We start from the raw sequence: 144,179 nt of genomic DNA, 5'->3' as shown, positions 1-144,179 counted from the left end.
GTCAAAATCGCTGCGTCCATCAACCATCATCCGTCTTCTGCCACTTGTCAACACCCAACGACGTATGCACTGTAGGCTCTACGAGCTATGAAGTTGCACGTAGACTCACTCCACTTCCACTACGCCTTTTTACATCACATATTAAGCCATAAAATTGAATTCTCATTGAATGTCATTAAAAATTTCGTTAAAATTTTGCTAAGTGATCATTGTCATCAACATCATCATCATCATCAGCCTCAGCATCCTTTAGTCATTTAAAATGCCTCCAAGCTTTCGTTCGTAAATCATGGCTCCACATTGAGCATTTTTGCCTACGTGCAAGTGACCACAGCTGCTAAATACCCATTTGCTCCACGCTACATGCATTTTTATTATCGCAAATCATTGGTTAACAAACAACACAGTTGTGAACATATTATGATTAATTTACTTGTACACACTTTAGTCTACCCCCCGATAACGGTTTAAATTACCGTCAACTAATTATGAGGCGTTTAGTGGATTTGCCGGTGGGAAATAAAGTATGTGTTATGTAGTAGAGGACGTTTTAACCTCTGCCATGATTAATAACAGAAATCGTTTAATGGCCACCATCCGAATCCAAACTCAAAAATGTTTATAACTTTCAAGATTCCTCGAAACATAATTATTTTCGAATTTATTGGGCTCGTTTCTCACTCTCGGGAAAAAAGTTACTGTAGAGATTTACACTTCAAATTGGATGCAGTTGCTTTCCTTCTGTGCTTGCGGATTGGGTTAGCTCAATAAAGACCTCAAATAGACTGAATGTGTCCATAGTGTTAGCAGAATTAGTTGCCGACCAAACGAGAAACCCTCAACTAGGTACCAGAACTTAAGTCGTAACATTATTCCTGCCTCTTTGAAAATACTAGAGGTTTTTAGAGCCCAGCTGTAAAGCTTCTTGGAGATCTGGCAACCCTTTCACCCCAAATAGCTGGAGACTTGACCTCGGGAGCGCAAGACACGAATGCAGAACATACTCAACCGTTTATTTCTGCAGCTCGCACTTCCTACATCTGCTGTTACAGGCAAAGCCTAACTTTAATAAATCATGTGACGTCATCGCGAGGTTTAAATATTCTCTCTTTAGAGCTATGAGCAACTTTGTGATTCTAACGTCGTAGGAGTTGCACATGAACTTGGAAATTTTGCAGCCTCGCTCTTCTGTCTATGCATTTCCTGCTTGAGAATCAGAACAATTTTAAATTCTCTAGGTTAATAATATATTTCGGAAAAATTTTGCCCACTGGTCGTTTATGGATACCGCTATACCCTAGCTTAGTATCTTACCACCAACCTCATTACTTGAGCCTTACTACTGAAAAAAACACGTCCACACATACATTGTTTTTAAAAAGTGGTAGGCCTATATATCGTCGGTGCCATGTATGGCTAACACTTTTCTGCTCTTCGCATGGAAAACTAACACACTTCGTTATTCTCGTAGTTGTTCGCGTGGAAGGCTAGCATAGTTCGTTGTTCGCGAATAATACTAGCGCAAAGTTTTCAACGCGAACAACGAACTCTTCCAGTTTTCCACGCGAACATGAAGCGTGTTAGTATTCCACATATTCGGCATAGCATCGTATCTACGAGAACTTGGTTAATATTGTAGAGAACCTTAAAGAAATTATCGATAATTCTGAGCCTTCTGTTATTGTTCGAATCACTGAGCTGTCGAATAAATGCACAAAAGTGTTCTGTATATAAAACGTTTTTTATTAACAGCACTACTATGGTAGTAGAACTTCATTGCACATTTAATATACTCTCGTATATCAGTTATACTGTATTAAAATAAAACTGATTGATTCTTTCGCAGACTGCGCTGCTTATATACTCTCAGTTGCTTCGTTCGTCTATTTCTCCTAGGGTTTAGAATTTTCACGTACAGCTTTTTCGATTAGTTACTTATTTACTTCTCTCATATCTCTGCATCTAATATTCGTTGTTGCCCTCTGTGCATATGTGTGAGAAATGCCGTCTGCGCTCTTTGTTGCTTTATACAAGTGTGTGTAATGTCGCCTATGCTCTTGGCTGCTGTGCTCATGTGTGCGTCGCTATTTGCTGTCTCGTGTGCTTACATCGAAAACTTAAACTTTTTTCAAATTTAATAAGCTTTTGATTTTTGGGTGTTATTGCCTTACGCATTTCAAATGAAATAGGCGTGACGTACACGCGCATGCTTAAAGTGTGAGTCCACTTATGCGTTACAAAAACCAGCAATCTGTTCATCCTGCAGCAAAACAGATACACCATATACCCTAGCTAATCGCTATTGTAATGATAGGTCGTGGTGGTTGTGCTGAGCAATCTCTGCCACTTAGCCAATACTCACCTGCCGCTAGCGTCGAAATGCGTATGCCCTTTAAGTGCACTCTTTCATTGCGCATGTGCATCTTACAATCGCACACAAAATTGGCAATCACAAAACCCATAATTTCCAAAAAACGTAACCAACACCTTCGCTGATTTGTGGCAGATCGAACGTTGACGATCCATCAGCTGTGATCGATATGCCGCCAGTAAGCAGGATAAAAAAACTAAAACTCATGGGCCCCTACACTTTGCACGCGGTTGGTCGCTTTATTTTCACTCTACATCACAACTTGATTCGATCTGTAATTTGTCTTTGCGTATTTGCATTGCGGCACTACCCCAAAAATTGCATTCACGTGCAATTTGCCTGTTCCTCTTCTTATCAAGATCGCGTTGAATGGCCTGCACATTAACTGATCATTATCTTTGGTGTAAAGCGTTGAAATGTCGATGAAGTGGAGTATGGAAAAAAGTTATGAGAGTTGGCATATGATGAGCTTTTGTTATAGAGTTTGCAGTTGAGTTTATTTATTTCGCTGTTGCATTTTCGTTGGCGGTGTCAAGGTGTGTAATCAACTTTTTGCGATCAGTTAATGTTTACTTTATTACGAGAAGGGTGGCTGTAAGTACGGCTTCCTCTTTTTTGCTTTTGCTGATTCTTTTTTTGCTCACCACGTGTTCGTCCGCACTTCGAATGAGTTACAAGCTGCGACAGTTGTGGCACGCGCCCACTTGTTGTACCGTCTTTTATATCGTGGTAGTTACTCTCATTACTTCCCTCTTAATGATGTAAAAACTACGATTACAAGAAACTTAAAAGCATTTACAAATTTGTTAAAATGTTAAGATTGCATGTTCAACTGCTCGGTGAATCCCCTTAAGCTCACGCCGACTAAATTAAGGTGAAATGCAATCATTTTGTGGGGTTATTTAAGTGTTGATAAAGAAAAGAGCTAATTATATAGTTAAGCTGAATTGAGGCTAGTTGTATGAAGAAGCTCTTCAGATATATGCATATATATTTAAAAGTCACGAAAACTTTTGGGTACTTAGTGTTGGAGCGGGCACAGACCGGTACACCCCAGAACAACAGGAAAGAGGACGATATGGACGTATAAGTCATCGACGGTTACAAGTTAATAGTCTCAATGGCTAGGGAGGGTTCTTAGAGTGAAGGAACCCATGGGTCAATGTCGGCATGCGCTTATTCTGTTAAATGCAGAGTCTACGGGAGCTCTCTCAGAGTCGGGGGCATTATTTCCTTTTTGCAGCGAGTGGCTGGCCCTCAGAATCGACCATGCCGATCCCAGGCGATGTGACTCCTCTGCTCCGAAGTAGTTCGGTGTGGAGCTTGAATGAAGAATCAGAATACATTAGCGTGGTTAATGCTCCGGCAACTCTGGTTTAAGAGAGCTGTGAACACGCAGAAGGAACAGCGCAATCGCGCATTGTAGCGAGGTCCACTAATTTGGAACGTCGCCACCGTCGGCACCCTTGCTGTGAAGGGTGGAGGAGCGTTTGTTGGCCAATAAGAGGGAATTCACAGATACGATGTTTTATCCGATGACGATGATTGACTTGCAACAATCTTCGACTAGGTTTCGAATGAGACAGAGTGGATAAATTCCGATAAAATTTTTGGATTTGCCGACGGCAGCTTACAATTTGTTCGAGCGCGGAAAGCCATGTAGCCAAGATTCTGTGTGCTAGTTAAAAAGGAAACTAAAGCTTTTCTAAGGTCTAAATCCAGCAATGAGCGTCATCGAAATTACTGCTGAAAAGTGCAGGAGAGGTGTAAGAAAGACAAAGCATAAGTTGCATCATATCGTGTGGGGCATTTCCGATACCAACGCAGGTGGTGAGTAATTTTTTGCTCTTATCAATAAAGATTATTTGGATGCAGTACATTGGGACATTGCCTGTACGTTGTTATCTTAGCCCAAGCTAATACGTACAAACTGTAAGTAAATTCTAGCAGGGACTTGGTAATAGTGCTGGCAGTCAGGTAAACAAGTCGGGTGTTAAAATCCTTCTGAATCTTAAAGCCTGAGCAGAACTACAAGGGTCAAAGATGACTGGATCATTGACGCCGCATTATCTAATCGGAGTCCATGCAGTGCGTTTACGCAAAGCTTTTATTCATCATTCGCGGGAGAATGCCAAAACCAGTTATTACTTCTGGATACTCGACTTACATCATCTTTAAGCTAACCACTAAATATAAGCGAAGACTTGATTAGAGCACTCCAGCAAAATTCGGTTAAGATCATACCTAGCCTTCTTAGCGATTTTATTCAGTAGTTAGCAAGTTAGCCTTAGCAATTTTGCTTCATTATTACTAACGCCAACTGAGTACATTGATCTTTCTGACAACTCTATGGAGGTCTCTCCCTTGTTCAGTTGTCAAATATTTTCCTGCATCCGAAGCGGATCCGGTGCGGATTTATAGCTTTGCGCAACTGTCTCACATTGTCCTATTGGATTTAACCGACCTCGAACAAAAGCTTAGAAGGAACGTTGCAGTGATTTTAAGAGGGAAGCTTGTAGGCAAATATTTCTTGGCCGAAGACCTTGAGCAACTCGTCTAGCAATAAAAACCGTATCAAAAAGTTAAGGATAAGGTGTAGGATTTTAAAAACGATGATCTGCTAGTCGATATTGGGGAGTACTTAAAAGGATTTTGGCTAGACGAAAGAGGGACTAACCTTTTTAAAATTGCTTTAACATCGGGTTTATATAACCTATAAACTAAGGCTATGTTAGTAAGAGTATCATGATCGTAGTGATATTGGTTTAGCCGTCGAACAACTAGCAATGAACCAAGACGAATGCACGCATTGCTCGCTAACATTCAAAAAATATTTCGTAAATAAAAAAATATATAAATATAAGGCGCGATAACCGCCGAAGAGATTTAAGGCCGAGCATCTCTTCCAAGTTGCGTCGTGCTCCTTCAATTTTTCCGGCAAATTAGCGGGACGAGACCTATTTGTTATATGCCGACTGCGAACGGAATCTGAGCAGTTGTGCTATAAAATTACGACCCCTCGTCCAGATGAGAGATGTCTTCATTCCACTTCCTGCTTCAAAAACTGATAGCTGCATAACTGCTTATATCTGAAGTCTTAGACTGAAAAGCGCAGCACATAAGCACAAAATGCGCAAGATCATTTACTCCTTCCATCTTCACTTCTTACATTTGCTATCACTACTAGTCTAGTTTAGAAGCATGTGACGCCAGAAGTCAGTGTCTCTTCATGATCATACAATCATTTATTTTTAATGATAAGGGTAACTTTCTTATCCTTAGGTTGTAAGACCTACGCATGATCTTCGAAACCATAAATCCCCGCCCTTGGGTCTAGGCCTTTCTCGCTTAGTCAATTATGTGCAGCTTTTGCCTTTTCTTAATAATGCCAAATCTAATTGGTACGTCTATGGAGCAAGCTGCGAGGGATACTTTATTTTTAGCCAGCTAATGCGCTTTTTCATTCCCATATTTTCCCGTATGTCCTGGAACCTAATATAGATGTATGCTTCTCCCTATCTCGATCGTTTCCATGGATTGCTTATACATTACACACTATTAGCTATCTGTGTACCAAATTGTATCCAAAAGCTAGTCGTACTGGTATCTCACAATTTCTTCGTCTAACAGTTTCTTAGCCTCCTTTACTAACTATTCAATGTGATTAACAAGAGGCTACTTCTCTTCCCTTCCTGTTGTTGAATTTATCTGCGGTGGTATCGTCCTCCGCCTACCACAACGAAGGTTCTGGGTTTAAGCCCCAACCAACATCGAAAATTTATAAAACAAAAACAAGTAAGGAAGGCTAAGTTCGGGTGTAACCGAACGTTACATACTCAGCTGCCAAGTTACAGTTTACAAAACTTTTAAATTACCTTCTCATCAAAGTGGGCGGTGCCACGCCCATTGTCCAACATTTTACTGGTTTTCTATTCTGCGTCTTAAGGTCAACCCTCCTACCAAGTTTCATCGCTTTATCCGTCTTTGGTAATGAATTATCGCACTTTTTCGGTTTTTCGAAATTTTAGATATCGAAAAAGTGGGCGTGGTTATAGTCCGATTTCGTTCATTTTTAATAGCGATCTGAGATGAGTGCCCGGCAACTTCCATACCAAATTTGATTAAGATACATCAAAATTTACTCAAGTTATCGTGTTTACGAACAGACGGACGGACGGACATGGCTAAATTAATTTTTTTCGCCCAGATCATTTTGATACATAGAAATCGAGGGCAGGATTAACAAGTAGAGAGAATAGGTAGTTGCCTGGGGCTCCCGATATTATGGGGCCCCGAGAAATGAAAAAGACTTCTAAAATTTTCTTACAAACATAAAATATTAGAGAGTGAAAAAAAATATAATCAAAACTGAAAATAATTTTTACTCAAATAAATATAACTCAATTGACCGCATTCAAAAGGCGACGACCGAGAACTAGACACGGTTCCTAAAAAGCTCTTTCCCGACTCATTTAACAAATTGTATTAGCGTGCAAAGAAGCGTATTGAAGTGAAAGGAGAGTATATTGAATAATAAAAAAGAATTATCTCAAAATGTACACTGGTCGTGTTTTTTTTTTGAAAAATTTCGGTAATTTTTGGAACAGAGAGTGTAGAAGCCTTCAACTCTATTTTGACCGCTATGCGTTCAGTGAGTAAGTCATTGCAAAGTGAAAAACAGATTTGCAAACGTGTGCTTTTTTGTACGGATCGTTAGAAGAGAGTTTATTTTCATTCCGTGAAAAGTTAAATGATTTTGAGCAAAAAACAAAACAATTATTGCCTGGAGTAGGTTATACAGAAATCGTAAAACGTACTCGTCGTAGAAAAAAACAACCTTATGACGGAAATGCTTCAGAAGTAGAATTTTCGCCTCGCGATGATTTTAGGACAAAAGGTTTGGTCGAAATCATCGACAATCTTCACAGTGAATGTATATGGAAGTTTCGGAGAGAGTTGCATTTCTCATCAACTTTTCTCTAAGTGATGGAGACCTCCACGAAGCTATAAATAACTTAGTTATTTTTTTATTCTAGAAATTTGGAAGAATTTTTCATTGAAATGAAACAATTCCAAAGTTACGTGAACTCTAGATACACTGATGCACAAAAAACTCATGGTCATTTGTATAAGATTCTAATGGAAGATCAATTAGCCGATGTATTTCCTAACACAGAAATAGCTCTTCGGATTTCTTAACACAAATTGTTCTGCCGAACGATCCTTCTCGGAATTAAAAAGAATCAAAGCTGCTGAAAGAACTACAACGCGACAAGAGCGACTCGAGATGTTAGGTATACTTTGCATTGAGTAAGATTTACTGAACAAAATCGATATTGATGATATAATTGATGAATTTGCCGAAAACAAATGTAGAAAACGACGACATGTTTAAAATGTAGGTGGTAATTTTATTGATATTATTACATTGTGACAATGAAATTTTTATGAAAGATATAAGTTTGTGTTTTTTAATCGAAAAAAGAAGGATACGGACGGGAAAAAAGGGCCCCCAAATTGATGGTTGCCTAGGGCCCGTTGAGGGTTAATCCGGCCCTGTAGAAATCTATATCTATTTCGATTAGTTTATGCGGTTACGGGGTACCGTTATGCGAAGAAAACTAACATACTCTGTGAGCTCTGCTTAGCTGAGCATAAAAACATTTTTCGATTAGAAAAAAGTTTTTCTAAGCGAGGTCGCCCCACGGCAGTAATTTGGCAAGCACTCCGAGTGTATTTCTGCGATGAAAAGCTTCTCAGTCAAAATTCATTTGCCTTGCAGATGCCGTTCGGAGTTGCTTCTTCACTTCCTACTTTTAAATTTATAAAAAAAAATTTAAGTAGCATTTAACTAAACAACTCATTTCCAATTCGCCATCCTTTCTTATTGCTGATTTGAAAATTTCTGTATTGTTTTTTGATATTTTTTTATAAAAACAAAACTTTTCTTCATTAACACAATTTGAGCGAGTTAAATTTATTAATTTTCCCATTTCTATTAACTATTTTCACAACTCACAATTCGTTATACCAACGAAATTCGTAGACCAAATGGCTCGTCGACTAATTCGAGCGTCACATGCATAACCGGAAGATTTACTACTTGGGTGCCGCAAATCTGGAATGTGCTGCAGCTAGCCGAAATTGCCAACTGCTCACTGCACACAGCATTGTCTAAAAATAAAAATGGCTAAAGCTCGTCTGCCTTAGCTTACAACACACAGGAGCGGGGCAAAATGTGAACTCTTGGTGGAATATTTAGGAGTGTCCGTTGGTTGGCCGATGGCGCAATTTACACTACGAAACGGACAGCAATAATCGCTGCAGCAATGCGTACCCAATTGTAATTTTTTTCAATTAGTAGAGCTACTGTATTTAGCTGGTCTATTAAATATCGTTAACTGCCACCGCCGACTTTTGCCATAAATAACTGAGGAAATAAATTCTTTTACGCTGGCAGCTATGAAAAAATGTTTAACAATGAATTTTTTTAATACACAAAAACGGCGGATGGAGGCAACCGAGGTGAGGTGATCTCAACTGGCCAGTCTACGATGCCATTGGGCAATGCGCGTAAATGCGCGGCTGCGCATGCGTTTACATACTTTTTTTTTGCTTCATTTTCTTGGCGGTGATTCAATCAGAATGGGCATGGGCAAGTCGTAAAACTTGCAGCTTCGCTTTTACGCAAATTCTCGATTTGCATTTATGTTTTGTTTTATTTTTTTATTTAATAGTTTAAAAATGCAAGCTAGCAATAATAACTTTAGATCTACATACATATAAAATGAGTTTCAAAAAGTGTGAATATACATCTCTGAAGATCATGAGTGTGCAGTAAGATTGTCAAAACATAGACCAGACTTTGAAGTAACATATGCTCTCACCTTTTACCCTTCCGAAGTGTACATATTTTGGATGGACTGACTTTTGAGGTTTGTTTTTTGTGCATTTACTGGGTTCTGACGCTTTTGAAATCTCGCTAATAAAATCGTAGCTACATATGTTTGGTGTTAAAACATCTTTGAGAGAATATATAAGCAAGGAGATATCACACGACGTTCGACGGAGTCAAACGAATTCTTACCAGTGCTGTGTGCTAGTACCAGAAGTTAAAGTGCAAGTACCGGATCATACAGATCCATATCTGAAAAAAAAAAACTTACTTATATATGCCACAATTCTGGATCCCTTGCTATGGCCAGCCAATGTGAAAGTTAAACCGTTCAAAAATGTTCGCAAAGCTAACTCTAGAAGCTCAGACCCAGTGTCAAGCGACGATTAGCAATCACTGAACAATGTGCTGAGTGCTCTGCCTCCAATTAATGGTTATATAGAGATAAAGGTATACTCCAAAACCTTTCTGGAATGAGGACCAAAGCCGATCTTGTTCACACCTTTAGTTCCAAATTGGATTACGACGTTTTTGTTTTCATCGAGACATGGCTCAATGGAAGTTTTTTCGACAGTGAGTTCTTCGACTCTAATCTTTTTAATGTATTCCGCAAAGATCGAGATGCTAACGCTACTGGTTGTCTTCGTGGCGATGGGGTCTTAATTGCCGTCAAGCGACAGTTATCCTCCTCTTTCTTTCCGCTTAGTAATGGTGACGTTCTGCTCGATCAAATTTGTGTCCATATTAATGGTTCTGATTCACAAGGCTCTCTACATCTCCTTGCATTATACGACCCACCAGGCAGTTAATTTGAACTATACAAGGCACAAGCTGACAACATAGTTTCGCTATTCATTAATAACCTAAGTGATAATCATCTATGCGTGCTTGGTGACTTCAACTTATTCAATATTGACTGGTGAACTAATGTTTTTAATTTTGGTCTTACACCTAATAATCTCTCTGCAAATCACTAATTATATTTCACTGATAATTTACTTAGTCTTAATTTAGTGCAAATCAACAAATGTGTTAATACTTTAAATAGATTGCTCGATCTCATATTTATTAGTGACAATATTAATTGTGAAATCAGTGAATGTACAAATCCAATCACTCAAAGGGACAGGCATCACATACCCTTGGTTATTAATTTTAGGTTTTATAGTTATGCACATAATACTTCCGAAAGCAGATTTACTTTTAATTTTAATTCGTTTGATTTCCCCAGTTTTAATGGTTTTTTATTTGAAATAGACTGGGAAGTGGTACTTGAGGGACTTGATACCTCTAATAGTTTCCTAACTTTCAAATCTATTCTATTAAATCATTGTCTGCATAAAATTCCTGTGAGAAGGATGAGGCCTTACAAGCTTCCGTGATTTACGAAAGAGTTGAAAAATTTGAGGAATCTCAGAAATAAATATATGCGTAAGTTTAAACATTCGAAGAACCACCTGTTCTTCACTAAATACAAGCAATATTTGAAGAAATTTAATAATTTGGATAAGCTTCTGTATACCAACTATATTCATACAATCGAGTCTAATATTAAATTGAATCCGAAAACATTTTGGAGCTATATCAAGTCCAAAAAAGGTTACTCCAGTATAACGTCTGGAGTCTTCCTTGATGGCCACTCAGCGCGAAGACCATGTGACACAGCCAACTTATTTGCGGAGTTTTTTATATCAAATTTTGCTGCCCACGATAGTTATCTATCGTTTGAAGCCTATACGAATCTTAACACTGCTCTAAACTTTGGTATCCTTTGTCTCTCTTCTGATGATATTAGTAATGATATTCTCAAACTTAAATCTTTGTCTCAAACAGACGTTGATGGGTTTTCTTCAGTTCTGTTCAAAAACTGCCCGACTCTAGTTTTTCCTTTAAGAATAATTTTTAATAAATCTCTATCGACCGGTACGTTCACTGACGAGTGGAAGCTCACCTCTATTACCCCCGTCTTTAAAAGTGGTAACAAAAATTATGTGCGTAATTACAGACCTATATCAAAGCTGGTATCAAATGGTAGAACCATTTCCAAAATTTTTCAGCATGCTGTTAATGGCAAGTTGAGTTTTGCGGTTAAGTCTTTAATATCTCCCTTCCAGCATGGATTTGTCGATCAACAGTTTCTAATCTTGCTGTTTTAGTGAATATTGTGTTGAATATTTTTCTGCAGGTTTTCAGGTTGATTGCATTTATACTGACTTTTCAAAAGCTTTTGATAGAATCCATCATAGTGTTTTAATTAAAAAATTAGGTTGCCTTGGTTTCCGCTCTTCGTTTCTTTTATGGATAAATTCTCATTTAAGTAACAGACAGTGTGTTGTTTTCACAGATGGATACTCGTCTAGTCCGTTTGTAGCCACTTCTGGGGTTCTCCAAGAGAGTATATTAAGTAGGTCCACTTTTATTTAACTTATTTATTAATGACGTAAATAGTTGCCTTTCATTCGCGAAGTGTTTGCTATACGCCTATGACTTATAGCTATTTTCTGCCATTAAGACGCCAGATGACGTCTTAATGTTGCAGAATGATATTAGTAAGTTGCACCAATGGTGCCTGAACTCTCGTGTCTCTTTGAATCCGTCCAAATGCTTTCAAATGACTTACTCGAAGTCAATTAATCTTCTAACTACAAATTATAATATTTCTAATTGTGAGCTTCAATGTGTTAATGAGATCAAGGACTTTGGTGTTCTCTTTGACAATAAGTTTTCTTTTAGTAAGCATATAAATTTCAAACTTCTAAATCATATTCTATGCTTGGCTTTGTGAGGCGCAATGCTGCCAAATTCTCTGATCCCTACACGTTTAAGCTACTTGACAAGTCTTTTGTTAGGTCTCATCTGGAATATGGCGTATTTATTTGGAGACCAAGTAGTCAAACTGCTATTACCAGAATTGAAAGAGTACAACAAATTTTTCTCAAATATGCCTTTCGTCCTTTAAACTTCTCAGATCCTACACTCGCCTACTCTGCGCGACTTCTGCTTTTAAGCCTTAAGTCTTTAGAAAATCGCAGATCAATACTCTGCTTGTCATTTACGTATGATATTATTAATGGGTCTGTTGACTGTCCATATTTATGGATAGGATTGGATTTAATGTTTCTCGTATGTGTCTTCATAGCTTCTATCCATTTTGTTGTAACAATTTTAAAACCCACTAATGCTCCCATTGCTCGTGCTGTCCGTGAATTTAACTCTATCAGTACTGTTGTAACTCTAGACTTTTCTGCACCAAAAGCGAAACTGTTAAATATTTAAAAATCTGCTTTCTAAGTACCATGTATTATTTTTCAAATAATTATCTCTTAATTTTAGTTTGTTTCATAGTCTGTAACACTATGTTCAAACCGAAAAATAAATTGAGGCAATTTCAATTTTAATTGAGTGGTGTTCATACAACTCAATTTAGCTTACACAATAGTAATTTGATAGCCGGTTGGCTCATCTCTGCAGCAACAACATACCTTTGTTTAGAATGTCAAAATGTGTGTGTTGGAATTAGGCGAATGGAATGGAATGATAACATAAAACTTTGAAATTTTTGTGTGTTGTAAGAAAATGTGTTCAATGTTTTGGTTTCATTTTGAGTTTGCCATCCTCTTTTGACAATTCCTACTCCAGTGAAATGAAAAAAATAGTATCAGCTGATGAGATGAGCCAACCATATAGTTGAGCCATGCGCAACTGACGTTTAAATCTACTCAATAAACACACTTTACAAGGTTGTATTTGCAGTTTGAAACAATTTATTACGCAATTTTTTTTTAATTGGCAATTTGTTGTTACAATTTATTATATGATAAATTCCGTAATAAATTGCCCAAATGGTATAAATTGCCAATTTGGTGTGTGTTTGTACCTAGTATAAGGATTGAAGTCCATTGACTTATTGAAATAAATAAATAAATAAATATATATATACATGCCTGTGATATATGTACATATAGCTATGTATGTTTGTTTCACTGGTTTTATATTGGAATTTTATTGATATCTGTTTTATAATAATACTATGTTCAAACAGAAATATAAATTGAGGAAATTTCGATTTGGATTGAGTGCTGTTCATACAACTCGATTTAGCTTACACAATAGTAATTTGATAGCTGGTTGGCTCATCTCTACAGCAAGAACATACCTTTGTTCAGACTGTCACAATGTGCGTGTTGGTATTAGGCGAATGAAATGGAATGAAAACATAAAACTTTGAAATTTTTGTGTGTTGTAAGAAAATGTGTTCAATGTTTTGACATTCCCTACTCCAGTGAAATGAAAGACATAAAATCAGCTGATGAGATGAGCCAACCATATAGTTCAGCCATGCGCAACTGACGTTGAAATCTACCCAATAAACACACTATACAAGTTTGCATTTGCAGTTTGAAACAATTTATTACGCATTTTTTTTTTAAATTGGCAATTTGTTATTACAATTTATTATATGATAAATTGCGTAATAAATTGCCCAAATAGTATAAATAGCCAATTTGGTGTGTGTTTGAACCTAGTATAAGCCTCCGAGTCCTCAATTACAAACATATTATACGCCGCACCACTCCGATGAAAAATCGATAACTTTCCGATATCAAATCGATAACTTCAGAGCAACTCGATAAATTTTTTATAAGAATTCGACAAAATTTCAAAACATAACATAACGATATGTCTTCACAAAATAATCGTTGAATTTTCGATAGTAAATTGATTACTTTTCGATAACATATAGGTAATTTTTGGTTTCAAACCAATATAAATTTTTGATAACGAATCGGTAATACTATGTTCAAACAGAAAAATAAATTGAGGCAATTTCCATTTAAATTGAGTGGTGTTCATACAACTCAATTTAGCTTACACAATAGTAATTTGATAGCCGGTTGGCTAATCTCTGCAGCAACAACATACCTTTGTTTAGAATGTCAAAATGTGCGTGTTGGAATTAGGCGAATGGAATGGAATGAAAACATAAAACTTTGAAATTTTTGTGTGTTGTAAGAAAATTTGTTCAATGTTTTGGTTTCATTTTGAGTTTGCCATCCTCACTTGACAATCCCTACTCCAGTGAAATGAAAAAAATAATATCAGCTGAGGAGATGAGCCAACCATATAGTTGAGCCGTGCGCAACTGACGTTTAAATTTACTCAATAAACACACTTTACAAGGTTGTATTTGCAGTTTGAAACAATTTATGACGCAATTTTTTTTAAACTGGCAATTTGTTATTACAATTTATTATATGATAAATTGCGTAATAAATTGCCCAAATGATATAAATTGCCAATTTGTATTGTGTTTGTACCTATTATAACTTTTCGATGAAAATCAATCCGATAGTAAATCGATAACTCTTTGACAACATATCGATAACCTTTTGGATAAATTTTCGATAAATTTTTTATAGTTAATCGATAACTTTCCCGCTCTGCTATCGATAGCAAATTTGTCGATAACAAGTCGATGACTCGTATATACCTCAACGGCAACACACTTATAACAAATCGATCACTCATCGATAACAAATTGATTACACGTCATCAAACTTCCGTTTTGGCTTCGCTCTGGAATTCAAATATTTCCTTTCTTTCCCCTCCTTTTTTCCAAGTTTTTTAAATTGCTCTTGGTACCTGGTTAATGTAGATGGAAGTGTTACCAATTATGGGAAAGTCAGTAAAGACACCGCTCGCATCCCCGTTAAAGTGTTCAGGATCATTTACGGTATACTATTTTGAACCAAATCCGAACTACTTTAGGTAAACTTCCATATGGTTTTCGAGACAAGAACCGTGTTTTTTTTTTTACATGTAAGTACATCTACATTTGCGCCAAAAAAAAACTCTTCGACAATTGCGCATACATTACTCTCATTTCCTCTCTTGACATTATGTTTCTTAATTAGGGATGGTAAAACATTAAAAAAAGTGTAAATGTAAGGCGCGATAACCTCCGAAGAGATTTTAGGCCGAGCATCTCTTGCAATTTGCGTCGTGCTGCTTTTAGTTTTGCCTGCAAATTGGCGGGACGGGGCCTACTTGTTTTATGCCGACTCCGAACGGCATCTGCGAGGCAGATAAATTTTCACTGAAAAGCTTTTCATGGCTGAAATACACTCGGAGTGCTGACCAAACACTGCCGAAGGGTGACCCCGATTAGAAAAATTTCTTCTAATTGAAAAGACGTGTTTTAAAAATTTTGATGTTGCTTTGCCCGGTGCGTGAACCCAGGATCTTCGGTGTGGTAGACATCTACCATCACACCACGTCGACCGTCACATTAAAAAAGTCAATAAAAACTACGCAAAGATACTTGGAAGTACTGATTTTATAAACACCTATTTCAAAAGTGTAGATAAAATTGTGCACTAACAGTCCATACAAAGTTTAAGTGCCTATGTATATGCACGTAATAAAAAAAGCTATTAATGGTACATTTCCGGGTTTGTTTTAAGGGTCATAATGGGACAATTGAAACTATTTCTGGATCATTCTGTAACTATCTCGGAAACATTTCTTAATTGTTCTCGTTATTATGTTGATACTCTGTAGGGAAAATTATTTGTTTCCCAGGTAAATTCGGAATGGTTTTTGGGATTTTATTGTCGGTCTCATAAACGACTAGCACGTTTCAAATTCGAATGGAATTTCGATTCCTGTTCGCATGGAAAACTAGCACGTTTCACTTCTTCGCGTGGAACAGTAACACGTTTCAGTTTTTCGCGTGGAAGACTAACAAAGTTCCTTAAGAAAACCTTAAGTCCAGATTGGCAGGTTCGTTCGAATATGTTTTGCAAAGTTTTGAAACGTTAGTCTTCCATTTGAAGAGGTGAAACGTGTTAGACTTCTGCGCCAAGAAGTGGGACTTGCAAGTCTTCCATGGGGGCGATGATATCCAGATTGTTTCAGGATTATTTTTAGACTAATTTTCTTTTCTGGGAACAGTCATTCTTTAATCTTTACAGCTGTCAGCCTATTCCACCTATAATTTTTGATAAGTGTACTATATGCATATAACCACGAAATATCATGCCTTCCTTATATCCTTTGGGTGGATGAAGCAGCGGGTAAAAGTTATAATATTGTGACCAATATTAGCAACACTAAGGGATACTATCATCTCTAAGCCGATACTAAGCAGACATTTGTATGAACATAAACAAATCAATCATTATGTATACACATATGTACATGCAAGCAGCGGAGAGATATACACATGCATATATCTGAGATACTCCCAAAAGTATGCAATAATCGGTCGAAGTGGTACTCACATATACACGCGCATATGGCTATGCGAGAAGCTATAAACGTGCATCTGTAGTTTATAAGTAGTAAATTCTGGAAGAAGAAACGCCTAGAAGTATGCGAACGAGACATCAGAGAGCACAAAAGGAGCGAAAGCTGAGTAAACAGCAATCAGTTTGATTTAAGCACGCTATCAGTTGCGTAGTATAAGTGTTATTGTGAAGTATTTTCAAAGTAGTCTAATAAAGACCATTTTGCATTACTGAATATTGGAGTTATTTATTCAACGTTAGTACAAGGTTGGAAATAAGCGGAATTTCACTAAATTCGTTACAATATCTTATATATTATTATTAATTGCTGTTTTTATGTACAGGTCCCTATTTCGCTCTTATTTGGAATCCAAATCTGTAATTAAAATTTTGGTTGTAAAGATGGGGATTCGTGCTAATAGCGAGCTGTGGGAATTATTAGTCGTAGCGCCTTTGTTTAGATATATTTTATTAAAGAGAAAGAAATTTATTTGTACTATGCCACTATTGTGAACATTTTTTTAGAACTAACACTGCATTACCGGCAATTGCTAACATTCGCCAGATGGCAGGGCAAGCGTATGTAATACTAGGTACAAACACACAACAAATTGGCAATTTATACCATTTGGGCAATTTATTACGCAATTTATCATATAATAAATTGTAATAACAAATTGCCAATTTAAAAAAAAATTGCGTCATAAATTGTTTCAAACTGCAAATGTAACCTTGTAAAATGTGTTCATTGAGTAGATTTAAAAGTCAGTTGCGCATGGCTCAACTCCCTTCAAAAAACGCGAGTACTCCATAAATAGTGTAAGGAATACTCCTTTAGGAGTATAGGAGTGTTCCAAAACTAATCTGTATTCATACAAAAAATGTTCTCCAATTAACATTGCGATGTCCTAGGAGAGGAGTACGTGATCCCACTCTCGCTTTGTTTGTGAGTATTCCATAGAGTACATACGTGAGAGTACTTTCCAAAGTACTTTCACTGTAGTACTCCATGGAGCACCCACAGAGGATCATATGCCAAAGTACTAAAGAGGAATTGTATCGGAAAGAATTATCGGAGTGAATTTAATTCAGGATCCCGTCGGAATCATTTCGGGACTTTTTCGGGATCATTTGGGGTCCCTCCCGAGATCATTTTGGATGGATTTCGGGATCTGTCCGGGATCCCGGCAGGGTCATTTCGGGACTTCTTCGGGACTATATCGGGATCATTTCTGGATGGTTTACGGGATCCGTCCAGGACCCCTTAAGGGTCATTTCGGGACTATTAGGTGATCATTTGAGGACCTTTCCGGCATCACTTCTGGATGATTTTCGGTATCCGTTCGGGATCCCGTCGGAGTCAATGCGGGACTTTTTCGGAATCATTTGGGATCCCTTCCGGCATCATTTCTGAATGGTTTTCGGGAATTGTCCGGGATCCCATCGGGGTTATTTCGGGACCTTTTCGGGGCTAATACGGGATCATTTGGGGATCCTCTAGGGGTCGTTTCGTGACTTTTTCTGTATTATTTAGGGATCATTTGGGGACCCTTCCGGCATAATTTCTTGGTGATTTGCCGGATCCATCAGGGTCATTTCGGGCCCATTTTGGGATCATTTGGGGACCCTTCCGAGATCACTTCTGAATCCGTCCGGGATGCTGTAGGAGCAATTTCGGGATTTTTTGTTACTTTTCCGGGATAGTTTTTGGACCTTTCCGGGATCATTTCTGGATCTGTGCGGGATCCCATCTGGGTCATTTCCGGACTATTTCGGGATCATTTTGGGATCCTTCCGGAATCATTTCTGTATGGTTTTCGCGATCCGTCGTGGATCCCCTCGGAGCCATTTCGGAACTTTTTCTGGAGTATGTCGGGATAATTTAGGGACCCTTCCTGGATATTTTCTGGATGGTTTTTGAGATCCGCCCGGAAGCCCGTCAGGCTCATTTCGGAACCTTTTCGGGATCATTTTGGAACACCTTCAGGGATCATTTTTGTGTGGTTCTCTGGATACGTCTAGAATCGTGTCGTTGCCATTTCGGGTTTTTTTGGGACTATTCAGGGAGCTTTTGGAGACCCTTTCGGGGCATTTCTGGATGGTTTTCGGGATCCGTCCACGATAGCGTGGGGGTCATTTCGTAGCTTTTTCTGGATAATTTCGGGATCATTTGGGATCCTATCAGGTTATCAGATCATTTAGTTCTTTTTTTTTACTCAATTACAAAAATAAAATGCATTAGACAGAAAACAAAATTTTAAACATATAATTTGATAAGCAGGCTAACGCGAATAGCCCATATATTTAAATTTCTCCTTGCGGACGGGGCCGCGGGTAAAGGCTAGTGTATACATAAAACCAGTGCGCGGTTGCATTTTATCAGAGTTGCCATAGTAAAATTTTATTATCATTTATTTGTATGCAATATTTTACTTTTGGCAACTCTGTTCGATCGTCATCGTGTCGTGATCACGGACGTTAAAAAACAAGCAATGATCGGCTGATGGTGGTCCGCAAACGCATTGCAAAGGAGTATTGTTAGAGTACTCCAACATGAAGAAAACGGAACACGTAATCCAACAATTTTTGCAGGGACTATATGGTTGGCTCATCTCATCAGCTGATATTATTTTTTTCATTTCACTGGAGTGGGGATTGTCAAAAGAGAATGGCAAACTCAAAATGAAACCAAAAAATTGAACAAATTTTCTTACAACACACAAATATTTCAAAGTTTTATGTCTTCATTCCATTCCATTCGCCTAATTCCAACACGCACATTTTGACATTTTGAACAAAGGTATGTTGATGCTGCAGAGTCGAGCCAACCGGCTATCAAATTACTATTGTGTAAGCTAAATTGAGTTGTATGTATGCACACCACTCAATTTAAATTGAAATTGCCTCAATTAATTTTTCTGTTTGAACATAGTATAAGTTTATAGTTGTTTGATTGATAGAACAGGTGATTTTTGTTGATATTGATTTCTGACACTTTTATATTTGTTGCGCAAGATGCGCACAGGTCCGGCTCGTAAGCACTTATACTCATAGACTATTAAAAACACAAATTGCTAGTATCGAACTAAATTAGAATTCGATTTAGTCAGCTTTACAGAGCCAGGAGCCCGATGTATTAACTATTTTTGTAACGAATGATGGCATCAACACTATGGAATTGGGTACAAAGGGCTTATGTAAATTTTTGCTCAAAATGAGATAGACATTAGACTTGGGCCGTCTTTTAATGTTCTTTCATTTATCGTATTTAGGATGCACCAAATTATAATAATAGACTTAAATCCTTAATACCAAACAATATAGCTTCAAAAGATGACCCAAGTCTACTGTCTATCAAAAATTTATGTAAGTATTTATCACCTCAAAGCCACACACATATTCAAAGCACGACTCGTTTGGTCAAGGGGCGAATACGCTAGTTACATGGGAGCTTGAGTTTTGTCGTTTTGCGTTCTTTGACGCTATTGCCAGTCGTATTATCACCAATTGAAGATTTATTTTTACTTTATTCGCTTGATTGAGAAGGATGCCAGAACGTTAATTCTCTAGTGTTACTATGTTATATGAAGGAATGCAGCGCACACCATGGTGCGGCTATAGCACACCCATTTACTACGCTAAAAGGCCAGGGTTCAAGGCCACGGAAAAGCAACATCAAACTCTTTAGGAAAAGTATTTTCAATAAGAAACAAATTTCCTAAGTGAGATCGCCTCTCAGCAGTGGTTTAGCAAAGAGAAGCTTAAATCTCCTCGGACATACATCGATCGTTCTATAATATTCTTACGGCATTGCTGCGTGTGTCATTACCCTGCAAAAAATCGTGCAATATATCCATAAAGAGAGCGGTCGGCGATTATTTTGTGCACAATGAGGTATAATTGATCCCCTATAGTATCAGTCAGTTTGAAATTTAACATAAATTAACGGAATGGATAAAATAAAAAGATTAAATGTGATTGAATAGCATTATTTAAGAAAAATGTGGAGCTCTATACCGAACCTAAAATACTAGGACCATATGTTCCATTATCGTAATATTTCTTTTGTTTTTATTATTCTACGACACCAATACGAAAAAAAATTAAGAATATTGTATTATATTGTGAGTTTAAAAAATTATAAATCCGTAAGATATTCCATACGGGTACAAAGAGGACTTGTCCGACAGTACCTATAGGTGAACACAATAGACTTACGTGACTCTGGCTGCAGGGGCACGAAGAGAATATGTCAAACACTACTCGTATGGATACAATAAGGGCCTGTCGGATACTTCCCATAGGGGTACAAAGACGAAGTGTCGAACAGTAGACAAAATATCTGTTCGAGAGTACCCGTAGTGGTAAAAAGAGGTCGTGTCGAACAGTACACAAAGGGGTAAAAAGAGGAAGTGTCGAGCATTACAAAAAGGATCTAACCGACAGTATCCGTAGGGGTATAAAGAGGACAAGTCCGACACTAGCCGTTCAGGCATAAACAGGTACAATTGGTCTCTCCATAGGACATGCAAAACCATACAAACAAAAGAGACCACTCCAACCCATATAAAGACGTCAGAACTGGCTATAGTCGCACAATCCTTTGCGACTCATCACGGACTCATCGTAGACTGTCGCATTTTTTGCAGGGTAACTCCAGCCAAATAACTAATATATTAACGACCAATTACTACATTGTAGTATGTACTACCATAAGCAAAAGCTTGATATCTGCAAAGTGAAGAAAGTAGCAATTTTCGTCAATTACTACCGCTAATCCTTGTAGCAAGCAAATACTTTTAACCGCATTCAAATTAACGCTTTGTGTGTTATTATGTTGTCAAAGGTTCTACCTTCGCAGAAATTGCAGGCAATATTTTTCGTATTATTATAAGCAGGAGCTTCATAAATGGATTAAGGTGTGCAAGACAATATTTTATTAACTATGAGTGAAAGTTTAACAAGTTCTATTCAATATATGACAGTCATCTGACTGAATTGCTTTTGGGTATTTGACGAAATAAATGCCGATTTCGCCTCTCACAATAGCCGATAAGTTTTGATACGACTTCCGAAAATTTAATTGTTTTACCTTTTTCAAATTAATGTCTAGCGAGATCTTATTAAACAATATACCATACCGAACATCAAAAACTCTGGAGACTGGAGGCGGATTGAAATTAGCAGTACCTACTGATGAATGTCTCCCTATAGGCGGTGCTATGTAGAAAGAAAGTTTAGCTTCATTGCCAAGGCGATGCGGGAAGAATCGAAAAAACCGCAACCATCTTTCGATTCGGTGGGATGCAACAATGGGGGTTGCACGCCAGCAAGAACATTGCGTTTTTGAGATGAAGGATAGAGCACAGATTCGGTGCGAAACCACAGTCCAAGATATAGATTTCATTTACTTAAGTTTACCCATTCAATTTGAAGAGTTCAAACAGGCATTATTTGCGCTTTGTTTGCTTCTGCCAAATTTTAATAAAAATCTCGATTTTTCATACAGAAATTGGTGTCGCTTAAGGTGTATTATTTTACGGATAACCCTTTTCTTGTATGTTTAAGTCGAATGAAGTTTTATCAGTATATCTTTTATAACAAACCGATGAGTCGTCGCTAACAAAACGATAACATTATGTTAAAAAAAGCATAAGACGATATGAAATTGATAACTTTTCGATGACAAATTGATAAATTTTTGATAGCAATATTAAAATTTTCGATAACAAATCGATAATATGCCGATAACAAAGTGATAAAAAACAATATGATAAACTTTTGATAACATATTCATATCCAACTTTCCGCAAATAATCGATAACTATTTGATAAAAATCTATTACTTTTCTATAATACTATAACAATAAAAAATCCGATAAAAAATCCACAATATTTCGATAACACATCGATAACTTTTCGTTGATAAATAGATAACTTTTCAATAACTCGCCAATTAAAAATCGATTTTATTTCGTTTTATTCAAATTTTTTTGTTTATTTTATTTGTTTCGTTCTATTTTATTTTGTTTTACTTTATTTTATTTTATAATATTATATTTTAGTTAGTATTATTGTATTTTATTTTGCTTAAAATATATATTTTATTTTATTTTATTTTATTTTATTATATTATATTTTATTGCATTTAATCGTATTTTATTTTACTTTATTTTGTTTTATTTTATTGCACTTTAATTGATTTGTTTTAAATTTCTTTTTTCTATATATTTTTTTATATTGTTTTTTTTTTTTTTTATTTTATATTATCTCATGTTATTTTTACTTAACTCTGTTTAATTAAATTTAATTTTATTTTGTCTTTTTTAATATTTTTTTCATTTTTTCCATTTAATATAAATGTCACCAAATAATATACAAGGATTTTACAACCAACAAAATCTTAAAAATAATCAAATTTCAATTCATCGGTAAAAGCTTAACCACGCGCATTGTTTTTGTAAACACTTTTTATATCTCTGTTTCTTTATTACCAACAAAATAGCAGTGTATACATCCTCGTGCACTTGCATGCATACATATTGTGTATATTCTAAGAGCCTTTAATTTATATATAAGTAACGTTTAATAGGACAGCGTACTAAAACGCGCCGACTAGGCCATGTTATGCGAATGAAAGATGACGCTCCGGTTAAGAAAATATTTTTATCGGAACCCGCCTATGGAAGCAGAGGACAGGGCGGCCTCCACTCCGCTGGAAGGACGAGGTAGAAAAGAATTTAAACTCCCTTCCCGGCAGTTGTCAGAGGGAAAAAGTGACTGGCGCGCCTTATTTGACGGCCATAACCGTTTAAACGGTAAGCCGCCAATTAAGTAAGTAACGGGTTTGCCTGAGTTTCTGTGTGATTTAGCTCATATAAGCTCTACCACGTACCTTTTCTCATATTACGTTACAGTTTATTGAGTATATATATTTACACTCACATTCTCTAGTACTCCACACATTATACCTATACCACACACTATGCCTGTATTTAAATTTTACATCCCCCAACCTCCCCCCCCCCCCCCCCCCCCCCTTTGGCATACCACTCACAATGACTATGCTTACACTGATGATAACGCTTACATTGTGGATTCCGTGAACAAAGATGTTCACACATCAAAAATAGTTATACCTGTCTGCCCCATACATTGTACAACTGAGTATAAAAAATAAATAATTATATCACAGTTTGTATTCACAGAAACTATTAAGTTATAGATCTTGGCGCATCCTTGTACGTAGTCCTTATGCGAGTTTATATCCCATCACCGCCGTGGCTGCTATGTCACCATCATCAACTTTATTATTGTATGTTTGTTCAAATAATTTTCAGTTTTATTGCATTCAATAAATGTCTTATTGCCGCCGTTGCGGGTCAAATCAACACGGTCTCAGTGTCGGGCTCATTGTCCTTTTGGGCTATATAAAAACAGTCTCACGTTTGTGTATGTATGTACAGTGAAACCCCTTTTGAACGAACACTCAGCGGCAGCAAACTTTTGTCCGTCCAAGAGAGGTGTCTGCTCAATGGAGTGGGTAGCTGCTTTAAACTTTTTTAAAATTTATGATTCGATTTAGTACTCACAACTTTCTATTTTAAGGACACATTTTTATATTATTCTGCTCAAATAATTTGTCAGCCCCTGTCTCGGTTGAAATCTCTTTCAATGGAGAAGAAAGAGTGCAGCTAGGGCGCTGAAATGTCGAAAGATACGATCCGGTAAAAACAAGATCGTAAAAACTGACAGAGATACTAAAAAAACTACAGCCACATAAACTTACCTATTGATAAACAGGCGGTCATTGGGGCGCATAGCACAACAACTTATAGACCCCCTCTCATATGGAAATACACGGTAATGAAAAGGCGAATGAACTGGAATTGTAGAAAATAGCTGCGCATGATCCAAGAATTAGGAGAGTTGTAAACCAAGCGTAGGGCTACAAGGTGTCCAAGATCACGTGAAATCCAGTTTTCAGGTCTAGAAGCCGCTAGTGGGGTGGGCCCTAGGTAACATCTACTTTTTTCCAAGAGGACGTAGTTACTTTGTAACGTAGGTCATGGTTCTTGAGTGGGTTTTTCAGTTTGGGCGTCAGCATCAGCAGTAAACGTCTGGTAACTTGCATTCAGTTTGTGTGAAGTCCGTAAGAACGGATCAGTTCAAGATATCCCTACTTCACGCAATCTGAAAACTTTTGTTTTCATTTACATAAAAGCGATACTAAGTAATGACAGACTGGGACACTTCTTGCAATTGAGTATGTATTTATCTAACGCAAAATTGGTTTTATTCGGGGAGCCCCTTTTTTTCTTTTAGCAAATACATATTGTAACGAATTTATGGAAATTCCGCTTATTTGAAACCTTCTGCTAAAGTTCGAATCGCTAAGCTGTTGAGGAAATCACTCCAATATTCAGTATTTCAAACTGGTCTTTATTTACATTACTTTGAGAGTAGTACTTCACAACTATAGTTCACAACCAATAGCGTGCTAAAATAAAAACTGATTGATTATTACTCAGCTTGCGCTGATTTTACACTCTCTGTTGCCTCGCCCGCATATTTCTCCAAAGGTCTAGCCGTCTCAACTTCTAGAACTCTTGTAAGTCCTGCTTGGTAATTAGTTATATGCGTGTGTATGCGTGAGTAAGAACTTCGGCTGATGATTACATGTGTTTTTGAGTATGTCTTCGTTGCCTTGTATGTATGTGTGTAAATGATGATTGATTTGTTCATGTACACAAGAGTGTCAGCTTTGCTTTATTGTTGTTGCGCCTTATTTGCTAACAACGTAGTGATGCTAAAATTCGTCACAATATCTATGTCCGCAACTAATACGACGTTTTTCAAACGTAAAGATTAGACATCGTTCCGTCGCAAAGATCCTGAGCCAGATTAATACTTTTGCATGTAAATGCAACAACAACGATCTGCACCAGATAAAGCCAGATAGAAGTCTGTAGTGGAATTCACTAACTTATAACGATGGGATTTGTCGAGATTTTAATTAACGATTTTGTCGCTTGCCTTCTCGATTGTGTTATTCACTAATTTAGTTTTAACGACTAGAAATAAATGACATTTAAATTCGTTTTAATAGTAGAAAGATGGCAGCACAGCTTAAATAAACCTAAAAAATGCGAAAAGCACAAAAGGAATGCCAAAAATAAATAAATTCCGTATACTAACTGCTTTTTAAAGTCTTTATTGTGAAGCTTTTACCTATTTTAAAAAAAAGGTAAGTAAATGCGGTATTAATTTCTTTTTTTCTCTGTTGATATCGCAGTTATTCTTGTACCGCTTAATTGGCCATCAAGTTTTGATATAATATCAAGAGTCAAGTCTGGGGTTAGTCGGTACAGATTTCGAAACTCCGTTGCATTTAAGTGGAATGGGTTACCTACTTCTTCTCTGGGTTATCTTAAGAAAGTGTCTGTCCTCTGGCGATGGACTCAGTAATTCTTCATCTTGTAAAAAACGTACGCCAAGTACTCAAATGCCCTTTGATTAATAAAGCAGCTTTTCATGTTTGAAAGTATTTAATTAAAGTTCCAATTTTCTTTTTTAACTAAATTTGCCAGAAATTAATTTCGTGATTTTTAACGCAGCCAATTTACTTGCCGTTTATTTAACAGCACAGCTGATCGTCTATAAACAAATATCGATACAAAATGTTTCCTGAATAACGAAATCGTCATAGTTACCGATTCGCAAATAAAGCGATAAATGAATTCCACTACTGGTTCAATTTGTGAGCCAGATAATTTGTTATTACCCTGCGTTTAGTTTGACAACGCTGCGTTTTAAAAACCTATTTTTTCAAAAAGAGATGTCGCTGTGTTAAATGAAACACAACAGCGACATCTGCATATAGCAACTAATGTGAACAAAAATATTACGATCTCTGCTGCTCAAGTCTCCCAATGATCTGGAGCATTCCCGTGAGAATAGAGCGTGATACGGAAAACTCACTGGATGACGGCTATAATTTGATATTCAATATCCCACTTTGTCCACTAACGAAGAGCTCGCGTCCATCCCAAAGAGGGTTTTGACTGATTTGTTATAAAAACAGGTTTCAGCGTCCGCCGATAGCGGTTCGTGTCCGCTCAGTAAAGGTTTTTCGTACCATTTTATAGCGTTCGGCAAGGGAATGTTTTGGCCTAGCGGATGCGAGTTTGTTCGAAAATTTGTACCTAAAAGTTGGTGCATGGAGAACTGCCCGTTCGGGGATGTTCGTCAGGAGGGGTTTCTCTGTATTTGTTTGCACATTCGACTCTATTTATTTCAATTTCCTAATAATTATGTCAGTCATTTAATTTATCGCTTTCACAAAGAAACTCAACACACTTTATAGTTTGTGTAATGTTTTTGTTGCAATTTATACGCACGCAAAACTTTTATTTACTTTGTTCATTGTCCTCTTTTCCGTATGTCACCTTTTCTTGCCTGACTTCAGTTTCAACAATCGACAACATTATTTTCGGCCTTTTTTTGGCCTGAATTGGTTTTTTGTTTTTTGATGCCACTTTTGCAATTCTATTTCTGTCGCCCTTTGTTCGTTGTCAGATTATAGTGTTTGATTATCGTGCTCATGTCCTGTGAATCCTGCTAGCGCCGTTTGAGCTAGATGCGTATATACCTGAACGTATATATATATATATATATATATATTTATATATCTCGCTTATGTTCGTGCGTATTATGTGAGAAAATTTTACTATATAATATAATTGACCGACATTATCTTAATGCCCATCTTGCGATCCGACCAAATGTCCTTTGCCTCGTGTTCCTTCATAATTTGCTCACTACATGCTGACAGTGTTGCAGGTGTTTGCTGCTCTGCTAAGGGCTTCTTTTTTACGTTCTGCCTTGGCTTGCGCCAAACGGACAATGCGTTCATTACTTTGTGGTGCCGTTTGATAATTTGGCCAGTTCGTAAGTATATCAAGTGTTTTGCGCCCGATTTCTTGTGTGCTACTTGCTGCCCATTACATTGTGTCTTAAATTTTTTTTTACCTAATTACACTTATTAATTGGGCCATATTTGGTAGTTTTTTGTCTTAAAATTTTTCTTTTTTTTTTGTGTGAACAATTCGTGTGCCTGCAGTTTGTTTTTAATGTGTCGCTGACACGCGTCAAATGTCAGCTATCCTCACCGTTCAGGGAATAGATAAAATTGTCGTTTGAAAATACATCGTGCTCTCAGCAGATATTGTAGTTGTTGTAAATATTTTGTTTTATGTTCAATTAATAAAAAGTTATTTTTTTATGCATACTATTTTTCGTAATTTTAAATCGCAATAAACTAACTGTATGTACCTTCATAATCATCACGGAATAGCTATTTGTCACTCTGTCCCATCGTCGCTCGGGCCCGTCTCCGGCTTGTGATTGTCGTTCGGTCAGGCTTTCCACCATCGTCCGACAGGCCAACCTAATAAAAACGAACTACGCCAGTTTTTTGTCAAAAGTGTCTTATGCACATACAACCATGATACTGAATAGAAGTCGACCTATAAAAAAATCGCCGTTAGGTGGCGGAAGGATCGAGATATTAAAAAAAAAAACGCATTTTTGGTCCGACTTGGCTCATATTACATAAATGAATATAAAGCGGCATATGAAAAAAATTGCCGCCAGGTGGCGTAAGGATCGTTGGGTGGGCCATAGTTCTATAGGTGGACGCCATTTAGGGATATCGCCATAAACGTGGACCAGGGGTGACTCTAGAATTTTTTTGTACGGTATGGGTTTAATGAGTATTTTAAAAGGGAGTGGGCCTTAGATCTATAGGTGGACGCCTTTTCGAGATATCGGCATAAGGGTGGACCAGGTGTGTCTCTAGAGTTTATTTGTATGATATGGGTATCAAATGAAAGGTTTTAATGAGCATTTTAAAAGGGAGTGTTCCTTAGATCTATAGGTGGACGCCTTTTCGAGATATCGGCATGAGGGTGGAACAGGTGTGACTCTTGAATTTGTTTGTACGATATGGGTATCAAATGAAAGGTGTTAATGAGTATATTAAAAGGGAGTGGGCCTTAGATCTATAGGTGGACGCCTTTTCGAGATATCGGAATAAGGGTGGACCAGGTGTGTCTCTAGAGCTTATTTGTATGATATGGGTATCAAATGAAAGGTTTTAATGAGTATTTTAAAAGGGAGTGTTCCTTACATCTATAGGTGGACGCCTTTTCGAGATATCGGCATGAGGGTGGAACAGGTGTGACTCTTGAATTTGTTTGTACGATATGGGTATCAAATGAAAGGTGTTAATGAGTATATTAAAAGGGAGTGGGCCTTAGATCTATAGGTGGACGCCTTTTCGAGATATCGGAATAAGGGTGGACCAGGTGTGTCTCTAGAGTTTATTTGTATGATATGGGTATCAAATGAAAGGTTTTAATGAGTATTTTAAAAGGGAGTGTTCCTTACATCTATAGGTGGACGCCTTTTCGAGATATCGGCATGAGGGTGGAACAGGTGTGACTCTTGAATTTGTTTGTACGATATGGGTATCAAATGAAAGGTGTTAATGAGTATATTAAAAGGGAGTGGGCCTTAGATCTATAGGTGGACGCCTTTTCGAGATATCGGAATAAGGGTGGACCAGGTGTGTCTCTAGAGTTTATTTGTATGATATGGGTATCAAATGAAAGGTTTTAATGAGTATTTTAAAAGGGAGTGGGCCTTAGATCTATAGGTGGACGCCTTTTCGAGATATCGGCATAAGGGTGGACCAGGTGTGTCTCTAGAGTTTATTTGTATGATATGGGTATCAAATGAAAGGTTTTAATGAGTATTTTAAAAGGGAGTGTTCCTTAGATCTATAGGTGGACGCCTTTTCGAGATATCGGCATGAGGGTGGAACAGGTGTGACTCTTGAATTTGTTTGTACGATATGGGTATCAAATGAAAGGTGTTAATGAGTATATTAAAAGGGAGTGGGCCTTAGATCTATAGGTGGACGCCTTTTCGAGATATCGGAATAAGGGTGGACCAGGTGTGTCTCTAGAGTTTATTTGTATGATATGGGTATCAAATGAAAGGTATTAATGAGTATTTTAAAAGGGAGTAGGCCTCAGTTCTATAGGTGGACGCCTTTTCGGGATATCGTTATAAAGGTGGAACAGGGGTGACTCTATAATGTGTTTGTACGATATGGGCATCAAATTAAAGATTAATGAGTGTTTTAAAAGGGAGTGGTGGAAGTTGTATATGTGAAGGCGTTTTCGAGATATCGACCAAAATGAGGACCAGGGTGACCCAGAAAATCATCTGTGGGGTACCGCTAATTTATTTATATATGTAATACCACGAAGAGTATTCCTGCCAAGATTCCAAGGGCTTTTGATTTCGCCCTGCAGAACTTTTTCATTTTCTTCTACTTAATATGGTAAGTGTCACACCCATTTAAAAAAATTTTTTTCTAAAGTTATATTTTGCGTCAATAAACCAATCCAATTACCATGTTTCATCCCTTTTTTCGTACTTGGTATTGAATTATGGCATTTTTTCATTTTTCGTAATTTTCGATATCGAAAAAGAGGGCCTGGTCATAGTCGGATTTCGGCCATTCTTTATACCACTACAAAGTGAGTTCAGATAAGTACGTGAACTGAGTTTAGTAAAGATATATGGATTTATGCTCAAGTTATCCTGTTAACGGCCGAGCGGAAGGACAGACGGTCGACTGTGTATAAAGACTGGGCGTGGCTTCAACCGGTTTCGCCCTTTTTCACAGAAAACAGTTATCGTCCTAGAATCTAAGCCCCTACAAAATTTCACAAGAATTGGTAAATTTTTGTTCGACTTATGGCATTAAAAGTTTCCTAGACAAATTAAATGAAAAAGGGCAGAGCCACGCCCATTTTGAAATTTTCTTTTATTTTTGCATTTTGTTGCACCATATAATTACTGGAGTTGAATGTTGACATAATTTACTTATATACTGTAAAGATATTAACTTTTTTTTTTTTAAATTTGACTTTAAAAAAAAATTTTTTTTAAGTGGGCGTGGTCGTTCTCGGATTGTGCTAATTATTATTAGGCATATATATAGTAATAGGAGTAACGTTACTGCTGAATTTCATCATGATATCTCCAACGACTGCCAAATTACAGCTTGCCAAACTTCTAAATTGCGTCCTTTTAAAAGTGGGCGGTGCCACGCCTATTGTCCAATATTTTACTAGTTTTATATTCTGCGTCATAAGTTCAACTCACCTACAATGTTGCATCGCTTTATCCGTCTTTGGTAATGAATTATCGCACTTTTTCGATTTTTCGAAATTTTCGATATCGAAAAAGTGGGCGTGGTTATAGTCCGATATCGTTCATTTTAAATAGCTATCTGAGATGAGTGCTCGGGAACCTACATACCAAATTTTATTAAGATACCTCAAAATTTACTCAAGTTATCGTGTTAAGGACGGACGGACATGGCTCAATCGTTTTTTTTTTTCGATGCTGATGATTTTGATATATGGAAGTCTATATCTATCTCGATTCCTTTATACCTGTACAACCAATCGTTATCCAATCAAAGTTAATATACTCTGTGAGCTCTGCTCAACTGAGTATACAAATTATCTGCCGTACAAACACAAAATTTTTCTTCACGAAAAGCAGCAAGTGGCATAGATCCTAGAAAGCTTCTTGTATTTGCCAATAGCACGGAGTTATGTATTTTAGAACTTAGACCCTGGTTTTTGGTAGAGATTTCCAGTTTGGTCGTTAAACAAACTTCTGGTAATACTTTCGATTCAATTGGTTTGGGGGAGATCAGTTGAACCTACCTTTCTAATTATGATTACAGCTCTCAACCTACCTTCCGACCGCACATAGTAAATGCGGAATCCGCACGGGCTTAGCTCAGAAACCCTCTTCAAGTTGATGGACTCTACCTTACTGTATTTAGGGGTCAATAAGGAAGACTCGCATCACCATGCTCGGCCTTTTGTCCCCCTCCAATATTTTAGTAGTAACGTCCACGTCCTCCTATTGGAATCTTGCTTTAAGACTTTCGAGGTCGCTTTCATCTTCGCCTTTTTAAGGGCTCAAAGATGCTCTACTCCACTTTACTGTGTTGAAGCGCTACTATGCAAGACTCGCATCATAATTGGGCCGTTTGTCTTCCTCCAACATCTAAGTTATGACGTCAAAGTCCTCCTCATACAATCTTGCCTTAGGTCTTCACTATTCCTTTCAAAACCGTTTTTTACTAGCGTGTTGGGATTGCTATCGTCGGGACTTCCCTTTCCGAGACAAAAATGCTGTGTTGTAGGTTCATTTCGCTGTATGTCCTCCTCTAACACCATCGGATTGATGTCTGCGCCATTCTCCTGCCCCTTTCGAGGTTCCTTTCAATCTCGCCCGTTTCTAGCGTGTTAGGAATGTCATGCTTCGGACTTTTTTTCCCAGCTCACAAATAAGTTCTGCATGTGCCGAATGACATTTCCAAAAGCTGCAGGTGTAACATTTCCTCCGCCTGCTTATTTATTTGAAGAATGTTTTGCTAACCCTCTTCCGTAGGTCGAGATAAATTAAATATCTTCCAATGTTTTTCGATAGACATTTGTCGGAAGACATTGCTACGAGAAATCAGCGCCACAGCCAGGGATCTCTTTGCCACGCCACTTAACGTCTCGGGAACAGCCGGAGTCTTAGTACTACCTCGCCACATACTTTACATCCGTTGTTTGCACACTGCTACTTATCACGTTCTTTTTATGACTTGCAACATTCGGTGTTATTGCTTTTAAGGAAGTTGATAGCTCGCTATTAGGGTCCATCTGTTTCACATGTTTAAACCCACTTATCTTGTGAATATGCCTGTCCTGCCTTCCGACCCTAGGGCTGGGTTCTTTCAACGTCTTGAAAGCAGGTTTATCGCCTTAACGTAAACGAACTTTCCAGGGTGTACCACAAAACTACAAACAGCAACCAACTCGTCGATTAACCCGTCGATTAACCGCTCCGTGGGGTATCTAGTGACGTCTCAAAATGTCAAATGGAATATCAAATCATTTGAACTATTTAAATATCTGGGGCGTCATAAAATCTTTGCCGCGGAACTACAAAAGGCAAGGAATTTACGACATGCACGCGCCCCCAGCCAATAGCATAGTGACTTTGTTTAAACAGCTGAATATTTTCAGAGCTATCACTATTATGTCGATTCTCCTCAAAACCTTAGAGACACACTTGGATGAGTACACCAGAAATAATCTGCACAATCACAACCTCTCCATACTTTAATGAAAATCCTTGGAGGCAGCTGTCCACGTTATCATCACAGTGTAAGAGACGGGGATGGCCTTCAAGTATTTCACCTCTGTCGTTTTATGGGCATGGTTAGTGTGAACGTTGAACAACATGTATCTCCAAACCGTAGTCGATTTATAAATAGTGTCACGGATATTAGCATCATTAAGCTATACCATCACTAAGGCGATGCTAAGGCCTTGCTAAGCGGTATTTACGTCAGTAATCAAATCATGTATACACATATATAAGGCAGCCGAGAGATCTCACACATAGTTGCATTTACGTATACGCCTATGTGTGTGCGAGAGACTGTAAACTACAAACTCACATACATCTGGGTGACGCTGAAAAGTAGACAATTGTAAACAAGTAGAAACTATATGAGAACTATAAACACACGAAATAGTTGGTAAGTTCTGGAAATAGAAGAGCCTAGATGTATGCAGCGTAAACTATAAAAGCGGCGCAAGCGAGTAAGGAGTAATTCAGTTTGATTTGAGTTGTCAAGCAGTTTCGACTAAGACGCTATCTAGCGAGCAAGAGCAGTATTATTTTGAATAGTAGAGTTTCATTTGAGCTATCAATCAGTTTGGTTATTAAGCAAGCTATTCGTTGCACAGTTTGAGTGTTATTGTGAAGTACTTTAATAAAGGCCATTTTGCATTATTACAAGTTGGAGTTATTTATTCAACAGTTTAGTGATTCGAACTTAGCAGAGGATTGCAAATAACAGGATTTGCAAGTAAATTCGTTAAATTAGATTGGCTAGTTTTGAAATTCGTGAAGAGACTTCCAACGAGCAGGATTATACAATCTACTCTCGGAAACCCCCTTTTTTAAATGGATCGCCTTCGGGGGACCGACGATGAAGGTGTGTCTCCATATTACGCCGTCTCGCGCCAATGTCTAAACCAATATCTGCGTCGACTCTGCACCTTTCCGACTGTACGCAGACGTCCGAACCGATATCTGCGTAGATTTTTTGTCTCTTTGCCAACGATATGGCTCGGATGAAAATCGTATCTCAAATGTTCCTGTTGATTGAAGAAATTGTACACAAATACCGTGTAGCGATCCAATATTCAACAGTTAAGTCACTGCATATGTAAACTTAAGCGTTACATTAGATGAAGGGGGCTATTTTAGTTTGTTGGCGATGCGAACATGAGCTCTGCACCAACGCACGCCAATTTTGAAGGGTTTTGTTTTTAAACTTATTTTATTTGAATCCAGTTTTTTGGAATTTTGTTAACATTTTTTTCCCAACGCTCCCTTAAATTTAGTCACTTTGTCAATGCATCAGTCAAACCGCCATCAAACTGCCAAAGACGACGCAACAAATTATTTTGATGCCATACAACAATGCACTTGCATCTGCCTAGCGTGCACATCGTCATCGTAGTCCTTGTCTTTGAACCAGTAATTAGGCCGCCCCTTCAATTATGGCTTGGCTCTGCTGTGTCGAATTAAAAAAAAAAAAAACAACACACTCGCAATCACTTTTTTTTTTTGATGCTCACAAAAAAAAAAAAAAGAAAAAATTAGGAATTTCTTAGTAACGCAATAAAATTTCTGCCAAATTAAGGTTTTTGTGTTTAGTTTTCTAAAAATTCCTAACAAAATAATAAATTGGTGCATGCACCGTTGTGTTGATGAGGTCGATGAGAAGCCGCCAACGCATTTCACCCTTCACAAATAATGGGTCAAGAGTAAGAGACTTTGATTTTGGCACATCAAAAAAGAAGAAACATTCCATATTTTACACATTCCACGCCATCTCCAGCGTTAGTTGGCCAGGGGCGCTTCTACAGTAGCAGCTCCAATCGATTTAATGCCATGGTAGGATGGATGTGGTTCAGTTAACCAGCCGCAGGCCAACAAAGCTTCACCACGCAAACAACTGCAAGTATTCTACCTACACATGGTCGTCTATAAAGAGGGGGGAAGGGTTTATGGTGGGTAGCGACGTTCTTAAAATTCATCCAGTTTAATTAAGATATCTGTGTGCCCTATCAGACCTTACACAATTTAGTTCACTAAGCTTGGGAAAGAAATACTTTTCTAGACATTTGTACGGTAATATGCTAAGATAAAACCATCGTGCTAAACCACATAGACGATTTTGGCTCTTCATAACTTATGCCAATTGGGATCAAAAGGGTATATGTCTCTCTCAATCTGTTCCTCCCAACTTCATGGAAGTCTCCCCCCTCCTGCGCATATACAGATGCCAACATGAATACTTTCGTCTTTTATTCATTGCAGTATCTTCAAATCTGCGTAAATCACATACAGCTCATTATTACACATTCATCGGTGCTCGTCGTCGGCCTCACGGAGAGCCATACATCTCCCGGAGCACTTCTCTCACGAATTCTTCAAGAGGCATCACAACTTTTCTCATCGCCCTTCATGACTGAGAGCCATAGCACAGGTATGATGAGCGACTTGTAGAGCATGATTTTAGTTCGTCGAGAGCAGACTCTACTTTCAATTGCCTCACAGTCCCAACTTAACCCTTTTGGGTATGAAGTATTGTCAATTTGATTTTATAAGCTGACATTGTTTTCATTGTTAATGCTTGGTCCCAGATAGACGAAGTCCTTCCTTCGCAGTCTTGAATCTATAACCCTCAACAGTGATGTGACTACCAAAGCGCTATTGAGCTGATTCTTCATTGAAAGACAGAAACTACTTCGTGTCGTTCTCATTTACAGCATGACTCACCTTTTTTGACACTGAACCTAATTCAGCGAAGCAGAGCTTACGGCGCGTTTGTTAAGGCCAATGATATAAATTTCATTAGTACATTTCTAATCTTAGGCTACTGAGCAAGTAATCAAGAGAGCTTCTTAAGATGTCAAAATCGATCGTACCACAGATATCATTTAGGGTATGGTCCAAATGGGAAACATGCTCTGCTCTGTACCTTCTTAATACCAATTACGGTCGTGGTAAAAAAGGTAGATAATAAAACTTACCTAGCGGTTTCTTTCTGCGCTTCACAGAATTTTTCGGAATGAATGTGAAGAATAGCTGGACCCTATACCAAGGAATATCTTACAATGAATATCCGCCATCAAACTTCTTTCCAATAACTGTTCACTACAAACGATTTTAACTCTTCCCTTGTTATATTTGGTTACAAAACTAACAGTTTACAGCGTTGTGCCAGCTTCAGTGCTATATTTCGCTCTGATCGTTTTTTTATCCCATTATTAGCTGAACTCATACTAAGCCCCTGCCTCTTAGCCGAACATCAATCTCTTTTTTGGCAAAATTTAGTTAATGACCATGAAATTTTGCAGTTTATAGCCTAAGGTACCAAATTTGCAGACATGTTGTACTGCCAGTAGCATTTAAAATTTGGTTTTGCCATTCAGGCGCTGATTGGCGCTGCAGCCATTACCACGCGACCGTCAGCAGTTTAGACGTTCATGGGTAAATGCGTCTACACGGAGGCACACTTTACCAACATTTTTTTCCACTCAAAACACAATGCTGTCTTTGGTACCTCCACCTCTCTTCTTCTTCTTCTCAGTTTCAGCACTACTCAGCTTCCACTTACTCCTTATGTCGTTTCATGGTAATTGCCAAAAATCACGCATGCCCCTTAAATGCCTGTGGCAAATGTAGTGGAGGAGCTCAAAATATTTGGCTTGCCTTATTCACCTTCAGTTTTTAATTAGGCTTCGAAAACTGTAAGTTTGATCGTAAAAAAAGTATTTGTAAGTCGACCTATAATTTGTTCATCCTTCTGTAATTTCAGTTTTATGCAAATCAGTTGCACTTCGGTGTCCACATGTCATTATGGTGTAGGTTGGTTGCATGCGCAGTGTTGCATTGACGTTCAACCCCATGCCGATCGCCAATTAGTAAGTGGTAAGTAAGTGAAGTTAATTGATGACTTAGAAAAAGATGCATAGGTTGGGAAATGGATTAAGAAAAATATATGGCATGTTTGCTGCTGTCACTGTAGACAAAGACAAAGGTTAAACAAGTCCGTTTTGACCTACAAGCTGCCAGATTGCTGTAGCGTTTTCCAAGCGGAAATATTAGCCGTAACCAAAACATTAGAAACACTGGAAGAGAATAGCTTATATTGACAGTCTAACATATATTAAGGCAATAATCTCGCATAGCACAGCATCTAAATGCGTGTTAGAGTGTAAGCAGTATCTGGATAGAATCGGGACAGGGAGAAGCACACATCTATTGTGGGTCCCAGGGCATATGGGAATAGATGGGAATTAAAAAGCAAATGAACTAGCTAAAATCAGCGCAATTAGACTGGGCGAGATTAACCGAAGGCGAGAGGTGCACATGATCGACCAAGCGGGAAAGGCATGGGTGCAAGCGCGTGGCTGTAAAGTGTCGAAAATTATGTGCAGGTCTTACAAACTTAGACTAACAGAGTGGCTTCTATCATTAAAGAGAAAGGACTGTGGACTCATGATGGGTATTCTGACTGGACACTGCCTTCTGGCGTCACATGCCATTAAAGTAGGCTTGGTCAGTGTTAGCAGATGTAGGAAGTGCAGGTTGGAGAAGGAAACGATCGAGCACGTTCTGTGCTGGTGCCCTGCTTTTACCAGGCTAAGACTCCAACTATTAAGAGTGATACAGCTGTCAAGCTTCTAGTATTTGCCAAGAGGACGGAGTTATTTTATAACATAGGTCCTGGTATTTGATAGGGATTTTCAGTTTGGTACCTTGGCACTGAGCGTCATGCTGAACATATACCCAGTAGATATTGCGGGAAAGGCGGCCGCGGCAAGGTCGTTGGTCAGGCTTCGTGATATGGGATATGGACTTTCTGATTTCGGACACTCTAGCCTTTTTACCAGTTTCGACTTTATCCCGGACAGAACGGACTATTGTATGCCGATAACTGCCCCCTATACAACCTTCACCCCAGTCATTCCAGAGAGAGAGGAGTGGGGAAGAGAAATTATCTGGGGCATGGGACCGATTAACTTGTTCACGGATGGGTCGAAGCTGGATGGAAAGGTTGGTGGGGAGGGGAGGGGGGGGGGGGGGTCTTTTGTCAAGAGCTAAATTTAAGCCGCAAGTTTAAGTTGGCTGATCACTGCAGTGTATTCCAAGCGGAAGTTGCTGCGATTAAGGATGCGGTGGATGGAATGCTATCCAGTGCTACTACGGTTAGGGAATTTAACATCTACTCTGATAGCCAAGCGGCCTTGAGCTCAACTACAGTGCGATCGAGGGTGGTCTGGGCGTGCCTGACCTCGCTTGCGATTGCATCGAATTATTTTACAATTAAGACTATCTGGGTGCCGGGCCATAGTGATATCCCGGGTAACTGTCAAGCGGATCTCTTAGCCCGCATCGGTACAACTGAACCGGATGAAGATGGCTGTAGGGATTTCGGGATCCCGCTGGCCACCTGTGGATCGCTCCTCCATAGCTGGGCCTCGAATCAGCTCAGCAAACGTTGGGCGGACACCACGTCTTGCAGCGTAGCAAGATCTTTCTGGCCGAAAGTGGATGGCAGGAGGTCTGCTGAAATAATTGGGTTCACTAAGGCTTACCTATCAATGGTCATTGGGGTTTTGACAGGGCACTGTCCAATGGGTATCCATGCGGTACGTCTCAATATACTGGAAACTCCATCCTGCTGCAGCTGTATCGAGAATGATTAGGTGGAATCACCAAATCACTTTATGCTTGATTGCCCAGCTTTTGCCAGAACTAGGCGAAAGTACTTCGGTCGCGACTCACTTGAATCTCCCGAGGATTTATCCAAAGTTGAGATCGGTATCATTCGGAGCTTTATCGTTGCTACCCAACGATTCTCTAAGTAGCTAGATCTAAGTCACCGTAATTTTTGGTGTATGTGGTATCACAACGGACCTTCGTGTTGTTCAAGTGAGCTATCCTGATCAGGGCAGCTACCACCTAACCTATCCTATCCTATCAGTTTGGTCGTTAAAACAAACTTCTGATAACACCACGCACTCATTGAGTCTATGTGAAGTCCTCATGGACCGGCCAATTAAACCTAACGTAACCTAAGTCCCTTTTGCTACCTTTTACCAACCTTAATTTTATCAAAGCTCAAATGTAATTTCCTCCATACGCATCGGTACATAGACCGACCTGGATGTTAAATATTGAGGGGTTCAGTTCGTCAACTGTCGATAAAGACGACGATAATTTTGGGATTCAAGGGGTTGTGTAGCGCAATATATAGCTTCTCCAACCCAATTGTCAACCTCACCTTAGAGCGGCGAATCCCGTTTCACTAACAGACGAGGCTCTGGCGACCCCAAGCTCCTCATGGAACTTGGGGGTGGGGAGGGAGGGATGGCCTGGAGGTTCAATGTGGCCATATAAATCGTTCCCGAGATGGTCGTGCTAGCACCTTAATGGTGCTGTGTTACCGGAGCGTATCGGATCTGTATCCGACAAAGGACCATCACATCGATAACACCCCAAAGCCTTCGGGGAGTAAACTAATCGCTACAACAACAACAACAACAACGACGATAATTTCATTCCTGGAGTTGCGAGGAGAGCAATTCTTTTATAATTTTGTGTGTTTAGTCGAGGAAGAGTCCTTGGTTGTAAATAAATGCGTGGTGTCCGGCAATATACACTCAAAAAGTCTTGCAGTGTGCGGTGGAAGTGAATGTTGCGATTTCGTGGGGTGCTAAGTTACCAGCTCTGGGTTACTAGCAGCTTCTAATAATAGTCCGAATGTAATTGAAATGATTTTAAATCAACAGCACTTACCTTTTGGGCTTATACAGACGTTTGAAACAGCAGTCTTATTGGACTTAAAGTGTCCAGCAATCCACATGTAATAGATATGGGGAGTATAATATTTTAAACTTGATCGTATCTCAAGGATTTGAATCAGTTGTATCTTTATTGAGATTTCAATTTCACGAGAAAATTCATTGTGCTTACAAACTCAACGCCGATGCTATCATCCCTGCAGAAAAATACGCTTCTTTCAAACTTATCGTAACTTATGGCATTAAGTTCAGTTCTAGTATTTAATCTGTCGCAAACCAGTGCTTCCTACTGATAAATTTAACACTTCGATATCCTCGAAGTGGCAAGAACCTCACACTACAGAATTTTAGAACGCGCTAATAACTGTCGCGGTCGTAGGTGGTGCTGAGATGGTGGTTGCCTTTATGCTTAATTTAATTGTATATAGCTTCGCCCTGTTGATCCAAGTTCATCCACGATCAATTTACGTTTTATGACAACCGCTCTGGTACAGAACCAGCTACGAAATTTATATCTATGAAAGGAGCTTTCTGCTATAGGTGTTGCATTCTCTTTGACTATCGAAATTCGTTCAAATTTTCAAGTTTCTAGCTTACCAGGAAGCTATTTAAAAATGTATAGCAAGATTTCAAGTATCGTATGAGTTTTCTAATTCTTTCGACCGAAGCCCCTCCTAACGGATATTTTACCGCTTTTGTTGCATTGCCTTGGTGCTCTGAACTATATCTGATGTTTCAAATTTGTATCTCAATGGTAGTCTCTTATTCATGGGCCACAAGATTTCTCCACCCCTTGCTTACTATTTTCCTCTATATCGATAGATTCCACATTTCGAATGGAACTTTGATCTCCTTTTCTTGCAATGGCTTGGTTCTATATGAGATTGCGATTGTTTAGCTCTATGAGAAGTTTCATAAAGCTTGATAGCAAACTTTCTCCGTTTAGCACGAAATTCCTAAACATCACGCCACGGGCGCCATTTATCGGTCTCTGAGCTACATTTCAGTTATGAGTTTATAGCTCGATAGGAAGTGTCCAAAAAGATTATCGCATGATTCCAGCCAATCCGTGCGAATTTTGGAAATATCTAGATTCGCGGGACACCTAGCGTAACCTTTTCACACATGTTAAGCTGTTATGGATCTCTGAGATTGATTTAGCCAGTCAATATAGACCTATTATAGCCTGGATGTGTCCATATTAATCTCTGAATAAAGTTTAAATTTAAGATCTCTTTCTCACCGGAAAGTTACTTAAAACCGATTACAAGATTTCATATTTTTAAATTCTATTCCGTGCCCCAACTAGCGAATTTTTTTTCCTTTCGATGAAAAGCTTAAGTGTCCTGAACTTAGTGTAAGGCTTAAGGTTTTTAGCTCAATGAGAAATTACTTACATAAATATCGATCAAATAATTCTCCATGTTCTGAATATATTTTCTAAAGATCATAAATATCGTTATCCTTGCTTATTCTAGAAAACTAGTTTATCCTAAGTATTGCATTTAAATAATGAATGATGCTATCTTGAAAGTTTCAAAGGCCTAGATTTTTGGGAAGTTACTTCAAATCGGATCTACTGGTACATAATCTTGTATACATTTTCAATTATCTCGAACATCGCGTCCCCTAGAGACTTTTTTCTCCATTACTGAGATGCATTTTCAAGTTTCTGGGTCAGTGTTTGTTAAAAATCGATCGCAAAATAGTCAATCTTCGGGTTTGAAGGGTGCCAACACTAATTCAAATACTTACTTACTAGCTTAACTGGCGTTTAAAAGTTTAAACGGTTATGGCCGTTTTTTAAAGCCATCGCACGATAGGGGGTCTGACACTTCGTTTAGTTTCGAACGGCTTCTGATAGGTAATTCAGAGCTCTGACTGAGCTGATGTTGTTATTGTAGGCAACTCCTTTTCGTGTTGTCGAAGGCGGGTTTAAAATCGACAAAGCGGTGATGTGTGTCAATTCCTTTTTCGGGTTTTTTTTTTCAAGATTTTGCGCATAGTGAAAATCTGGTTGATAGTAAATTTACCGGGTCTCAAGCCGCTCTGATAAGGTGTAATCAGCAAATTCGCGGTTTGCCTTAATTTTTTGTACAATACTTTTGGCAGGACCTATATACCGATACTAATAAGGCTGATTCCGCGATAGTTGGCGCAGTTTGCAAGATTCCCCTTCTTGTGGACTGGGCAAAGAACACCTTGATTCCAATTATGCATGCACTCATTTGAGCAAATTTTGGCTAGAAGTTGATGCACGCGCCTTACCAACACCTCGCCGTCGTATTTGAAGAGCTCCTCTTATGCCGTTTAAAAGCGTCGGAGATCCTTGCCGTAGAAAACACACATACGAAAGCAACAACAATATACGATTTAAAAATTAAATTAAATAGCACAATAATTCAATTGTAAAATTAATCACGATAACAAAACCTAATCGGGTGAAAAATGGGAGAGCGGCCAAAGTTAATCAAGACCGGCACGCGGCAACAAAGCGATGCACAGTGTTTCGTGTAGAACAAGCTAGCTGGACAAAAACAAAGTTCTTATTCCAAGAAAAGTGTAATGAGAAATGAAAGAAAACAAACAAAATAACAGGATTTTTGCTTTTTTTTTGATATTTTTCTCATATATATTGAGTAATTGAAGTAAGAAAGTAGGAGTGGCCGTAAAATGCATTGATTAATTTGCAAAATTCTTGTTGAATATTAAGATTCATATTTCTTTTAAGTGAACACTTTTACATAATTTTTTGATGGATTCTAAGCTCGAAGAAAAGTAAAATTTTTAAATAGTAATTCTTTCACAATTAGAGTATTTTCAATATATTTAACATTCCGTTATTAAGAAGAAAAGGTATTTTTTCTCTATATTTTTAATTTTAGGAAGAAAAAAGTTACATACATCCGCCGACATCCGCGCTAATTTTTACATATGTTATAGTCGCAAGTATTCTCTAATAGTCGAAAGAAAAAACCATTGCGAATTATTTGCACATCTATTTTTAATTTTTTTTTTTTTTTTGTAGATTTTGTTATCTCCACATATAAAATAGGATGTATGTACGTACCAGCTCCGACGAGATATTTGAACCTTTAAAGCTGATCTAAAAACGGCAAAACCAATTCCCTGGTACAGGAAACAAACACGTAGCCGTAAAACATACAAAAATAAACGCACAAGATCAACAAGATATGCCTGTTACAGCTCATAAATTCTTAGTGCATAGTACTGATATTATAAAATCAGCAATTTTACCTATTGGTCAACTTTCCGAGGAAGCACAGGAAGCCCGTAACAAAGATTTGAGACGATTCAGGGCTGATAACACACAAAAGCAGTCGCGTGAAGCCACGAATAGAGATCTTATGAATATGTTGCTTATAACATCGGATCCTTTAGTTAACAGTTTTAGGGAGATACCTAAGAAAAAATTTAAAAATCTGACTTCAGAAGTCTTAAATTTACTGTCCCCCGATAATGTTGAGGAGTCAATGAATACCCCAGTTGTTTCAAGCTTTCACAGTAGTGTTGCTGATGCTCATGACTATTCCACAAGTGACTCATCGAATGGAAGTGATGATAGCGAATAATAACATAACTATAAAAGATAACCTACCCTATAACTTTTTGTTGGATCAGGTTTTATCCAATTTAAATCTATTGTCTTTTCTACTTTGTATGATACTTTACTTTTAAGTTTTTGTAATAAGTAATTTTCACATAACTAATTTAATTATTTACATTGTTATTATTATTATTGTAATTCACTTTTACATTCCTGAATGGTACTATAAAATAATTCTGTAAAAATTGTAGTGCCAGGATAAATACTCAAATAAATACAAAATATGTATGTACATATGTACAGTCACTCACATAGATAAGTAGACACCCCTTTTTGGACAATTCTTACAATTTTCGCTTTCGCAAATTTATTTTAACTAATTTCCCATAAGAAAATTTGTCACGATCTATAACAAAAACTAAATTATATTTAAAAAATTCGCGAATTTTCATAAAAAATTTTAATTTTTTTTTTTCCGAATTTTTAGAATTTTTTAGAGTATTGAGATTTGTATTCCATTCAATTTAAGTACAATAAAGTAATATTCTTAAGTCCTTTAAATTTTTTTGGATCTATGTCACTTATTAACATGAGTTACTGTATATGAAATAAGCAAATGTATGCATATGAAGTAAAATTTTGGAAAAAAATAAAAAAAAAGAACATATGGCTGAAAAAAATGACATAGTTGTAATAAATGACTGCATATGAAACGGAAAATCTCATAAAATAATTTTGTCCAGCTAGCTTGTTCTACACGAAACACTGTGCGATGCTACAATCCAAATCCTAAAAAAAGACACATTGTCAAAAAGAGCAACCCACCCTCAAAGGAAGCGAAATTGATTTTCAAACCAACACAATGAGAGCTCACAGCTTGCGAGTGTCTATTTTATATTCGTAAACACCCATAAAAAAGGATATCAAAATTAAAAACAACAACATTGCACATTCATACAAAGTTAATGCTATGATTACAGTAGCAGATTACCAGCCAGAAAACCTTTTATATAAGTAAATATGTATACGAGACTCATAATCTGACCACTCAACACACAAGTCACTCGACCGAAATCTTGTGCGCCGTATATCCTAAATAATTTCCCACATAGATTTATGCGGTAATTGCATGTTAAGCGGATATGTTTGGCTGCTGATTATCCTGTGAGGATGCCTGAGTGGTGTTTGGTAAATGTTTTCCTTGATGTTTAACATACGTGCACATGGTGTGTGTTACAACGAAAAAGCGTCGAGGTGTTGAGGCGTCAAGGCTGCGTTATGAGGGTTAAACAAACAAAGCACTTGAATTCAAGCATCGCTTTACAAGGACTTTATGGTCGAGAGATTGACAAGTTCTACACAGAGCCACATCACAAAAGTCAAAGTAGCTTAAATGTGTGCCTTTTTGTTGCTGTCACTCATATTCACACAAATCTTTGTGCTTATAAAAAGTAAACCATCGAGATAAATGTATACGCAAGGCACGATGGGCGCGTTGACAAAGTGGGCGGACGGCTTAAATGTGTTCAATTTGAGTTGTTATTTTCTATTGTTGGGAGGAAGGTCGCCACACTTTACAGTGACAGCATTTGATCTTATTATGCTACGCTTCGTTGAGTAGAAAAAGTTTACTATAGCACTTGAATGTTGCACTATGGGGCTTATGTCTGTTTGCTTTTGAAAATTATAAATTTGTGCATAATGAAGGTTTTTTTTTTTCGAAATTAAATTTTATATAAAATAAAAATACTCAGCTTCAAAAGAAAAGCGCTGCGGTGAAAACTAGTCCGAAAATTCTACAAACCGTTTTTTATTTATTTAAAATGATTTACCACTAAACTTGATAGATCCAAATTTTATATTCATCGTGCTTTGCACACAGAGTATATTAACTTTGATTGGATAGCGGTTGATTGTACAGGTATAAAGGAATCGAGATAGATATGGACTTCCATATATCAAAATCATCAGTATCCAAAAAAAATTTGATTGAGCCATGTCCGCCCGTCCGTTAACAAGATAACTTGAGTAAATATCGAGATATCTTCATCAAATTTGGTATACGAGTTTATCTGGACCCAGAATAGATTGGTATTGAAAATGAGCGAAATCGGAAGACAAACACGCCCACTTTTTATATATATAACATTTTGGAAAACACAAAAAACCTGATAATTTAGTAAATAATACACCTAGAATGTTGAAATTTGACGTGTGGACTGATATTGAGACCCTTGATAAAAATTTGGAAAAATTATTTAAAATGGGCATGGCACCGCCCACTTGTGATAAAATCAATTTTACAAATATTACTAATCATAAATGAAAAATCGCTAAACCTATCGTAATAAAATTCGGCAGAGAGATTGCCTTTACTATAAGGAATGATTTGAAGAAAAATTAACGAAATCGGTTAAGGACCACGCCCACTTTTATATAAAATATTTTTAAAAGGGTCGTGGACGAATAAAATAAGCTATATCTTTGCAAAAAAGAGTTTTATATCAATGGTATTTAATTACCCAATTGGATTTATAACAATAAATAGGAAAAATTCAAATTTTAAAAAATGGGCCTGGCACTGCCCCTTTTATGATTAAGCAATTTTCTATGTTTCGGGAGCCATAACTCGAAGAAAAATTAACATGTCTTCTCCTTACAGCAGAGAATATTTCTAGTAAAAATGGACGGGTTCGGTTAAAGACCACGGCAAGTTAGATATAAAACAAATTTAAAAGGGTCGTCGACTAGAATAATAAGCTATAACTTAGCAAAATATAGTTTTGAATCAGTGATATTTCACTTATCAAGTTTTATTGTAAGAGGAATGGGGAGACATTTTTTTTAACGGGCGGTGCCACGTGTTATTTAGAAAAGTAATTTATATGAGGTGAAATGTACAATTGAAGCTCACGTTGAGTATATAATGTTCGGTTATACCCGAACTTAGACACCTTTACTTGTTAATGCTTAGGGTCGATTTTTCAGTACCAATTTCTGCTGCAGTTAAGGCTGAGCTCACATTTACCTTGCTACTTTGGCCGTTTGCACTAATTTGTATTTCTTATCTTAGTTAAAGAGCCCAAAGTAGCCGGATTTACACTAACAAAAATTTCCTAAAAAAGCGGAAACTAATTAAAATACGAAAAAGTGGTATATAACATTTCGCCATTGAAATTCATTTCTAAGTCTGGACAAATAATTTTCTTAAAAATTTTAACTTTTTCCCTCTTAAGAATAGAGAAATTTGTATAAAAAAATTTGAAAATTGTACCGCTCATGGATTTTTTTGGCGAGGTGCTCAACTTTAGGGACCGGTATTCTTATCCACTGAGCTAACTTGTACATGTGAATATGATGAGAAATAATCAATCAATAATGCAAAAATTGAAGAAAAAATGTCCCTCAAAATAATAAAAATTTTTTTACAAAAATTAGAAATTCTTATTCATTAAATTAATAGTTTTCTCAATTTAAAGAAAATTTTTGTTTTACTAATTTTAGGTGTCTTTTTTCTGAGTCGGCCGGGTGAGTTTCCAAAATAATGAGTTTTCTAAATGGTGCGTTCCCGAAGTAACGGTTTTGTCATATTTGTACGCTATCCAGTAACAAGGTATCGAAGTTGACATTATTTCCTTTTTTGTAGTCGTTGGTTTAATTGACATGTAAGGACTGATTTATCTGCCGGAATACTTTTCAGAAAGGATTCTTGGTGGAATCTGCGACTTCAGTAGAACTAGTTTTGGCGCAGTTTTCCCTCGTTAGCGAATGATGAGTTCATAAGAGGGACACATTTTAATTAGTTTTTGCTCGGTTGAAATTCCTGCCCATTTTATGTTACTTGTATGTCGAGTAGTTTGCGTTTTTTTCTTAAAATTTTTTCTAGTAAAAGCCAGCATATTCATTAAAAAGGCAGTTAAACTGAGTTTTATCTCTACTGGCTTTGATAAAGTTATGGAAAACTTTTTAGAGAAAATCACTCTTTGATTTTCGAACATTTTTTCCTAGGTGTGTGATGGTGCGGACTAGTGAAATTTTTTGGGCATGTTGTGTATTTTAATAACCAGCTACTTTTGAATTGGGCGGAGTTCTGAGAAGTTTGAAGGATTCTGCTATTTCTAATTAACTATTCAGTCGTTTCCTTATACTAGAAGACTGCTTTGACAACGAAGCTGACACAGTGTGCTGTAACAGAAAGATATCAGACGTTAGTTTGAGCCCTTCTATTTTTATTTTATTTCTTAGTTATAGAGCCCTTAAGTGTCAATTACTGTTTTTCCGAAAGCGTCTACATAAAACAAACATTTATCTTAAAAGGCGCTTTTTAACAAATTTTTCTACACATTGTAAGGTGTTCATTGACATGGATTTATTACCAAAATTAGAACAAGATAATATTTTTCATCCATTTTCTCGTCGATTTTTTGTGATCCTCGTTTTCCTAATATATATCAACAAGTTTATATCTTGTTTTGATGCTTCCTGCTTTTTAGAGAATTTCAAATGGTGTTATTGATCACCTAATGATTTTCCCCGAATTTCGCCTTATGTATATTATATATGTATTTATAGTCTCTACGTATATAGGTCTCTATCTTTCTTTAGGTTTTTTTTTATTTCGAAAAAATTTGTGTCCTTTCTTATTCAGAAAACCTCCCGCTTAGAGGTCTTCTAGAATATACTAATACATTATTATTAAGCTCTTTAACAAAAACCATGTGTAGTTTTAACGACTTTAAAATACAAATATTTATTACAAAAATTTCCAAATTACCATAAAGGTTTAAAACCCAGATATTTAGAAAAATATATTGGAAAAAATTCGTTTAATTTGGATGAGTCGTTGCGTAGTAATGGGACCGGAATTTTATTGTGTCCTCAAAAAATAAAACTTCGGATTTAATTTTTATATTCGGAATTATAAAATAAAAGCAACTATTTTAATTTTATTTGTGGATTTTTTTGTAAAAAGTACAAATTTATAAAGAGTACATGATTCGTCAGGAAAATGCTATGAGGATCCCCAGCAACACATAAACTTGCACCTTTGACCCGGACTTTTTCGACTAAAGAAATAACTATTTAAATGTTCTCAGCAGCATCACAAGTTTTTCTTTCCCAGAAGCTCGGTAAGAATCGAGCTGGGGAAGCTGTCCCCGGGTATCCACACACAGTGGCGGATCTGGGGGGGAGGCAATCGGCCCCCGTTCTGATCTGGAACTTATGAAAATTATAAAGTTTGTTTTAAATACATTTAAAATTTAAAAATTTTTAACTTTTATGTATGTATAATCTATAAGATTGTCCTAATGCCTTCCCCTCCCAAATCGTGCTGGATCCGCCCCTGTCCACACAAAATGCTCCTTTACGCGATTTAATTGTTTGACGTTCAACCATGAATTGCTTTACTTTATAAGAGATACAATCTACTGGATATCTTCATTTGGCTATGTGTTTTTACTTGTTAACTGGATTCTGGTTATCCAGAATCAGACAGCCCTAAGAAAATTAAATTTAAGATATTGAATCTACTTTGCTTGGTGTGATTAAATCTAGCAATTGCTGTCGATTTTCCAGAAGCTTAATAAAGTTATGGTTTTATCATTAGTTGCGATTTTTTTAAGAAAGTGGTATCCGCGCAGGGAGTAAAATATTTTGTTCGTCTGAAATAAGAAATTGAGAAGGATTGTCGCAAAAGAAATCAACCAAATTAGTTTAATCAGCTTATAATAATATATATATCATAATTTCCAAAATAATCGTAAGGAATACCTCGCATAGCTTTAAATTTTTGTTTGTTATAAAATTCAATAAAAAAATTGTCCAACCACACTCAATTGTACGCGTTTTAATTTTGTAGAAGGTGTAGCGCTTTTATAATAAATAAAAAACACTCCTTTAAATAATATCGAAATAAAGAGTTAGAATTAATTTTCAAAATAAGTTTAAAACAATAATGAATCCTCGGGCACTCGATATGCGCAAAATATAGAACAAAGCGCCCTCGCTTTTTTCGCAATAATACTAGTATTTTTCGTCTATTATTATTTTAAACTAGTTTTAAAAATAATTTTTTGCTTTTCAGTTCGATATTATTTAAAAGCGTGTTTTTTAGTTTTTTTTAAACTGTATTTATTTGTTTGTAACTCCTCTGCAAAAAATCGTGCGATTAATCCCTAAAGAGATTGGTCTCCGATTGATCTGTTTTGTCTACAATTGGTCATAATTGATCCCCTTTAGTCCCTTTCGGATACAGTTGGGATTAGTCAGTTTGAAATCAATGTAACCCATTTTAAGAACATTAAAAAAAGGCAAGGAAATGAGTGAAATAAAAGAGATTAAAAAAAAAACAAAAAAAAAAAAAAAAAAGAGACTACAAGTGATTGACTACGCCGGAGTTAGGGTTAATTTTTCGGAGAATATTTTGTATTCCTTTTTGAAAAGCGGGCAAAGAACTTATATAAAATAAATTTGTTTCGATAGTGTTTCTGCCATGAAAATTGCAAATGTTTTAGTCCTTATTGAACCGAAAAGGGACTATTCTTCATATGTTCCCATACGGGTGCAAAGGGGATTTGGTCCTATAGATCCCTTTCGGGTATAAATGTGTACAATTAGTCTCTTCATAGGACATGCTCAAACAAAAGGGAACAGTACAACTCATACAAAGAGATCAAAACTAGCATTGGTCGCATACTCCTTTGCGACTCATTCCGGATTCATCCTAGACTAATCGCATTTTTTACAGGGTCACCTTTGCGCGCCTAGCCTAGAGAGTTATAAACAAACATACATACAAGTGAAGCTAATATAAGCATGTTAAAAAGAGTCTCAGCTTTTTTGCAGCCCATGCCCCATTATGCGTAGCTTAAGAGAATGCAACATACTTATTTGGGTTGATCGGTGGGCGTGTTGAATTATTAGATACGTATGAAAGTGTGTTCACGTTTGTGTATAGCTGTTGAGAATTACTAAGGGTTAGGCCCGCTCTTTCAGTGCGGGTTAAACTCCAGTTAAAGTTGACTAGAGTTTAAGTTTGGCACTTCGGACGCCTATACTGAAATGAGCAGCAACATTTTATGCTATCGAACAAGGTGATAAGTTTAAACTCTAGTCAACTTTATCTTGGGTTAAAACTCGCACTGAAAAACCAAGCCTTATACTGAAATCGAGGTTATATTAACTACATGACGTTCAATGTTTTTGTGTTTCATGTGTTATCAGTTTAGTTGCAGATCCTTGCGAGCTTACTTCCTTAGCTGTAAATGTTTTTAGTTATGACGGTATGAAATACTTTTGAAAAAATAGTGTGGTAGTTTTTTATATGTTGCTTATGTAGATTTTTTACTAATACTGTTGAGAAGTTCAAAAGATGATGGATTTGAAATTAAGATTCCTACTTACCTGTGAAGATGTTAAAGGTTTAAGAAAAATTGTGTAGGTATCAAATCAATGTTTTTACGCTTAAATAATGAAGATAGAAATTCGGAATTCGTGCGGAAAAAAGAAATTTATTATTTCGTCCAAAATGAAGTAAAATTCAAAAAATAATTAAGATAAACAGCAAAAAAGGAAATAAAAAAAAAAATTGGAAATATTTGTACAGATTTTCGGACAAGAGTAGGGATTGTATAAAAATTTTCAGAATGCTAATATGCGTGGAACGATTTGAAAAAGTCTTTCAGGAAGTGAGAAGTCTAGAGGTCAGGAATTTTAAAGGAAAATCGCATACCTCTGCACAGGTAAATTTTCGCTTGAAATAAAATGTTCAGTAATATTTTCTGCACGAATAATACATAGGAAAAAAATGTGTACGGTCGTTTTGAAAATATGTCTAATATCCTTTTTCATATTTTTTTGTAATGAGGATTATGTACAACGACAACGCACTTGTCACTTATTTAACTAACCGCTAAAATGCTTAACGTAATGTTTGACAAATGTTTCGGTTAAAGTGACATGCAAAGAACAATATAAACTTTTAGAAGCCCCTTATCATATCACATATACGTATGTATTCGTATGTAGTATATCCTAATAAATGCATGTGTATGGAGTTACTTTCAAAGAGCAAAGTAACGAAAAGAAGGAGAAAAACCATACCGCATTGTTTTCGACAGTTATGGACGTGTTATATATTTATTATAGATGAGATATCGGTTTGTCATGACTGTTGTTGTCCATATGTTGGACAGCGTATTATCGGCGGGGTATAGAAGGGTGAATGATTTGTTACGGAAGAGTTAAAAATTTCTTGTCGATAGCAAATTTCATCGATGACCTATTATTTGCGTAAAGTTATTGTAAAAATATCGATTTGTTATCGAAAATTTACCGAAAAAATAATGATATAATTTGGAAAAGCTATAGATTTTTAATCGAAAAAATACCAGCAGGATGGCCTAGTGGTTAAAGGCTACTGCAGTTTCACCATGTGATTCACGGTTCGAATCCCGGTGAAACCTTTGATAACATTACAAAATTGCCTGACGAAGATTACGTTGGCGGTTTTCGAAATGGTTCCATAGCAATATGCCAGTAAATGTTTCATTCTTTTCAGTTTCTCTTAGAAAACATAATAATTGAAATTCAATTATTATAAGCCGGTGTTAAGCTCATGAATTATTAAAAATAAGTATAAACTGACACCATTAAACAAACATACGAAAAAATTACGATTTGCAATTGTAAAGTTATAAACTTGGTATCGAAAATATATTTATTTGTTATCGAAAAGATAACCACTTTTAATCAAAAAGTTACCGAAAAAACATCGATTTAGAAAATCAAGTTATTTTTTTTCGATAGCCAATCGATATTTTTCCGATAAAAAATTTATAAATTTTCGATAATAAACCGAGAAGACGTCGATAATTCACTGATAATAAACCAATAATTCTTCGATAATAGATTTTATTGATAAAAAGTCGATATATTGTCGATGATAATCCAATAATAATAACAGCCCCATATATTTTCGTATTCATAAATGAATTTTTCCGAACCAAGCAAAATGGTTGCAAAATAGTTCTTAAATTAATCCGAAAGTTATCTCGATATGGCTTCTAAATGATCTCAAGATGATCCCACAATGTTTTCGAAATAGTTCCAAGATAATCCCAAAATAGTGCCGAAATGTACAGAAGCGCCTTCTCAAAATTATCTCGAAATAGTTCCTATAAAACCCCGAACAAATCCAAAATAATTCCGAAATTATATCAAAAAAATTCCGGAATGATCAAAACATTATTAAAAAAAAAGTTTCGAAATGAACCCAAAGTTATCACCGAACATTTTTTAAGTTTACATTTTGAACAGAGAAGAAGAGGGATTTACCATACCGAACGCTCCACATTTCGGTCGCAAAACAACATTAAAAACGTTAGGCAATAAATAACTGATAATGAGAAAAGATTTTAAAATAAAAGTTAGTCACTGAGAAAGATCGAAAAATGAATTTTTTCAAAACAAAAACAAACATATCTCACTGAGAAAGCCCTCTATACTATACCAAATTGCTTTTTTCTGGCTAATCGCTAAATGATTTTCTGGTAATATTGAATAATTATCGCCGGTTTCGAGGGAATGTGTAGTTTTTTGCGTGATTGGTGGTTATTCCACATTCCACCAAATATACATTTTGGCAAAGACAGGGGGGGAGGAGGGGGTATGCTAAATAGAGTGACAAAATTGTATAGTGCTTCAGTTCCAAGCTTAAGTTTGTATTTTAAATAATATTGTAGATAATATTATGATCCTATTTCGTTTTATTTTCGTTTATTTTATTTTTTATAATATAAAATTTATATTATACGGCGGCCGCCGTCGTGTCGTGATTGCGTGCCTCGTTTACACCGAGGGTCCTGGCTTCAACTCCCGCGAAAAGTAACATCAAAAATTTATAAACAGAATTTTTCAATTAGAAAATAATTTTTCTAATCGGGATCGCCGCTCGGAAGTGATTTGGCATGAAAAGATTTTCAGTGAAAACTCATCTGCCTAACAAATGCCATTCGGAGTCGGTATAAAACATCCTTCCAATTTGAAGGGAAAATTAAAAAGAGCGCGATGCTAATTGAAAGAGAAGTTCGTTCTTTATCTCCTAGGAGGTACGCGCCAAATAATTTTTTTTTTTTATTTTATTTTGCAATTTTCTTTTTTTTTTTGACTTTGTTTTATTTTATTTTAATACATTTTTTTTATTTCATTTTATCTTTTTTTATTTTACTTTTTAAAACTTTAAATAGTTTGATTTAAATTTATTTTAGTTTATTAAAAATTATTTTATCTTACCCACATTTTTTTCTCTTTAACTAATTTTAATTAAAATTTTTTGTATAATTATTCTTACGCTGTCATAGCAAACTCTTTCGCATTCCACCTTTCAATGCACTTCATTTTGAATCCATTGGGTATTGGCTTATACCGATTATTAAACGAATTCATTATTCAATTAATATAAGATCTACCAACTTGCACATTTCCTCCCCACTGTAATCCCACAAAGTATTAGCACGTTCTCAAACTGCTTTTTATCTCGCAGCGCCACTCACCAAAGACTTACATTTCGCTTTCGCCATTCAAATGCTACAACACAAAGGCATGAACGAAAACAGACACACACACACAAGTACACAGTTTTACCTACAAATATTGAGTAGTGAAGTAGCGGAGAACGATTGTGTCATTTTCAATTAAAATTTTGTGCTGAACCGCCGCCACAGTTTTGTTCCGTAATGCATTCATTTAATACCCACCGTCACACTCTACATCCCGCTCCAATTTCTACATAAATTTAGAATTTCCTAGAAATCAAAATGGCGACGTGACTAGCGTTTGAACATGAGGGAGAGAGAATGGGGCGTTTTATTCTGTGATTCTGCCGTACTGATGCGTGGCATGGCATAGCCTTCCATGGCTTCGGCTCGGGTAGCATTTGCTGTTGTATTTGTTGCTACATTGAAGCATGCTTGTAGTTGTATCACATCGTGTTCTTCTGCTTTGGCATTGCCTATTGGCCGTATCGTGGGTGAAACAGTTACGCAAAAGTTATGCTACAGCAACGCTTTTTCGTTTTTTTACCCAACCTCTTACACACTACCCCATAGCTTACAAAACTTCACATCATCATACTGTGAACGCTCGCCTCTGAAATACATATTTACTTACCCATTTCATTGTATGAGAGCGTATGTATTTATTTCGATTATAACTCATTTTTCCGTTTTTTGCTGTTAATATATCAGCATTGTGTATGGAACATTTGTGTGAATAGTGGAGCAAATAGCAGTTAAAGTAAATAAATATGTAAAATAACGGAATAATGAAACTTATGTTAGACTTAAGGTATTATAACCTCTTGTAGACGCTGGTTATCAACCAACTGCTCACTCCATATAGAGTGAAAAAGGATATGTAAAACAATGAAGTGGGGTACGTGGGGTCTATCGCCCTCTCTCTCTCTCTCTCTTATTGGGTACTTGCAGCGCTTGTAAAGCCCATCCTACACTATAGAGTCCTTGTTTGGTGGAAAGCTAAACAAAAAAGAGCCTATCTCGAAAACTCACAGCCCAGAAAACAACGCCGACAGTTGCACTGTAGGCCATCCTGCACATTCTACCTGTAGACCTGGGGCTCAGTGCCTCGGGGCAGCTTGAGCGCAAACCATACTTCAATAGTAATATAGCGTCATCAATTACTGGGAGAACAGACTACTTAATAGTTCCAGGTTTCTGATAGGGGTTTTGAGTTTGGTCGTTGAGCAAACCTCTGATAACGCTTTGGGCTTGTTCAGCTTAAGTGAGGTCCTCACGGAGCAGCCAGTTAAACCTATCATTACTTATAAAATGGCACACGGTTTCTAGTCCATATCAACCAAAAAATATAGTTTTAAACGATTTCGTTGATGTATTTAATTTACTTCTATACAAGAAAAACCCTGATAATCCTAACATGGAATTTGTTTCCAGATACATTCGTCATATATTCATCGATTTCGAAGTCATTAAGTTAATGAAAAACACTAGTCGCTTTAGCTCAGTTCGAGGTTTCCCCCTAATTCCCACGATTATTCGCATATATCTGAAGCATAGTGTATAAGCATTCCACTATGACTGAATGGTTGAGTGATATTAGAAATTGTTTTCAAAATTTTATCTTACTTTGAGGAGTTGAATCTATGACCCTCAGCGTGGTAGGCGGATCACGCTACCATCACACCACTGCGGACTTTCTTTCTCATAGTTTCTAATAGTCTTATTTGTGCACAGTTCTCTTTTTTTTTTGTAACACCCTGTATTATAAATTATTCAACACCATTTGGAAAACCAAAAAAAATGTTAAATAACTGCGAATTTAAAACTACTGCTTACAGTAAAAGAAGTTTCACATCTTGACTAAAAGGTTTTTGTTTTCACAAATAGGAGGTTGGGAAAGTTCCTGTTCACCTATTAAAACACACCATGTTTATTTTTTTAACAGACGCACTGTGCAATACTTGCCCAAAAATGCGGCACCTTTACAACAACTTATAATATTCCATTGTATAATGGGCCAAAAATCATGGCTTTGTGGGTAGATTCAAATATGAAAATGGCGACGAATTAAATAAAATTTTGGCGCTATATACCGCTGACGAGATCAGCCCAAAGTTTTCATTCTGATTTGTAGTGTGCAGTTTTTAAATTTTTCCTAGGCAGCCTCATTCAAATTGATTTTCATCATGTAAAGTGTATTTAAATAATTACTATTTTCAAACGGTAAGGAAGCCTAGAATTTAACCGCCACTGATGAGAGGGGTCCCGTTTAAGAAGTGTACGAATATACATATAAATCAGAGCTTCCTTTAAGTCATGTGACATTAAACCTTTTTTTCATGAACCTGTTCGAATGCATAAATTTTTTGAAATATTTCGATCTATGCGCCACCTATCGGAGTTGTTTTTTCTGATTATTGTATTGTCATCGGGTTCTGAAATATATTCCAAGTTTCAAGCTTGTAGCTTATCGGGAAATTACTTAAATTTCAATTACAAAATTCTGTGCGCTCGCTTCACAGAATCAAATTAAATAAAACCGTTTAATAAAAAGGCCCTCTGAAAAATTTGCGCAATTTTTGTGTCACCTCGCGAGGCTGAACATGACTTCCGGACTTTTTCACTGGCTGTGGAATTCTCACATATCTTTTCTGCAATACTCAGCCTTTCTGCAACAGTTTAATTTTTCCACTAATTTCAAAACTTTGCTGGCCTCTCAGATCGAGTTGTTAATACTAGTTAAAGTTACTCATAGTTTTCACAAATAAAATGCAACCAAATCTGAACAAACTGCATTTTCTTTCACACTTTTAAAGCTGGTTCTCCGACTGTGAATACAACAAAGCCGAAAATTATTGAAAACACACAAAGTTATGTTTAACCTTCATGTAAGTGGGATAAAACTAACGTAGGCTGCCGGAAGTCTAAATTTGTAACAAACAAGTAAGTGCTTGTAAAACTAACATGATTTTTAAGAAAAAATATGTTAATAGTTGTACTTCTTACTTACTTAGTTGCTTAATTGGCACTTAACCGCTTAAACTGGGTTAACTGGTGCCAATTGGTCACACCAAAAGAATCTTAATCGTTTTCCACTCGGTCCTTACAACGGATTATGGGCTATACTCTTCCCCTTCATCCATAGGCGGGTTCCGATAAAAATACTTTCTTAGTCGGAGCATCATCTGTACTTCGCATAACATAGCCCAGCCAGCGTAGCCGCTGCGTTTTAATTCGCTGGACTATGTTGATGTCTGCGTAAAGCTCGTACAGCTTATCATTAAATTTTCTTCGGGACTCGATGCCGCCAACGCCTAGAGTTTCGTAACTTTTCGTTCCAACACTCCAAAAGCCGTTTCATCTGCTATTGTCATGGTCCATGCTTTCTGCAGTACGGGTACGAAGAGTGACTTGAAGAGCACGATTTTCGTTGGCCGAGAGAGGATTTTACTTTTCAATAGCTTACCTAGTCCAAAATCGCATTTGTTGACAAGAGTATTTATTTGCTGGATTTCAGAGCTGATGATATTGTTTGTGTTAATACTGGTTCCCATATAAACGAAGTTTGTTAATATTTCGAAATAATGAATAATGACTGTCAACAGTGGCGTGGTTAATAAGGCGCAAATCCGCTGACTCTTTGCTCGATTACAGCAGGCACCTCGTTCTGTCCTTTTTCTACACCTACGTACGTAAAACTAACGTTTTTATTTAAAAATTGAACAAATTTAATAAATTTAAAGTAAGGCCAGGTTATTGTGTGCAAGTTTATACTACAGGTAAAAGTGAATCCAGTTCAATGTTGCCACTTTACCAACTTTACCAAAATTTTACTTAGCGTCGTTTCTATAGTTTTACGTGTTTGTTTCATTGTGTTTTCTGAACTTACTTCCTCCTCATGCTGGCTGCTGTACCAAATCCCGCCGCCCTCCTATAGGCCAAAACGGCGTACATGAAATGCCGTAAAGCTCTCAGACCAATAGTCGAGATCTATGGAGTTAGGCTAAGACATCACACTATCGACAAAATGCCTACCTTCAGTAAGCCAGTAGTTACAACAGATTCTCGTTGTTGAAATCAACAATATATATATATTTTTTATGAAGTCTACAAACGTCGACTACCGGCTGAGATGTGGTGCCTATTTCAAGTAGAGGCTGGTGGTCAGGCAAATAATAGTTTGAATGATTTTGTGCACTAAATCAACTTTGAATTGATAATTAGGAGGCTACTGAAAACCTTGGGACCTGATTTTTGGAAAGTTTTTTTTTATTATATATTACATTTTTTCCCAAATTTTTTTACAAATGTAGGCTTCCGGTAATATGAGGTTAATATGCCCCAACTTATGGGCATATCTTAAAATTGAGAACTGTTTGGTAAAGTAAATATTACGAAAAAGTAAAATACCCTTGTGACATTTAACTTTTTTTGAGATTCTACTTGGAGCGCCAATCGTTGCGAGCTTTTTATAATGGGAATGCTATTTAAAATTTATTTAGGAGTATTTTAAAAAGTTTAAGCTTCGCCTTGTCACTCGTGTGTGAAATCTTCATATCATATGAATTTTTATCGTATCCCATACATATTTGACTTTTGTCTCATCAATAAAGTAACATAGCCCATAGTACGCTCAGTTTTCGTCATCATACAGACTTTCCGGTTTCGTACGCTTCACTCACACTGCTTCAAAATGCAATATTCACAAACACACACACAACCATAGCACCACCATAACGAAATGCTACGTGCTCGTTACGCCCATCGTTCTGTCGTTTCAACCAATCAGCGAGCACTTCATCACTTATTGTAATGATAAATGATGGGAATCGATGGTAAGAGCGCTGCTGGTTGGTTACAAACCCGTTTTCATGTTGTAAATGTGATACTAGGGAACTGGTTAGTAGCGTCTGACCGCACCACTTTGACTTGAACTATTAGCGTAGCTTTTTCGTTGCGCTATTGTTACGCCTCCTCCCTGTATGTATGTGCGAACGTGTTGGTGTGTTTGATATTGTTGTTGTTTATTCTTCTTTTTCTATTTCTTTAGCTTGCCGTTACGGCATTTTACGTGGCTTGGTATTCGTAACGGTGCGGTTACACTCACATGTATGCTATATGCATTTGTTGGTGGTGTTTTTGGGTGACAGTGGTTTTTGTGCTCCCACGGTAGGCGAAAAAAGCTGTTGATGTTGGTGTTGTTTGTAGTTGTTTATGCTTTTAAACGCTGTTTGTTGGCGAGGCATAATGCGTGGAATATCATTTTTTTTTTACGTTTCACTGTTGTCCGCTGGTGGTGCGGTTGGTGGCGCAGCTTGTCTGAATGAGCGATGCCGAGTCATTAGTTGATATTTTGACGGTCGAGTGACAGGGTGCGTTTCGGAACGGCAACAGTTTTTCCTGCTTTTGCGTTAAATCGACGGTGTTTTCATGCTTTTCGGACCATTTATCGTGATTAAGTGATTTTTGTTTTGCTAGAAAATATTTTTAAAATAATCAAATGTGACAGCAGAGATATGATCTAAAGCTAAGCATAAATTGGATAAGAGCTTACTAGACTCGAAAAAAATATTAGTCTTGCTAAAGCTTATTTTTAAGCGGATCATACTTTTCTCAAAAGCTCAGTGTAAATCGATTTATGTGAAAGAATAAAAAAAAAAAAAACAATTGGACGTGATTTTTATGGTTCTTTGCCAGCGAATGAGAAAAAATCTTGATAACACATGTGGAGATTCTGCATATAATGGTAAGACGCTCATTTTTTTACGTTGCAATGCAAAATTAAAATAAATATTTGGCGCTATTTATCCTGCCAATAAATGCTACTTTTGACTAGGTAGGCAATCGAAAAGTAAGGTCCTCTCTCGGCAATTGAAAATCTTACTATACAAGTCAGTTGTCGTACCCGTCCTGCTATATGGTGCAGAAGCATGGACCATGACAACATCACATGAAGCGGCTCTCGGAGTGTTCGAGAAAAAAGTTCTTCGAAAGATTTATGGACCTCTACCCGTTGGCGATGTCGAGTACCGAAGAAGATTTAACGATGAGTTGTAGGAGCTGTACGCAGATATCAACATAGTCCAGAGAATTAAAACGCAGAAGCTGCGCTGACTAGACCATGTAATGCGAATGAAAGATGACGCTCCAGCCAGGAAATTGTTTCTATCGGAACCTATGGAAGCATAGGTAGAGGGCGGCCTCCACTCCGTTCGGAGGACCAGGTGGAAACGATTTAAACTCCCTTGGGGTGACTAATTGTCGCCGGTTGGCAGAGGAAAGAAGCAACTGGCGCGCCTTGTTGTACGGTCATAACCATTTAAACCAGGGATGGAAAATAATAATAATTTTTTTTTTTTCGGAGTCGAAAAAGTGTTGGTCAAAAAATATTCCTATGTGAAAATATTTGAGTTCCTAGGCATCTCTATAGTAATATCATGTCAAATCATGCATCCTTTTTATTTTTCGAACTTTTTCGATAAAAGTCCACATTTAAAATTAAAATCTGTATTTTTATTTTTTGAGTCGGATAGAAATAGTTAAACTCGGACTTTTAAAAATAAAATTCCGGAAATAAAAGTTAAATCCGGACTTTATTTTTAAAAGTCCGAGTTTAACTAGTTCTATAGGACTCAAAAAATAAAAATCTAAAAATAATTTTTATCTTGATCCAAATATATTTAAAGCCAAAAATTAATAGTTTTGCAAGGAATTATATTATAAAAGGAAAACAAGTTCGGAACAAATGCAGAATACATACATTTGTCAAAAAAAAAAAATAAAAAATCGGTTTTTAGAGATTTTTATGCTGATTCCAACGGTATATTTATTTTTTGGTGCAAATGAAAGGTTTGGGGGTAATTCCATGTCAAAGGCGAAATTATGAATTTTTCAAATCAAAATATCTCCGAAATCCATCGACTAGGATTTCAAAAATTAAAAATTCAAAAAATAACTTATAAAAATACCTTTCATATGATGTATATACATATATCTTTAACTTTTCTAGTCTTTATTTACCAAACATTTGAAAAAGCTCTTTTTCGGTGGAAATTTTTTAAATTTTATTTTTTTCAAAAAAAGGCTTAACTAAAACTATCTAAAACTATTCTTATCTATTCCAAAGCTTCCTTTTAACCTAGTTAACTTAGTCCACAAATTTTAAACATGTACTTAGTCTACAAATTATTATTAAAAATAACCCTTAGCCGATCCAAAACCGGCTACGCCATGCACAGTAATTCTGCGTAGAACACCTTTCAGCAAAGGCGGCCTTTGGCCGCGCTTATAAAAACTAACCCTGGGCTACGCCATGTCAAGTCCGGGTGTGTGATATAACCGTGACTACCGCCACGGTGATGTCCTTCTGCGTAGTACACCTTTCTGCGTAGGCGGACTTCGGCCGCACTTTAAAAAAATAACCCTTAACCGATTCGACACCGGCAACAAGAAAACAAAACCCGTCAATGTTCTGGGCGCACTCGACCAATTATTTTCATGGCCCTCTGCACATAAATATGTACCTTCATAAGGCACCAAACCCCACTCCTGAAGAGCTGCTAGTGCATCTCTTGTTAGTGGACCACTTTGGTTATAGCCGAAGATTTTAAAAATGTTTAATAAGTTTAAGTTATCCATGTTATCACGCACAATTAAATTCCACTTTTGATAATAACGGGCTTTTTACAGTTATTAAAAGCTTTATTCTAGAGTTGCCAAGAAAATACATAACAATAAACATAAGAGTTATAAGGTAATATCATCTCGTTCACAAATGCAAAGTTTTAAATAGTTTACCTTTGACGTATATTTTAGCAAAAAAACATTAGCAATGTTATACATTATGTATTTTTGCAATTAATTAATACAATTCATAAACCCATACATACATAAATAACATCATATATATACCAACATCGATAAAAATAATTGAACTCGTATGACACCTTCTTTGTTTTTCGCCCCTAAAAAATCAAGTTATACCTTCTAATATAAGATATATATACCAAATTAAAGGTAATGAAATTATCTTCAACACGATAGTATTAAAGTATTTTGTCAATAACACATTTTTTCAACTTATTATTCGATTTATGATAAGTTAGCAATTATTTTTCCATAAAAACATAATTTTATTATAGAATTTCTTCTAAATGTAGATGTTTTATATATCAAACAAAACCTTGTTTTATTACCTATCTAAAGACATTACAATTTTCAAGATTGACTCAATAGTTTCAAAGATATTTTGTTTTAAAAAAATGTAAAATTTACCTTTTGACGTGGAATTACCCCTATAGTTATTATTTGCACCAACAAAAAAATTATACGATTGAACTCACCATAACACCACTACCGATACTCATATAAATTTTTTTAATTTGACAAATGTATGTATTCTGCACTTAAGCCACAGTCTCAGCCCCTGGTTTAAACGGTTAAGCGCCAATTAGTAAGTAAATAAATTATCTCTGAGGAGATTTAAGCCGAGCTCCTCTCACGATTTGCGTCGGGACCCTCTTTAGTTTCCCATCGCGCCGCTTCCAAACGGCAATATGAATTTTCACTTACATGCTTTTTGATGTTACCTTGCCCGGAACTTGAACACAGGACCTTCAGTTTGTTAGGCAGAATACGCTACCACCACACCTCGGCGGCCGATAAATGAAAATAAATACATTTTAATACCAATATTCCGAGCGCTAGCTGTTAGGATGATGTTTTTTTTTTTAAGAACGCGCTGAACCGTTTCCTCCTGCACCTCGCACTTCCTACATCTGTTGTTACTGACGCGGCCCAACTTTTAAGGATGTGACGCCAGAGGGCAGTATGAAGTTAGTTTTTGCATCATGAGCCTTTAGTCTTCTCTCATTAGAGATAAGATAAACTTTTTGAGTCTAACGGATTTGTACATGATCTTAGAGATTTTTTAGCTCCTCGCTTCTGTCCACGTCCTTCCTGCAAGATGAATAATATGCAATTCCAGTCTCCGTTTGATTTCTCTCAAACGGATTGGGACGTCTACCGTCGATTCATCGAATACTGCAGCCTCCTTTGCCAACTAATCCATATTTTCGTTACCTTCTATCTATTTTTGACCGGAAACGCAGCATAGATATATTGTTCGGCCTGAGCGAAGTCTCTCCAATGCTTCTTTGCATTCCTGGACACTTCTTGAGAAATACTGTTTGCGATTAATGCTTCCTTCAGAATTTTTGCTGCTTTCTCCGGCTACACTTTCCGCCTGAAATACACTGTAGCAATCTGCTAGCCTGTAAGATCTACTAATTCCTGGAACGACGTAGTAAACAGCAGACCCGACCCTTTCCGTTAATTTGGAACCATCGGTATACACGTGCATAGTATGTTCTACTATTTCCGTACCCTTGCTCCAACCCTCCGACTCTATTACGGCCCCAAGATGTCCTTCGAAGCTCAGTCCGTTCGCCTATATTTGATGGTGCTATACTACTATTGGCATAAGGCTTGCACTAAAGCTGCCCCAAGGCATTAAGCTTTGATGAGAGGAGACCCTGTTTTGCAAACATTTTTTTAAGTATTTTAATGTTAGTTGTCCCGTCCCGTGAGTCGGAGACCTTCGGTTAGGAAAACCAGCACCCAATGTCTTCCCAACGGCGGCCGCACAGAATTAGGCCTTCACATGTGCGGTATTGGCTACATCAGAACCGTATTTTGACAATTAAGGCAGTCCCGAGACCGGTATTGTGGCTCCTCCTCTGATTACAACACAACGACGGTATTTAAAGTACTGTCGGAATGAGAGCAAGAAAAGCTAGGTTATTTGTGTAAACAATCTATTAGATGAGCCACCATGGGCATCAAGCTAATGATAATTAAAGTCGTATTTCAAAATAAAATAAGTAGGGTGCCCATACTTAAGTGACCGTTTTGTTATAATTTCAGTATTATTTCCGGTTGATATCGGTGTTTTTTTTTTTTGTTCAGAACTAACTCGACTGCTGCTTGAAATACCCTACAAAGTCAACTTGTGAAAAATGTTTTATATTCGGAATGTTTTTCAAACACGCCCCATTTTTAATTCCGATTAAATAACTCCCCATCTAAGAAGTTTGCTGCTGACGCCCCATCTCTGCAAAAGTTCAGTACTTTTTGATATATGGAGTTATAAAAAAAAATTTTCTTCAAACAAATTCTGAGATAGGGCTTTTTCGAAACGGTTGCCGAGATAGAGTGATACTCCAATCAAGCGTCGATATATAGATCATTTAGGGGCTATTAAGAGATAGTGAACCAGTTCGGATTTGTCCTTGCGGCTATTCGGAACCAGTTATGTAAAATGACGGATTGTTTTCGTAATTGTTTCGGAAATCAAATGAGATAATTTTTAGACTGTTTCGTGAATATTTCGGAACTATTTGGGGATTGTTCTTTTTTTAACTTTTTCGAACATTTTGGGATATATCGAAACTAAAAAAAAAATACTTGGTGCGATTTATCTTCAGGTAGGTATAGGCCAGTGGTGGATCTAGGGGGGGCTATGGGGGGTTAAAGTCCCCCTCCCTCCGTTCGAACTAAGTCATTACGTGCAAGGTTGAGGTATCATACGTGCGAGTTACGTGCATTTTGCACGTAACGGCACACTGAGGACACACGGTATGGTCTTAAATTTTTTATGCGTGAATATTTGAATATTTTTACCGAATGCATCTTGGATTTTTTACAGAAATTGAATTAAACTCACTTTCTTATGGTTAGGAAGCTCTGGAAAATGAAATAAGTGGCATAGAGGGCTCTATTCGTTACAAACTTAACAGCATATTGTCAGCCCCGTCCATACTTGTTATAATTCTATTTATATTTTTTAATAATAAAAATACGTTAAGTAAGCAGTAATTACTTTGTTCCGCCAAGTATAAGAAAAAACTTAACGCCGGCACATATGGCTCGTCTTGTCATCGAAACGACATTCCATCACTTTCATCGCCTTCTTCATTTTCGAAATTTTCTGCTATTGCTGGCACTTGCTTTTTTATTAAATATCTGATAAAAAAATTCTTTTGTGGCGTTGTATGCAAAATATTTCCTTATCTTTTCATTTCTACGTTGTGTAAGTGATGACACTTGATAATCGATTAATGTTTTATTATCAGCTGATTACCAAACTGCCACATCATCATAACGAAAAAAACGGGCCTGCTTCGGGATCATTTCGAAACTATTTGGGGATTAATTCAAGACTTTTCCGAAATCATTTAATTATGGTATCGGTAATGTTGTTGGAAATCTTCTAGGAAGACAGGTAAAAGAAATAGCTGGAAAAAGACGTGGAAAGCGAAGCGTGCAGGGACGAGTACAGGGATGTGTTCATAATCTACAAATGTAATGTAGGAGTCTTGTCTTGTTTTGTTGATTTTCCGACAGGGTGGATAAATGATGTATATTGGAACGATCCGTCATACTTTGTCAAATTTGGGCTTGAGAAAAACCGGTCTCGGCGTTGTGCTATCATCAGTGTCCATTTTCGTTCTCGAAAATCGTTCCAATATACATAATATAGGAGTCTTCTTTGACACATGCAACGATTTCAATAAATGTCATTTCATCAATGATCATGAATGGTCAGTTATTTTGAAGTACATCCAGCCCTATTGCATCAAGATGACTTCACTATGAGGGTTGTAAGAGGCCATGAAATCAGTACTATCAGATAACGTTGCAATTGTCAAAAGTTGAAAGTTTCTTCCAGAAATTATATTTTTTATGGATCGAACGCTTCGGTATATACACACATGACTGGAATTTTAATGCCATGTTGATCGACAAAGCGGAGAAGACAGTCTTGTTTATTAAGAAATCTAAGGTCCAAAATTGGACTAAGCCTAAACTTGTAGAAGAAACCTTGTACAAAATATTGTGACGAATATTAGCAACACTAAGGAATACTATCATCTCTAAGCCAAAAAAAGGCAGTGACTTGTATGCACATCAATAAATCAATCATTATGTCTATATATATGGCTTTACAAGCAGCGGAGAGCAACGCACAAACACATGCATATATCTGAGATACTCCCAAAAGTAGGCAATAATTTGTGCAGGTATCACTCACATATACACGCGTATATGAGAAGCTATAAACGTAGTTATAGCTGGTAACTAACTAGTAATTTCTAGAAATAGAAGCGTCTAGAAATATGCCAACGAGGAAACCAAACAGTATAAAAGCAGCAACAGTTGAGGCACGACAAGTCAGTTTGATTTAAGCAAGCTATCAGTTGCGAAGTATAAGTGTTATTTTCAAGTAGTCTAATAAAGACCATTTTTACATTATTCAATATTGGAGTTATTTATTCAACAGTTTAGTGATTCCAACGTTAGCAGAAGATTTGAAATAAGCGGGATTTTAGTAAATTCGTTACATTTGGTGTCAGAAAAGGAATTGTTGAATTAATTCCAGAGTTGCAGAGCACAACAAGGACATGGCGGAGTTAAGTGAATTAAGGATCCAGCAACTGAAAAATGAGATGGAGAACCGTGGATTGAATACAACCGGCAATAAGATCGAACTTCAAGCACGGCTACGAGAGGAATTGGATTTGGAAGGAATTAATGTGGACGAATATGTCTTTTATCCTGATGTGAAAGAATCAACAACAAAAATTGAAGAGAAAAACGAAACATCGCAGACAGTTACCAGCACAGACTTGAACATGATATTGGCTACAATATCTGCACAAACATCGACAGTAACATCAATGTTGTCGCAAATGTCAACTCAACTGGAAGAACAGAAGACATATATGGCATCACAATTGGAAATAGAGGAGACACGCATTTCAGAAATGTCGTCACAAATATCAACCGTTATGGCATCCCAACTGAATCACGTTTATTTCATTAATGGTAGTAAGTATTTTGAACTAAATTGAGAACAGCAAGATACATTCGAACTTGATGTACTTGAGAATGCCGGTAACATCGCCGTATGCTTGCGCAGTCAAATTTGACATTTGGCTGAAAGACTATGAAGTGAGCTCGGTACATTTTTTTTTGAGGTTGGCCCATCGTTGTGGAGTGCTGCTGAATATAGTAAAACATTTTTCTTCAACTCCGTAGAAAGTAATTGCAGCTGTACAACATTCTGCAGCATCAACACCACATAAATTGAGACTGTGGGTTGCACAAGGCGAGTAATCAGCATTCGAGTTTTTGTCGAGAATGTGACGTAGTGCTCCGTTGTAAGCTCCTTTCATATTGGCGCCGTTATCGTACCCTTGTGCACGACAATCTTCAATCAAGTATGGCAAATTAGATCAGCGATTTTCTGACCAGTTTTTTGGTTACAATTCACGAAAGCCAAAAACCGTTCTTGAATTGTAAAATTTGTTGCTTTCGAATTGAAATGGAGTTAGCGCAAAATGAACGTAGTCGGCTTGACTAGCATCAGCCATAGCATCAACGACAATAGCAAAATACTTGGCTTTATTGCCTTGATCTAATATAGTTTCCCTCATGTTCTTTGCACAAATTTCTATAAATTCGTTCTGAATGTCTGGGGAAAGATAGTGAACTTGTAAAATTTGTGCTGCTGACTTTCTCCAAATGATCTCTAAGTATCGGATCATATTGGTTTATGAGATCTAAGATGCCCAAAAAATGTCCTTTATTTCGTTCACCAAGATATATACTTTCTCCTCTGAAAGCTAGGCCTCTTTCATCCCAAAAATAAAATATTGTCCAAAATTCTATATAAAATATCTTTCCACTTTTTAGTTTCAGTGATTAGCTGTTCATTGATAAGTGTATCAATTGTAGCCTCCTTGTGAATTAGATTTTGTAAAGATCGCCATTGAATATAACATTTACGCCCCGATTCTAGTGTGGTAACAAAATTATTCACCACGGTAACGAAATCATGTGTCAACTGTTATACCCTTTTGGTATTCTACCCGCGAAAGTAGCCGGATAATTTTTTACCCACAAAAGTAGGTGGTTACATCGAAATAACCGCACAACAGCTGTTGTTTAGAAAAAGGCAAAACTGAAAAATAAAAAATTGTAAGCGCAAATAAGTAAAGATAATAGTAAAAAAGTGTTGCCTCTTGCTATACATAATTGTTTACATTATGTACTTTCGCAGAATAAATTACAATATAACTATGTAGAAACTTATCATGCATAATATACATATACACATCGTCCCGTTTATTCGTAAACCTCGTATCTACAAGTGAGACATTTTCGGTAAAGCGAACACGGTTGCCACATCATGTTTTCATTTGGGACCAAAATCCATCGAAAAAAAGGACCAAACTTTTGTTTTATTTTATTAGTATAAAATACAAAATTTTAGGATGTTTCCATATACAATTTTACTAAACATAGTGAAGACTTTCCTTTAATTCAAGCTGAACATACATGACATAGGCTAAGTCTATGTCTTTCACGAACCAAACGTTGTGAACCTAGTTTTGGTCACAAAGCTCTTGGTTCTAGCATTATGTTGTTGATTGCAATGAAATAAAATGTATAGTGCAGTTAGGTTTTAGTAAGAAACGGTTCAAAATTTGCGCTCTGGTGCTGCCGAACTATGTAAGTGGAAAACTCAGTAAATCATAAATGAAACTAGGCAATTTTGTTAGTGCTATTTTTATAGATGCTTACTTTTTCCCTTAACGTTTAAACTTCATATCAGAGCCTAGATTCAATAAGTGTGAGTTTTGATCCCATGCCTCAGGGGTTCTGCTAGTACCTACGAGAATAATTTTATACAAAATCTTTCTTCCGAAATCAAATCTCTTTTGCATTTGCTTCCTTTTGTCTTCAAGTTAAAATATTTCTTGTGCCAAGATACCTAGTTTTCAGTTACCTTGCCTGGCTTAACACCACAATAGTCCTGGAATTCCTTGAACTCATTGAGCTGGTGAGAAAAATTTAAATATCAACATGTCAAACGAGAAGTAATGCATAGAATTTCTATGTATAAGTTTTGAAAGTGTTAGGCTCACGGCAGAGTACTCGCTATAAGCTATGCTGGGAGAGAAGCAATTCTTATTTTCATATATTTTACATATGGTGTTTTCTTTTCTACACGAAAATGTCGCCTTCACGCCATCACTTTAAAAAATTGTGTTCTGTTGTAAAATCAGCTTAGCCTCAATAGAGGGCATCATTATCTTTTCTCAACAACCTACCCCTAAAAATGGCCATAAATGCAACATTACTTGCCCTCGCTGTCATTGACGGTGCAGAAAAGAGCCCTGTCAATTAGCTGATGAATCACACGAAGCTGAAGCGAATGCTATATATGTACGTATGTGTCGCATCATGCCTCACTCAAAAGCAATTTGCGATCACAGTTGACAGCGAACAACCACATGAACTGCATTTTTTGTAAAAATGGTTACAATTTTTGTTCTTTTTAAGTCATGCAGGGTGGCACTGGCCATTTTAAGTGGCTACAATTTCACAAGGCGAAGTGAGAATCTTAAAAATGTTTGCCCCTGAAAGTGGCGATATTTTCGTGTAGAAAAGAAATCACCAATAGTGTTTGATAACCGATCGAAATATTTAGCCGTTATTAATATTATTATAAAAGAAGAGTTTTTTTTTTTTTTGATTAGTTGGTTATTTCATCAACAATTGACGACAATGTGTTTGCCAACACTTTTCTTTTTAATGCCTGGAATAAATTATTTCCTAGGTGAAATGTTATTGTTTTGGTACATTTTATTGACTGAGCAATTTTTTATGGTGAGAGTTCCATTGAAGTTAATTCAAAATTATATGGGGGCTAACGAAAGTGTGGCGAATTTTTGGGCAATATTGTGAATTTTTACCTGAGTGAAAAGGAAAGAGAAGTACCAATCGTGGCTACTGCCTAAAAAGGACCAAAATTGAAAAAAAAGGACCAGCGGACCAAATGGGGTTCGAAGGGACCATTTTTGGTCCAAATGGCCCAAAGTGGCAACCGTGAAAGCGAAGAAAACTACCTTTCAAATTTCTCCACAGACACTGGTGAGTTTTTCGTTGATGACAGCGTTACCACTTGGGCCAGAATCGCGGATAAAGAAACTGGTAACGATATTCGGTTACATAATGTTCTGGGTACTAATTTACCGGTAACGCTCAGAATCGGGGCGTTAATGTGATCTTGAGTATTTTCGTGTGAAGGCAATTTATCGTATAGCTTCTTCCATACCTGGAATTTCGAATATCCGCAGAACAAATTTTAGGTCGATTTAAAGTATTGGTGCTTAATAGATGGCATGGTTGGCAATAAAAAGCATTGTTACTGGCACTCCACACTAACCAGTCACGCTCCACTTTCTCTCCATTTGGCAATTCTTACGATTCCTACGAGGTAGGAAATCCCTCGTCATGACAATCATGTGGAAAACTAACAGGACACTTTTGATGACCTCGACGAGTTAGTTCGTTGGCTTCTTCAGATCGCAAAAGCTCATTATTCACGGTAACGATATCGAAGTCGTTTAAATAATCTGGATTTTGATACAGAGTTGGTGGTATTGTTGGAAGACTTTTTGAGGATGAACCTTCATCAGTGTCACGACGAAAACTTCACGATTTCGGATTCATGTAAACATACATTTTTGTTTGATGTTTTTATTTTCTCCTCAGGCCCAGGAAAATATCATTATCAATATTCGTCGCTCGTGAAATTCGGCTTAAAATTTACACACGGAATAACTAAAGACTCTCTTGAATTAAAAAAAATGTCTTAGTACCTCCAAATCGCGGGCCCCCTGAGAAACACATTTTTGTTTGATGTTTTTATTGTCTCCTCAGGCCTAGGCAAAAAATCATTATCAATATTCGTTTCTCTTGAAATTGGGCTTAAAATTTGCACATGGAACAACTAAAGACTCTTCTGAATTAAAAAAATGTCTTAGTGGAATCCCCCATGGGTTGGTTGCCGTCAGTCGGTCACTGAGTGGATTGCGAACTACGAGGTTTGCAGCAGAGCGAAAGGGTCCAAAACCCGAAGTCATGGCCAGATGAAGCAATATAACTCAGGTGCGCCATTTGAAAGGATCGCTATGGATATCGCAGGTCCATTTCCTACTAGCAACCACGGAAACAAATACGTACTGGTGGTTAAGGATTATTTCAGAAAATGGCCAGAGGTATACTCAATCCCAAATCAAGAAGCGGAAACAGTAGCGGAAGTGTTTATAAACAATTGGGTTGCAAGGTTGGGTGTACCAATAGAGTTACACTGTAACCAAAGCAGGAATTTCGAATTAGCTGTGTTCCAGGAAATGTATAAATCATTGGGCATTCGAAAAACACGGACAACTGCATTGCATCCTCAGTCCGATGGTATGGTGGAACGATTCAATAGAACATTAGAGGAGCACTTAAGGAAAGTAGTGGACAAGTTCCATAAAGAGTGGGATACCCGCATACCATTATTCTTGATGGCTTATCGATCAGCAGTGCATGAGACAACGGGCTAAACCCCTGAAAAAGCATCTTTTGGCAGTGACCTTCGACTGCCAGCTGATTTGAAGTTTGGGATAGATACCCATGCGGAGAGAAAAGTCAAGAAAACCACTGGTGTTTTGGAAGAAGAGCTGAGATAAATACACGATCCGATAAGGCAACGAAAAAAGATTATGAGTGACAAGATGAAAGCCAAATACGGTAAAGCATTAATTCGCATGGTTTTCAGGAAGGAGATTTGGTGCTGTTATACAACCCACAACGGAAAAAAGGTTTGTCTCCGAAATTGCAGTGTAACTTGGAAGGCCATACAAAGTTGTAAAACGAATCAACGATGTAGTTTACCACATACAAACCACGAACCAAAATGAAAGTGGTTCATCTGGAAAGGCTGGCGGCGTTTAGATCGAGAGATTTGTCTGATCGGGACGAGCAGACTTAGGTGGAGGGCAGTGTGACGAATATTAGCAACACTAAGGGATACTATCGGCGGCCACCGTGGTGTGATGTTAGCGTGCTCCGCCTACCACACCGTATGCCCTGGGTTCGCACGCCGGCAAAGCAACATCAAAATTTTAGAAATAAGGTTTTTAAATTAGAGGAAGAATTTTCTAAGCGGGGTCGCCCCTCGGCAGTGTTCGGCAAGCGCTCCGGGTGTATTTCTGCCATGAAAAGCTCTCAGTGAAAACTCATCTGCCTTGCAGATGCCGTTCGGAGTCGGCATAAAACATGTAGGTCCCGTCCGGCAAATTTGTAGGGAAAATCAAGAGGAGCACGACACAAATTGGAAGAGAAGCTCGGCCTTAGATCGCTTCGGAGGTTATCGCGCCTTACATTTATTTTTATTTATTAAGGGATACTATCATCTCTAAGCCAGTTCTAAGCAGTGACTTGTATGCACATCAATAAATCAATCATTATGTATATACATATGTCCATACAAGCAGCGGAGAGCAACGCACAAACACATGCATATTTCTGAGATACTCCCAAATGTAGGCAATAATTTGTGCAAGTGTCACTCACATATACACGCGCATATGAGAAGTAATAAACGTAGTTATAGCTGGTAATTGTATAGCTGGTAACTAACTAGTAAATTGTAGAAATAGAAGCGTCTAGAAATATGCCAACGAGGAAACCAAACAGTTTAAAAGGAGCAACAGTTAAGGCACGACAAGTCAGTTTGATTTAAGCAAGCTATCAGTTGCGAAGTATAAGTGTTATTTTCAAGTAGTCTAATAAACACCATTTTTGCATTATTCAATATTGGAGTTATTTATTCAACAGTTTAGTGATTCGAACGTTAGCAGAAGATTTGAAATAAGCGGAATTTCAGTAAATTCGTTACAATATCTAGGAGTCATTCCAGACAGAAAGTTGTTGCGGAAGCTCAACGTAGAGCAGAGAGTTGAGAAGTCCTCGGCGGCACTTTATGCATGTAAAAAAATGCTGTACCCCGCGTACTATCGCCCTCTCTCTCTCATTGGGTATTTACAGTGATTGTGAAGCCTATCCTACATTATGGGGTCCTTGTTTGGTGGACAGCCATCCAAAAAAAAAAAAACTAGTGGGTATGTGCAGGGTATCAATGCTCAGCGCTACGCCGCCTGCACCGTGTACACTTTTTGGGAAAATATCAGCATTTTTTTCGGAACAATATCGGAAGTGCTTACGGATACATTTATAGACTGCTTTAGTAAGCTTAACTTCTGACCATGAATATGCCCCAAATTTATTACTTTCTTTATGTGGTACGCTTAGTGCACCATGCGCTTATGAATAATGACATTAACCTTTTTTCTTTTATTGACTAAGAAATTTCTCATTTACATACTTATCTTAATTACTGCTTATAATTAATTTGACTAAACGCAGAGAATTCCGCGCTTGTCAAACTTTATGATTTGGTTTTTTATCGCTACTTTATTGTCTAGAATTATTATAGGCCAAAAAATTAACAATGCCTGCCGTCTTATATAAAAATCCAAAGCAAACTGTAATTGCTCCAATAGTTCACTTCATAACATTTTCTTAACTCTTTTATAGATTGATTTAATTTCTCTGTGTGCCTCATTGTTGTGAGTTAAATTTGCATGCCAAATGTTTCAGGTGATTGCAGTGGCGTAGATAGCTTTTAGCGATGGGGGGATAAGGGGGAGGCAATCAATTTGACAATTTTATTTTGACTTTCAAGTTATTTTTATTGGTTCTTTTTTATAATCAGGAGAATCACTTATTATATTGTATATAAACAAACAAAAAATAGGGATACATTACGGTGCTGCAAATTTGAATTTATTTGAATCTTCTCATGGTTCCCTATCGAATTTCGGTACTCTACGAATTTGTGCATAGTAACGCAAACTCAAGCTACCATTCTGGTGGCCTACTTATGGAATAATATGGTCTTTTTTTATAAATGAAGTGATATCGATACGAATTACATATATGACTGGGTGAGTTCAAAAAATATTGAACAATCATAGATCAATTCTTCAATAATTGATGATTAAAAAGCCATCATATATTGTATAAAAAATGTTAAAAACTTACTTTCTTTTGCTTTTTTCCAATTGTCGAATTTCGTGTTTACTAACTGACCCAAAGTTTGTGTTCCCTTGCCACCACCTTTAGCTAATGCTACACATGAAATACAAAATGCATCCTGGTGAAATTCTAAGCAGGCAGGCCAGGAAAATTCTTACAGCCATTTATAACAAAACTTTAATTTTCGAGCTTCGAACTTTTATAGCAACGGAAACGCATAATTTTTAGATGCACCCAAACATTTTTCGTCGAATCGACTACGGTAATATTTAAAAGGCTACAAAGGATGTCTCCTGTTTAAAAAAGATGTTTAATTTATATCAATAAATTCATTTTAGTGTATTTTAATGAAATAAGACAAAAACAGTTTAGCTTTTTAATATTATCTATACAAAAAATCAGCAAAAAAACATATAACACAAGTATACACGGTTTTGGATCTAGGCAAATAAAAGTATTTTTTAAGACAATTTATGACGCTGAATCCGATTCCTCATTCCGTATTTTAATATTGATTCTAGTTTTTAATACAGTCAATAAATTCATTTTTAAAGATTTTTGTCAAATAATATTCATTTTATTAACTTAAAAGTAACAAATCAGAAATGAAGATTGGTGGAACTTTGCCCTTTATATTGTTTAGTATCTGTTTCGCGTATTAGAGTCCAACAGTAGTCGCTCATCATGCCTTCATCCCGAAATCCTTGGTATCGTCTTTCAATTTTGGCTAGATCGTGGTGTAGCCGCTGTCATTGTTCGTCGCTCGTAGCACCCAAGTTTTCCGGAAAAAAAATAGAGATAGGAATGCAGAAAATGCATCTTTGGAGACATTCTAGCTCCAATCTTTTGATAATTTTCCAACATATCTCCAATAATTTCCTTAAAATTAGGGGATTTGTGATTACCAAGAAAGTGGTGAACGATATTTTGACAAGATGCCCATGCGGCTGCTTTATCGGGCGTTAAACATTTTGTAAATTTTTTATCAGCCATTAATTTTCTAATATCAGGTCCGAAAAATATTCCTTCTTTGATTTTTGCATATGACAATTTAGGAAACAACTTGACTATGTACTGAAAAGCCGGTCCTTCACGGTTTAATGCTTTGACGAAGTTCTTTATAAGGCCTAGTTTAATGTGAAGAGGTGGCAGGAAAATGTCTTGTGGATTTACAAGTGGTTCAGCGGAGACATTTTGCTGTTCAATCTCATATTGAGTACGACTTTGCCATTCCTTTCTCACATAATGATGTTCACTTGCGCGGGTATCCCACAAGCATAAAAAACCACAAAATTTGTTGAATCCAGATTGCATCCCCACTAAGATACCAATTACCTGTTGAAATAAATTTCGGTATCCATGACTTATGAGTGTCGGCTACTCTGAAACCAAAGTAGTGCAGATACGCATCTTTGAGCGAATTTGTTATTATTTTGCCACTTTTTATAATCATGTACAACCACAAACGTAACAGAAACACTTTGAATCAACTTTGCAACACTGTCTGCATTTTTATTTGCTGTAATCACTTATATTATTTGACAGTTACAGTTGAAATGACTTATCAAGCAGTGGAACTATTTAAAAGCTGCTATAACAGCACAATGGTGCTATCATGCGACAACTCGGAAACTAGAATCAATCTTAAAAAACTGAATGCAGATTCGTATTCAGCATATCAAGTATAGTTAAGAATCGTTCTTATCTGCTCAGATCCAAAAGTTGACCTGAATTTGTAAACTTGTGTAATTTAAGGAGGAAAACCAAAAACAAAAACATGCGTCGTCGTTTCGACGAAGTATGATATTCTAGGGTTAATAAATTGAACTTTTGGGATTCACTTAAACGTATATCGACAAAATTTCCGATGTCATTTCTATGTACGACTTCTTGAGGGGTGAATTTTTCAACGCTCTCTTCACTTTTCTCGACTGAAATTCGGTTGACTATATTTTCACTGCAACTTGACTTTTCCCAACGAAGTCTTTTCGAAGTTGATAATTCTGCAGGGTGTTCTTGCAACTAGCAACCTTTTCATCATTATATAACAACGTAAACAACAATGAGAACGTGATTATAAAATAGGTTTGTTATTGGCCTCCAGGCGTGCTTATTGCTCAACGAACATATGTAAGTAAACTGAAAGGCCGCGGAACAATGAAATTTTTCATATACATATATGCGTTTATAAATATGAAGGAACTTCAGACTTGGCTATTGATATTTATGTCGCCTTGCTCATTCACATACAAAATTTCGCGAAGCACTGTTATGAACATTCTCCCTATGCAACAAAAATACTTGCGAACATACACATTTTGTGTCGTATTCATTGCGAAAAATGTTAGAAAAGTTACCAAAGAGTGGGAAAAATAATTCCACTTGCAAAGTTTGCCAGCACCCTTAGCCAAAGCCATATATGTAATACTCCTATATTGCTGCAAAAGGCTAGGTACATTCCCAAAGATCAGAGTGCCGATATATTGTTGTTCAAAGGTTTTTGTTTTTGTATTCAATAATCGAATGTACCTAAATTTTAATTTTTTCTTGTCACACTTATCCTGCTGCTACAATCACAAAAATTTTATAGGCTGTCTTGTTTTGATTTCGAATTCAAAACACATTGCGAGCATTTTCTATTAGCAATATAGGAGTATTACATATATGGCCAAATCCAATGTCAAATTCTTCTTCTTATGCTTTGCTTGCAACAAAAGTTGCAAGTTGGCTACTTTCTCATGTCAGATGGCGCTATTGTCGCTCAATTTACCGTTCTCCATAAAAAATAAGTACAATCTACTCATAATACATAAGATTGAGTAAAACGCATCTATATGAAATACTGCTTATGTAACAGGGCTTGAAGTTTGAATAATGCGATTCATGACGTAGCGAGATAGAGATGTATTGTCGATCGCGATACCGTTACTACAAAATTTTAAACGTCAGCCGTACTATTCTCCTTCGTTCATGAATTCGATTTGGAGATGCGCAACGAGGTCGACTGAACTTTGTGTATACTAGTGTAGTCGGGTGGCGTCGTGACACAAATTCATAACTATCATGAAAAGATTGTTTTGTTTCTAATTTTAGAGTGATATAAATGATTTAATACAGCAAAGAGGTTAATGGCATATCGAGAAATGAATGTATACATGAATACTTATAAAATTATATTTTCAATTTCCCATGGGGGATTGATCCCCTTGACAGCCCTCTATCTACGCCAATGGGTGATTGCATGTTGCCGAAAAATAATTTTCGACAACTGAGAAATTTTTACTACAAAAACACCGGTAAATATGCAAATGACAATGGGCCACTTAGATCGCTTATCAGAGCAAAAAAATAAAATAAAGGGACAACAAATTAGGAAAAACGACTAAAAACCTGCGCGGAATCCTATTGTGGGTAATGCAAGTAAATTTGTATTTCGTTTTAGAAGAACAGTAAAGTTCAGTGGTCATAAAGAGTATAACCCTTTCACTACCATGGGGATAATACATCCCAGAGCAAATTCAAAAAATCGACAAAAATCCAATATTCACTTAATTTAAGGAAGAATTCGTCCCATTGGTACTTCAAAGTGTTCTCTTTCTGTCGTCAGCTAATTTGGGTATGTTTATTATGGGCGCTGTGTTTAGTAGCCATTAGTATGCAACTTGTTTCGTGAAGAGTGCACGTGATTTTATAAAATTCATATATTTTGTGGGGAAAACAACTGAATACCATAAGTTAAAGTTGTTTAAAATACTTATAATAACGTTATAAATAACATTCAGGTATGTAAGAAACAATGGGCATACAATATATGGTGAAATCTGTATTTTTGTGCTTGTGGGATAATATATTCCAACAGTAGTGTCCAAACAATAAAAATGGGATATATTATCCCATTGGGCTTAATTTATGTTATGAAAATGTGGAAAAAATTTTTGCGTTTAATGGTTTGTAGAATGAATCGAAAGATCCAAGGTGGGAAGTTGGCGGAAGACGAAGTGACCGCGATGCTAAACAACAGCGATTCAGATGTAAGCGATTTCAGTGCGTCCGGATCGGAATATGTGCCAAATTTCGATGAAGAAACTGATGGTCTTTCGAGAAATTCCAGGCAAGATTCAGACAAAAGTTCAGATGTGGAATGTGAAAACGACGCACAGGATGTGGCTAATAACACGTCAAGTAACCTTGTAGTATGGGGAGACCCTTCGGATTTATTTCGTCCTCGATTTTCTATTAGTGAAGACCTTGATCCCGTCATATTGGCTCCAATTTCAAGAAGATCCACTGAGCTTGAAATATTTAAGTATGTATTTCCAGAATCCTTATTTATATTTATTGCGCAATGCACAAATGAGAGATTAGACATATTGAATACAAACAAAAAACGTAGTACGGCACCGACTGATGCAGACGAAATCAAAATATTGCTTGGAATTTCACTTGTAATGGGCTATAATAAATTGCCTGAGATTTCTGATTACTGGTCTCAAAATGAATCCATGGGCAACAATTTTATAAAAACAGCAATGTCGCGAAATCGCTACCAAACTCTTATCTCAAAAATGTATTTTAATTTTCCTAAGAAACCAGATTCGGCATCCAAACTTTATTACATAGAGGAAGTTGTCAATTGTTTGAAACATGCATTTATAAAATCACGCACGGATAGCTCACGTCAGAGCATTGACGAATCAATGGCTAAGTTTAAGGGCAGATCCTCCCTAAAGCAGTATTTACCATTGAAGCCGATTAAACGTGGCATCAAAATATGGCAAAGATGTGACTCCAGAACCGGATATACGTATGACTTCAATATATATGCTGGAAAAGACAGCAGCCCAGCCCCATCAGGAACTTTAGGAGAGAGGTTCGTTACTAAATTGTGTGAGACTGTGCGTAATCCCAATACGGTTTTGATATTTGATCGCTTTTTTAGCCCATTTAATTTGATGAAAACTTTACCTTTTGCTTGTGTCGGAACTTGTGTTCAAAATAGAAAGAATTTACCTGTCTTGAACGAACCGCTGAAGAGAGGAGACTCTGTTTTTCGGATAAGTGATCAAGGTATAATGGTAGCAAAATGGCACGACTCCCGCGAAGTAATTATTATGAGCAATTGTCACAGCCCTACATCGTCTACAGTTTTGCGAACTCAAAAAGATGGTTCTAGGATTTCTATTGACTGTCCGGAAGCCTTGGTCTTCTATAATCAGAACATGGGGGGAGTTGGTATATCCGATCAAAAAGTTAAAACTTATGATTTTAATAGAAAATCGACGAAATGGTGGCGCAAAGTATTTTTCAACTTATTTCGCAAGGCAGAGCAAAGACCAAGGCAAAAAAAATCTCTACCACAAAAGGCCCGAGATCAAAAAGAGCTAAAAAGATGTTAAATATTGGAGATCATATGCCGATGAAAGAAAACCAGCGGAGACGCTGTGTATTGTGCAGCTCTATGAATAAAGAAAAACGCACGCAGTATGTATGCTCAATGTGTAAAGAACCACTTTGTTTTGAATGTTTTGGTAATTTCCATAAGTAAAATAAATAAAAAATATGTCTAAAAATGTACCAAAAGAAGAAATAAATTAAATTTAAGAGGATACTCTTGTTTGATGGTTTTGAAAAAATACTACCAATGGGATATTTAGTCCCAATTTATGTTTCGTTTATATACCAATGGGACATATAATCCCAGGACATAACATCCTTCAGAAGGACATTAGATTTTTTTTGAAATTTTTTTTGGTTTATAGGATTTCATATCTATCCAAAAATATAAGCAATATTTTTCTAAGAACTCTGCTTATAGTACGGTAGTGAAAGGGTTAAGTAGCAATTAACTGAATTGCCCAATCGTTCATTTTGATTTGAATCAAATAGGAAAGAATTGTTCTGGACGTCAAATATATGCAAATTTGTAGGGCTAACGTAATAAATCAACCCCCGAGTTGGAACATTTGGCTTGCACCACAGCCTAACATTAAAATGTGTTAACTGAATGCCATAAACACAAATTTTGTTCTGCACTGTTGGTGGTGCTCTGCAAAACATAGTTTGGTTGTCATAAAAGCAAACCTTCATTCAGTAGCTGTTAAGGTTTTGAAGTTACTGCGTAACAAGATTGTTTAAGTACCTATAGTTTTGAATGCCTCTCATTTAATATATTTCTATGGTATAAGGCAATGCATTCTTGGTGGTAAGAGGCTTGTGCATAATTGTTGGGGAAAGACGCTGTAAAAAACTGAATTAGAATACAAAAGACCATAAAATGACACTGAAGATGGCATACTGAAACCGGTTTGCCTTCAAACCAAATTTGCCAAGGGATAACGGAAATTAACCACCCTGTCGGAAGAATAACGAAACAAAATGAATTTTAAGAACCCCTGGTTAAAATGGAAAAAATTCATCAGAGCGCGTTGGAAGAAAAAAAGCTTAATTTTTTCTTAAATCTACCATCCGAATAACTCTTCTACATATAGTTCCAACAATAACTTAACATTGACTCGACATATACATAATAAGTTCAGTTGCGGATCTACGGAGGTGGAACTGGGGGATTTAAACTCTCTTAAAGTGACCAATTTGCGCCATTTGGCAGAGCGAAGAAGCGACTGGAGCGCCTTGTTGGACGGCCATAACCGTTTAAACGGTTAAGCGCCAATAAATTAAGTGGCGAAGGAAAATCTGGCTTAGAAGTACAATGACAAAGTCTATAGTACGAGCGTACTATGGAAAATCATTAATTTTAACCGATTTCGAAATGCTCTCCCTACTAACTTTCAATCCTAATATATTTTAAATATATAACATCTCAACGTACCAAGGTGGGAGAATTTAAAATTAGTATCAGCTTGAGAAAAAACAAGTTAAATAAAATTGGTACAGAAAAATTAAATTGAAAAATCAAATAATTCTCAAATCAAATAATTCAAAATTTCCAGAAAAGAATTAAGGCCTAGGTAGGTAGGTTGAACTGGCCGGTCCATGAGGACTTTACATAGACTGATTGAGTCCGTAGTGTTACCAGAAGTTTGTTTTAACGACCAAACTGAAAAACCCTATCAAAAACCAGGACCTATGTTATAAAATAACTCCGTCCTCTAGAAGCTTCCTAGGACTTAAGCCACTTGCTGCTTCTAGATCTGACAGCTGTATCATTCCTAATAGCTGGAGTCTTAGCCTGGCAAGTGCAGGGCACGAGCACAGAACGTGCTCGATCGTTTCCTCCTTCAACCCGCACTTCCTACACCTGCTATCACTGACCAAGCCTAATTTAAAGGCATGTGACACCAGAAGGCAGTGTCCAGTCAGAATACCCGTCATGAGTCTACAGTTCTCTCTTTTTAATGATAGAAGCAACTGTGTTAGTCTAAGGTTGTAAGACCTACACATAATCTTCGACACTTTACAGCCCCGCGCTTGAACCCACGCCTTTTCTGCTTGGTCGATCATGTGCATCTCTCGCCTTCGCTTAATCTCGCCCAATCTAATTGGGACGTCTACGGAGCAAGCTTCAAGGGATGCGCCCTTTTTAGCTAATTCGTCCGCTTTTTCATTCCCATCTATTCCCATATGCCCTGGGACCCAATATAGATGTATGCTTCTCCCTGTCCCGATTCTCTCCAGAGACTGCTTACACTCTAACACGCATTTAGATGCTGTGCTATGCGAGATTATTGCCTTAATTGCTGCTTGACTGTCAATATAAAAGTTAACACGGTTGCAGCTTAAGCTATTCTCTTCCAGGGTTTCTACTGCTTTGGTTACGGCTAAAATTTCCGCTTGGAAAACGCTACAGTAACCCGGCAGCCTGTAGGATCTGCTTAATTCCGGATCAGCGCAGTATACCGCAGACCCTACTCCTTCCACTACTTTGGAACCATCGGTGTACACATGTATCGCCTCGTCCGCCATTTGCGCACCCTTGCGCCAACCGTCCACCTCTATTGTGGCCTTAAGATCTCCCTCAAAGTGCAGGTAGGCAATCATGTAGTCTGTTCGTCTTGTGACTGAGGACGCTATACTACTATGGCCATATGGTCGGCGCTCAAGCTGCCCCGAAGCATCGAGCCTGGTTGCGGTCATTAACGCTTTGTTCTTTGCTACCAGGTCTACAGGTGGAATGTGCAGAATGGCATACAGTGCAGCCGTCGGGGTTGTTTTCAGGGCTCCCGTAATGCAAAGCATCGATAGTCTGCATACCCCCTCTAATTTTTTGAGGTATGTTGTTTTTTGTGTGGCTTTCCACCAAACAAGAACTCCATAGTTTAGAATAGGGCTTACAATCGCTGTAAAAACCCAATGAGAAAGAGAGGGCGATAGGCCCCACGTAAACCCCAGCATTCTTTTACATGCATAGAGTGCCGTTGAGGCCTTCTTGACCCTCTCCTCCAAGTTGAGCTTCCATGACAGCTTACTGTCTAGGATGATTCCTAGATATTTTGTGCAAGGTTTCTCCTGTAAGGTCACCGCTCCTAACTTAGGCCTGGTCCAATTTGGGACCTTGTACCTCTTTGTAAACAAGACCATATCCGTCTTCTCCGCATTGATCTTCAGCCCGACATTAGATGCCCAGGTATGAATATCCCGAAGCGCCCGATCCATCAAAGAACTAATCGTTGGAAGGCATTTTCCACTTATGACAATTGATTGAATTAAGGCCTAGCTTCTCGTCTAATTTACGTGGCCCTTTTAATTTTTCCTACAAATTATAGGACTGGTCCTACAGGTTTTACGCCGATTCCGAACGATATTTTCAAGGCAGATGGGCTTTCACTGAGAAATTTTCCACGGCAGAAATGCATTCGAAATCACTGCCGAGAGGCGAATCCGCTTAGAAAAAGTTTTCGAATTGACAAATTTGTTTCGAAATGTTTGAAGTTGGTTTGCCCGGTGCTTGAACCCAGGGTAGTATAGGGGAAATCGAAATTTAAAAAGTGAATTGCACACTTGTCCAATTTTTTTTTATAATAAGCGTATTTAAATTTTGTTTGTTATATTAACAACCCCTGATACAACTACTACCAAATGTAGTGTTTGTTATTATTGTTTTTTTTTTTTATTTAATATTTTTGCTTGAGGTTTCACCTAACTGACTAGTGTTCCGAACAACGGATGCTTTGCGTGCAATTTGTGCAGTACCAACCGTGAAATGCTCCAATAGCAATTATTGTGAAGAGCGAGTGGAACATTATCAAGATCGATGGGTGGTTCAACGCTGCCTCCGTTTGAGATACAGATCGCAAATTTGTATGTGTGTCTTATATGCGTAGTTTTCATTTTTATATAGAAAGTGGGCATGTTAGTCAACCGATTTTGGTATTCTTGTCTAGAGCAATTCTATTTTGAAAAAAAAAGTATTGTTATGAAAAATATTACAAGACCCCAACAGTTTTTGAAGTCGATGCGAAGATTTTCAAAAGATTCGAGCGGTTTTTAAGTCAACCTTAGGAAGTTGATCATATATCAGGCTGGACCTCTGCCTTATAAATGACGGAAATATCGCATAAAGATTGAATTATCACAGAATTTTCTTTCTTTTTGAAACAATATTTATTTTTTACAGGGGCATTAGTCGCGGCCAGAAGATGTAGTTTGTTGAATTTTATTACGACACATTTATATAAATGAGAATTATTGCGAAATAAAAACGTGTGATGATGACCCCACGGACAAACAGGCTGACGAATAGACCGATGAATGGATGAGAAAGGCTAACGTTTTTTTGGTTTTGTTGAGACTACTGATTTTTCCGGTTAACCTAAGTAGGATATAAAACGAATCGCTAGGCGCTACTACCAATTAAGTCGATAGTGGCTGCCGAAAAAATCGTATTTTTTTCGAGAAGTTCCCATTAAACGTTATGACACATTTTAGTGGAGTGGCGACAAAACTCAACTTAATTATATTCTTTCTTTATACTGACACAGGAGAACTCACACACACACAGGATAAAGTGAGTAGCTAAAAATGGCGAGAAAAACGACCACAAAATCTTGGAAACACTTAGAGTTACGCTGTTGTTACAGCCAATCGGTCAAATGGAATTGCTTTGGGCAATTAAGGCAATGAAAATAGTTAGATACGCAGCGATGGAATATGGTAAGGAAAACGCGGCATCATTTTGAAAATTAAGTACAAATTTGAATTCTAATGTTCGATTGGTTTGATGAAAAGAGAAAAAGTTGTAGCAGTTAAAGATTTGCAAAATTGGTTTCATGGTAAAAGACTTTAAACCAATTAAAAAAGTATATAATTCAATTATTTATCACGTAAGAAATTACTAAAAACGTACTTTAATTTTATAGGTCCAAAAGTAAAAGTTAAAGCCGGACTTTTATTTTTTAAGGACAAAATAAAAGTCCAGCCCAATACCTATGGAATGGCTCATTCATATGAAACGATTTTTTTTTCATACAGGGTCCTTCTTGTTTCACCAGAAAGTGGTGTATCAAATTTCAATGAAATATCTCAATACCCCGGAATTTTTAGAGCCGAAAAAATAAAAAAAATAATTATTATAATTGGTCCCTGGTTTAAACTATCCAAAACAAAGTTGCCATTTATTTAATATCAGAGCTAAAATTATATTAATTTTAGTTACTTAAGTACGACAAAAAATGCAATAAATAAATGAAGCGATTTGCAATTCCGATGTAATATTAAATGTGAATATCTAAAACATATTAATATTTCAAAATAAAAGAAACCATAGAAGAAGTAATAATAATAAAGCTTCATTAAGAGCGAAATGCTAATTAATTCACCACTTTCTGTGCCTACCTGTAACGCTAAAAATAACAATAACAATAACAAGCGATATATTTTTTTATTTGCTTATTTTCTGCTTTGTTTAAGCCGACTTTAGTTTATAATAAATAATATTTGAATATTGTTTAAATACCAGATCAATGAAAGTTACAGTATCCATTAGGGTCAGTCATACTACCTTAGCAACTAAGCGGGCAGCCGTTGTTGCTCCAACCTGTCGTTACTTGTGTCAACTTTTCCCATGGATCACGTCGCTCGTATCATAATTTTGCCTTTCCAAAAGAAAGTAACATAAGTGAGCCTCTAGTTCTTTGACTTTGCTTAATTTATGTTGACAACTTATTTTAAAGCTATACAAAATACATTAGAGTGTTCCAAAAATGTATAAAATTTGTACGGATTTTTGAAGGACTTTTCTAGCCAAGGGCCAAGTTGTGCTAGAATTTTTATAGACCAGTTTCTATCCGACATGTTTACGCAGTATTGTATGACGAGATAGGCATAATAAACAAATTCTCATATTGGGTTTTCTGAGGGATACATATTCATTTATTAACTTTCTAGGCCTACATAATAAGACAAATTCGTTGTTCACACAGCTCCTACGCGCAAACTTTCAATTGATTGTTTACTCTCATATTTCACCTTATTTATACAAAATTACTCTAAATATTCCTTATTTACTATACATTAGTTTGTTTATACCAGGAACCAAAAGGCTTGAAAAGGTTACTATGGTTACACCAGACTAATTTTCAAAACTAGAGCATTCACTTTCATCTAATTTTCCAACACAACGGGTACCTCTCTTGCCTCTGCTGTCAAAGATATACTTGATAAGTCTGGGACCGGGCGCCTTTATTCATTCCAACAACACTTATATCCCAACGAAGCCATTATTAACTTTATTCAGTAATCGCCATTGTTTTAACGAGAGAACTGTTTCTAAACTTTTCTTTATAGACTCATACATTCTGTTGATGGGGATAGTCTGTCTAGTATACTATTTGTTTGTAAATGCCTACCAGTACTACTCGAGAATACCTCAAGGCTATGAGAACGCATATTAATAATTTTTTACAAAAATGATCTTTGTATCAATTTGTTTTAATAAGGAAAAAGTGAATCGTTCGTTCAAACCAAACAGCTTCGCGAAATCGAAATCCTACCTTCACTTACCTCCTCAGCTCATGGTATTCTCCACTGGATCGTTCGGCTTATCCTAAAGTAATGTAAAATAAGTTAAATTGTCACATAATAAAACACTTCGAAGATCTCTATACTCAGCAAGTCATATTCACCCAGCAAAAATCATCGTTCGACTTATCCTCAAATAAAGTAAGATTATCACATAAGAAAGTAAGTAAGTTATCACATAAGAAAACACTTCCAAGCAGGAGGATCTCGATACTCAGAAAGTGGTAAGTCTGTACAGCTTTTGCAAAATTGGCTCGATAATCATCGGTACAGTAGCAACACACAGGGGACTAGCGAAATCCCAAATTCCCTACCACCCTCTACGGTTCAGTTGTTCTTATATGGATTAAAAGATCTGCGTGACTAGGGATGCTGTTTTGAGCCCGCATAAAAATGATTATAATCTGAAAATAGCCCGAAGCGATTCTAAGGTAGGTCGAGACTCCCACATATCCTCGATCAAACAAAAATTAAGTTCAGGGATTTATTCCCCGCTGGGCTATCCGTGTGTTTGGTAAGTTATCTTACCTTAGAATCACTGGAAAGCTTCGCATCCCACTTCCCTTGCAAGACGATAAAGTTGCACGGCCACCTTCAGCTTGGCGCTTAACTCAAGCTCTTGCCGGAGTATACCGAAAAAATAATACTGTATTTATAACTAAACTAGCATGGACTTTGCCCTGATCTACAATAGAAGTCGCCAGCTAGTGATACTTTGCCTATTGCATTCAATTGGCTCTTGATATGCTATAGATAGTTTTCGATACTTTTTATTTTAGATTATCTGTGTTGAATCACTAGTCCGCAGTACCTAAGAAAAAGCAAACAAAGAAAAAAGATATTCGGCAGGCTGATTTTGCACTTAGCGTTGCTTTTAGGGTTTCCGGAGACAAGTGGAACCGAAGGGACGAAGTTGAAAACTGGTCAGAACATCACTCTGAGAGAAACGGGGGATGCCTCTACCAGAGCGGCTGCGGATGCAGACTTGGAGACCCACTATTTTAAGCTAGTCATCAACGAATATCAATGAACATTCCCAGGCAGACCAATAAGATCGGACCTTATATAAAGCACCAATATTATTCGACGGTTTGTTGACAGGCTTGGTGTGAAATTAAAGTACTTATCTCCTAGCGAAGATGTCCTCAGCATACTCCTAGAGACCTGGCATAGTCTGGCTATCATTTATCTAAAAGCTAATATCTATGACGCCAGTAGCAAAAGTTAGAAATTATAAATATTTTGGGAATTCATTGCATCATTCCTCGGTCTGGATAGAAGGCACAAAACAAACAAAGACAATACAAGAAAATGGAAAAAATTCATAGCTAATTAAATTTAGGAAACAGTTCTTTTCCCTCTAGATAAACAATTTTAAACTATCGATAGTCACAAAAAACTGTAGGTCTATCGATACAATGGATAGTGCAACACTAGTTGCTGAGTAAGCAGATCGGCCACAGCGTAATAGGATGTTGTATACTTGCGCATTTCGAAAAATAAATTTCGCAAACAAACGCTCATATGAAGAATATTTTAACTGTTTAATGTCCTATTTATTTTTTTAAATTTTTTGTTATATATATAAACAATAAAAACAATATTTATTTAATTTTGTATATCATATTTATGAAGTATTTTTTTGTGTTTGCAAACATGCGTGTGTAAGTCTTTTCTCGTTGCTCGTTTATCAACGACCAAGTCACTACCAATACGATGATTTTACTCTTACCAACACAGCCTCATCTACAATGAATGTCGTTGACATGTTTCTATATACATATGTATGTTTCTATGAAGAGCGATTTTAAGTTAATTGATTTGTCATCTTGTACGGCAATTAGCGTTACGCATATCTGTTCTACAACTAGTATTACAAATGTTTCGTTAATGAAGCAAGCAACGCTTAGCAGAGATTCGGGGTCAGTTCACTCGAAAGCGAAATGTTTAAAATATTAGAGACAAATATTTTTTTACTTTCTTTATTACTTCCTTTATATTAGGTCCGTTGAATATTTGTGCGATTTTCATACAAATCTTGCAATCGATTTTCAAGTAATTTCTCATTGAGCTACAAACGTGAAACTTTACACATAGGTTAGAACACCGTGACAATGCAACAAAAGGATAAAAACCCGTTAGGTGGTACACGGATCGAAATAAATACATAAGAATTTGAAAATTTTCAAACCAGCTTTTAAGTAACTTCTCGATGAGCTAGAGGCTTGAAATTTCAAACTTAATTCGGAGGTTGATGCCAGCCGATGACACGATATAAAAAGATTCGCTAGGCGGCGCCCGGGATGAGATCGTAGGAAACGGAGGGAAATCGTACGAAACGGAGGGAATTTTGAGATTAATTTTTATGTAAGTTCTCATTGAGCTACAACCGTAAACCTTCACAGATAGGATAAGACGCCGGATATAAGAAAAGGAGAAAAAATACCGTTAGGTGGCGCACGGATCGAAATATTTAGATAATAATTTGGAAATTTGTTGTTTTGAGATCGACTTTAAAGAAACTTCTCATTGAGCTACAAACATGAAACCTCAGAGACAGGTTAAGACACCGTGACAAATGAACAAAAGGAGAAAAACATTCCGTTAGGTGTCGCACGGATCGAAAAAATTAGAGAAAAATTTGAAAATTTGAAACAGAGTTTTAAGTATCTATCGATGAGCTAGAGGCTAAAACTTTAGAGTTTAATGCAGAGGTCGATGACAGCCGATGACACAATACAAAAAGTTTCGCTAGGGAGCGCACCGACTGAGAAAAATCAAACGGAAGGGGGAAAATTTTAGGATTGATTTTTATGTAAGTTCTCTACAAGCGTAAAACTTAACAGATAGGTTAAGACACCGAGAAAATATAAGAAAATGAGAAATAAAAATAAAATAAAAAAATGTTAAGCACTTCATTTATATAAATGGACAAAAATCAGCGAAAAATGTTTCCTTATATAAAGATATATTCTTGCTAAACTTTGATTTTTAAATTTTGACATAGAAATTGCAAAAATATTTATGAAAAGTAAAAATATAAAGGTGGAGCGTAATTGACTGACTAATATATCCTTCCCTACCAACTTTCCAATCCAAGTAATGTGCGCTCCATTTTTATATTTTTACTTCTCATAAATATTTTTTTTTGCAATTTCTATGTAAAAATTTAAAAATCAAAGTTTAGCAAGAATATGTCTTTATATAAGTAGAAATTTTTTGCTGATTTTTGTCCATTTATATAAAGGAAGTGCTTAAAATTATTTTATTTTATTTTTTTTTAACTAGTAACCATAAACGATTTGGTGATTTCAGTCTCTTTTATCTTCATTTCTTGTTCTTCTTAATCTAAATGCACCGCGACGATTCAACGCTTATGACCGTAACAAAGCTACTGGTATGAGCTTAGCGCCCTTTTCTCACAGATATCGACATAATTTTTTTCGGTGCGCTATGCATACTAATAAGTATAAACAAATTAACTGCTTAATCATATAATAATTTAAATTAAAATATAATTTTTAACTGTCTGCTGCTTGGGTAGTGATCGTTTAACAATTTGAGTAGCACAAAAAGAGGGGCAGACAACAACGTATGAACCGGAATTCTATGGTCATAAGACATAATCGCCTAAGTCCCATGTAAAAAGATAGGACTTAGGCGATTTTTGCTGGTGACCACAGAATTATTAGTTTTTATTCTCGAGCCTTTTTGGCTTTCATGGTTCATAAGAGCAAGTGTACGGATGCTGCTTGATTGGTAAATACCAATGAAGATTCATCTTGCCGGCTTATAAACTTGTGAAGTCGCCCATTCACGTATGCTTTTCATTTTTATCTTTTTGGTGTATGTAAATTTTTGACTTCTTAATTTTGCGTGCATTTAAATACCGAATAAATTGAATATTTGAAAATGATCATAAACCAAATAATACAATATTAAAATTGGCATAAAAATATTCAAATCAAATAACAGTCTAAGTGATGTTGGTATCTTGATTATACGCTTTCAATAGTTATTATTATCATTTTCGACAGTTTTATTTAGTATGTAAATTTGGTTTGTGTTATGATTGCATAGTTTCGATTTGCTAATATATTTAACATACACTAACAAAATTTATATTTTATACAATATTTTGTCAATAATTAAATGAACCGCTAGATTCATCACACATACATACATATGTACCAGAGAAAAAACTATTATTTAATTTGAACATCATTTCTAGATCCTATCGGTTATTACTAAACCGTTAAATTTTTCTACCTTTCGTGGAAATGAAATGGTATATTAAGTTTGTTACAAATCTCAAAATTGTAAGTCCGCAAAGGAGAAAAGGATAAACCCACCAATACGAATACCAAATTGATCAGCTTGACAATCTACTTTGATTTAGCTAAGATCGTCTCTCCGTCTGTCTGTTTGTATGCCAACTAGTCCCTCAATTTTTGAGATATCTTGATAAAACTTGGCGATCGTTTATTTTTAGGTGTCCGATTAGTTATTTGTCGGAACGGATCGGACCGCTAGAGCGTATATCCCCCAAACTACCGATTTTTCAGAATATAGTCCTTTCTGTCATACCTTCCCCAGTTTATAAGATATGAGCTTGAAGTTTTACCAGATGCTTTCGTATATGACGCATATTGTTGTCTGAAAATATCGTAGAGATGGATGGTAGGTATATATATTATATACCCCATACATCATAGAAGCTTATCGTATTTCCTCTCCCATTTAAACTGTTATATGCTTCTAATTTATCCAAATGCTTACTTATGCGCCACATTTTGTTGAATAAGAAAATCGTATAGATCAGTTGTATATATAGTATATATCCCTTACAGCCGATTATTCAGATAAGAAGCTTTTCTCAATACCTGTCTCATTTCAAGTGGCCACCGTGGTGTGATGTTAGCGTGCTCCGCCTACCACACTGTATGCCCTGGGTTCACACCTTGGGCAAAGCAACATCAAAATTTTAGAAATAAGGTTTTTCAATTAGAAGACAATTTTTCTAAGCGGGGTCGCCCCTCGGCAGTGTCTGGCAAGCGCTCCGAGTGTATTTCTGCCATGAAAAGCTCTCAGTGAAAACTCATCTGCCTTGCAGATGCCGTCCGGAGTCGGCATTAAACATGTAGGTCCCGTCCGGCAAATTTGTAGGGAAAATCAAGAGGAGCACGACGCAAATTGGAAGAGAAGCTCGGCCTTAGATCCCTTCGGAGGTTTTCGCGCCTTACATATATATATATATATATATGTCTCACTGCAAGTGCAAGAGGATTCAAATTTCACTAAATGACTACGTATACGGCAGATATTGTTCAGATAAAAGATTCATTGTCATAGCTATCTCATGTAGACAATAAGAAATGTTGAACATTGTGTGAGGATCACCGATCAATTACTTTTTTTATATGTATCCAAAAAGTCGCTCAAATACATACATCTACTCACTAAATCAGGTGTATGCATATGAAACCGGTATTGGCATCTAGCGGTTAGTAGGCACAATTGTAGGAACAGTCAAAACTTACCATTGGCGCTAGTTGGCGTCTTATGATCTGTCAACAATATCCAATAGCAAACATTTCAAGTTTTATACAACATCGTGTTTTTTTCGCTCTTGAAAATGTCAAAATACGTACCTTCAAACAACGATTTGCGGGGAGCATAAATTTTCCGCTTCCATTTGGGTAAATCGGCGATAGAATCTCATCGAATGCTTGTCCAAGCTTACGGAGAGCACGTTCTTGGTCGTACGCAGTATAATGAGTGGCTCAACAAGTTTAAAAGTGGTAATTTTGATGTGAGAAACGCTGACCGCGGCAAACCACCGAAATTGTTCGAGGACGTCGAATTGCAGGCTTTGCTGGATGAAGACGATAGTCAGACGCAAAACAGCTCGCAGAACAACTAAATGTGTCACAGACAACCATTTCCAGATGTTTGAAATCCATGGGAAAGATCATGAAAACCGGAAGTTGGGTGCCACATTAGCTGAACGACGGCAGCAGGAAAACCGGAAGACAACATGTGAAATGCTGCTCGCCAGACAAAAAAGGAAGTCGTTTTTGAATCGGTTCGTTACTGGTGATGAAAAGTGGATTCATTTCGTGAACCCCAAATGCAAGAGATCGTATGTGGACCCTGATCAACCAGCACAATCGTCCCCAAGACCAAATCGCTTCGGAAAAAAGACAATGCTCTGTGTTTTCTGGGATCAGCGTGGTGTAATCTGGTATGAGCTTCTAAAACCAGGCGAAACTGTTAATGGTTAACGCTACCAACAACAATTGGCCAATTTGAACCATGCTCTGCGCCAAAAACGCCCAGAATATGAAATTAGATATTACAAAGTTATTTTTCTCGATGATAATGCACCATCACACCGAAGAAAACAGACTCGGGAATTGGTTGAGTCATACAGCTGGCAACCGCAATCCCACCCTACTTACTCACCATATTTGGCTCCATCCGACTTTCACTTATTTGCATCAATGGGGCACGCACTTAGCGAACAGCGCTCGATGACTGGTTTGCTTCAATAAACGAAGACGTTTTTCGGCGAGGTATCCATAAATTGCCTGAGAGGTGGTCAAAATGTGTAGCTAGCGAGGGCGCTTACTTTGAGTAAAATATTCGTTACCATTCTCTTTAAATAAATGTGTTTTTTTTTTTTAATAAAAAAGACCTTACTGGTTTTTGAACGGTTTTATTTAGGTTGACTTGACAGTCTGGTTGGACAGCACTTTTTTGTAATTGAAATTTAAGTAACTTCGATAAGCTACAAGCTTGAAACTTGGAATATAGTTCAGAACCCGATGACAATGCAATAATAAGAAAAAAATCGCCGCTAGGTGGCGCAAGGATCGAGATATTCACAAAAATCGCATTTGTGGTCCGATTTGGCTCATATTTGGAACACATAATACATACAAGAATAGAAAGCGACCTATGAAAAAAATCGCCGCTAGGTGGCGCAAAGATCGAGGTATTCAAAAAAATCCTATTTGTAGTCCGATTTTGTCCATGTTTGGAACAAATATTACATACAGTCCGGTAGAAGTGACATCAAAATATTTTGGAGTTGTAGGAGGGACAAGCATACGTGGCGCAGAGTCGAGTAAATTCTTAGGAGGGATTATGTATTGAGGACTTAGATTGTAACAAATTGTCAGGAAAGAGTTCTTGTAACAATGAGTCACTAAATGAACTAAATAGAATGATAAATAATAGGCAATAAAATAAAGACTAAAGACTTGAAAAATAATTACAAAAAGTCCCCGGACGCTGATGAATTGCCTGCGGAGCTATTCCGATACGGCGGCGAGGAGTTGGTAAGGTGCATGCACCAGCTTCTTCGCAAAATATGAGCCGACGAGTGCATGCCAGATGATTGGGATCTAAGTGTTCTTTGCCCAGTCCACAAGAAGAGGGATGCTGCAAACTGCAACAGCTATCGCGGAATCAGCCTTCTTAATATCGCATATAAGGTTCTGTCAGGTGTATTGCGCGAAAGATTGAAGCCCACCGTGAATCGGGTGATTGGACCTTATCAGTGCGCCTGCACACCTGGCAAATCTACCATCGATCAGACTTTCACCATGCGCCAAATCTTGGAAAAACTTTCGAAAAAAAAAAATCGACACACATCACCTCCTTCGTCGATTTCAAAGCCGCCTTCGACAGCACGTAAAGGAGCTGACTATATACCGCTATGTCTGAATGTGGTTTCCCGCAAAACTTATACGGCTGTGCAAAATGACGTTGAGCAACACCATCAGCTCAGCCAGAATTGGGAAGGACCTCTCCGAGCCATTCGAAACTAAGCACGGTATCAGTCAGGATAACCCCTATCGTGTAATTTCGTTAACTTGATGCTGGAGAAGATTATACAAGCTGCAAAACTTAGTCGCTCTGGAACAATATTCTACAAAAGCGTGCAATAACTGGCGTATGCTCTCGACATTTTTATCATCGACCTGAACAACCGCGTCGTAAGTTCTGCTTACTAAAAACTGGAAAAAGAAGCGGTAAAGATGGGCTTGATGGTGAACGAGGACAAAACGAAATACCTGTTGGCATCGACCACAGAGTCAGCGCATATGTGCCTTTAAAATCCAGCCAAAAATCACTCTTGCTATTAAATGCTACTTCGGACTAGGCAGGCAATCGAGAACTCTCTCGTCAAACATAAATCATGCTCTACAATTCACTTATCGTACCCATCCTGCTATATGATCAGGACAACATCAGATGAGGAGGCGCTGGGAGTGTTCGAGAGAACAATTCTTCGAAAGATTTGCAGAGCTCTGCGCATTTGCAACGGTGAATACCGAAGAAAATTTAATGATGAGCTATACCAGCTCTAAGCAGATATCAACTTAGTCAAGCTAATTAAAACACAGCGGCTACGCTGGCTGCCGGTATCCGCCAATGGAAGCAGAGGAAGGGGGCGACCCCAACTCCATTGTAACGACCAGGTTTAAAACGATTTAATATAATTGACATTGTAACCTTTACAAATTTGATGTTGTGACCATTTCATACGGATATAGGTTCAATCTACTTTTTGGACATTTGAAGTGGTCATAAAGTCAATTGACTTTATGGCTGTTGGCCTTATTATCATATAGCATATTATCTCATCATTAATTTTGGGCTTTGAAACCGTATTTGAATCGAAATCCACTAAGCATCAGATATTCCTTTGTTGAAATTCAAAGAGAAACACGTTTCCCAAATGAAAGCTTCCTAGATGTGATGCTTAGTCCCAAATTGAACTTAATTCTTATTTATAACAACAAAAAAATAGAAAAGTGCTTATAAGTACAGGGTGAGGTTCTAAAAGGCTAGGCTACGCATGAAATGATTTTCTTTGACTACTTATTCGATCTTTAAAATGTCTAACTTACATTCAAACCTCTAATTACAGCTCATTTAATGAATTCGGAGAAAGCATAAAAGTGTTAAATACTACAACAAACTGAAAACAAAAGATACTAAGAACTAAGAAAGAAAATATTTCTTGACACAATGTCGCCTCAATCAAGAGTGAATCTCTATGAAAACTCATCGTTTAGTGACTGATATGCCACTTGAAGTCTTCACTACGTCAGAAGCTGGGAGCATCTACCAATGTTTGATAACTTGGATTTGTTTTAAAACGACGCCATGTGGTAATAAAAAATAAGATATTTAGTAGTTTAAAACAAACAACAAGAAAACAAAAAGAAGTCGAAAAATAATGAATCAGCTCTAATTTTATTACGCGTGCGATAAAAGCGTACCGATAAGCAGACATTAAAAGCAGAACTAACTACTTTGACGAAGTAGAGCGGAAAGAGAGAAGCGATTTTTGAAGGCTAAATAAGCCGAGATTGAATTACTTCAACGCTGGAAACGTTGCTGTCCAACAGCTGCAGCGACACATTGACGCAAGCAGCAGTGCAAAGGCGTGGACGTCGTGGCTCAAGCAGCGCCGCTATTGTTGGTACAGGTGCTGGTTTTAGTGGTGGTGGTGCTGTTGGCAATATTAGTCGCTGGGCGGAAATACCATTGGGCATTAATACGCGAAATATGCCGCATACAGGTAAATTTCGAATCATTTTAGTAACAAACACAAAGATATGTGTGCATATTAGGGTGGTCCAACAAAAAACGTTTCTTTTAGTTTTGTGAAAATGGTGCACCTCATAGTCCCGGCTTTCAGAATACCAACAATAGTGACAGTAAAATATCACCCTCTCTCAGCTGCCGTTTAGAAAACGCCCTATCTCAATTTTTTTTTTTTTTTTATAAACAGCTTAGCTAATATCAAAATATATATTGAATTTGAACTCATATAGAGTATTTTCGAAACAAAATCTGAAATTGGGCGATCTTGAAACGAATTCTGAGATAGGGCGTATTTGAAACACATTCTGAAATAGGACGTTATTCAAACGTTTTCTGAAATAGGACTTTTTTAAGACGGCAGCCGAGATACGGTGACATTTTACTCAACAGTCAATATAAGCCCAACAATTTACAGACATCCCGACAAGACACTGTCCAGACATAACAACTTCCTGACATAATGAAATCCCTGCTAGACAATATCCCAACAACTGCTAATTCCGACAACACACAGTCCAAGCAAATTTACTAAAATTTCGTTTTTACACATTATGCCAACGCAGAAAGGTCTCTTGCGCAGAAATACTGTGGATCGCTTGCCCTGTGTTGGTTGAGATAGTGCAGAAATGTCTAAAATAATAGCACAAGACCAATTATGTGCATCTTCTTGTATAAAGTCATGTGTCATTTCTCAATTTAGATGATATTTGGATTTGGTCGTGTTGGAAATACGAATTGTCGGGATTTGGTTCTTTTGGGACTGTCAATTGACGGGGTTTGATCGTGTCAGGATTATGAATTGTTGGAATTTGGTCGTGTCGGAATTATGTGTTTCGGGATTTAGTTTTTCAGAATTTTGTAAGTCGAAACTAATGAAAATATTGTTCAGGACATCAAAAAAGCTAGCCGGCAAAAATTTTAGCTCAGCGCGACTTCAGTCTTTTCATATAGATCGTATAGGGAATTAAAAAAATTTTATAAAAAGTGTATCAGAACTCAAATTTTTAGCACCCGAATATCTTGCTATACAAATTCTCATAGGAAGCTTAATGGTCTACGAAAAAGGTCTGCAAGGTTTGTGTACATATGTATTTATGCATATTGTAGTATTTCAAGTTCGAATTTCAACCTCAAATTGTATGACACTCTCTTTCTGCTCATATGGAAGCACTAAACTTGCAATTAAGCTCCTCTTAGCATCCATATATTAATACGCTAACAAAATTTCCATACAATCAATTGACAGGCTGTTTCGCATACTTAGCATACGTAAAATCATATAAAAGTTATATAAATCGATTCGTATTGATCTGCCGCAGTGCATAGGACTATTTTTGTTAACAAATATTACTCTATTTGTTTATAATTAATAGAAAAAGTTTTTTGTAAATTCGAAAATCTGTGCAACTATCGATATTGCCATCTTTAGGACGCATTATGTTCACAAACCCCCCCGAGTACATAGCTCCAAATTCTCAATTGTTCCGTTGCTTAAATGTTTCATCTCTACATATGTATATATTTGTACTGCTTCGCTCATTTTGTATTGAAATAAAATATTGTTTACCATTGTTTCCAATTACATATATTGGTTTGTACCAAAATCTGTAAAAAATTGTTCTAAAATAATTGTTAGCGCACAAAAAAACTTTAAAGAGAAGTAATAACTTAACCGGCCTACTTTTTTGGACAAATTTTACTTACACGTAAAAGCATAGGTCTTTATTTAACAGATTCTTTGTTTTTCATTTTAGGTGATTTAAAAAAAATAAATCAGAAATAATGAGTCAACTTTTGTTCAAACTCACAAAATTTATTTTTTTATAACAATTAATTGCAAATTTGACCCAAATGTTTTTTGCATTTCCAGATCTTATGCTCATTTTAGATATAGCACGTCTTATAGTGAACAAAAAATAAATAAATTTGCTACAAAGATATTACATTAAAATTTGGATATTGTCTTTTATTCTAATTTATTTTGATATTTCTTATTTTATTTTATTATATTATCTTTTATTTCAACTTAGTTTATTATTATTTAAATGCAACTTGATTGAATCGGAAAATTTCACGTTGTATATTAAACGAAAAAAACGACCCAAAAAAGTTTTCGATTTTAGCTCGAAATATTGCATAGGCAATATATTACCCACTATATTTATTATTAGGCTAACTTTGTTTGATTATATGCCCATTAATCGGATGCTTAGATCCCATAATCCAAATTTTTTTATGTCGCTTAAAATTATGAAATCAATTTTATTTTAGTAAATATGTTTGCGTGAATAATTTCAATGTTTTTGTTTCTTTTTCTTTTCATCCTAATTTATTCTGTTTTGTTATATCTTAGTATTATATTGTTCACAGACGATATTTTATGGTAGATATCGTCATATATATTCATCTCCATTTCATGAATTTGAATGTTTACAAATTTAATACAAATTAATTACGTACATAGATCTCAATGGGAATCCCAACATTAAATATCCGAATATTAGAATCTTCATATTTCCACAATGATAACATTAAAACCCGGAAAAAGGTCCAAGTGCACTTATTGCGTTTTTATATGGAACTGTTTATTCACATCACTTAATTTTTTCGCACTTTAAATACTTTTTTTTTTTTCTTTCTTTTAAATTTTTTTAGTAAACTCTGCCTTCTTTCTCATTACATAATTTTTTTATATTTTTATTTTTTATGAATGTATCCTCTATTCTATTCGAAATTTTCGTTTTGTGTCACACTTATGTACATACTACATATGTATTTATACAAAATTAAACTCGGTAAAGCGCCAATTGCATACCTAATGGGGGGCGTGAAATAGGCTAAATTCCTTAAGCACATTTCTTCGTTTTTAACAAAAAGTTCGTGTTTTTGAATTATGACACTATTGAAGTAAATGGGAGAGTAATATGGGAGATATAAGCATACTGGGGAACCGAGCACACAAAACTAGCTTCGGTAGCGCCCCAACGGGGACCTCCCGGGTGGTGTGGAAAAACCTATTTTTCAATTTAATGTCAAGTAATTTCACCTTAATTCTATGTCAATTTCTTTTGATTTTGCATATTTTTTATATTTTTGTTTAAGGAGCTCCATACCAAAAGGTTATAATTACATTTGAAAATTTTGTAGAAAATTTAAGAAAATACAATAAAAATTACAATGTCTTAATGAAAAATTTAAGTAAGTTAGACCAGTTTGCTATATTTCCGCTCACTGCTTAACTATTAACGCATTATTTCACTACCCCCAACACTGGATGCATACACTGAGTTGAAAAAAAATAAGAGTTGGTCGAATTTCGACCACAGGCGATACTAGTTAAAATAAAAGTCCAAAATATTAAAAGGCTGTGTTTTGGATGCGGCATATATGCTTTTTTATCTCTCAAAGGCGGCTTTAAAATCGACGAAGAGGTGATGGGTGGTAATTCTTATTTCGCGGGATTTTCCCAAGGTTTGGCGCTTGGTGAACATCTGATTTACGGTAGATTTACCAAGTCTGAAGCGACACTGATAAACTTCAATCAGCCTACTCACGACAGGTTTCAATCTTTCGGACAATACTCTCACAATTTCTCTCTTGAAAAACGAAAATCATGCTCTTCAAATCACTTATCGTGCCCGTCCTTCTATATGTTGCAGTAGCGTGGACCATGAAAATATCAGATAAGGCGGCTCTGAGAGTCTTAGAGAACAAAGTTCTTCGAAAGGTTTATGGACCTGTACCAAGCAGGTTTAACGACAAGCTGCAAGAGCTTCGTGCAGACACCAATATAGTCCAGCAAATGAAAACACAGCTGCTACGCTGGCTATGCCATGTTATGAATGAAAGATGACGCTGCGGATAAGAAAGTATTTTTATCGGAACCCGCCACTTCGCTGGAATGACCAGGTGGAAGTGATTTAAACTGCCTTAGTGTGACCAGCAGACGCCAGTTAACCTAGCAAAGAAGCGACTGGTGCGCTTATTTGGACGGCCATAACCTTTTAAACGGTTAAGCGCCAATTAAGTAAGTGAGTATTTTTGGATATCCTGACGAATATTTTCATTACACAAAGGTAGGTAGGTAGGTGAAATGGCTGCCACCCTGGTCGCCCAAGTAGCTATTTAAAGCCGTTTTGATGCCATGTAACTCGCTCAAAAACCTACGGAATGTTATGGTCAATTTATTACAACCAGCCAGAGTTGTTGATAAAATTAAGAATATTCGAGATTGCTATCACAGATAACCCTCTGAGATCTTCTAGAAACGGGGTTCCAAGGAACCTTAGCCGGGCTCTAGCTAGAGCCGGGCATTTACACTTAAAGTGTTCTACTGTCTCCCTGTCATTTGGATCTTTGCAGCTTCGGCAGTACTCGTTATACGGAATGCCCAACTTTTCCGCATGCGTACCTACTGCCCAATGACTGGTGCTGACTGCTATCAGTTTGCGTGTGTTATCCCTGGATTTGTTCAGAAGACTTCTCGTCCTCTTTCCATCATAGTTTGGCCAAATGGATTTTAATATCGCACAGGTGGTGATGTTATTCCACTTTGTTATTGCTTTCTTCAAGTAGAAGCTTTGCATATTCCCCTTGGCTACTGCTAAGGGTATGCCTACTTCGACATTGGTTATTTCCTCGTTCATCTACGATAAGCCCCTAGCTCGTCGGCCTTCTCGTTACCCTCTATCCCCCTATGACCCGGGACGCAGATAACGCGTAGTTCTAGATTGGTGGATAACTGAGATATGAGTCGCTTACAAGCCCACACTAATTTTGAGTTAATGTGTGGCGAGGAAATTGCTTTTATCGCTGCCTGGCTATACGACAGGATGCAAATTTGATCAGCTATATTCAAGCCCTTCACTGATTTGCAGGCTTGCCAAATAGCGAGGATTTCTGCTTAAAACACGCTGCAGTGTGATGGGAGTCTGAATGATGCAGACAAATCTAGGGACTCAGAGAACACTCAGGCCCCCAATCCCGATTCCACCTTGGAGCCTTCAGTGTAGGTTTGGATGTCGTCGGCCCTTATGCCCGGGTTTCTCTTCCACTCGTTCCTGCTTGGTATGACGGTATTACAACCGTACTCAAACTTCAGTTTGCGAGCAGTAATCTGTCTCGGTACTACATGTACCATCCGAAAGTTTCTTTAGGATACTACTATGCTTTTGCTGAGTATCCTTCCAACACCCAGACTCTCTGAGTCTCAGTGCGGTTTGTGACGATGTACAAAGTATATGCAAGTCGATCCGAAGCAGGTGCAAAATTGGGTCTAAAGCAGCTGTGGGGCAAGTGCGTCCGGCCCCTATGGCAACAACGCACGCAGTGCGCTGGACTTTTTGTAGGCTGGTAAGATTGTAGCTCTTACTTAGGGCTTCCCAACAGACTATGGAACCATAGGTAAGCACCGGTCGCACCACCGCCTCGTACATCCAAAGTACCATGCTTGGCTTGAGTCCCCATTTCTTACCAAACATTGATTTGCAGGCATAGAAGGCGATGCAGGCCTTCCGTACCCGCTCTACGATGCATACTTTTGAATTCCCTCCATTACAAAAAAAAAAAAAATAATAATTTTTGCGGCCTACCCTAATCTACATACAGAATTAGGCTAAGACCAATAATATTACGTGCGGCATAAAATAGTTTGTTCCTCTTATTTTTGTTTTTCTATCATCTTTTGATTTCAAAAACTAATTGATTGACCCAGTTCATTAATTTATTAAATTGTTAACAAATAAATTGGGAATTCAATTAAACCCATCCAACTCAAACTGCAATTATGTATTTTCAATTCCCCATGCAAAATCGTATTACAACAAATAATTGATTTTTTCGAAAACAAGTTCGTGTCTTAACTCTTTCATATGCTATGCATCGTTTTCGGCTATGAAAGAGTTAATGTGATAATTGGCAGTTGCTGCCCACTGACTTCGCTGCTGCACTTAAAGGGGGAACAAAATAAAAGAAATATACTTGAAAAACCAAACAACGTATTTGTTGTGCTATGTAGTTGTTCTTGTATGTAAGCAGTCCCACATCTAATTTTGCCATTGATTTGGAACGGAAATTTAAGACTGACATTGCATCCCAAATTTATTTAGTGATAGTAAAATTTGTTATCGTTTACAGTAACAAAATCTTTAATTTTATTCTAACTGTTCGTAAATCGTCTTGAATTACTTTGAATCACCAGTGAAGCTAAGCATTACAGAGAGTGGTTTACATATTAGAAGATAATTCGCTCTGAGCCTAATCAATTGATAGGCTGGAATGATCATTTGTTTTTTTGCAGACTTCTGAAATAAGTAAAGCTAGTCTGAGTGGAAGTGGCTATCCCGGAGGCGCACGGATGCTTGTATACGTGAGCCGTTTTAATACCATAAAAAAACACCATTAAACCTCCCTTTATAACCATTTAAATTACTTTATAAATACTACTAAGACTTTTTTCTTAGACGCGGGCACATCTCACTGCCCTCAAGTGGCCCAATGAAACCAGGTTTATCCTGTTCATGTGTCCACACCCCGTGGGACCGCCGTTAGGCATAACGTTAAGGGGAAAGGCGACTTAGTCGCTACAGCTTCGCACGCGCATTTATCTGCGCTCCCTATCAGTATGCATGCATCAAGCGCGTCATAACTGGAAAGGCCGTCTTGCTCACAGCAGTACAGCAATCTATTTTTCTAAATGTTGGGCAAATGGAAGGCTACTCAACAAAACTCTGTATACAGAAAGTCTTTCGCCGTGAAAACGAGGGCAATGAAACATAACTTGTTCTGCATTTTCCATTTCGGTGGGATAGTTAGGACAGAAAGGTTCCTCCTCTATCCTATGGGATGTTCCGGGATAAAACATGGATTGCGGCATCAGTCACCGTTCGATGCTATTCGTATAGCAGCAAAAGAGTAGGCTGCTAGTATATCGTTTTGGTGGGTAATTTTAGATCCGTGCCACACTGGTTGTATGATGAGTTGTCAATTTGTAATCGATATATTATAAACCTGCTATCTATAACTAGTATTGTAGATGTTAGTTATCGAAAAATAACCGACATACTATAAAAATTTGGCGATTGTTTAGCGAAAAACTATCGATGCGTTATCAAAAGGTGATCGATTTATCATCAAAATGTTATCGATTTTTCATTGATTTTAATCGATTTATTTTCAAAAAGCTATCGATATTTTACAAAAAGTAATAGAATTGTTATCAAAAAATGATCGATTTTTTATCGACCATATTTCGTCAATAACATACCGATAACTCATCGGTAACATTGTGCTTACGACTTGAACTCCCCCAAACCGTGAGCAAAGGTGTTTGTTTACACATCAAACATGTTTTGACGTTGCTGAAATGAAAGAAAAAATTTTAAAAGAAAGGCTTATTGAAATTTTTCGAAATTTACGAAATCGATAATTGCAAAAATAATTAAATCCATCCCCTCTCCCACCCTTAAACGTTGCTTTTCCAGCTTAGTAGTAGCTGCACACCCATCAGTTGGCAAGGTGCTAATTTAATATTTCTTTAATATCTGCGAATTTCGAAAACATTAATCGATACTTTTTTTTTGTGAATTTCAAAAACAAATGGGATACGCAAAACCTTAAAACCAACCCCTCGAAAATTTGCTTTCACGGTTATTAGTTTTATTGATGCTAAAAGGCATTCTTCTTGTCATGTTATTACGCCAACTGATGTTTATGAGTTTTGTTGTTGTTTCCCGTTGAATTTAAAAGCATTGTTCTTATTTTATTTTTTTTTGGTTGTACCTTTTATTTATTTATTTATTTTTTAAAGTTGTTGTTTTTAAGGAGCTAGCTCTGTTTTAGCAAGTCAATGTACCCCGAACAACAATAAAAATGTGATCATGCCGCGATCATCATAGATCGTACGCGTTCGCTGGTGAGTTGATGCAAGTAATAAAACTTTAGCTTCAGCGTAAAGTAAGGTGTGCGCATGCGCTGAGCTGCACATCCAATGGTCAATATACAATGAGCGTATGATGTCAGTCATTCACTTTAGCGCTATAAAATCGCGCGAACTTGTTTGGTTCAGTTAAACTAAACAGTGAGGGGCGAAAAAGTCAGTTTTGCGTGTTGCGTTTAGTTTTTCGATAATAAATGGGTATCTGTACATTTAACGAAATATACAGAAACAATATTACGATACTTGTACTCGAATGCGCTACATTCACTAACATTGGTAGAGCTTTGAAAAATTGCTCAAATGCATATTTTTATGACCTTACAAAACAAAATGAAAATAAACCAGCAGGTACTCATTTCTCATCTTCTTTCTGGACATATATCTTATTGGCGTTCTCCATAGCGTACATAAACCACAAATAGGAACTCAATATGCGCGCGCAAAAATTACGACAGGAAATATTTAAGTTACTTCACACCAAACTATCACACCCCGTTTGCACGCCATTAGCCGTGTTTTTTAACACGCGTATATCCGTTTACGCTTAAACTTTATATTGACTGCTAGTCGACAAACTATAAATACACCTCTGAAATTGCTGCGCATAAATTTTGTCCTACTAAATTTCAATACGCATTATACTCAGATGTAACTGAAATATGTGTCTTTGTTTCACCCTCTGCACTAATTCTATGTATTCTATGTGTGTCCACAATTCATCGCAACTGATTCAGCCATATGTTATACCCTATGGCCATCAGAGGGTTGCGTCTCCGTTTTACGATACACCCTGTTGCTGTAGCTAGTTGTTTAACCACAGCCGCTAGATGGGTCTCCTAAGCATTATCTAAGCGAAGATAGGCGTTTTTTAACACGCGTAAACGAAACGTATACGCGCGTGTTAAAAAACACGGCTATTAATAGCTTAAATAGTTGAGACCAACTACCTCAAATCTAAGCTGAAACTAGTTGCCATAAGAGGTCGAATATTCTTGTATCTATAACTTCACTTGCTAGATCCTTTTTAAAGTCGTCTGTTACTATACTGCCGTCCTAATAATGAATATATTTATATTTATATTTATTTATTTATTACGACTCTTAGAGCCTAGATCAACACCTAAAAGCATTATTGCATTAATTAACAATATGTACTATGTACGAAATTGAACTTAAATTAGTATTTGAATTTGAAACATGAATTTGAATTTGAAACATGTATTTGAATTTGAAACATGTAACACAAATTCATTCGAATTCTAATATTTATTTTATATTCATTGATTTCGCGTGAGCTTATAATCTTTTCTTAAATAAGTTATTATCACAATGCTTAATATTTTTAGGTAATTCGTTGAAGCATTTTAACCCTTTGTAAAAAAGACTATTTTTTTCAGATTCCGTTTTGTATTTAGGTAATTTCAAATCATTTCTCTGCCTCGTATTTCTGTCATGAATCTCGCAGTTAAATTTAATACTTGTTTTTAGATAATCAGGCAAATTTCCGGTTTTTATGTTGTATATAAACTTCATACTGTGGAAAAATATTTGCTGTTTTACGCTCATCCAATTCAAATTTTGTAGCACATCTTTAATGGGGGTATCAAAAAGTTTATCTAATATAAAGCGCATAGCTTTATTCTGTTTTTTTTTTGTAGTTTATCGATTTGCGAATCCTTCAAGATAAAGAAAATAGTAAAACAATATATGAAGTATGGCTCAATAATGGACCTATATACTTTTGCTTTATAATAACTACTTAAGTTTTTACAGGTTCTTTGAATGAAATATATTTTTTTAGCTATTTTACCAGTTATATAATCAACATGGCCATCAAATTTTAGTTTGCAGTCTATTTGAATGCCGAGATATTTAATCCTCTGCACTTTTTCAATTTTAGTATTATTTATTTTAATAGTTTCAAAATGAGCAGAATTCTTCCTAGTTATTACCATGTGTTTAATTTTTTCAATATTGATTTTTAGTATGTTATCACACATCCAAATATAGAGAGCATCTAAATCACTTTGTAGTTTTTCTCTTATTTCATGTTCATTACTACCATTTATGGAAATTAGTGCATCATCCGCAAATAGTTTTATGGTACTGAATTTCAATATAGACTTAATATCATTAATATAAATGTTAAATAAAATTGGGGCTAGCACAGAGCCTTGGGGTAAACCAAACTTAACGTCAACTTCGTCCGATAATGCTGAACCAATTATTGTTCATTGCTTACGATTTGTTAAGAAATTATCAAACCAATCTAATTCAATATCTTTAATACCAATGCTTGATAATTTTTCTAATAATATTTTCTGATCAATAGTTTCAAAGGCTCTTTTGAGATCAATGAAAACTGCAATGATCGACTTTTTGTTATTAAGTTCTTCTTTCTATTCAGCTATAATCATATTTAAAGCTGTTTCGCAAGAATGATTCTGTCGAAATCCTGACTGTTGTCGTATAGGTATCTTATTATTTTCTAGATATTGAACTAATTGATTTTTAACCACCAGCTCTAAAATTTTCTCATCACTGGCCAAAGTATTTATTGGTCTCAGCTCCTCTGCTTTAATAGTATTTGCAACTTTTTCTATTGTGACTATAGTCCAGGTTTTCCAAATGATTGGAAATATGCCACTGCTTAAACTTTCATTTATAATTTGAGCATAGAAAAAACCTAAATATTGTATTACATCTTTCACAACACCATCTGATAACAATTTTTTTCCACCTCCTTTGGCTTTAAACTTACTGACAATTTTTACGACGTCATCCGTGCTAACTTGGTCAAATTTAAAAACACAATTAGTTAGACTAGGTATATTGGCATCTCTATCAAATACTTCTATATTGCTATAAATCTCTTGAATGCTATCCACAAAATATTTATTTAAATTGTTGGCAATTTGCGATTCATTATCATATATTAATCCATTTATTACTATTTTCTTTATTGATGAAGTTTCCTTTCCCATACTTATTTCCGGTTTCAAATGTTTCCACATCTTTTTACTATCATGGCTATTGCTATTTATTTTATGTTCCATGTGTTTAATTTCTTTGTATTTTTGTTTTTATGTTTCTGTACTCATCCCATTCTCCTGAAAATTGCGCCAGTTTATACAGTTCAAATTTGTATTTATTCACATTGGCTAACTCATTGTCATACCATTTATTCATTAGTTTTAATTGAACAACTTTTTCATAAGTTAGATTTTGCATAACACTCAAAATATTGGTATTAATGATTGAAACTTTATTATCCAAACTTACTCTGTCAAAATTGCTAAAATCACATATGCGCAATTGATTTGTAAGTGATTCAATATTACAGTACTTCCATGACGTAATTTTTTATAGGGCTCCTCATTCTAAATTTAAGGTTTATTTTTACCTTAAATTGTATTGTTTCATGATCGGAAATTTGGTGATCATCTAACTTTTCACACACTATGTCTTTAGTATTCGAAAAAAGTAAATCAATTTTTGTTTTGGATACATCGGTTATACGAGTATCAAAATCAATTGTTTGATACATACAGAATGATTTAAAAAGTTCAACTAATTGTATGCTATATGTTGACATATTATTTAAATTAATATTAAAATCGCCTACGAGAATGTTATTTATAGACAGCTCACTAGTACTTCCTAAGACGGTACGTAAGTAGTTTATGAAATTAGCATCGTTTGTGCTCGATGAGTGATAAACCACACCGATTTGCCATTTTGGGTTAAAATGCTTCAATTTAATAAAAATACACCACATATTTTTAACTATTGCTTTATTATAGTTAATGCTATATTCGATGGAATCATGCACATACACCAGAACACCACCAGTATGCCTACTATGTGAAACACATCTGAATAGGTTATAAATTTGTATGCTCAACTCCTGATTCGTTATTAAATTTGTGGTACAAGTTTCAGCACACAGTATTACAGCTGGATTTTTAATTTCAATCAGTCTTTCTAATTCTGCTTTGTTCCCTAAAATACTATTTATATTGAGATACAGACAAATTAGATTGCTCCTATTTGATTGCTAATAGGGTTATACAGCGAAAGAAACGTAAAAACAACGTTGACAAAAGTCCACATACAGTAGACAAATAACTTGTTTCCTCCTCTGGAAACAACACTTCGACTCCATCAAAACTAATGCCACGAAATTTATCATGATATGCAAACGTCTAGCAAATCATGGGGCTGTAGCCCACATGTACTAAGATGGATGTATACCATGATAGTAAAACCTATGATAAGATATGGCTCGATAGCCTGGGCATCGAGAACAACTCGGGAAACGACGAGACAAGCACTGTCAAAACTTCAGCGACTGGCATGTGTGTGCATCACGGGAGCTATGCGCACATGTCCTACAACAGCGCTGGTAACTATACTCGATATAACCCCGCTGCTTATATCGATAGAGCACTCAGCCAAGTGAACCCTCCTGAATATCGCCAAGGAGGGCTCGGGCAAAGGTAAAATAATATCATCACGAAGCATGGAGGAATTGAGGGAGAAAATCCCAATCTCTTAACTCCCGAGGGATGATATCTTCAGGCAGATAGTTTTTGAGAAAAGGTACAACGAACTACTGTTGGCCACGGGGAAGGTGAGGGTAATTAGCAGGCGCATAGACTGGCCAGAGAAGCAGCAACGACACGACCCATTCGTCCTGGGCCGTTCCTGCCAGTAGGCCCGCAGGAAATTAGGGGGCATTTATAAGTAGAACAGAGGGAAAAGAGGGAAGATCACTGGCGAAATATGCCAGGCCTGTGGCAATCTTAGTTACTGTTAGGGGGTTACAGGACAACTCGATATAGGTCATTAATCGGTTATTGAAAGATAACCTAAGAATCCTAACAGCTATTCTTACAGTACACTGCAGACTGAACAGCCACATGCAGAAGCTGAGCATACTATCGAACAACACATACCGCTTTTGTGATCGATCAGCGGAGACGGTGGATCATATGCCCCTTGAGTGTGACGCAATCTCAAGACGCAGGGCTAAGTTTATGGGCTCACAATGCCCAGGGTATTCTCATATTAAATCCCCCAAGCCAGGTGAACTGCTAGGGTTCATCAGGAATGTCGCCTTAGATGAGGTGCTGTGAAGAAGCTGAGGGCACAATAGACCAATGGTCGCAGTTCGAGCCTCAATTAATTATCTATCTCTATCAAACTTGTGTTAGGCACGGTTTTTCAGAAGCAAGTTAAGCTAAGCTTAAAGTAAGTTTGCTTAAACTCTAGTAAAATTTAAATTCCAGACCAGTTTTTCAGTCACAGTTTAAGCCCGCCTTTTGGGTAGGCATATTTTTAAGGAAACATTGGTTTTTTATAATCTAGATAATTTTTAAACAGCTGGATTTTGTTTAACCAACAAATATGGCAAAAATATTTCTCTAGCCTTATTGAAATATATATCTAGTTTTGGAGTTAATAACCAAAATCATTCTCTAATTATTCTTAAACCTGTTATTTCTCAAGTTGATATCCAACATCATTATCCAATCACTATTCAACCTTTGAAATTTTTTTTAAATTTATAGTTCTCGTCATTCTGAAATTATTCTCCAAATTTTGAGATATTTTGAGAAATGTACAGTTCTCAAATGAAGATTCAACACATTTCTCCAATTAATATCATACATTAGATAATGAGTTGAGGTGGAGTTGAAAAAAAGCTCCTCCAAGGCGACGCCACTAAAGCCAACAGATGTTTTTTGTGAGAAATAAGTACCTAGTTGGTGGAAATAATAAAGCGTTATAAATTAGAGTTAATGATTTCTTCTCGAACAAAAGCAAGAATTTCGAGACACGAGAAATCGAGAACTCGACTTCTCATGAGGTTTTCGAATTACTCGGAAGTTTCGCGAGCTTCTCGACATTCAAGTCAGTAATACAGCATTAGTTTTATTCCATCTATTCCTGTATTTTTATACTCAGCTGAGCAGAGCACACAGAGTATACTAAATTTGTTCACATAACGGTACCACGTAAAGGCATAAACTAAATGATCTGGGCGAAAAAAATAAATTCATTTAGCCATGTCCGTCCGCCGTCCGTCCGTCCGTTTGTAAATCCGTATGTAATTGTTGAATAAATTTTGAGTTATCTTACTGATACTTGGTATGTAAGTTCCTGGGCTCTCATCTCAGATCGCTATTTAAAATGAATGAAATCGGACTGTAACCACGCCCACTTTTTAGATATCGAAAATTTCGTAAAACCGAAAAAGTGCGATAATTCATTACCAAAGACGGATAAAGCGATGAAACTTGGTAGGCGGGTTGACCTTATGACGCAGAATAGAAAATTAGTAAAATTTTCGACAATGGGCGTGACACCGCCCACTTTTAAAAGAAGGTAATTTAAAAATTTTGCAAGCTGTAATTTGGAAGCTGAGTATGTAATGTTCGGTTACACCCGCACTTCGCCTTCCTTACTTGTTATCTGTGCAGCTTGTGCTGCTGAAGAAGTCGTGAGCTCTATACAAAATTGCCAGTGCATCGATAAAATTGAATGTCGAGAATCTCGCGAGAAGCCGAGACTTGCGAGACATTTTTTGTTTTATAAAAAATTGTCTTTTTTTCTGAGGATGTTATGTTTCTCAAGTTGATCCACTGTTTCGAAACAACTCTTAAAATTTTGAAAGTATGCTAGTTTTCAACATGACCTCTAATGGTATTTAAGCCCTAAAATTTGTTGGCCATATTCGACGCCATTGCGAACGAACGTAAATAACTATTAAGTTAAATAGAGCTTAACCCTTTCGGCTCTGCCGCTTGGCGCTTAAGCTCAGCGTAAACTTTAGTTAAAGTAGCATGGAAAACGGCGGAATAAGTTAAAGCTTAGTTTGACTGACAAACTAAGTTGAAATTGTACTAAAAAAGGGTCTATTAGTGTGACCGATTTGAAAATTCGTTGTATTTACAGGGTGTCAAAGTAATTTCTCCAAAATTATTGAAATTGCCTAAAAGTGAATGTTCAACCCCGTGGATAACACTTTCAACTTTCTTTCCTCCGTATATTGCAAACAATTTTTGATTAATTTATGCCTAACAATTTGTAAGGATAGGTGCTTCATTACAAAATTAACAAGGTGTGCCAAAATGCATCTACTGAAACAAAAATCATTCATATAGCCAATATTATTTTAGTACTTAAAGACATTACGCAATAAAACCAGACAGGTAAATACAGTAGTACAACAACAAAAGTTTGAAGACCCTCATAATACGATCATGAATTTTAAAATAGTAGGGAGGGAAAATTTTAGTACTATTTTGCTATTTTATTACTACTTAAAAAGCCAAACTCAATATTCATATATGTAAACGAGGACACGAAAGAGAAAATAACAGAAAACAAAAAATATGGGAGAAAAAGTTAGAGAAAGTTGGAGGGAAGTCAGAAAAGTGAAAAGAACAAGAGAAAGAAGGAGCGAGAGTAAAAGTAAGAATAGGGGTAATTGTTTGGGGCAAATTAGTAGAAAGAGGTTAACAGGGAGATTAAGAATAAGTATAAGATTAAGAGTAATAGTGAGAGTTAGACTTCGATAAGAGCGGGAAGAGTAAGAAAAAAGCGGGAAGATTTACAGAAGAATTAAGGAGGTTGCGTAAATTGAATGAGCCGATTAAGGTAAACTAGAAAATTCCAAAGTTCCTTCTTTTGCCATTAGGTAAATCTATAAGCTCTGATTTGTTGAGGAATCGACTTTTTGCTCATTTGAGCCTGCATCAACCGTAAATCCCGAATTTGCGTATTACAAGCCTCCCAGATACTCATCCGTAACTAGATGATATTGTTACAGATTATCAATCATCTCATTGACGTCAGCATTATGTTTCGAAATTCCTCAGTTATTGATCGTAAGATCCAGCCATTCAGTTCCGTTGACTTAAGCTTTTCCATTCCCTCTCAGGAAAAGGCAATAAGCTATTCCACAAAATGAAATATAGTCCACAGGCGTTATTTTCCTGCACGTTACTTCATAATTCAGGCATTAATGTACTATTTTTTTATGATGCTAAAAAATGCAATGCTGCAAATAACTCAAGAAGCAACATTTAAATTTATGAAGACGAATATTGTCAAACGCAAACACATTTTATAATATTGACTTCACCTATCGCGGTTATTGCATCATGAATAATGATATCGTTAGCTTAATGTGAAAATGTGCTAAGTCACTTTTTTTGAAAAATTGTATTTTAATGCAGTTTTAAAACTGAATTCAAAATACATCGATCACAAGAAAAAAATTATTTAAATTTTAAATTTTTACGTGCTATTTGCAATGATGTGTAAATGTGCTAAGTCGTCAGCTGTTAAAGACAAGTAAAGAAGGTTAAGTTCGGGTGGAACCGAACATTACATACTCAGTTGAGAGCTATGGTGACAATATAAGGGAAAATAACCATGTAGGAAAATGAACCGAGGGAAACCCTGGAATGTGTTCGTGTGACATGGGTTTCAAATGGAAGGTATTAAAGAGTATTTAAAAAGGGAATGGGCCATATTTCTATAGGTGGACGCCATTTAGGGATATCGCCATAAAGGTGGATAAGGGTTGACTCTAGAATTTGTTTGCACGATATGGATATCAAATGAAAGGCGTTAATGAGTATTTTAAAAGGGAGTAATCCTTAGTTCCATAGGTGGTCGCCTTTTCGAGATATCGCCATAAAGGTGGACCAGTGGTGACTCTAGAATGCATTTGTACAATATGGGTATCAAATGAAAGGTGTTAATGAGTATTTTTAAAAGGGAGTGGGTCTTCGTTCTATAGGTGGTCGCTTTTTCGAGATGTCGCCATAAAGGTGGACCAGGGGTGACTCTGGAATGTGTTTGTACGATATTGGTATCAAATTAAAGGTACTAATGAGAGTTTTAAAAGGGAGTGGTGGTAATTGTATATGTGAAGGCGTTTTCCAGATATCGACCAAAATGTGGACCAGGGTGACCCAGAACATCATCTGTTGGATACCGCTAATTTATTTATATATGTAATACCTGCCAAGATTTCAAGGGTTTTTTATTTCGCACTGCAGAACTTTTATCATTTTCTTCTACTTAATATGGTAGGTGTCACAACCATTTTACAAAGTTTTTCCTAAAGTTATAGTTCGCGTCAATAAACCAATCCAATTACCATGTTTCATCCCTTTTTTCGTATTTGGTATAAAATTATGGCATTTTTTCATTTTTCGTAATTTTCGATATCGAAAAAGTGGGCGTGGTGATAGTCGGATTTCGTTCATTTTTTATGCCAAGATAAAGTGAGTTCAGATAAGTACGTGAACTAAGTTCAGTAAAGATATGTCGATTTTTGCTCGAGTTATCGTATTAAGGGCCATGCGGAAGGACAGACGGACGACTGTGTATAAAAACTGGGCGTAACTTCAACCGATTTCGCCCATTTTCACAGAAAACAGTTAACGTCTATAATCTATGCCCCTATAAAATTTCAAAAGGATTGGTAAATTTTTGTTCGAATTATGGCTTAAAAGTATCCTAGACACCATATCATTACTGGTGTTGAATGCTGATATAAAAATAAAAAAAAAAAAAAATAAATGTAAGGCGCGATAACCTCCGAAGAGATCTAAGGCCGAGCTTCACTTCCAATTTGCGTCGTGCTCCTCTTGATTTTTCCCTACAAATTGGCCGGACGGGACCTACACCTTTTATGCCGACTCCGAACGGCATCTGCAAGGCAGAGGAGTTTTCACTGAGAGCTTTTCATGGCAGAAATACAATCGGAGCGCTTGCCAGACACTGCCGAGGGGCGACCCCGCTTAGAAAAATTTTCTTCTAATTGAAAAATCTTATTTCTAAAATTTTGATGTTGCTTTGCCCGGGAGTTGAACCCAGGGCATACGGTGTGATAGGCGGAGCACGCTACCATCACACCACGGTGGCCGCCATGTTGATATAATTTACTTATTAAATTATATGATATGATTTACTTATATACTGTAAAAATATTAAATTTTTTTTTTAAATTTTACTTTAAAAACATTTTTTTTAAGTGGGCGTGGTCCTTCTCCGATTTTGCAAATTTTTATTAAGCGTACATATAGTAATAGGAGTAACGTTCCTGCCAAATTTAATCATGATATCTTCAACGACTGCCAAATTCCAGCTTGGAAAAATTTTAAATTACCTTCTTTTAAAAGTGGGCAGTGCCACGCCCATTGTCCAAAATTTTACTAATTTTCTATTCTGCGTCATAAGGTCAATCCATCTATCAAGTTTCATCGCTTTATCTGTCTTTTGTAATGAATTATCGCACTTTTTTCGGTTTTTCGAAATTTTCGATATCGAAAAAGTGGGCGTGGTTATAGTCCGATATCGTTCATTTTAAATAGCAATCTGAGATGAGTACTCAGGGGGATTCAAGGGGTTGTGTAGCGCAATATATAGCTTCTCCAACCCAATTGTCAACGTCACCTTCGAGCGGCGTATCCCGTTTCACTAACAGACGAAGCTCTGGCGACCCCAAGCTCCTCATGGAACTTGGGGGTGGGGAGGGAGGGATGGCCTGAAGGTTTAATGTGGCCATATAAATCGTTCCCGAGATGGTCGAGCTAGTACCTTGATAGTGCTTTGTTACCGGAGCGTATCGGATCTGTATCCGACAAAGGATCATCACATCGATAACACTCCCCAAAGCCTTCGGGGAGTAACCTGCTCAACTGAGTATAAAAAATGTGTTAAGTCAACCTGTCAATAATATTAATCTGAACTACTAGTCATTTCTTTGTGCGCGCATTTTATTTATTTATTTAATTCATTCGGTCTAAAAGTACATGCTTTGTTGTTGCTAAAACCACTCCCCGAAGGCCGTTTGCCGGATATAGATCCGGTACGTTCCGGTAACAAAGCACTGTTAAGGTGCTTCTAGCTCGACCATATCGGGAACGATTTATATGACCACATTACACGTCCTAGGCCATCCCGCCCTCCCCACCCCCTAGTTCCATGAGGAACTTGGGGTCGACAGAGCCTCGGCTGTGAATGAAACAGGATTCGCCACGGTTAGGTGAGTTGACAATTGGGTTGGAAAAGCTATATATTGTGCTGGCAACCCATTGAAATTGGATTTACCCAATTGATACATGCCTTTGGTGTATGATAAATGCTTTGCGCTGACTATAATCTACTTCAATTCTTACATACCGATAACTACATGCTTTCTTACAGACTATTTAAAAATAGAAAACAGTTCAAGCTTAAACTTATATAAGCTGTTATTAAAATTAATAACACTACTTAATCGATTTGCTAGATGTATAGTCCTAGTTATAGGTTCATTCATAGCATAATTCGTTTTATGAGTTATTTCGATAAATAATCTATTATGCCGAAGATCACGCAGTGGAATATATGGAATGAACAAAATAGATAAATCAGAGCAATTTATGCTCAAGTTTATTACATTATAGGCAAGCATGATTGAGATAAAAGTTCCTCTGTCATGCAAAGCCTGAAGACCAAGCAATTTGTTGCTGCTTGTATATGATGGGAGGCCGTCTGGCCAATGAAGCATACGTAAACAATTTTGTAAACAATTTTGGAACTTGCACAGAAAGGATTCTATATTATTGAGCAATATTCAAGACCACTTCTGACCAAGGATATATAAAGTGCCTTCAACGTCATAGGGTCCTTAAAATCACTGGTGTTACGTCTACAGAACCCAACCATTGCAACAAATTTTGAAATAACGAAATCAATATGACTAGAAAAAAGAGTTTGGAGTCAAAATTTAAAACCAAGGCTTTACTCTCTTGACAACGATTAAGAGATTTAGCATTTAGTTTGTAGATAAAGTATGTGGCTGTTGTCTTTATGGAATAAGACACAACACAGCATTTGTTTAAATTTAAAAATAAGTTATTGTCTGCGCACCATCCGGCAAAAGTGTCCAGATCAAAACCGTAAGAAATAAAATAAATAAATAAATGTAAGGCGCGATAACCTTCGAAGAGACTTTAGGCCGAGCTACTCTTCCAATTTACGTCGTGCTCCTTTTTTTAAATTTTTCCTACAAATTGGCGGGACGGGACCTATTTGTTTTATGCCGACTCCGAACGGCGTCTGGGAGGCAGATGGGTTTTCACTGAGAGCTTTTCATGTCAGAAATACACTCGGAGTGCTTGCAAAACCCTGCCGAGGGGCGTCCCCGCTTAGAAAAATTGTCTTCTAATTGAAAAACCTTATGTCTAAAATTTTGATGTTGCTTTGCCCGGGGTGTCAACCCAGGGCATTCGGTGTGGTAGGCGGAGTACGCTACCACACACCACGGTGGTCGCCAATAGTTAGAAACAGTTTTACAAATAAATAGTATTTTTGTAAAACATATATAATTTTACTGTTTTATTTCAATCATTAAAGGTGGGGAGTGATGGGAGAACATATTGAGTAAAAAGTGCTAGGTCGGGAGAAAAAATTTGTTTTGAGTGCGGAAATTGTTCTAAGTCAAAAAATAGCTGCTCGGTTGGCATACAAGGTTTATTTATTTAACTTTTTCAAAGCTTCTACACTGAAAAGTATTGCAACTAAGGTATCCTCATTCACAGTTTTGAAAAAAAAGTTTATTTCAAAAATTATTCAGTTTTTTGTCTCCTGTAAAATTTGTAAAAAGTGACTTAGCACATTTTCACATTAAGCAAACGATATGAATGTCAGAATATATTAAATAGCAAAATTAAATCACAGGGACATTAACTCCTTCTAACGCCTGTTTTGCTAATAATTAATATTTTTTTGCACATAATATGCGTAGCCATTCATAAATAGTACGAAGTTAATCCCAAACAAGCAAAAACGGGACTGTCTTTGGCTGTGCCGAAGACTTCATACCCTTCATGAATGGGGCTGAACAATAATCTTATCCCGCTCGTAATCTCCGAATAATCGGATGTATAAGATAAGAAATATATAGTGAACAGATCTACATACCTTAACGATTTTTAAGATAAATATAAAATAAAAAACAGGTAGGTACTTTGTGTGAGGATGCAAAGCTTCACGTTTTTTGTGGTCTGCATGTAAAAACTATGACTACGAATCACGTCTTTCAAAAATATATGACGTCAACGTAACCATTTGAAGAAATTTGATGAATTTTGAAGCTTCTAGCCGTAAAAAGGGGGCAAAAATGACAGTTTATATGAAGTATATAATATATATACCACCGATCTCAATGATTTTTTCAAACGTCAATATATGATATATACGTAAGCATTCGTTGAAATTTGAAGCCTCTAGCTCTTAAAATAGGGCAGTAATTACGAAAAGTTCCTTATCTGAACAATCGGTTGTGGGGGATATATACCATATATACGACCGATCTCATCAATTTTTTCAGGCAACAATGCGTGCAATATACGAAAATATATGGTGAAGTTTGAAGTTTCAATCTGTTAAATTGGGTAAGATATTACAAAAATCCTCTTTTTCTGAAAAATCGGTTGTATGGAGGATATATGCTATAGTGGTCCGATCCGGTCGGTTCCGACAAATGTCTAATCAGACACCCAAATACACCCGTTCACCAAATTTTATCAAGATATCTCAAAAATTGAGGAACTAGTTTGCATACAAACAGACAGACGGACAGACGGACAGACGGACAAGGCAAAATCAACTCAGCTCTTCAACCTGATTATTTCGGTATACTTAATGGTGGGTCTATCTATTTTCCTTTAAGGACTTACAATTTTCGGTTTCGTGACGAAATTAATATACCATTTCATTTTCATGAAAGGTATAAATATATCAGCTTAATTCATTCAGGTCCGCCATTTGTTGTACTCACAAAATTTTCCATTATTGAACAAAGGAGTTAAATACGGCAGCAATGAATTATTAATACCACCTCGTTAAGTTATGATTGTAGACAAGGAACTTCGCTATTAACCCTAATTAACATGTCTGGCTATTTTGTCAACTACGACTTGTAGCTTAATAACGTAATGCTACCGTTGCTGCCTAACAATAGAAATGTCAGATTTTTATCATAACACATTTGAAATTATAAATATATTAACATATTTTGTTTTTATTTAGTACAATCGAATTTATTATAATGCTATAACGATGTCTAAGTTGTATCTGCGGTCAACTGATTTACAAAATAACAGTGAAAAATTGGTTTACACATTTAACATTGAAGGAAAAATATTAGTTTCATAGCAACATAATTATTGACTTTATCGCTAAAAATAATCGACAGCAACAGCTTTTAACAAATTAATGGATATTTAGATAACATATTTCTCAGTTGTTTATAATTCAGAGAATAATTTTTGAAATTTTTTTTTTTCGTATACTTATATGATGTCCACGCGACGCTTTTCACAACTAAGTCGAAACTGGCCGAACTATGTAAAATTCCATATAAATTGTGGAAGTGAATCATCTGGTTCAAAGATTATTCGCTCTAAGTTATGCAGTGAATTTGGTCAAAATTTACAATTCTTTGAATTCTATTGAAAATAGAAAAATGAGATATACAAATAATGTGGTGATGTTTTTACGTAATAATGAGGGGACATTTTTTACACTTTTTTTACTATTTTATACACGAACAAATTTTGATGTCAAAGCCGCACTCTGTGGTTGTTATATTTAAAAAACTATTCTAAAAATATAATTTAAATTATAATTCACCTTTTTCGTTCAGATTCAGAAAATTACAATTCATATTCAGAATTTCCACTTCATATTCAGAAAGTTGCAATTCATATTCAGAATTCCATTTCATATTGGCAAAGTTGAAATTGATGTTCAGAAAGTGACTTACTTACTTAATTGGCGCTTAACCGTCTAAACGGTTATGGCCGTCCAACAAGGCGCGCCAGTCGCTCCTTCGCTCAGCCAACCGGCGCCAATTGGTGACACCAAGGGAGTTTTTATCGTTTTCCACCTGGTCCTTCTAACGAAGTGGGGGCCGCCCTCTACCTCCGCTTTCATAGGCGGGTTCCGATAGAAACACTTTCTTGGCCGGAGCATCATCTTTCATTCGCATAACATGGCCTAGCCAGCGTTGCCGCTGCGTTTTAATTCGCTGGACTATGTTGATATCTGCGTACAGCTCGTACAGCTCATCATTAAATCTTCTTCGGTACTCGCCATCTCCAACGCGTAGAAATCCATAAATCTTTCGAAGAACTATTCTCTCGAACACCCCCAAAGCCGCTTGATCTGATGTTGTCATGGTCAATGCTTCTGCCCCATATAGTAGGACGGGTACGATAAATGCTTTGAAGAGTATGATTTTCGTTCGCCGAGAGAGGACTTTACTTTTCAATTGCCTACCTAGTCCAAAGTAACATTTATTGGCAAGATTGATTCTTCGCTGGATTTCAGTGCTGATGTTGTTACTGGTGTTGATGCTGGTTCCCAGATAAACCAAGTCTTTGACTATTTCGAAATTATGGCTCCCAACAGTAGCGTGGTTGCCAAGGCGCGTATGCGCTGATTCTTTGCTCGATGACAGCAGGTACTTCATTTTATCCTCATTCACCATCAAACCCATCTTTACCGCTTTCAGAAAGTTACAATTGATATTAATACAGTTACATATTATACCTATTCAATTAACATTAAGAAAATTACATTGATTATTCAGAAAATTACAATTGGTATTCAGAAAATTTCACTGTAAAATTTTATATTTTATGTTGCATACATACCGCCTAAAACAAGAAAGTTGCTCTTAACAAGTATTCCAATGGACCACGTAGCAAATTTGGTGCTTCTGGGACCATATTCTGTAAGGATGAACCCAGTACAGACAATGTAATCCAAAATAAAGTCCATTATCTCTATCCATATCCTTCTTTCTTTGTTTTTATCCCTCTTTCTCCTTCACTTTCCTACTCTTACTCCAGCAAAAACGGCGAAATTAGTAGAATTACTTTAACTGCTTCCAACGGTATTCCACGATGTCCTTCAAGATTGTAAAGAACCTACATGCTATGCAATCTAAGTACTCAATGTATAACAGTCCATTGAATGTAAGATACTTTAAAATTTATCTGAATATCAATTGAAAGTTTCTGAATATCAATTCAAAATTTCTGAATATGAACTGCACTTTTCTGAATATTAATTTACATTTTCTGATTATTAATTGTAAGTTTCTGAACTTGAATTGTAACTTTCTTAATATCAGTTGCAACTTGCTGAATATCAATTGCATCTTTCTGAATATGAGTTGTAATATTCTGAATATAAAATGGAAGTTCTGAATATCAACTGGAGTTTTCTGAATATCAATTTTAGTTTTCTAAATATGAATTGTAACTTTCTGAATTCTAAATTAAAATTAAATTCTGAATATGAATGGAAATTTTCAGAATATCAATTGTGATTTTTTGAGTATGAATTAAAACTTTAAGAATATAAAATGGATTTTCTGAATATGAATTTTAAGTTACTGAACATGAAATGGAAATTCTGAATATTCATTTTATTTTTCTGAATACGAATTGTAACTTTCCAAATATAAACTGAAAAAGATCTCTTTCACCCGTTTGTGGTCGAGTATATTAAGAAAGCTCTAGACCTGATATTATCATATGGTTTCCGCGGAGAGGCGAGTGAGAGCCTGGAGCTGCTGGTACGCGAGCGTACCGGATTAAAGCAAAATATGTATCCGACTTTTACTATCTGAAAGTTTTGAAAATTTTCTACTATTTAAATATTATTAAATTTTTATTTATTTACAGGACAAGCTGGCGTCAATCAATTGGGCGGCGTTTTTGTCAATGGTCGGCCGCTACCCGACTGTGTTCGCCGGCGCATTGTGGAGTTGGCGCTGTGTGGTGTGCGACCGTGTGATATATCGCGACAGTTGCTGGTCTCGCATGGTAAGTTAATACAAACATTATAGATTTATAAATATTAAATCGTCTCATCCTTTTAGGTAGTAGTAAAGTTTCGTTTAGATCAGTGATCGCCAAAAGCTTCTTATGGAAGCGTGACAACACCTACTTTGAAATCCAAAAATAAAAAAAATGACGACATAGCTAGTAAAAATTACACTGTAACAACTTCGAAAATTCATAAAATACAATTTTTTTTGAGTATTTCGATCCTTGCGCCACCTAGCGCAGCTTTTTTTTTCATAGGTCGCTTTCTATTTATGTATGTATTACGTGTTCCAAGTATGAGCCAAATCGGACTACATATACGATTCTTTTGAATATCTTGATCCTTGCGCCACCGAACCGAGATTTTTTTATAGGTCGCTTTCTATTTATGTATGTATTACGTGATCCAAATGTGAACCAAATCGGACCACAAATATGATTTTTTGAAATATTTTGATCCATCCACCATCTATCGGAGTTTTTTTCTTACTATGGCATTGTCATCGAGTTCTGAACTATATTCCAAGTTTCAAGCTTGTATTTTATCGGGAAGTTACTTAAATTTCGGTTACAAAATTCGGTGACGATCACTGTAAAGTTTAGATAGCTGTATCGGTCTAGCTAAAGGCATTCTTTCAATAAGTCAGCATACAAATGGATGCTGCTATAGACTAATGATAGGCTCTGCATTATTAGAAATCAGAACTAAATCAGTTCAATTATTAATTTGTATAGCTCCTATATATGTATAATTGCTTGAGTACAAAGATGTGTTAAGAGTGCCTATGGCAAGCCCGAAATATCTATCGAATCAGCCAGTTGGAAGATAAACTACAAAAAATATTAATTTATTTAGTTAAAAACGTAAACTTCTATTAATTGTGCATTCAAACTTTTTCTAACAATTTAAATTTACTTCATTATTCAGGTTGTGTTTCAAAAATATTGACGCGATTTTATGAAACGGGTTCAATACGACCGGGATCGATTGGTGGCAGTAAAACAAAGGTAAATATGTTTGAAGTGTTTCTATCATGTATGTCACACAAAATATGTATATACTTTTGTGTATCTAGTAGATATTTCCACATAATTAATAGTTTCATGTAAATATTGATTTGAAAGTTTTAATGGTTGCCTGTCAAGCGCTGATGAATGAATTTTGTTCAGCTGACAATGACAACAATGCTTACAAATCACTTCACAATCAAGTTAATATGTAAAGTATTTCATTTAAACACTTATATATGTAAATATTATTTTATATTCATATTAATGTATTTGTAAATTATGGCATGACATCCTAACAAAAACTGATTAAAATTCTTGTGCTGAATGCACTTTAATGTGGGTCGAAGCAATAAAAATATTTTTAGAAATCTGTACAAGGAACCAACAAGTGATACCTTGCACTGAGTAGGCAACTGCAAAGTAAAGTCTGCTCTGGACGAAATAAGACTACGCTCTATAAGTTGTTCATCATACCCGTCCTAATTTATGGCTCGGTGTCGAGAGAATATGAGATGGCCCTTGGAGTGTCGGAAAAAAAGTTCTCCCGAAGATTTATAATCCTGTCCGTGATGTCGACGGCTAGTATTTAAGCAGGTATAATGACGAACTGTATGAGCTTTTTGTAGATATGAACTTACTTTTGATGACCTGAGAGACATAGAAATTTCATCCATCATTGCAAACATCTACGGAGCTCTCCGAAGTAATAGATAAAAGCGACCCCGGGCGGAGAGCTTCGAATACTGAGCAAATGCACTGCTTGGAAGTGATGGGGAATACTTTGTGTGTTGTTGTGATTCTTAATTTTTATTTAGCTGATGCAACTTGTTTTAGTGAAATGCATAAAGAACCTCAAAGATTTCTTAAGTGGGTAACTAAGAGTGTTTTTAAACGGGTTTATTTAGCTTCAGGCAGTCCGCACGGCCGCATGAACGGCAGTTGTGAACGAATTTTGTAATTGAAATTTAAGTAACTTCCCGATAAGCTACAAACTTGAAACGTGGAATATAGTTCAGAACCCGATGACAATGCAATAATAAGAAAAAAGTCGCCGCTAGGTGGCGCAAGGGACGATATATTCCCAAAAATCGTATTTGTGTGCCGATTTGGCTCATACTTGGAACACCTAATACATACAAGAATAGAAAGCGGCCTATGAAAAAAATCGCCGCTAGGTGGCGCAAGGGTAGAGATATTCCCAAAAATCGTATTTGTGGTCCGATTTAGCTCATATTTGGAACACATAATACATACAAGAATAGAAAACGACCTATGAAAAAAAATCTCCGCCAGGTGGCGCAAGGATCGAGATGTTCACAAAAATCGTATTTGTGGTCCGATTTGGCTCATATTTTGAATAAATATTACATACGCTCCGGTAGAAGTGACATCAAAATATTTTGTAGTTGGAGGATGGACAAGCATACGTGGCGCAGAGTCGAGGTAATTTTTTGGAAGGATTATGTATTGAGGACTTAGATTGTAACAGGAAAGAGTCCGTGTAACACTGAGTCACTAAATGAACTAAATAGAATGAGAAATAATAGGCAATTAAAAAAAAACTAAAAATTTGAAAATAAAATAATTTAAAAAAATGTTTAAATTAAACGGTTTTATTGAGAACAATACTTACATGAAGTAATAATAATAAAACTAAAATCTAGAAAACAATTAGGTAGGTCCTAGGTACTAGTCATCACACTCCTCATCAATCTAGGGCGTTGATCAGACAATTAAATAAAAGCGTTGGATGCGTCAAATTTCTATTGATAGTCATAAGTAAGACCTACTGAACCTTAATCAGGTTATGCTACGCCTCACATTTTTAGAAATTTGACGCTCCCCAACGCTTTTATTTAATTGTCTGATCAACGCCCTAGATTGATGAGGAGTGTGATGACTAGTACCTAGGACCTACTTAATTGTTTTCTAGATATTAGTATTATTATTATTACTTCATGTAAGTATTGTTTTCAGTAAAACCGTTTAACTTAAAAATTTTTTTTAGTTATTTTATTAGGAGTTATTTTTCTTAAATCGTTGGTGAAAAGCATAGAAGGCACAGAGAGGGACCGTTTCGATATAAGGAATCCTCAAGAAGCAATTTTTTATAAATTTTAAATGCAGTTTTTAGTCCAATACTCTTCGTTGTGGTCCTTTCTGCCAGCTTTCTAAGGATTGCATGAGATGCGATGATATAATGGTGTTTTATTCTCATAAAATAATGCCACGCTGATGCCTTTTTTTAGCTCTCTCAGAAGTTTGTGTGTCGGTTCACAAAATATTTCCGACTGAAATGCCAAAAACCATCATAACCTTTAAATTCAGATATTTTGGGAGCGCCAAGTAAAGAAAACGCCCTAAATTAATTTTGCGTACTGAATATCTATCGGAGTATTGTTGTCAGCACATTGAAATTCGTTATATTATTCAACGAGATTAAGCCTGAACACCTGAAGAATATCGGTGGAAATCAATAAGACTGACATATATATAGTGGGTAGGAGTGAGATTGGTAGTGTTAGTGGAAATTTGTTGGATAAGAAAATATAACTTGTTATATACTGTTTTGTAATCAATCAAATATGCTTTATTTTTATAAAAGCCTATAAAAAGACAATCAGGGAGAATCATGATTCAATTACTAGAGGTTTGTTCTTCAATGATGACATATCTTTGACACTCCCAAATTAAAAAATCCGGACGGGTTGCTTTTACGAAGTAAGGAAAACGGGGAATAATTCAATCCCCTTCAGTGAAATTGTAGTAGATAATTATCTTTGGTAGTATATTAGTAGTGATAATAAATTTGTAAATGCCCAAAGTTTTTGGGGAAATAATTCATTTTCTACTAAATATTTCGTGAATTGATAAAGTTATGTTGATTTGGTCATTCTTTCAGAAATTGTTTGAAAAATGCCGTACTAGGGTGGCCACAAGAAATCCATTTTAGATTTTCCACTGGCACCCCCATAAAATATGCCAATAGATTAGAAAATGATACATACAAATTTTCGGGCCAATCCGATAATGTTAACGCGTGCCTCATTTAGGTCAAAGTTAGGAAAAACAGCGATTTTTGAGAAAACATTCTTTGTGATTCATCAGTAAAAGTGAAACCATTTATGCCAGGAACTTGACTCGTACGTAACTTTGCAATAATCATTTTCTGATCTATTGGCGTATTGTGCCCCGAAAGATAAAACACAAATTAAAATTCACCATATACCTTGTAACCACCCTAATGCCGTACGTTAGAATTTTATTCAAAAATGCACTATCTCAAAATGTGTTTCCAAAACTCCCTACATGAGCATAAGTTCAATGCATTTTGTCATAAGAGGGAGTTAATGAAAATCATTCTGAGATGAAGCGTTCTTCAATCTAACTCTAATATAGGGCGGTTTTGCACCAATCCTGAATTGGGAAATTTTTGAAAAATATTTTGAGATAGCATTATATTGAACAGGCAGCCGACATGGGGTGATACGCTACTCAGCAGCCGCAATGAACTGACAAAAACAAAAATAAAAGAAAATGGCTTATTGTCTTAGAACTGTATTTTCCCACCTTGACTTTGACAGAAGAGTTAAGCTTTTGTGCGATCCTGCTACACAGTGAGTATTCACCTTATTATTCTGAAATTTCGAAAAGCTGTTTTCCGTTAAGCATTCCAGATAAACCGTTAATTTAGAATATTCGGAATACCTTCATTTGATACTACATAACGAGGTCCGAATATGCATAATATTCCAAATATAAACCGATTCTCCAAATTCTTAAATGGAAACGAATGTTCCGAACATACGGAATTAATAGAACAGAAGGTCAACTTTTAATAAGCGCCCAAAAATATCGAGAGAAGTGTCAAAAGACGCGTACTGACCCCGAAAACTATAATCCGAAGGCGGAAGTAAAAATGTTAGCTCGTTCAAAAGATATTGACGAAAAATCCGAAAAATTACCCCGGGTTACGTTGGCCGGTCCACCAATGTGGTGGGATCAAAATCAAATGCGTGCGAAATCCTTTCGTACACAAAATCTTTTTCAGCGCACAAAAACATTACAACAACCACATGAACCACAATTTTTCTTTTCCGCCTTAGGATTATTGTTGTCGAGGTCACCTCTATCGATATTTTTGGACGCGTATTAGCAGTAGACTCCTGTTCAAGGCTTTTACCTGAATAAGTTAACATGCCCAATGAGTACATTTCGTTATGGCATCTCCAGTATTTACTAATGACATTTTTACTTGAATCGATTTAATAGTCGAGGTTTTGACGTTGAGCGATGAATTTGGAATTGATTTAGGTTTCGTATATTCATAGGTTTACGAAAGTGCTCGATTCCTTGGCATAGTTAATAAATTCATCATAAAATTAAAATAAATGTTCAAAGCAATTATGCAGTTAAGTACTTATCGATTATTGGTAACTGATTGCTTCCTATTTCTACTACTAATATTTTTCGAAAATTCGCAAAGAAACAACACAGTTAACGGATGTCAATTCGAATTGGGAGCAAAATGGCTGCAATTGTCAAAAAATGTGTCTGTCGAGCAAACCTCTTGTGATTGAATCATGAGGGAGAATATTGTCAGTCAGTCAGAGAAACGTTTTGAAATAAATATTAAATTATTCATCTTTGTAAAAACTCTTTACTTTAATAAGAATACGTTGAGAGAAATTCAATAAAATTAGAACGGGCGAGAAACGAGTAGAAAACGGAGGAAAGGAAATGAGCGGAGGAAGGAGAAAATGAAGGGGTGGGAATTTGGGGAATTTGTTAAAGGAAGGGAGAGGAGAAATAAGATGAAAGCTAAAGTCTGTTCCCTGGGTTTCATAATCCTAACTCGATGGGCATAAAAAATACACAATTAATCGAAAAGTTAAGATAATCTTTCGTCTAATAGATTCGTTTATCCATTCCCCGCCTAATCGATTTTAGCTGCATCGTAACAGGACACGCGATACCTGTAACAAGTCTTCCTCCAACTGCCACACCTAACTCATTGGCGGTCTCACTCTACCTGCGCTTCCTAATGGTTTTGTCGATTGAAATAAATACTTCGCCAGAGCATTTTTGTCTATAAGCATAGCAATACCCAGCCTCTTATTCGCTGCTGTTTCTTCATTTCCGATAAAACATCATACAGCTCATCATTTCACCTTCTTCCATACTCGGCCACGGTACTGCTGGTAAGACCATAAATCTTCCGCAAAACTTTTCTCTCGTACAATTCAAGAGCCATCTTATCTTACGTCAGGATAGGTATGATGAGCGCTTTTGGAACGTTAATGAACTTTTCGAACTTTATCAGCGCCTCTTCAAACAACTGACCCGAACATAGCCATACGCCAAATCACGAAGAATATGCATGATAAGCAAATCGACACGTGAAGGTTGCTCTCTAAACATACTGGTGCACTTCTACAAAACTGATGTTATTAGGTTTCCTAGAGCTCATGCAGGGGTTAAAGGTAAACCATAACAAAGGTAGCTTAAACAAAAAAATTATAATTTCGGGCCCTTTGATAGAGCTTCGTCGGCCTCTTATGGGTAAAAACCGATACCGATGAGTCATTGTGTTATTATCGTAAAGTTATCGGTTTGTTATACCGGCGTGGTCGGCTTCTTATTGGTTTCTTATTGGATTGTTATCGACGCACAATAGATGTGTCATCGACTTCATAAATAAATTTGATCGGTACCTGCTTCATAACAAACCGGCGAGTCGTAGATAACAAACCGATAACAGAGCTTTAAAAGATTGGTAATATTCCAATAAGAAAACAATAACTTTTCGATATCAAATTCATATCTTTTTGATAATAAATCATTAAGCTATCGATAACTTTTCTATAACGAATCCGTCACACGCCATTAATAAATTGGTAGCACTCCAATAAAAAACCGATAGTAAATCGATTATTTTTCGACAACATATCGATATATTTTTGATAACACATCTAGCATAACAAATCAATAACTTTTATTATTATTATTATTATTATTATTATTGTTATTATTATTATTATTATTCCTACGCCTGGAAGCACTGCGACCTTTGTGCAGATCTATTGTGCATGACCTTTCAACCGAATTTTGTATCTGGATGCTTTTAATGTATCTAAGTACCTCTTTAGGCTTTGTACTCTATATAACATAGGGATTAAGAGTCACACCACCTAGATGGGAGGGTCTCTGCCTAGCCAGAGCAACGCATTCGCAGAGAATGTGAACCGGCGTTTCATCATCAAGCTCACAGAAACGACAAATTTGGGTATCGGATAGATTTAACTTACTTAGGTGATATCGTAGACCACAGTGTCCCGTATAGTACCCAGTGAGAGTTCTTAGGCCCTCCCTGCTTAGATTAATGAGTTTGGCTGATACTTTCGTTGCCGGAAGTATAAACAATTTGCCCTGTCTTTGCCCTGGGCAGTCAATCCAGTGACGTCTGAATTGTTTAGTTTCCCAGTTACTTATGGTTTCCCTAGTGTGTGCTTTTGTAAGTTCAAAAAAGGGCTCTGGACCTTAGAATGCTGCAATAGCACTCTGCTTTGCTAGGTAATCTGCATGTTCATTACTTTCATGTCCCTGATGTCCGGGAACTTATCCTAACGAAACCTTGTATTTTGCTTCCAGGTCATTAAGAATTTCAGTGAAGTCTTCCAATAGCTTACATGTAACTGTGTAGGGTTGCAAGGCATTGCCGCCTGGCTGTCCGACATAATGTAGATGCTCTTCGATGTCGAGCCTCTCCGCAGACATACTCTACCACATGCTTCTATTGCACGGATTTCTGCCTGAAATATGGTGGGATAGCATCCCATAGGTATCGATTTCTTGAAGTTCGGCCCATAGATGCCAACTCACGTTCTTCCGTCATCGAATTTCGTTCCATCCGTGAACGAGACCTCTGAGTCGGGGTCAATATAGGGATTCCCTGTTTTCCAGTGGTTCCTATCCAAAACGGACACTTCAAATTTCCGTGAGATTCTGAGCTTAGGGGTCATTACGCCACGCAGTTGCAATGTAATCAATAACTTTTCGATAAATTTATCTACAAATTCGTACCCACGTTAATATTAACAATAATTTACAGAGTCATGTCTAAAGCGTTTTTAACCTGCAATAAATTACGGAGATTTTGTTCGGCGTTGCGCGTCACATTGGCCCACCACAACAAATATCCACAGCGTCATCACCCGAAACCACCTGCAACATTCCAACTAAGCTACTAAATAATTAATTTTTTGTTGTATTTTAACCGTCTATTTGTTTACTCTCTTCCAAGTGTTACAAATCAATCTCATTTATTAAACGCGATAAAGCGCTGCAATTAGCAAGCGAATCCTGTCCATCAGCTGCACTTGAGCGTTTTAGTTCGCACGCTTGCTTGTTTCTAGAGCGACTACGCCTTTCAAGCAAAATGACAATAACAAAACCAATGACTTCATAGCACAAGTACTTTGGCTCGTTCACTGTGTAAATTATGACAGCCGTAATCTCCACGAAACGCACAATTTTATGATCGTATCAGTTTTTTGTGTGTTTGGCTACTGTTTTGTTACCCGTAATCTGATAAAACTGTGATAAGCTAATAATAATTATGTGTACTTGGCAACGCCGTAAAATTTAGGTGAGGCGGACGTAGGGGTAAATAGGTGAATACCAGATTCAATATTCCTTTGATTCCCCCTTTTTCGTGCATTTGTTTTGACGGATCGTGATGTCATTTTGGGTTTACTGATTATTATATCGAAATATGGTTGTAGATACACACTCATTGGGCTAAGTTTTGTCGACACATATTTGTTACCACTAGGGCTTATATAATTGTGTTATTTCAGCAACTTCTCGGTGAGTAATTTTCCCTACCATCTAAATATTATTAGTAGTTTTTTCTGAATACATGAAATGAAATGAGAACCTGTTTCACTTCAATTCTTTAGGGTCTGTGTGGAGTTCACATATGCCTTTCGCCATTCAACAGGAAACCAACAGATTCATAGGAACGAGAGTGAATATCGTGAGACTTTACCCGGCGTAAGAAATCGTAGAGGACTGCAGCGTCTCTTCACCATGATGGGTGGCGACAAGTGGGCATCTGTATAGAACCTTACGTTCCGCTACATGTGTAACTTTTTTAAACCCGTGCAGGAGTTTGCGCCAGACTCAGGTCTCGCTACTGGAAAGCAAGACTGAGGGGCAGGCTTAGTATGAAAGTAGTGTGATCACCCTCCTTTCTTTACTTGATCAAATCCTCAAAATAGTTTAAAAAAACGTTTTTATAGTCGCACTCGTCTCTCGGGATTGGTTTGGTGAACGCTAAGTGTAGTTCTGCCAGAGTTCAGAAAACATTAAAATATTAAAATATGCTCTTGTTCCATTGGATATTCTTTTTTTTTTTAATTACTGCTCGTTTTAAAACCTCAACAGCATTAATCAAAATTAAGGAAGATTACACAGTAACTGCTATAAGGTGCAGATAAAAGGAGTATAATTTCTGCATATCAGCACACCTTTTTCCATCAGAAGAAGTCACCATAGCCTTCTACGTAGACGACTGCGCAAAAGAAACAATAGACCCGGAATTTTCTATAGATGAGCTGTGCTTCAAAATAAACAGTTATCTTTCTTGTCTCTCCAGTTTTTTACCTCAATTTATTTGGCACGACGCCGCGTGTCGTGGATGTCCAAACACTCCCGTCTAAAGTACAAAAGAAAAAAGATCGGTAGATTCTGGTGGAGAGTTTCGGAAGTACTACCGAAAAGAAATGTTAGCCTCGAGCGGAAAATTTGGCAGTTTCAACCAAAAAAAATGTTAGTTACCATTACTCATCTATGCGACTGTGTATCCGACAGCCTAACAGTCGTGGGGCTCATCCTCATATGTTTTTATAACCAGCTGTACTTGTACATAGGGTATTATAACTTTGGATAACGGTTGGTTGTACAGGTATAAAGAAATCGAGATAGATATAGACTTCCATATATCAAAATCATCAGTATCGAAAAAAAATTTGATTGAGCCATGTCCGCCCGTCCGTCCGTTTGTCCGTCTGTCTGTTAACACGATAATTTGAGTAAATATTGAAATATCTTCACCAAATTTGATACACGAGCTTATGTGGCCCCAGAATAGATTGGTATTGAAAATGAGCGAAATTGGATGATAACCACGCCCACTTTTTATATATATAACATTTTGGAAAACACAAAAAACCTGATTATTTAGTAAATAATACACCTAGAATGTTGAAATTTGACGTGTGCACTTGATATTGGGACTCTTGATAAAAATTTGAAAAAAAAATTTTTAAATGGGCGTGGCACCGCCCACTTGTGATAAAATCAATTTTACATATATCATTAATCATAAATCAATAATCGTTAAACCTATCGTAAAAAAATTAGGCAGAGAGGTTGCCTTTACTATAAGGAATGCTTTGAAGAAAAATAAACGAAATCGCTTAAGGAACACGCCCACTTTTATATAAAAGATTTTTAAAAGGGTCGTGGACGAATAAAATAAGCTATATCTTTGCAAAAAAGAGCTTTATATCAATGATATTTCATTTAGCATGTGGATTTATAACAATAAATAGGAAAAACTTCAAATTTAAAAAAATGGGCGTGGCATCGCCCCTTTTATGACTAAGCAATTTTCTATGTTTCGGGAGCCATAGCTCAAAGAAAAAATTACATATCGTAACAAAGTTGGGAAAACATATTTTCCTTATATCAAGAAATATTTCTAGTAAAATTAGATATGATTGGTTAAGGACCACGCCCACTTTTATATAAATGACTTTAAAAAGGGTCGTAGGCAAAAATAATAAGCTATGTCTTAGCGAAATATAGTTTTGTACCAATCTTATTTGGTGCCATTATAACAAGCAATGGGAAGAAATGCTAATATTGAAAAATGGGCGTGGCAGTGCCCTTTTCTTATAATGCATTTTCCAACGTTTCTGGACAACAACAGAATTTCAAGCGTACAGCTGGGTATGTAATGTTCGGTTTCACCCGAACTTAGACTTCCTTACTTGTTTTATAATAACTTTCGTTTAACAGTTATTTTAAAATGAAATTTGGCAAACGCTTCGTCCTAGTACAAGTAAGGCTTTTACGTAAAATCAATGGAATCGGCATAAAACCACGCACACTTTTTACATATCAAATATTTCCTACAAATACAATTCTTCGGTATTTCAATACCTAACTGGGCAATTACCTTAAAAATAGTTTTCACAGAGCTTACAAAATCTGCATACAAATTAAAAAAAGGGGCGTGGAAGCGCCTACTTTATAAAAGAGCTTTTGTCAGCTTTCGGCAGCCATACCTTCAGACCGGTTTAAGGTAAAGTGGCAAAATTTGGCGTGCAACTTCCGATATCAAAGAGGACCTCGTGCTGAATACAAAATTGGTAGATAACCACGCCCATTTTGTATATAAACATACGTTTTGTAACTTATAAAGCCACAATGTTAATATTTGGGTAAGATGATCTCATGACTTAAAATATGTTCCTATTTAACAATTTAAAAAATGGACTTTGCAACGCCTAATTCTCCCATACCTATTATGAAAGCTTTGCAGCCAATTTTGTTTGCGATATTTTGAGAACGTCTAAAAGTCAGGAAAAGCGGTTCGTTGCCACGCCCCCTGTTTTATATATATGTGTTCGCTATGCGTAGATGTTATTTTTGAATATGCAGAAAGCATGTGAGAATGAGCCCTCTTGCGTATAGGCTGAGGGATTGATGTATGAGCATATATAACTTTTAATTTTCTTTCTGTAGAGGCTACCGATTTTTTTGGCCGACTTAAATCGATGGACTACCGTAACAATAGTGAATCGAAAAAACCATAGATGGTGAGTTCATATTAACCTGTACTTTGTTGGCGAAAAATGACATGCCACGAATAGCGCAAAAGCAAGGTTTTTTCAAGAAAACTGCGAATGCAGTGGCCACTTCAATCGAGGCTTTTAAATCATTCATAACTACGAAGTAGTGGCAAAATGAGGCACTCAGAAACTCATATATCAAAAAAGTGCTTAGTGATATTAGCGCGCCGACAGTGTTTAACGAGTAGTGGGATCATAATCTACTTACTTACTTAATTGGCGCTTAACCATCTAAACGGTTATGGCTGTCCAACAAGGCGCGCCAGACGCTCCTTCGCTCCTCCAATTGGCGCCAATTGGACACGCCAAGGGAGTTTAAATCATTTTCCACCTGGTCCTTCCAACGGAGTGGGGGCGCCCTCTACCTATGCTTCCATAGGCAGGTTCCGATAGAAACACTTTCTTGGCCGGATCATCATCTTTCATTCGCATAATATGGCCTAGCCAGCAAAGCCGCTGCGTTTTGATTCGCTGGATGTCTGCGTATAGCTCGTACAGCTCATCATTAAATTTTCTTCGGTACTCGCCATCGCCAACGCGTAGAGGTCCATAAATCTTTCGAAGAACTTTTCTCTCGAACACTCCCAAAACCGCTTCATCTGTTGTTGTCATGGTCCATGCTTCTGCCCCATATAGCAGGACGGGTACGATAAGTGACTTGTAGAGTATGATTTTCGTTCGCCGAGAGAGGACTTTACTTTTCAATTGCCTACCTAGTCCAAAGTAGCATTAATTGGAATACCGTTGATCACAATATTGTCCCCGTATCATCCAAGATGCATAACAATGACTTTTTGGATGGAATTACTGATCTTTGCCTTAATCAGATCAACTTCTTTCCAAATAAGTATGGAAAATTCTTAGACTTAGCATTTGTTGACGACATATCTAAATTCTCTATAAATCGGTGTGAACCTCTTGTTTTGCCAGAAGACGCTTACCATCCTTCTCTTGAGATAACTTACGAAATCATAAGCAACGAAGTCGGCTGAACTAACAAAACATGTGTCTCTACCAGATGCTTTGATTTTTCCAAAACTAATTTCAACAATTTAAATAAAGAGCTTTCTGAGATAACTTGGCCTCGATATAAAGAGGAGGTAGAGGAAAACGATTTACATTTTAATGAAACCATTTATACTTTATTTGAAAAACATGTGCCCAAACGCAAATGCTCGTACATTGAATCAGTGCAAGCCTGGTTTACTAAAGATTTAAAAGCTTTAAAAAATAAGAAATCACGTTTATTCAAATTATATAAGAGAACCGGTTTACATTCTCATTATGCACAGTATGCTATTTTCCGTCATAAGTATTTTGAACTTAATAAAAAGTGTTATAAAGCTTGCATATGTAAAATTAAAAGAAACAATATTTGCCACCCGAAGTCTTTTTATGACTTCGTAAATTCTAAACGCAGAACTAACGGATCAAGAGATTGCAAACTTCTTCGCTCAATTCTTTCACTCTAATTACTCTGCTGTGGTTGATTCATCACCTATAAATTATCCGTATGAGCTCCATTCTAGTAACTCAATATATGCCCCACATTTGCTGCCTGAAGATGTTCTACTACATCTAAAGACCCTAAAAGAATCCTTCAAATACGGTCCCGATTTGATCCCAACATGTTTTCTTAAAAAATGTGCGGAATACATTTACCAGCCCCTTACTGATCTGTTTAAGCTCTCTTTAAAAAATGGCATTTTCCCGACGGCTTGCAAGGAATCTTTTCTTATCCCACTCCATAAAAAAGGAAGCAATTCGTCTATTGAAAACTATCGTGGAATAGCAAAGCTCTCCGCTATCCCTAAGCTTTTCGAAGCAATCGTTACTAATCACCTTACATTTTCGGTTCCTACATTGATAGATAGTTCTCAGCATGGCTTTTGTAGAGCCAAATCAACCACAACCAATTTGCTTGAATTTACAACTCACGTCTTTAATGGGTTTAGAAACAATCATCATACTGACGTTATATACACTGATTTCAGCAAAGCATTCGACAAAGTATGCCACTCATTACTTGTTTATAAACTCGAATTGCTTGGTTTTCAACCTGGCCTAACTCGCTGGATCTCCACCTATCTTTGCGGTAGAACTCAAAGAGTCATTTTTAAAAACATTTGTTCGAATGTCATCGATGTTCCCTCCCGTGTGCCTCAGGGCAGCCATCTCGGTCCTATTCTGTTTTTCATCTTTATCGGCATAGAGATGGCAGTACCACTTAGTGTTGCTAACACTCGTAACAATATGGTTCTATTTTGCACTAATTTTTCTTCGAGTTATGGCTCCCGAAACATAGAAAATTGCATAGTCATAAAAGGGGCGGTGCCACACCCGTTTTTTTAAATTTGAAGTTTTTCCTATTTGTTGTTATAAACCCACTTCGGAAATGAAATACCATTGATACAAAGCTCTTCTTTGCAAAGATATAGCTTATAATTTTCGTCTACGACCCTTTTAAAAATCTTTTATATAAAAGTGGGCGTAGTCTTTAACCGATTTCGTTAATTTTTCTGCAAAGCATTCCTTATAGTAAAGGCAACTTCTCTGCCGAATTTTGTTGCGATAGTTTTACCTATTTTTATTTATGATTAATAATATTTGTATATTTGGCGGATACTGTATGCCCTGGGTTCGCACCCCGGTCAAAGCAACATAAAAATTTTAGAAAAAAGGTTTTTCAATTAGAAGACAATTTTTCTAAGCGGGGTCGCCCCTCGGCAGTGTTTGGCAAGCGCTCCGAATGTATTTCTGCCATGAAAAGCTCTCAGTGAAAACTCATCTGGCTTGAAGATGCCGTTCGGTGTCGGCATAAAACATGTAGGTCTCGTCCGGCCAATTTGTAGGGAAAATCAAGAGGAGCACGACGCAAATTGCTAGAGAAGCTCGGCCCTATATCTCTTCGCGCCTTACATTTATTTTTTTTTAATATTTGCAAAATTGATTTTATCACAAGTGGGCGGTTCCACACCCATTTAAAAATTTTTTTTTTTAATTTTTATCAAGAGTCTCAATATCAGTCCACACGTCAAATTTCAACACTCTAGGTGTATTATTTACTAAATAATCAAATTTTTGGTGTTTTCCAAAATTTTATAAATATACAAACTGTACGTGGTTATCATCCGATTTCGATCATTGTCAATACCAATTTATTCTGGGTCCAGATAAGGATAGGATAGGTTAGGTGGTAGCTTCCCTGATAAGGATAGCTCACTTGGACAACACGAAGGTCCGTTGTGATACCACATACACCAAAAATAACGGTGACCTAGATCCAGCTACTTAGAAAATCGTTGGGTAGCAACGATAAAGCTCCGAATGATACCGATCTCAACTTTGGATATATCCTCGGGAGATCCAAGTGAGTCGCGACCGAAGTACTTTCGCCTAATTCTGGCAAAAGCTGGACAATCAAGCATAAAGTGATTTGGTGATTCCACCTCATCATCCTCCATACAGCTGCAGCAGGATGGAGTTTCCAGTATATTGAGACGTACCGCATGGATACCCATGGGACAGTGCCCTGTCAAAACCCCAATGACCATTGATAGGTGAGCCTTAGTGAACCCAATTATTTCAGCAGACCTCCTGCCATCCACTTTCGGCCAGAAAGATCTTGCTACCCTGCAAGACGTGGTATCCGCCCAACGTTTGCTGAGCTGATTCGAGGCCCAGCTATGAAGGAGCAATCCACAGGTGGCCAGCGGGATCCCGAAGTCCCTACAGCCATCTTCATCCGGTTCAGTTGTACCGATGCGGGCTAAGAGATCCGCTTGACAGTTACCCGGGATATCACTATGGCCCGGGACCCAGATAATCTTAATTGTAAAATAATTCGATGCAATCGCAAGCGAGGTCAGGCACTCCCAGACCACCCTCGATCGCACTGTAGTTGAGCTCAAGGCCTTGATAGCCGATTGGCTATCAGAGTAGATGTTAAATTCCCTAACCGTGGTAGCACTGGATAGCATTCCATCCACCGCATCCTTAATCGCAGCAATTTCCGCTTGGAATACACTGCAGTGATCAGCCAACTTAAACTTGCGGCTTAAATTTAGCTCTTGACAAAAGACCCCCCCACCAACCTTTCCATCCAGCTTTGACCCATCCGTGAACAAGTTAACCGGTCCCATGCCCCAGATAATTCCTCTTCCCCAATCCTCTCTCTCTGGAATAACTGGGGTGAAGGTTGTATAGGGAGCTGTTATGTGGGTCCAGATAAGCTCGTGTACCTAATTTGGCGAAGATATCTCAATATTTACTCAAGTTATCGTGTTAACGGACAGGCGGACATGGCTCAATCAAATTTTTTTTTCGATACTGATGATTTTTATATATATGGAAGTCTATATCTATCTCAATTCCTTTATACCTGTACAACCAACCGTTATCCAATAAAAGTTATAATACCCTGTGTAAAAGTACAGCTGGTTATAAAAAGAGACCACCTTACTGTACATACTACATAGGTTCATAAGCTTGTATGGATGCATATATACCTTGTATAGCAAAATCTAAGGGAAGATATTAACGTATGAAAATAAAAGCTACCCAGAAAAAAAGGCGAAAATTAAAAACTAAAACTAATAAAAAGAGAATTTTAAAATCAATTTATTTCCGCTACTTCAGCTGTTTTGTAATTGTTCCTAACTATTCAAAATTTATTAAATCGCAATTCTTTCGTGCTGTTACGCAAGACTTTTAGGTGTCAATTTGGCCAGAATTGCGTTGTTCGCCAAAAATGCACAATTAAATACCGTGAAATTCAATTGTGTCTACATAACACATGCAACACGCTAAATGCAGTTGCAACATGCAAATACAATGCATGCAACACTCACTGCAACGAGCCAAGCATACTTTCATTTGCCGCCAACTCAGGATTTCCGTATTGAGTACGCGCAGCCAAAGTCCAGCGCCATTCGACCACGCCTCAAACGAGTTTATGAAGAATTTTTGCGGAAATGTTTCAAAAATTTTGCAAATCAACGACAATACATGTGTGAGACACACATATATAAGATAACATAAAAGTAGCTCCATAAAATATGCAACTATAGCACTAAAAATTTAATTTACTAGACAAGTGCACAACCGCCCTACTCCCGATCCGCTGCAACTTTCGTGTTCTAAAGAAATTTATTAAAAATTCATAAACTCACTAACGCCGCCGTAACTCGCCAAACCACCTCAGAAACCCTTAACTCTCTTATAAAAGCATTTCAACACTTACATACTCCATCACCCAAATCGTTGAGTCCAACCCCTCTTTATCATTGCACTAACTGCCCTCACAATTTTCACCTCAAAATTATAGCCTTCTACACTTGATCCTCATCGCTGTTGTTGATGTTTATCAGGGCCACCTGAACACGCTAGTCGAGCGCCCTTTTATAGTTTGAAGTGGCGTTGTTGTGCACGTGTGTTTGTTTGTTCATATGAGCACACACATGTATTATGACCACGAATATAATGCAACAACAATGCTACAATTAACATTGAATTGAGGTGTTAAATGCGCATTTTGTTCAACTTTTGTTACGACGATGAAACACATTACACTCTTATAGACCTACTAAACAAATAAAACGAACTGAGTAAGCAATGATAAATACTAAATTTGATTTTTATGAATTTCGCTTATGTCAACATAAATATATTTCATAATTGAACGCTCAGTAAAAAGTATGTCAAAGCATTTTATTTATTGAATTCTAATAGCTTTTTTATGAATCCCCGTAGTATTCACAGGAAGTATGGAAATTATTTTCGTTGCGCTTTTTATTGTGGTAGCTGACATGATTGATTGTGCACTCATTGTTCGTATTTTCAAATAAGAGAGGAAGTGTAATGGGTTGCGGGCTTACTTCTTGATAAACATCTACATTTGCGTGACCTTGGTCTATTTCCACACTTGGCATTATGATCAAGATGAAAACCCAAACCGTATTGCTTATATGCCAAGCAACGCAAGTGGAGCCCTAGGTTAGGATAGAGAGAAAGGGAGAGAGAAATATTAGGGTCATTGAAAATAATTACGGTATTACCGTGTCGCGATATATGTACCTCCGAGAAGATTAAGGCCGAGCTTTTCTTGCAATTTACAGCGCGCTACTTACTATTCAATTCTGTAGCAAGTTGGCGGATAAATGAAAGTCTAGACAAAGGGGTAGTTCCTAACCTATGGGAAACTTCAATTGTGGTACCAATAGAGAAAGTCAAGAAGACTATAAGAGCTGATGAGATAAGACCTATTAACACGTTAGCGTGTGAGAAAAAGATACTGGAAACTGTAGTTAAAACCAGCTAGTGAAGTACCTAGATGATAATAAAGTTATTATACCTCAGCAATCAGGCTTTCGGAAAAAACATTCTTGTGAAAATGCCTTGAACCTTGTTTTAGATAACTGGAAAGAAGATCTGAGCAGAAATAAACATATAATAGCTGTATTTCTAGACTTAAAACATCAAAATTTATTGCCAAGAAAACTTTATAGCATAGGTGTTACTGAAATGGAGACTTTATCATGAAGAGAAGTCAAAGAACTTTAATTGGATCATCCCTGTCTGAAAAAGAGAGGTGCCTGTTGGACGTCCGCAAGGGTCTGTCCTGGCATCTATATTGTTTAATATCTATATTAATGATATAACCAATTCTCTAAAGTACTGTGATATTAAACTTTTTGCGGACGATACATTGTTGATGCTTAGTGGAGATAATATCACTGAAATATATATAAAATTACAAGAAGACTTAAATAGAGTATATGATTGGTTATGCTCGAATAGATTGAGACTCAATATAAGCAAAACAAAATTTATGGTTATTTCAAGAAGGAATTTTCAAAACAATGAGTTACCACTTCTAAATATAAACAACGAAGCTATTGACAAAGTCAGTACTATCAAGTACTTAGGAATCAAATTCGATGATAAACTCAACTTTAGTGAGCACATCGATTACACGGTTGGGAAAATAGCCAAAAAGATATATTTCATGCAAAGAACCTGCAAGTACTTAAGTAGACGGTACAATGTAATGGTTTGCAGATCGATAATCGAACCTCACTTCATATATTGTACAACATTATTCTTCATTATGTGAGATAACCAAATTTACAAATTGCAAAAGCAACAAAACCCGGCTATGCGATTTTATCTTAGGAAACGCTATGACACACCTATCAGAGATATGCTCACCACTCTAAATTGGCTAAGCATTAAACAGGTAATGTTTTATCATACAATGAATTTTATTAGAAACATAATAGAAGGCAACTTGCCTGATTATTTGAAAAGTAACATAAAATATGTAAGAAATGTTCATTCCATAAATACAAGAAGAAGAAATAAGTTTACTCTACCTGCTTATAGAACAGAAGCAGACAAATGTAATTTGTACTATAAAGGATTAAAATTCTACAATGAATTACCAAATGATGTTAAATCTAGTAACATAAGGGAATTTAAACACAAGTTGTACAATTGCTGTATAATACTGCCATTCTAGTGCAAGATGGGCAAACTTTCGAATCATCAATAGCATTGCATACATCCCGATTACTCTACGCTGGCACTAGGAAGCTTTCGGACGTATGAAAAAAGCAGCCGAAGCTCATACTGTGACGCATCACTGAACCTAATAAGTGAACCGTTCAGATGTTGCCTTGACACTTCAAATACGTTAACAGCGTCAGATACAACTGGCAAAATCCTTGCATTGGTGTCATTCGTCTTCTACCCATCTCTCACTCCATTTGTGCAGATAAATTAATTTAATTAGATTACATATTAGTTACTATATATAGGTATAAGCTAGGCTTAGTATAAGCTGTAAGAAATAAATAAATAAATAAATAAATTTATAAGTTTGTACCTGCTCTAAACAGCAGATTGATATTTGCTGAGAAGTGTTTCATTACAGAAATCAATGTTCAGATATCATTGATAAATTAAATATTTTTTGTTTGTTTTTTAAGTAGTAATAAGGACACTGCCCGAAAGTTTTGGGGTGTGTTATCGATGTTGATGGTCCTTTTTCGGATGCAAATCTGGCACATTCTGGTAACAAGCAACATTAAGGCACTAGAGCAACCAGCTCATGAACAATTTAATAAGAATACATTGAAACTTTTAGGCCATCCCTCCCCCATCTTATAGTTCCATGAGGAAGTTGGGGTCGCCAGAGCCGCGACTGCTAAAGAACAAGTATTTGCCACGGGTAGGTGAGGTTGTCAATTGGGTTGGAGTAGCTATATATTGCGCTAAACAACCCCTTGAAACAGTTTCGTATTTTAGTCGCCTCTTACGACAGTCATGCTTGCCGCGGTTATATTCTATACCCCTAAACCGCTGGTGTAACAACTCCCAATTAAAGAGGTTTGCCGCATCCCTTAAATGAGGCAATATAAGTATATTTTGCGGAAGGGTTTTAAATGAAACTGATTTAAATTTGAGCGATTAAATTAAATATTCAAATTTTTCGCTGACTTCAACATTAGTCATGATAAATTTATTTCTATTTCAATAATAACGAAATGAAAAAAAATGTATACTCCTTTTTAGCAAGTGTATACAATTTTTTTCCAAGATTTTGTTCCATTTGAGCTTGCCCAATAGATTGGTACTTGCCGTCTAGGACATACAGATCGAGGTCTTAGCATTGTTTAAAGTGGGCAGCCTGCTCTCCCTTCTGTGAACAATTTTCGGAGCATTTCGTGATCTCTTATTGTCTGTTTTTTTTGAAATCATGTTCTGATAATTTCGGGATTATTCAGCTCTAACTACCTACCAAAGTATTGCAGATTCGCAACAAGTTACGAAGTCAATTCCTGGAGTATTTGGAGAAAGGCAAAGAGATATTGTCAGTAATATACAGACAAATCGGTTAAGCAACTTTTAAAGAGCCTTTAAAAGCCTTCCTGTTTCGTCGGACTAATAAAAATACACTAGGCCAAGTTGTATATTTCCCAAATGGTCATCATCTGGATTGACACAGAAACCGGGCCTTATTAACTTTTTAATAAACCAACAATTTTTGTAAACCAAATTACCCACATAACGTAAAATTCTGCGGTAAAACTTATCTACTTCCGTGGAAAGAGTTCTATAATTTGGGTTCTAGTTCAGAAACTGAAGCCAATGCTAACGAGCCACATGCGTACTCCGCACTGGATATAGTTTTCGTATGCTAGGCAGAATTTATTTGTATACCTCCCCATATAAATAATTCTACCAATGAAAAAATAAATTTTTAAAAAATAATATAGATAAACATGTTTACATAAAATATTGATACCTGAACCCGCTATAAATATTTCACTTTGCAATTATAAAATTTTCATATAATGATTTTTCTCTTTTTCTCTTTTCAGCAAGTGGCCACACCCACCGTAGTCAAGAAAATCATACGGCTAAAGGAGGAAAATAGTGGCATGTTTGCTTGGGAAATACGCGAGCAGCTACAACAACAACGCATTTGCGATCCCTCATCGGTGCCTTCGATCAGCTCCATTAATCGTATTTTACGCAACAGCGGCCTCTGGACAGACGAGATGACATCAAGTCAACAAAGTGCCGCCGCTGCTGCTGCAGCCGCGCAACAAATGTCATCTGCCGCTTATGCTACACAAGCGCATCTCTATGTAAACAGCGCTGTTGCTGCTGCTACAGCTGCTAGTAATACTAATACTGTTGGCTGTGCACCACCTCCAACTGACAGTGCTACTAGTATGCCAACAACGGCAACGCTTCTGCAACGATCACAACCACCACCACCGCTACCATCGCTCACATCGGGACATCGTGTGCATACATCGTCAACACACCACCTCATTTCACACACTACCCACACACACATTGCACCACATCCCAATACGCTCGTTTTACCTGCACAATTTCGTTATAATTCAGCAACAGCTGCTGCCGCTGCCGCTGCTGCTGCTGCGGCTATTGCAGCAAATGAGAGCAACAAAGTGAGTGTGTTGGGAGGTGCTTACGATGCGGGCGCAAACGTTGATATGCCCATCAAACCTGAACCGAAACATCCTAGTAATGCACATATGACTGCACTTAGCGCTGCAAGTGGCAGCAATTCTGCGCTTGCTCAGCTTTCAGCTAGCGTTTCGTCAGCGGTAGCAGGACATCTAAGCGCGCACGATCTCAGTTACCCTGCGCTACATAAACACTGGCTGTGGCATCCTTCGCTACTCTACTACTCGACAAGGCATGCTCAAGCGACTGGACAATTTTTACCTTACGCTCCGCAAACTGCACAATACCCGGCGTATTTTCACGCTACCGGCAGTGGTGGCGTAATTGGCAGTGGTGCTGGCAGTGGTAGCAGTGGTATTGGCAGCGCATTAAGTTCGGATGGCACTATTGATTTGGTTGCTCATAGCGCTGGTGATACGTTAAGTGATTGTGATTCGGGTAAATCTTCGCCGGCGACTTCGTTAAATGCTGCCCTCACCACAGCCTCACTCAGCGGTGGTGAATCAACGCACCACAGTAAAGCCATAACAAATTGTCGCAAACGTAATCCCTACTCAATTGAGGAGTTGTTGAAGAAACCAGAGAAGCGCTTGCGCTTGCATGACAGCGGAAGTCCGCGCAAAGAGGATGAATCAAGCGGTAGCAGCATTAGTTCGGTTGGCAGCAGTCGCAGTAGTTGCTGTGATGATAGCTGTGATGAAGCGCGTAGTCAACAAGCTGATGTGCTAGCATCTGATGATTGTAATGATAATGTTGAAGTTGTGAATTAATGAGATTAAGTATGAGAGCACAGTTAAGATTAATGAACAAAGTATTTATTGAAACTTTAAATTGACTTATTACATATGTAAGCCAGATGTATATAATTTCATAAGTTTATTGTATCTATGTATATATGTAAGTATTTATGATTCAATTCATTCCAGTATCTTAAAGATAATAACTCAGTGAATGTGCATTCTGTAGTTAAACTAGTTTTGTAGTTATGCGCTTTATTTGTGCTTCAAATTGTGAAAGCATTCAGAAAATAAAAGTGAATGTGAGAAGTATAAAGAGAATTGGAAATTTTTTATTTTCCGAGATCATAAACCAACTTTGATAGTTAACCAAACCCGACGAACATTGCCGAAAGCTTAGTTTTTAAAAATTATACTCTTTTCCCATCTCTTCTGTTTCATTATTTTGTCACGTTGTCTGCCTCTTCTTCCCTTTCCCCTTAATAATGTCTATGCCCTATTTTTGTCTCTCAATTTCTTTTCCTATTTTGTTTATTCCTCTATGCGCCTGCCTTCTCTTCTTAAGGTTTGGTTAAAGTGAAAGTATCAGTAGGTCCGTTGTAATACCACAAAAAAAACACCATCACGCTTCCTCCTCAAACCATTTTGAGGACTTGATAAAGGCTACCTAGTCTTTGATGCCATACTTCACTACCTGGCATAGATTATTTAGAAAGGGAGCCCTCAGACATCGCTATCGGGCGCCACTTAACGTCGAGCAGTGCCAGATGAGGTGATCGACCGTTTCCTCTTGTTCGTTATCCCTACTTAGGGTGTAAATGATGGGATCTTTAAATATCCTTTTTGGCTGGGTCTGTTAAGATGTCCGACATCGTGTTGCTTGATCCATTTATCGTAGCCTTAGCGGATGAAAGGGTATTCGTGGGCGATCTTTGTCGGAAAGAATCTGTTTGGTGGAGCGCTGCCTAGCCAGCTCATCTACAATGTAGTTTTCCTCAATTTGACCTGTGTCTCAGGATCAATACAAGGTGTATGCGGTTTTGTTGGACCATATCCTGAAGATATCGGCGACAGCTCAGTGTCGGTCCAGAACTGAAAGAATTAGATCAAGCTTTTATTTCCGCTTGGCTGTCGCTAAAATAAAGATTTTCATGTCGATATTATTTTTCAAACGTTTTTATTTAGGTTGACTTGAGCTGGTTGGATGGCTGGCGCGAATTTTGTAATTGAAATTTAAGTAACTTCCCGATAAGCTACAAGCTTGAAACTTGGAATATAGTTCAGAACCCGATGACAATGTAATAATAAGAAAAAATTGCCGCTTGGTGGCGCAAGGATCGAGATATTCACAAAAGTC

The 144,179-nt window shown here is 36.8% G+C and overlaps 1 protein-coding gene across 1 annotated transcript; it reads left to right on the top strand.

Moving 5' to 3' along the window:
- The first annotated feature begins 59,059 nt into the window (after nucleotides 1–59,059).
- Poxn (Pox neuro) lies at nucleotides 59,060–142,855 on the top strand. Its single transcript, XM_067777999.1, has 5 exons — nucleotides 59,060–59,449; nucleotides 94,619–95,275; nucleotides 120,007–120,147; nucleotides 121,079–121,158; nucleotides 141,467–142,855. The coding sequence occupies exons 2-5, from the start codon at nucleotides 95,263–95,265 to the stop codon at nucleotides 142,853–142,855; spliced, it is 1,623 nt and encodes a 540-aa protein (XP_067634100.1). The 5' UTR covers nucleotides 59,060–59,449; nucleotides 94,619–95,262.
- Nucleotides 142,856–144,179: the final 1,324 nt, after the last annotated feature.

This window comes from Eurosta solidaginis, chromosome 3, assembly GCF_040869045.1.
Source record: "Eurosta solidaginis isolate ZX-2024a chromosome 3, ASM4086904v1, whole genome shotgun sequence".
NCBI classification, from domain to species: domain Eukaryota; kingdom Metazoa; phylum Arthropoda; class Insecta; order Diptera; family Tephritidae; genus Eurosta; species Eurosta solidaginis.
This window is presented reverse-complemented; position numbering and strand designations above follow the sequence as displayed.

Excerpts from the sequence above, each read along its gene's own strand:
- Poxn (XM_067777999.1), top strand. Across the intron at positions 120,148-121,078 it reads ACAGTTGCTGGTCTCGCATG|GTTGTGTTTCAAAAATATTG; the intron begins GTAAGTTAATAC and ends TTCATTATTCAG. Across the intron at positions 121,159-141,466 it reads TTGGTGGCAGTAAAACAAAG|CAAGTGGCCACACCCACCGT; the intron begins GTAAATATGTTT and ends TTCTCTTTTCAG.